The following is a 114275-nucleotide window of genomic DNA, read 5'->3' on the forward strand; positions in this document are numbered from 1 at the left end:
TTTCGAATAAACTTTTGTTACGCTTCGGTGTAAATAAACCTAAATAAAAAATATTCCATAAAGATAGTGGCACAATGGGATATAAACATTATAATATTTTTCATTTAAATTTTTCATTATCGCTAAATGGTTAGAAGAGAAGGGGTTTGGCACTCCATAATTAGAAACATCAGTCTTTTAAATAATTCATGAAGTAGACCTTACCAAAATTGTAATCTATTTTTTATCAGTAATTGATTATTTTACAATCGGTTAGGAACGACTCCTACTTCTAATGATTCCTTCATAAACGAGTACCTACCTAATAAATTGAAGGTTTTAATATCTCATTCATACTTATACTTTTATTACTCGTTGTATCACCAGCCTTACTAGCAAGGTCATATACCATACTCATTATTATCTTATTACGTTATCATTATAACACAGCATTATCACAAATCAAAACACAACATTATATTCATATTTGGTTAATATTGTTTTTATGATATTTTTCATATTTTAATGATGAGAGTAAGTTAAAAGTGATTTCGTGAATGACTGTGTAAAATAATTATTAAATACTTAAGATATGTAAGTAAGTATATAGATTTTATTCTATAGCCACGGCTATAGCATATAAAACGGTGTGTCATTTAACGAAAGATCGAGTTAACCCATTGAGCCCCGAGCCCAATTAAATCCTTGAATAAAGAAAACGTATCGACTTACCTATACTTGATTTTTAATCCTCATTAAAGTTCCACTAATTCATATAAATTGTCCTCGAATATTAGGTACCATAATATGTTTACATAGAAGAAAATAATGTGTTATGTACAAACAGATTGCGATACCATTTGTGCCAGTTAGGGATCTAGTGTTTTTCATTAAGATCATTGACCTCACAATATTTGACAATTCATTAGCACATGAACCCTTGACCCCTTATAATCTTTTGTTTAAATGCTACTAGCTTTCAGCACGCGGCTTCGCCCGCTTTGTCTAAAACCTAATAAATTATATACTTAAACCTTCATCGAGAATCAGTCTATCTATTAAAAAAACGCATCGATCCGTTGCGTAGGTTTAAAGATTTAAGCATACATAGGGACAGAGAAATCGACTTTGTTTTATTCTATGTAGCATAGTATAAAGAGGAGAGATCTCTTTATACTACGTATGTGATTTTAACTGTGTCTTAGCGTTATGATATTAGCTTTCCTAGATAAATAGACGAATCCAAAAGCAGTTATTTAATTCGAAGAAGTAACTATTCAGTTTTATATTATTAGTAGATTAGTAGGTAGGTTCGGATCGTCATTCTTTATTCGAACCGCTAGGGACTGGAACATGAATCAGTGTTCCCCGATGAGTACAATATGGGGGTCTTCAAGAGGAGAGTGAACAGGTACATTCTAGGGAAGCGCGTTCCATCTTAGGCCACATCTCAGCTTACCATCGGGCGAGATTGTGGCCAAGCGCTCCCCTATTGTACAATAAAAAAAAATAGTTTTACTAGATGCATTGCAGTACCTTTTATAACCACGAGAAACTTCAGGCTTCAGCATTAGATGTAGTAGTTATTAAACTGGCTCACACATTAATACTGCGTTAGAACTTCAAAATCTAAATACATAGACAGTATAGTAGGAGCTTTTCTTTTCGCTTTCTCTCTCTATTGTTATCGTCTTTAGAACTAAGAATCGATTCTAACGATTACAAAACATTTTAGATAATTAGTACTTAATACAATGACTTTGTATTTATTTATTTACTAGCCGTCCGCCCCGGCTTCGCCCGTGGTACATATTCACGTTTTCTCTACATAAGAACCATTCTCGTACTTCAAGGAATATAATAAAAAAAGAATTAAAGAAATCGGTTCAGCTGTTCTAAAGTTATGCGCTTACCAACACATTGTGGGATTCATTTTTATATTATAGATATTAGATTCTTCATTGTATATACAGTAAAGAAATACAAAAGTGAAAACAAAACAAAATAAAAGATATACAATGGGCGGCCTTATGGCTATAAGCCATTACATCCAAATTATATCGACCGGCCCGCGAAGGCGCAAAAAAAACCGAAATTTACTTTAAATTATTTATTGTAAAAAAAATTACATAATAAATTACTCCTAACTTAACCTACGTCCCTCCCGTTCGATGTTAGAACTAAGAGTGCTCGTCCTCCTCGGCGGGGTAGCTGCAGCGTCGCGGTGGCGATGATTGCCGCAACACTCTCTGGAAGCGCAGGTGTGCGCGATGTCGCAATTCCTAACAGGTGCAGCTTCTTGGGTGGCCCCATGCATCCTCTAATCTTATATGTAGGTACATAACACCTCCCTCCTGAAGTTCAGCGATTATTGGCGGGCAAGGCTCGTTAATATCGCTGAAATTTCACCCTCCGCCGATTGATGTTCTATTTCTTCTTTTTGATTACCATGAACACTCGTAGTAATAGGCTTTGATGTACGCAGTCTCCGTACGACGTACCATGTCACTAGGGCAACTGCACTCGTTATTAATATAACATATATCGGTATTATGGAAGGCTGCATATAGAGAATCTCGTATCCGTTGTTAGTACTGATAGGCATTTCCATTGATATAGCTCTGTTACTAGCGTGTAATTTATCCAAATTTATCGAATTTAACTTCAGAACTTCTTCATCTGTATTATATTGGCTGGAATCTGGCAGGTTTGCAATTTTCATTATCTGTCCTTTGATATGGTCTTCTCGATTGACTATCTTGAAAGCCTCCGTTTGAAGAATGCAGTTTTTGGGTATTGTGGCTAAGTAGCTTCCTTTAATGACGTCATATTGATCTTGCGAGCATGATAAGTGGATTTTTGATGGCTTGGGGAAACTGATGACGTAGTGGGCGTCGTCTAATTTTTCTAGTGCGGGCGCTCCGAGCTCCACAGGCGTGAAGAGACAAGATGCGACGACTCGTTGCGTGGTAATAAGGTGATACACGCAGTCATTTTTGGATCGATGATGGTTCAGCTTGTCCTCACATAGATACCCTAGGCCAGACTTCGGGCATTCTGCCTCCATGTACATAAAATCCTCGTTGTGAATTGCCACAAAAGGATAGGGTGGAATTAGGACTTTACTATCTTTATTAGGAACTATGGATAATTTAAATAATTCAAAGGTAGCAGGAAGGACAACCGGGAACATAAAAACTATAACTATATTCCTATTACTATAATAATAGCCTAGTTTAACTAAATCAAAATATTCTCTATAATTAACTTGAGGGATTTGCTCTTTGCCATAAAATTTGTGTAATTTATTTAGCATTTCTTTTAGAGAATTTGAATTGAACATAAGATGATGCGTACTTTTCGCACGAATAAAACCTAATAAATTTTCTAATCTATGTAATTCTTCAGATATATCATCTATATTATCTGATAAAATCGCTACACGTTGAATTAAATCTATGTATAGAGTAACGTTTAAATTATTGGCCTTTAAATCATTTATAGCTATTTCAATTTTTTCCTGATTTTTAATTAAGTTGTTTAAAATATCAGATTGTTGTTCTATCCAATCTTTACTGAGGCTTATATGATTATTCATTTCTGTGACCAATTTATTCTCATTATTTTGTAATAATTTAATTGCGGTATCATATTTAATTGCATCTGTATAGTCTAGATTACCAGAAATACTTTTTATAACAGAACCTAAACCATCTATGAGACCTCTCTTTATGCGATTGGGTTCAAAAGTTTCCAACTGATTTGACAATTTAATAATCTTATAATGCAAGTGTTCAATATGTGAATTATAAAGCGAAAATAATTTATCGTGCAAATTAGGCGTTAATGAATTTAATTGATCCTTTACTATGGTTATACTATCACGAATATCCTTTAAATTAATAATTTGCAAAAATGAATGATAATGAGTGACAATTCTAGCAGTTCCAATATTAAATGGTAATATACCAGGTCCGTCATCCAAGCTAGTCAGGGTGGGATCTTCTGCTTGAATCTGGCACAGGATCAGAGGAAGGATTCTGTAACAATTTAGGTACCCTCTTAAGCCTAGATTTAGCAACAGCGCCATATTTCTTCTTAGTATAGATATGAATAGGTAAATCAGCCAGTACAGTATCGTGCGTAAAACGCGGTGCGGTCTTTTGTCGACTAGCCCTAGGATTTCTTACAAAAATTTGTTGATCTGGATAATACTGTATTTCGGGTTCGCGGTTCCTATTAATGTTTTCTGTAATTTGAGTACGGCGTTCCAAAGACGATTCATTAATAATTTTGAATACTTTGTGCATACTATCGCGATGTTCTTGCATATATTGCTGTAAGACATTTTCTGATAGATCGATATCTACAGGATCGCGGGGATCTAAATGACCGGTTATAATGTCAAGAGGCCTGCACTTCGTAAAACTGTGGATCGAACTATTATAGGCAAGAACAGCATACGGCATTAAGTTAATGATTAATTCACCACGTCGTTCAAGTTTTAGTAAACGTATGTGTTCTAATAAAGTTGAGTGAAGCCGTTCTACCATACCATTTTCGTTAGGTGCATGAGCTAATAACTTATGGTGATTTATTCTATGAAGCCTTACAAATTCACTGAATATTTGGTTCGTGAACTCAGGACCTCGATCCGTTACGACAGTCATAGGTAAGCCATGATGTGTACCAAACGTCAAAAGAGCCTGAACTACGCTTATTGCGGTTGCGTCCTTTAAACAATATGCTTGAGCATACTTAGAGAATGCATCTATTATAGTGAGATATTTCTGAGAATCAATACTAAGTAAATCGAGATGTACTATTTCAAAAGGTTTTGTAGGAGGAACTACGATTCGAAATTTTGGATTTACTGGAATTCTATCATATTTCCCTTGACCACATATGCTACACTCATTAATATATTTAGTTACTGCTTCCTTCATTTTAGGCCAAAAGTATTTCCTAGATAAAGATAAATGAGTTTCGTTAATTCCGCGATGGTTAGTTTTGCCTTCATGATAATTTCGTAGTATTTCCTGTTGCTTAAAGTAATCTTTGACATTTTGCAATTCTAATTTTGTAAGAACTAAATCCATACATGAACTTTTAAAATTACTCTGTATTATTGGAACTATAGTACACATAGCATCAGGGGGATGAACTAGAATTGCAGTTTTTATCTTAGGATCTACATATTTTTTAATTAGTGAAACTATTTCGCTATCAATATTCGCTTTGTTAACATTAATATCTATCTTAGTATGATTTTCAAAAGGTTTTGAAATTATAGGCTTACTCGGTACTCTATCTATTAAAGTAATAACTATCTGTCTCTTAAATTTATTCAACGGGTGATCTGTTATAGGTATATCTAGAATTGGGTTCTCCGCGTCAGTATGAACTGTGACGGTGTCGGAATTTGCTGTAAGAGTACTTGATTTCGAATGTGCAGTAATTGTACTTGAATTTGAATTAACAGTAATTGTATCTGAACTTCTTCTTATTAACGAAGGTGTTGTTTCTGTTGGATTAACCGCTAAAGAATCTGTTTCCTCATTGTTAATTTGAATACGCGATAAAGCATCGGCGTTACAATTTTGCTTTCCCTGCTTATAAATTACGGTGTAATCGTATTCGCTAAGTTTGAGCCTCCAACGTGTGAGACGGGAATTAGGTTCCTTTAAATTCATGACCCATTGAAGGGGCCTATGATCAGTTATAATTTTAAACTTGCGGCCAAAAAGGTAAGGACGGAAATATTTCGTTGCCCAGACAATTGCTAATAATTCCTTCTCAATCGTACTATAATTAATTTCGCTACTATTAAGTGTACGTGAAGCGTACGCAATTGGTTTATCGGAACCAACGGGGCCTTGCGAGAGTACAGCACCGATGGCTAAATTCGACGCATCAGTCGTAAGAATAAATTCTTTATTGAAATCAGGATACTGGAGAATTGGATCGTTCATTAATAATGTTTTACACCTATCGAAACATTCAATGTAATCTTTAGAAAATGTTATCTTTGAACCCTTTTTTAAGCATTGTGTCATGGGCTTCGTGATTTTAGCGAAATCTGGTATGAATTTCCGATAATAACCTAATAGACCTAGAAATCGTTTAATATCGGTTGGAGTTTTCGGAAGGGGATACTTTTGGATGGCAGATATCTTATCTGGGTTAGGTTTTATCCCATCTTTGCTAATAATGTGACCTAGATACGCGGTTTCGAGTTTAAGAAATTCCGATTTATCCATTTGTATTTTAAAGTTGGATTCACGCAATTTCTGAAACACTTTCCCAAGATTAACGATATGCTCCTGTAAAGAAGTGCTAAATACTATTATATCATCTAGGTAGACTAGGCAAATAGAATTTTGCAATTCTCTCAGTACATTATCCATTACTCTTTGAAAAGTAGACGGACTATTCTTTAGACCCATGGGCATTCTTAAGAATTCAAAATGACCATGTTCTACACTAAAAGCGGTTTTTGGAATGTCAGCTGGGTTCATTTCTACTTGATAAAACCCACTTGCTAAATCTAACGTTGTGAAGTATTGACAGTTACCCAATTTATGTAAGACATCTGTAATATTAGGAATCGGATATTTGTCATCCAAAGTTTTCTCATTTAACTTTCTAAAATCAACAACTAAACGCCATTTAACTTTGCCGGATGCATCTGCCTTTTTAGGTACCACCCAAATAGGAGAGCTCCATGCTGAATCTGATGGTCTAATAATACCCTGTTCTAACATCTTACTTATCTGATTCTGTACTTCCTGTCTATGAATAAATGGATAGCGATAACTTTTCGTATAAACCGGTATTTCATCCTTAGTTCTAATAGAATGCTTAATTTTATTCGTAAATGTTAAGGTTTCTCCTTCTATATAAAATACATCCGCATACTGTGAACATAATGACTCTAAATTTAAACGTTCCTCATTATTTAAGTGATCAGTACGCAAGCGAGATAATACCTGTTTCACACGGTCGGACGAACGTTTGGTGCGCGTGCACTCGTTATTATAAACCTCGGCACATACTGGTCGATCCATTGAAAAAATTACGTCATTACGGGTTGGATTAGAAATTTCCACGATAGCGCGATTGCTTTTCGCCTTCGTTAAACATTCAGAAATATGACAATTACATATAATTTGTTCCGGTATAATAGCGTCTCCATTCTCAACATCTATAGGTAATCTAACTAATTTACTACTTCCTGCGGGTATGACGTCCTCATAAAGATTAGCGTTCCGTGAGTCATATACTAATAACCGATTCGTAGCATTGCAAGTATTTAAAGTTTTAGTTTTATAATTAATTGATGCTTCCCATTTATCTAACAAATCTGAACCTATTAAGCCGTCGAAATAATTGTGAAATTTATAAACGAAAAATGTAATATCGTCAGGGTCATTAAATTCAGGAAAACTAGGTAATGTTATAGAATAATTACTACGAGTTACAGCATGAACATTACTTACTTCAAAGGGGTCATAATTAAGAGTAACGTCAGGAAAATATCTCTGTACTGCACCAGGGCTAAGAAAAGATTGGTTAGCTCCAGTATCAATTAACAATTTAAGTGGAGGATTATGAATTTGAATATAAGGAAGTTGACGTTGCGTGTGTAGATTTAATTCTATTTTGGTTTTTCTAATTTTGGTGGATTCTGAAAATCCTGATCGTGTTCTGAACGTACGTCACACGTTTCATCAGAATTTTCAGGTGCGTCTGTCTGTTCGTAATGTACATAAGGTTCATATTCCGTACAGTAATATTCATTATTATAATAGTTATCCTCATAAGGATATAAATCGGTACAGTAATATTCTTCGTTATCTATATATTCATTATGATTCATCTCCCTAGTCTTAAAGTAATTACTCGGGGGTGGATTACCAAATTTTGACCAATCATGAGCGCGTGCAAAAGGTGTTGGTGGTAAAGTCTTTGTAACGTAATGGCTAACGCCACTCATAGGATGCGGTTTCGGTTGCGCGGGATGTTTAGGCTGTAATCTGAACGTATTGCTCTGCGGGTTATAGTTAGGGGGTGCAGCGCGGAAAATTTGCATAGTACGAGTAGGACGTGCTGGTCCCTGTGGTTGATTAAAATTTCGATTAAAATTTGGTGGCTTAAATTGCGGTCTGAACGAATGTAAAGGCTGTAGTTTAGAAGAGATAGGTTCACTAAAATCATTATGTCTATAAAACGGTTCATTCGAGTACGGCATTCTAAAAGGTACGTGGGGTTTCCTATCAAAAGTTTCATTACGTTGTTGAAGGTATAAAGTGCTTTGTTCTTCATTCACGTATTCTAATGCTTTTTCAATGGTTGCGGGGCGCATGCAACGTATACGTGAGCCTAACGGATCTCGTAGGCCACGTAGGAAAGCCTGTAGTGTTAATTTTTGATACAGGTCCCTTTTTGCCTCACGAGTAGTAACGACTGTTTCATGTAATGCTATATACGTCATTATAGTACTAAAAAGATGTTGACATTTTTCGTAAAACTCTTGAGGAGAGCTACGACCTTGCGTTAATAAGGCTAAATCGTTATAAAGGGCGGTCTCATCTCTATGGTCAGAAAAGTTATTAACTAATACGCTTTTGATACCGTGCCAAGTAGTAGGTATACCGTTTGCATTAATAACTCGGGCTGCAGGCCCAGTGATTTTATTTAAAATACCATTACATAACGCGGCAGTTTTTAAAGTATTTCCGGGATCTTTTTCTATAAATTCCTCAGCCAATTGGTCACTTAAATGTATAAATCTTGTTAAAACGTTAACATTACCATCGAATTCTGGCAAAAGCCTAAGTGCATTAAAAATTTTATCCAAATCTGACATTTTAGATTAATTTCCTATACTTATAATATAAAATATATTAAATTTAATTTAATTTATTAACTTCGTTAAACTAATATAAAAAAAATAATAATCTTTACCTAATTAATATATCTGAATTATGAAATGAATTAATTCGCAAAATTTGAAAATTAATTAATTCGTAATTAATTAATATTTAAACTTATTAATCTTTTATCAACCTAATATCTATATTTGAATTTTACAATTTGATTTTGTAAAATTCGAAAATTAATTCGCGATGAATTAATATTTTAAACCTACGCGCTACAGTTCCTCGGTTCCCGTGAATGGGTAATCTAGGAAAACTTACAAATCTAGGAATGGCAAGTCACTAAGAGAATTAGTGTACTTACAGGATTTTCATTTCGGCCTTTCTTGCAGTATCAATGTTCGGATACCCTTCGCGTTGCGGCGGCCAATAGATGTAGGTTCTTGGTCCCCGTCGTCGTCCCTCCGATGGAATGGCAATTCTCGATGCTTGTAGTTTCGCGTTCCGAGAGACGGCTCTCGAGGATCATCCACAAGACTGCGCCAATTATATCGACCGGCCCGCGAAGGCGCAAAAAAAACCGAAATTTACTTTAAATTATTTATTGTAAAAAAAATTACATAATAAATTACTCCTAACTTAACCTACGTCCCTCCCGTTCGATGTTAGAACTAAGAGTGCTCGTCCTCCTCGGCGGGGTAGCTGCAGCGTCGCGGTGGCGATGATTGCCGCAACACTCTCTGGAAGCGCAGGTGTGCGCGATGTCGCAATTCCTAACAGGTGCAGCTTCTTGGGTGGCCCCATGCATCCTCTAATCTTATATGTAGGTACATAACATCCAGGCAACCGTCAACCGGCAACCGTTTGTATTGTTCTTAATGTTTTTTTTTTTTTCAAATAGAGCTCACTATCAGTATTATCGCAAAGATATTATCATTAATATTACCTTATCTAGCATTAGAGAGTATGATATACTTGTTAATTATATTATGTTCATATTTTATAACGTTTAGGCACAGTATTACAATATTATTTCCTACAGTAAGGAAACGCCTTTGATGTCGCGCGATGCCGCCGCCAGCGTAGGTACTTACGCTGCCACACGAAAATAGGCTAGGATTGCAACAAATGGGAAATAAAACAATTTTGATTATTAATATTATGATGAAATCATTTATTCATATGTACATTCAAAATAATTGCGATTATTAAATCTGATGTAATTATTTGTTCATAAATATATAATTACAGATATTGCACTGCTAAATATTATTTACGTGGTCTACGTGGACACTTTATTTTTGTATGTTCTTAATTGTATATTATACCATTTAACTAAGTAATACAATCGCATTGGGATGTACAATCTGATTAGAAAATAATGAGGACAACATAATATACATAGCTTTGATTTTAATTCAACAGATACAATTAATACAATCTTTCTGAAATATTGTTTCCTTCTGGGATATCAATGTAGATTTACATCCGTAAACGGAACAGTTTTTGCACGCCATAATAGAATATGTAAGTACCTATGTATAATAAAATTATTACACAAAAAATACGACTGCGTCGTCCTTTCGCGATAGTTAATGCAAACTCAGCGTGATTGCATTAATCGGCCCGCGTCGCCCGACCCCCCGCCAGTTCCCCTCCGTTTCTCTGCACAAGTACATTCGTCGCACTACTGTAGGAAATATGGTAATACTGTGGTTTAGGCATACGTTGATGGGTTTTGGGCAGGAAAAAGCAAAGATTGTTAAATAAACTTAAGATTCTTTATTAGACGATGCGCGTAGTACGAAGGGTAAAGACGGAAGAGAGAAATTATAAGATGACACATAGGTATTTGACATACACATTTGTTTATACAAACTCTTTTCACCAACACTGGCCCTTAAACAAATGTGTAGGTACATAATTATTGTACAACATTAAACAAGTTTAGTTTTTACAATTTAAGAATTTAACAAATTTATTGTAAACCTAAACACGTTACAAACTTATAATGCTTTTCTTTAGTAAGTGGTTTTGTTAAAATATCGGCAGTCATTTCAGAAGTACACAAATAATTCAAATTAACAATATTATCTTTTACAACTTCTCTTATAAAATGATGCCGCACATCTATATGTTTCGTACGAGCATGATACATAGGATTCTTACACAATTTTTGTGCTGATTGGTTATCATTAAAAATCGTAACAGAACAATGCCTACCTAACAATTCATACAACAGAGTTCTTATGAATAACGCTTCTTTACAAGAATCTGATAGAGCCATATATTCTGCTTCTGTGCTAGAAAGAGCGACTGTTCGCTGTTTTCTACTTTCCCACGATACAGAACAGTTCCCAATTTGAAACACAAACCCAGTGTACGACCTACGATCGACCTCACACGAAGCCCAGTCAGCATCAATATACCCATTGATGTCTAGACCACTTCTACTAAAAACAAGTTTGTAGTTTACAGTACCCTTTAAATACCGTAGTACGCGTTTCGCGGCCTTCCAATGACGCTGATCATAACAATCATTATACTGGCTCAGCATGCTTACCGCGTGCGCGATGTCTGGCCTGGAGCTAACTGAAATATAATTTAAACAACCAATTAAATTTCTATATTCCAAATTCTCCTCCTTTTTATCAGCCTTTACAAGTTTCAATCCCGATTCCATTGGAGTTTGAGCTGGCTTACAGTCAGTCATATGAAAACGGTCTAAAACATTCTTTATGTAACTAGACTGATCAAGATAGATATTATCTTGGTTTCTTGTGATGCGCATACCAAGTATATGGCTGGCTGGCCCTAAATCCTTCATTTCGAATTCTTGCATGAGTTTCTTCTGTATTTCAACTTTCATTTGTGAATTTCTGGTTGAAAATAATAATATATCGTCCACATACAACCCAATGATGACTAATTCTTCACCATTTGATTTAAAATACACGCAGGGCTCTGAGGACAGTCTTCTGAAACAAAGTTTTGTAACCAACACATGGTTTATCTTTTCATACCAAGACTTCGAAGCTTGCTTTAGGCCATAAATTGCTTTATGCAATTTATATACTTTATGCTCACAGCCTTTTACTTTATAACCTTCCGGTTGTTCCATGAAAACTTTTTCTTGCAAATCTCCATTTAGAAAAGCAGTTCTTACATCCAAATGATCGATATCCATCTGCTTTTCAGCTGCTAAAGCCAATAATATGCGAATAGTGGAATATCGAACCACTGGAGAAAAAGTTTCCTCGTAATCAATTCCATAGCGCTGTGTAAAACCTTTAGCTACCAATCTGGCTTTATACTGCTTTAGATTTCCATCAAGATCTTTCTTTTTCTTAAAAACCCACTTGCACTTAATCGGTTTTTGATCTTTAGGTGGATCAGTTAATGTCCAACATTTATTTTTAATAAATGATTGATACTCATCAGCCATTGCTTTCTTCCAGTGAACAGCTTCAGCCCCTCCTAGAGCTTCTTGAACTGTCTCTGGTTCATCTCCAATGCAGGTCAGCATTGCAGTACACGCACTGTCATATTCCGATGTATCCATCGCATCTTCAAGTGTCGATTCACCTGGAATGTAAGTGACATCGGAAGGATCAACAGAACTACTGCTGTCAGAGTCATCTAACTCAAAAATACACTGTCTTCTGGGATTACAATCTCATTTTCTTCCCCTTTTTCTGGTGATAGTGAATTTTCAGACTGTGCCACTTCAACATGAGAATCATTTGAGTTTAAATTCTCAGTCTGTAAATTATTTATCATCATGAAAAAATCACCATTTTCACATTTTTCAGTGTTTTTTGTATAGAATTTGTTTTCAAAGAAAGCAACATTCCTTGATTTAATAATTTTGCTGAGATTCTCTGGATCAATCAATCTATAACCCTTACTATTTTCACAATATCCTACAAAAATGTAAGGTTTACATTTTGAATCTAATTTCTTACGATTCTGTGTCAAGGCATAAACCACACAACCAAATATACGTAAATGGCTAAGATTCACCTTCTCATTAGTCCATTTTTCCTCTGGCGTGCTACCGTAGACTGCTTTTGTAGGGGACCGGTTCTTCAAATAAACAGCGGTATTGACCGCTTCTGCCCAGAACTGCCCATCTAAGCCTGCGTCTCGTAACATGCTACGAGCCTTCTCGACGATTGTCCTGTTGGCCCGCTCAGCAACACCGTTCTGCTGAGGCGAGTGCGGTATGGTAGTCTGGTGAATGATGCCGTTATCCTTCAAATATTCCTGGAATATAGAATTGACATATTCGCCTCCATTATCCGTCCTCAACAATTTTATTTTTCTATTGGTTTGGTTCTCCACCATTGCCTTGAAATGTTTGAAGTTATCGAAAACTTCACTCTTATTTTTCAGAAAATAAATCCATGTTTTCCTACTACAATCATCAATAAACGTGAGGAAGTAACTAGCACCACCGAAAGATTTCACTGGCATAGGCCCGCATAAATCACTGTGTACAACACCTAACAGTTCATTTGACCTACTTTGTGCCTTCTTAGGAAAAGGTAATTTGCTAAGCTTCCCCTTAACACAAGCTTCACATTGACTGAACTGTGATTTATCATAAGTAATACCACTAGCCATACCTTTCATTAACAAATGCATACTCCTCATATTGAGATGTCCTAGTCTCCTGTGCCATGTCTCCTGCGTAACAGAGTTAGCAGCCGCCTGGAAACTCAGCTCAGTTTCTTTCTTACAGCTCTCAGATGCTTTCTTCTGCACTAAATCTTGAGCTTCTGTATTTACCTTGGTAGTCGCAGATTCTACACTATTCCCTGAAAACATAGAACAGCCACCACATCCTACCACACACAGATCACGCTCTCTAACAGATTCTGCAGTTTCTAATTGATAAACACCATTTTTATGTACAGCTGTAGCTGCTAGCTTTTTACCATAGAATATATTACAACATTTTTCATTAAAAATAACTCTAAAACCCTTCCTAGTTAACGCACTGACTGACAACAAGTTTGTAGCTAAATTCGGTACATGATAAACTTCACTGATTGTTTTGATGCCTAATTTCAAATTTACTTTTACATCACCACGACCAGCAGTAAATAGTTTTTCACCATTAGCCACCTTGACTTCAGACACATAACCAGGAACAAAGTTATTTAGTATATTCCTGTCATGACACATATGACTACTCGCACCAGAGTCTATTAACCATATATCATTCTGCACACAAGCTGATAATGCTGTCAATAGTAACTGGTTTGTTGAGCTCTCCGCCTTAACTGGTTTCACAGATTTACAGTTCCTCGAGAAGTGACCAAGCTTCTTGCACTTAAAGCATTTGATTTTCTTACGTGCCGCCACCAAAGCTGTTGAACTCGTGTCACCTTTTTCATCACGTCGTTGCTTCTCCTGCATGAGCTTCGCTTTGACCACTTCACTCGACAGCTTAATATTAGAATTTTCAAGTGCCATTATAAGTGGATCAAAGTCTTGAGACAAGCCACTCAGTAAGAGAACTGCAACGAAATCATCTTCCAGAGGTGAACCAATATCGTTTAGCTGTTGACTTAGGTCGCTAATCTTCGCAACGTAAGCTTCCATGCTTTCACATTCGCATAATTTTGTTGCAAACAAAAGACGAAGCAAACTCAGTCTCCTTGACAACCCCTTGTCTTCGTACGCCTTTTGCAAATTAATCCATGCATCCCGCGCCGTCTCTGCGTTCCTTACATGCGTAAAAACCGAGGGCTTTACTGACAAACAGATCTTAGCAAGAGCTTTCTGAGATCTCTTCATATGAGCCGCATCTTTGACATCTTCAGTTTTATCTTCCGAAACGACGTCCCATAAGTCCTCGTGAATGAGTAGCATTTTCAGTTGGAACTTCCAATTACTGTAGTTTTCTATGCCGCTCAACTTCTCCACAGGAGCTAAAGTCGAAACCGATGTCGATGTCGCCATTTTTACATGTATGGACGGGCGTTTTAGTTTATTTATAAAATTACTTTTATTCTGCCAAAACTCAAAAATAATTATATACAGAGCAAAGATAACGTTCTGGGCCCATAACCTGATGGGTTTTGGGCAGGAAAAAGCAAAGATTGTTAAATAAACTTAAGATTCTTTATTAGACGATGCGCGTAGTACGAAGGGTAAAGACGGAAGAGAGAAATTATAAGATGACACATAGGTATTTGACATACACATTTGTTTATACAAACTCTTTTCACCAACATACGTTACTCGCTACCAAGATAATTTACTTGTATTTGTCAACATTTTAAACGTCTACTATGTATCTACTATCTATGTAATGGATCAAACTTACTAAATAATAATAGGTATATGCACATGATTATGAATAAACCTTGCTGGTCATATGTTTTGTGTTCATAATAATAATATGATCACTATATCAAACGATAGAGACAATAAAAACCAAAATATGTGTTATTATTTTATTATAAACTTCATAGTAAGTATGTATTTTTACATATAAAAAATATAAGATACAAAAACAGCCTTCTCTTTATGATTTCCTTATACATAATATAATATATTTCCATTTACTTATAAAAATAAATCTTATACATATCCATATTATTACTTGTGACATTAAAACACTTAAAATTAGTAGCCATTTATAAAATTTCTTGGAATTATTAGTTTTTACAACTTATACACAACAATATTATTATGAAGCGTAAGCAAAATATACATATTTCATTATATTTTTAATACAATTCGTAGTATATTATATACATTTACTTTTATTTATTTAGTTCTGATTATTAAAAAAAATATCATTTCGAATATTTTTAATTCGTTTTTAAGCTATTGCATAGCTTTTATCTCAGACTTTGAGCGCCGCGACCGAATGTAAAAATTCCGTAACGAAAAAACCCAAACACCCCCCACTCCAACCGGCACAGCGATGCGATGCTAAGCAACAGCTTTATAGTGCCACAAACTTATCTGACCCGGTGACAGTGTCACTAATGTCGATTTCTTTTTATTTACCTAAACCTTGATTTAAACAAAATATTCCTTATGAAAAGTCAGTGAAAATGTGACATTTCTAAATGGCGGCACGTAGTTCCAGTTTTTGCCACGGGGTCAGATAAGTTTGTGGCACTGAACCGCGGCAGTCCTCGAGTGCCACATGTATTTTTTATAATAAAATTTGTATCAGTCATATCTGTCAAATCATTATTGTATAGCATGTGTATAGCATAGTAACTTAGATTACAAAATAAAGTACATAGTAAGTTATATAATGTTTTAACAAAATACCATATTGACTAAAAAGTATTTTTTACATAACAGGTCACAGTATCCAAGAAGTACATACCTACCTAAATTTATAACAGATTTGAAATCATAATTTCGCAAACGTGAATAAGAAACTTTTTAACATTTCGTTTGTAATAAAAATTGTCGCTCAACGTTGTAAGTCAATTTTAATAAAACATCCCCGTAACTTTCTTATTTCCAAATAATTATCTTAAATATAAGGTTTACATTTGATTCAAAATCTTATAAGTCTATTTTATATCACCATGGAATTAAACAGAAAGTATCCTTTTTTAAGCTATTGCATAGCTCTTCTATCGCGGGCCTTGCGCGAGCGCGGGGAATCGAGAAATTCCGTAACGAAAAAACCTCACGCTCCCCACTCCGCCGGGCGGAGGTGAGGCTTGAAGGCATAGCATGCAATAGCTTTACCGCGGAGTGCCGTTTTTTTTTTTGATATATTATACAAAGCCTACTCCCATGGCTCAGAAATAATATTATCTGAATAAGGTATCTACATCAAAGATTGGGGGTAGAGACTAGACGAGTAAAACAAAAATTTTAAATGAAAGTATTGCCATAAAACAAAATCAAATAGTTTACAACAATTTTGAAAATAATATGAATACTTTTAAAGAACAAAAAAATCGGCAAGATTCGAAAGTCAATAATTTATTGGCTTTAGTTATTTCTCAAATATTTTCAAGCATTTCAATGCTGTAAAACAAATAATTAAAATTCACATTTTCAGACACGCACTTGATCACTTCTCTTAGCAGCCTGTTTGTCTATTATGAACAAAATAGTCTATACTTATTACTTACCAACATAATAATGACAACCCTTTTCCCAATTCAACCAGAACTCAAACATTACCCAAAAATTTAAACCTAACAATACTTAGCTTTCAAATCCTTCTTAAGTATCTTCCCCGCGGCAGATTTCGGTATACTATCAACAAATACAACATCATCTATATGTTTAAATGCCGCGACTTTTTCGTTAACAAAATTACAAATATCTTTAACATCATTATTAGCGTTATCTTTAATAACTACAAATGCTTTGGGAGTCTCTCCTTTAGTTGGATGTGGAACTCCGATTACTGCAGCATCCTTGACAGAAGGATGGCCTCTTAAAAGTGCTTCTAATTCCGCCGGTGGTACTTGGAAGCCTTTTACCTGGGAAATATTAAGTTAGAAATTATAGATTTTTTAACGGATTTAAAACGAGATTTATTCATACCTATTATCGTGAATCATTATAATCTCCTTGTGACCACGCTCGCTATGTTCGAAACGTCGGGTTAATGATATCATAAATAAATCGCGTTTAAAATATGTTAAAATGTCTATACCTCAATAGTATTAGTTACAATATCATCTAAATGATGTATTGTACACTTTAAATTTCATTTTTATTGATTTCAAAATCGTTAACAATGTTATATGTAGAAATATTGTTGTTGTATCCCAACTGTTCTACTACAAAATAATATTATTTAAGGAAGTAATTAGAAAGTTTCATTATAACGTGTAGTAATAATTATCGAATTATACGTGATAATAATACTTGGAACATTCATATTTAATGCTATATTTTAATTCCATAATTCTATAGAATAAAAATACAAATTAAAAATATAATAAATATAAAAGTACAAATTATTATAATAAAGTCTTTAATTTTTAATTTATTATGCACCACTGTCCACCATACTCAGCATGTGTCCTAGTCGATTGGGTTGCCTGGCAGAGATCGCTGTCAGCGATAAGGCCGCCCTCTGTACATTGTTAATTAAGTTATTATGTGTTTTAATTTGTCCTATATGGTGTACAATAAAGAATTTTTCATTCATTCATTCATTCATTCATTCATTCATTCATTCATTCATTCATTCAATAAATAGCAATTTAATACTTTAAAATGCTATTTGTACTTTCAAGTTTCAACCATTCAAATGAAATTAAATAACTTTATTTGCTATCCCTACTTTAACTAAATCCTTAACCTTTCCAATTTTACAAAACTGCCTCTAATCATTTAATATTCTTACCTTTATAAGTTCTTTAATCCGATCAACAATTTTAACAACTCCATTTTCATCAGCGACCGCCATATCTCCAGTTAGGAACCAACCGTCAGCAAACGCTTCTGAATTGGCTTTAGGATTGTTCCTATATCCTTTCATTACTTGTGGACCTTTTACTAGAAGTTCACCAGTCTGGAATTTATTTAGTTCTGGTTATATTTTAGTTCTAAGATCTTTTGTGTTGATAGCAAATTTTACAATGAGATGAAATCGTCAATAATCTGATTCAATTTATACACTGATGCAAAAATAATACTTTTAATAACATTTTTGAAGTGAAAACTTCTTTAGCGGCGCGGCGTTGGGTATAAAATCTTAAACTGGCGTCAGGACACGTGGCCTGATCGAAAAAGCGTAAACGGATTTTTTTTTAGTCCTTATATTCCATGCGTAAGACGGATACCATTCCAAAATATCAAACATGCTGAACGTTAATATTCAAGTTTTCACTTCGGCCGGCACTCCCGGAGTGCAACCCGTCTTTTTTTTATATTTGAATTGTTCGGTTGCATAACTAATACAGTTTTATATATTAGTTACTAGGTCAGCAATTTGCTTTTAGATAACAACATCATTACGTAATGTTTGGTAATACACATTTATTATTGAACTTGGGAAGAACAGATACAATGGCGATGACTTCGAAAAGGTGAGTTACACACACAAAAAAAAAATTACGAATTGTGATACTATTTACAACAAATATTAACGTCATTAATCAGAGGACCCTTATAAATAATTATAAACCTATCTATTAGTATAATTGTAAGCCATGTTAGAAATTTTAAGCCTTTTTATCATTCCTACATTAACTCCGAATTCAATACACATCTATCCATTACCAGATTTAATATTTACCTGACCAGGTCCCAAAGGCTTCCCATCAGTACCAACTATCTTCACTTGAGTACTAGGCACGGGAGGACCAACAGCGCTATAGTCCTCCGAGTCTATAGGCGCTACACACACTACAGGAGACGTTTCTGTTAAACCATAGCCTTGGTTGAATCGGATTTTACGCTGGAATTATTAAGTCTAGATTTAATCACATAATATATACAAATAAATTATTATTATATAAGTCTTGAAATAATATGGCTCTTTATTAGAACATAGATTTTTTGCAGTTTCATCATGGTCTGTTTTAAGTTTGTGTTTATTTTTACGCAACTACAGCTGTTCTTACCGGCTTTTTTAATATAGAGATTTTAAACGCTTCTACAAGTGGTCTTGGTGATTGAAAAGAAAATGAAACAAAGAATTATCAAATTGCATTTTAACGATAGTTAGTACCTTAGTAGGTACATATTAGTTACATTTATTTAAGAAACGTGTTCTTCATTCTATTTCCATGTTGTATAGATTTTCCTATTAGATAAAACAGTAGGATGTAATTCCCCGATATCATCTAATTTATTCACATTATTGCATTTTAATGAATCAAATTACGCTCATTGAGAGATACCTACTTGAGTCATAGCGGCTATCATAATTTTAAAAGGATCATAATATAGTTACGTTCGTCAATAATGTTATTGTTGACATGGTTCATTTGCACGATCCAAAATTAGATAGATACTAAACAGTATTTGATGATATTATATATTATTCGAATTATAATAAACTCGATTAAACCTTACAATTATTTTGTTTATAAAATCTGAAACTGTTATTTTGTCAATAAATATCGGGTTTACAATTTTAAGAACATGTCCAGTTTAGGTATATTTTGTTAAACGAACGAGAAGAAGACAGAACCAGAAAACGAGCTATAATTTTATGAATTTTTAGTACTACGACTATTGCGTTAAAGTACGTACAACATAATATTATAACAAGTGATAACTGCGTTTAAAACCACCGACTTCAAACTTGCACTTGCAACATTTACAAATACAGACAAAAATGCTCATAAAATAAAAACTACTGGGCCTATCCGAATAAAATTTTTATGGGACCAATTATTCGACACCATCCCGCATCGAACAAAAAAAAAGAATTACGTAAATCGGTTCCGAAACCTCGGAGTAATCGGTGTACATACATAAAAAAAAATACCGGCCGAATTGATAACCTCCTCCTTTTTTTAAGTCGGTTAATAATATACTATTCGTAGAAATAGCAGGGGTTTTATAGAATCTATATTTTCAATTTCTATTCTATGGCTTTCCCATAAATTTTTTTTATGAATTGATTAAAATCATACCTTAACTTTAAAGTACCTAGTTTACGATCTTATATATGTAATTTCTACTCTATTACGTTCTAAATAACGTTAATATTCCAATAACTATATTTACCTGAACTTTACTCAAAAACCGTTCAGCATCAGACGGCGCCATTGGAGCCGCGCCGTTTATCACCATTTGTAAGTGACGATATGTTTTTGGTGAGGCTGCAGGGTGAGATGCCATGAGCAGTACTGAAAATTTGGTCCAAAACGATAAATAAATAATAATTAACATTTGAGTTTCAAAGAATATTCAAGGCGGGATTCGAACCCGCGTCTCTCGCCTATTGATTTCGTGATCGAATTTTTCTATTCTTTAGAAATTTATCATTTATAAAGAATTTGAATGCTATAAACTAAATATCAAATTAAATTAATTTAGATTTTAGGGTAAGGGTGTTAAAAAGATTAAATAATTTCTTAGTCTGTATAAGTATGTATAGTTGTCATTGATGAAAACACATCAAATGACTGAATAAATCATATCTTGTAAAATAAATGACTCTTATAATAAGCCTCTGGCTTAATATTTACTATTAATAGTTTTTAAACATAATATAAATTGAAAAGTCGTTACTATTTATAGGACACGAACTGTGCGAATCCTATCTCACAATTACCTACATAAAAAAAATTGCATTAATATTTAATACGTGCTAAACATAAATATTTTTAAAAATGATAATATAATCTTATTAGAAGTTCTATGTGAATAAAACACGCACATCATTGTTTGCAAATGTCCGTTGCAAAAAATAGCAGACAGATAAAATGAGAATGCTTCATGCATATTAAATAATACTGTATTAAAACGTGATTAACACTGCCTTTAAGCAGTATTGCTAAAGCAATATTGTTTTATTATTTATATTTTATTTGTATTTTAACATAAAATATCGATGATGCAAGAAGAGTCTAATCAAATTGCTAAAATTGTTTTCATGCAAAATCTTAAACAACTTATTTGGATGAAAAAAGTGCATAGCTAAGCTAAAAAGTCAATTAGCTATATTACATACCTAGAGGTGGTGCAACAAACACCAAATTAGTTTTATATTTCTCCAAGGCGTTCATAAAATGGTCTGGGTTCATTTTGGGCAACGTCACCAATTTGATACCATGCGACATTTTGTGAAACATCAACACTGTGGCTGCGTAAATGTGGAAGAATGGCAGCACTGACATTACTGAGTCTTGGTGTGTAGCTGAAAATTTATTTTATAACATTAATACTTAACGATGAACCGGAACATACACAGCCGTAAGAAATTAAAGAGAGTAAAAGTAATTTTAATAATACCCAAGGTGTCTTTATTAATTAGTCTGAAAATTCTACATTATTTAACAGAATTTAAACAATTTATTGAGATATTGTGCATTTCATAGGAATAGATAATGCGGAAGACTGAATAACAAAACTACTTGTTAATTAGGTACACATCAAGAACATTTTTACACGGTCGTATTTTAATTAAAATGTGTGAGGTTATCTTAATTGTCTTACTTAATAGTCAAAATATATGAAGCCTAATTAAATTCGAAAGTAATTTTGGAGTTAGATTATATCCTCTATCTATTTTGAAATATGTACATTACATGTAATTTCCTTTCACAAAAACAATATGCAATTTCCACAACTTGCCAAATATTTTTAATAATTAAGGGTTACACAATTCTATTTAGATATTATAGATTAAATCTTACCTGTAGTTTCATTGTATAATTGAATTTTCGGCTCGTTAATTTGTTCGCAATTTGCTGTTATGTTCTTACTGGTCAATTCAACGCCTTTCGGTAATCCAGTTGTACCACTTGAATATGGCAGAAAGCAAATATCATTAGGTGACCTTCTTACTTCTTTCAAACAAGATGTATCTACATGAACATCTTCGCTGAGGTCATTAAATGCTATAGTACCTTCTGGAATGGATTCTCCATTCGTCTTTACAACAATAAGTGGTATTTCTATTTTGGCCAGGGCAAATGCATTTTTTATTACTCCTACTAATTCTGGTAATGTTACTATGGCTTTAGTTTCGGACATTTGGAGCAAACGGTGGACTTCATCTGGAAAAGATTTCTTTTTTAACACCTTCTATTTGCAATATTTTTAAAAGCGACCTTTGAAATGTAGTCTTAATGACCTTTACCACAGTGTGTATGATACGTTATTGTCTAAAATAACGAACGAACGAGTACAGTATTATAAATTTTGCGAAATAAATTGTAACTTCTAGTCATAATTAAGGCAATAAGGAAGTAACGTGTCGTTTTTATAAAAAAAATGCTATGATAATTGTATTTTAAAGGTCATAGGTATATACTTACTTGCAGTATAAATCGGATTTATGGTAGTGATAACACCTCCAGCCTGTAATATGCCCAGAGATACAAGGGGGTAGTCTGGCACGTTAGGTAACATAATCGCAACGGTATCTCCATCTCTGATTTTCAACTTTTTTCTTATATTTGCAGCAAAGGCGTTGGACAGTTTGAATGCTTGTTCGTAGGTGTATCCTCGGCCTGTGATGGCACATACCTGGAATTAGCATTTTAGATTAAATTGGTGTATCTCTGGCCTTACAAATTACGGTTTGAATTACTTATTTTTCAGTATCACTTTTACATTATAATTTATTGCTCTGTCTGTAATTACGGCATTCATATTCATGATCATCGTTGTAAAAGGCAGCTCTGTAACAAAAGGCATTGTCTTCTAGGCTATCGATAATACTAATTGTGAAGTCGTCCTGTCTACTAGAACTACAAGTAGATAGTCAATTAAATATATGATTTGGTCTGAGGATACGACACAGGTGAAATAAAATAATCTGTGTTTTCCATAATGGTATGTATGGTCAGGAATCCATGTCAATATTTAGATTCCCTTTATAAGTAAGTAGTTTGCAGTGCTAGAATTGCGTGCAAACCTGTTAATTTTATTTCGTAATCTAACCAAGATTAAGCGAGATCTTTATAAAATATCACATTTTAATGATATTTTTAGATAGCATAAATATTTTTATTATTGTCTACTTTATCTAATCTGTCTTTCTTATTACACAAATATCATAAATATAACTTTTCCATTTATAGATAATAACCACAATGAAGTAACCAAAATAATAATTACAACATATTAAAATTCTCTAAAGAGCCTCCGCGTATTGGACCTATGTCCCCACGTAAGCTTTCCAAAAGGACAGGATTTTCTCGTGAATTATGGGGAGAAACATAATAATATAAATAAACTAGCTTACTGCCCGCGGCTTCGCCCGCTTTCTCTTAAACGATTTGAGATTTAAACTACCCTATCTCTCAAGTTGGTTCGAACTGCACATGGTGTGTGAATTTTATTATAATCGGTTAAGTGGTTTAGGAGTCCATTGAGGACAAACATTGTGACACGAGATTTATATATAATATGAAGATAAAAGGTTCCTACAATAATTGAGTGCTGTCGGTTGGAATGCATGGCTAGTTATAAATTATAATTCCTCATATGTATTTATGTGGCAAATAGAAATAGTAGTTTGTCGAAAAGAAGATGAATTATTTTCCTCAAAACATACGTGACTCTTATGTGTGTCAAAATATTCGATTCTCATTAAAAACTCGTTAACTTCGATCATTAATTGCGACTTTTAATTTTTTGTTTTGTTTTAATTATAAAGCTCATTAAGCATTGACGTATAAAACTGATATATTATAAATATTTACATTTTAAATGGTAATAATTAGACAATATTGTGGTTTAAAAAATGAATTTAGTAATAAAGTCTTATTGCCACATTTTCACACTTATGCCATATTGGTCACACAAGGCGCAGAATTCCTGAAGCAGAATTTTAAGTAATTTTACACGGTATTTTTTCTTTAAGATGATAAAGATAAAGATGAAATAATGTTGGTATAATCAATTCAATTTCTTGCAACTAAATTAAACAAGTGCAATGTCACTTAAAGGACAGCATTACATCCAGACAGATATTAGATATTAGATGTATAAAAACTGTGCAAATAAAATTATCTCTGCTTTAGCCTGTAATTTAAAAAAAAATCTTTAATTTTATTTTTATCAACCTATGCGTAAGTTTCTGTAATGAATTAAAGAAAAAGCGAGTTGAGTAAATAATTTTTTAAACTATCAGCCGATTTGTACAACGAAGCAGCATTAATTACATTTTACTCTATATGCTGTTTGTTTAGTATTAAATTTAATTCAATTGTTCCTGATATTCTAACATACAATAAATTAATATTTTTATCGGAAAGTATAAAGACGTTAGACACGAATCATCATGAGACTTGGCTCGATTTCCACTGATAGGTAATCTAAAATCACTCTTAAATCTTTATAGACGTTGTTCTATCATCTTTATTGTAACTTTACAATTTTTTAAGATACCAAAATAATACGTTACTGTAATAGTGTACCTAACAATTATTTTCTACAAGGATGAGGAATATTAAATATGCCCATTTAAAATCTTAGATAGATACCTATAAGTTTTCCTACCTCTGCATCTGTTGTCGAGAAGTTTATTTTGGTTTACAAAGGAAGTCACCGAAATTACATTTTATATTAGTTACCTTTTTTTACAGGTAGCATTGTACCTCGCAGTAGATTTTTATTCAATACATAATATAATTATTTAAATAAAATTGTACTATCAAAACATAATTGGATCGTGAATATACAAGGTCATTGAGAATATTCATAACGGAAAAACTTGTCCAAAACAAAGGAAGGCTATGTTATGAATCATAATAATATTATGTTTCTTCTAGTAAAAGACTCTATTATTTTTTTCATTTAAATTAAATTGCACTAGTAGAGTCTTAGAGTAGAGTCATGCTCACATAAAAATTGGAGAGTCTGATCTGATCTGATCAAATTTGGAAATATTTCTTGCAAGCTTCTTTTCTTGTAAGTATATCTACCAAAAATTGAAAAGATTAAAATGAAAATTTAAGAAAATTTATGTGTCCGCGTCGGTACGAAGTTCAGTTGATATAATATTATCTATAACTAACGTCTTTTTTTCATAACAAGGTACATTTCTTAATAAAATTCAGTTATGTATATTTGATGTCCTTAAAAATTTAATAGACTATGGAGAAACTCATGGCTCGACCAATTGAATCGTCTAAAGCTAATTCGGATAAGTCTCTAATGTGTTTAAAATATATATGTCAATTCTTTGGAACATTAAAATAAATACTTACAGACAATGTCCTTTCGGGCCATCTTTCCAAATTCTGCCACACGTACTCATACAAGGTACAATTAGGTACCTGTATAGCCTTAAAAGGTGATTTAATTATTCCATCATTAGTCCAAACACTATTCTGCCTCACATACATGACAGAGCATTTTGAACTCTTATGGTATTTAATTAAAGTCCTTTGTACAGTGCGTAGAACCTTCTCCATGTCGCACGTCTTGATTTGAAGAGAATATGTTTATTACTGAATATTATCTGCTCAAAACAAACTATAAGGTGATAAATTAATTGATAAATGTGTTACTTAGGCACTTATGTTTTTCCTATCAATAACAAAATAAGACCATAAAATGTACACTAATATAGTATCGTAAATCTTCAAGACTAGGCCATTATGTAATTATTATTTATCTATGTGTCTAGCTGAAGAGCGATGAATAACTGCTGTAAAAATACATTCATAATCTGGTTAATTACTGACGTCGCTTCTTTTTTTCACTTATTTATTTGTATAATTTTGAAAAATATAAAGAAACTAGCGAACCCGGCGAACTCCGTTTCGCTACCTTATGTTTATATATACCACCTTCACAGTTTAAACACCAAACGAAATGTTACATAAGGCGCTGTATGTGAAACATGATTTTACCGGTTTTCCCGCTTTTCTGTTGAAATGTTTACTGAATTTTCTTTGCTACAAACCTCACGAAGCCAGAGACCTTTCCAACGAATGCAAATCCGTGGAAATCGGTTCGTGCGTTCTAGAGTTATAGCGTCAGGAAGGAAATCCCGACTTATTTTTATATAGTAGACTATATTTTTCTGTTTTCGAAGGTGTTTCAGCGAGCGCAATTACAATCAGTCAATCTTTTTTTTTCTATCGCATATCTATTAATTTCTTATCATAGATTCTACGCTATCTATCTATCTTTCTACGATTCATATTCTAATCTATTTTATAATGAACAAAATCAAACTATTATATTTATAATTTTTTTATCTGTTTTCTATTTACCATGATTTTATCGTACACTCCAAAGCCGCAAAAATTGAAGATCGATGCCCATTTTACGAATAAAATTACCATAAACATATTTTCTTTAAAAACGTTACTTGAGTATAAACAGGCGGATACACATGGTTTCTGAATAATATTAAATATTTATAGGCTTATCTCATTTAATACCACAAAACGTGAAAATGACGTAAATCTTGTTCATAAAATTAAAATTGTTATTACGTTTATGACATGGTGGTTTTAAGTTTCCGTTACTTCATCAGTTTTTAAGCTAGGTATATCAATAGATAATTTTAGATTGAAATTTTGTTAAAATTAAGAATACTCTATAGTCTACTATATTATCTACTGTAAGAATAGTTTCTACTATAATATCTATAAGTACTCTATTTGCCTATTTATTCTGTGCAACTGGACTCTAGGTGTGTGGATCTGACTCGCTCTTAACCGGCTTTTGTTATTTAATAATATAACAAGCTGTTGTTTACGTCCTATTAACAAAGGTGGCCTTGGATATTCGCAAATAATGATACATAATGTAAACACTAAGCTTCATCACAATACAGCTTGTGAAATAACATTAAAGCTATTTTTGGATTTCAAGGATTATCACTTTATATTTGCTGGTCAATGTTTATCTTGTTTAATTGTCATTATAAAAGCTTTAATTATGAACATATTTTCAGCAAAAAAATAATCCAAACATGGACTTTTTCATAAAATAATAGGTACTTAAACAGGCCTTCCTCTTCCTTCATCTTAAAATTCTCTAGACGATTTCAATTGACTCACGTAAAAGTACAACTAAGAACAAATTTATTTTTGTGGACATTGCTTTAAGTACCCAAAAAATTGACAATACACCGGAAAATTTCAACAACAACAAGTTACAAGACAGTTTAACGGTCAATCGTGACTATTAAAAATTAATCGACTTGATTCCGATTAACTACTTATAACGCATAGACAGACACACATTAACTTGCCTAAAAATGTTCATACTAGAATCCACATTGCACTATCGTGGCACTATCCTATAAAATCCATAGAGCATCCTATACCTTTATACCTAACTGTAATAAAAACAAAACATAAACAATAACAAAAGTTCTATACACTTGATCAAGGTTGTCTCCTTTTACCACGCGTGTGAACGCGCCCGATACCGGTATTATACTGAATACTGATGCTAAATGCTACTAGCATTGAATATAAACATATACATATTAATGCATACGAAGCAGTGTATTTTTGTGCAACAGTCAAGTGCAATTTGTTTACAAAAATAAATGGATCAACTGAATAAAATTTAGCGAGTGCTTCCTCGTTCGTTGACCTATAATCCTCAATGATTGGCGGAGAGCAATATTTCACAGGAAACCAGAGATGATAATGGGATATTTTGGATGTCCCATTAACTCTAATTTATTGTGATTTTACCAGTGCCAACCCTCTCAAATAAGGACTCTTTCAAATACTGAAAGTTGATTATCTTAGGTACTTTAAAAATCAGCTCCTCTTAAAGATAATAGAGGGACTCTATGGACTCTACTATTACTAAACTGTTTCCCGTCTGTATCCTGAGATTATCTTTAAAACCATACCACCATCCCTATGTATCCTGAGATTATCTTTAAAACCATACAACGGATCTTTAAGCGGTTCTTTTTAAATAGACAGAGTGGTTCAAGAGACAGATTTTTATATGTTGTTTTAGACATCGCGAGTGAAACCGCTGGTGGAAAGTAATATATAATGTTTAAATCACACGCCTATAAAATCTAAACACTCACATATGCAATATACTATACATATACATGCACAGATAATATAATTTACAAGGTATTACGTATTGCGGTCATATTGGTTTAAACATTCATGCAGTTCTACTATTGACCTACGATAAGGCAATGAGTCGGTTTGCGTTTTTATAAATATTTATTTAAACTTTATCTTATTGGAATAAGGTTGAAATTTGAACGATGCAATTGCGATTTCAAATAATGTTCATTCTAAATATTGAATGAAACCGACCTCATCACATAAAATCAAGAGGAAAATGTTGACAAATACATTTTTTTTCAAATAAGGTGTTTGTTCTCTGTTCGAACTCAAACTAAACTCAACTACACTTCAACAGCAAATCATCTCTAGTAGATACTTTCTTCCAAAATATACTACTGCTAAAATTGTTTAATATTATATTTTACAAATATTGCAGAAGAACTTTCACTCTTTTAAACTCCGGAAAAAAGAAGGAGGGTTAGTTTTAACTTTTAACCGTACGCAATCTATCCAATTTTCTTAATTTTTTGTATAAATTCAAATAAAATAATCTCAAATAAAAACATGAAACTTACACAATCAAACACTCATTATTGAATTCTGAACTGAATTAAAAAAAAAAAACATTAAGTATTAAAACAAAATTTTGGTAAGAATTAAGAGAAACCCAATCATGTTTCTTTTTAATTTTATCGAAGGAAATCAATCAGAAAGTATGCTGTACTTTCAGTATTAAGTACTTCATAATACAGAAAATAACTGATTTAGAATGGCTGTGTTCTAGTAAATTAATAGATTTGTTTTTGATTCAGTATACCATCTCTATTATTTTTACTAGGCGCAAGAAAATCTATTTAATAAAATAATTACTCTAATGTCTATATTGTACGTGTTTCTCGTTTCAGTATCTTTTTTCTTATATAAGCTACTTGGTAGATAAAAAATAAAATAAAATTGAAAACAAAAATTTATTTTCCAAATTGTAAGTAAGTACCTATTATAGTATATAAAATTGGATTCAACCTGATAATAATAATTTTGATAGTCAACATTATATATTATATCATTAAAATGTTCACATGTATAAAAAAAAAGAAATTTGAGAAGATTCGAACATGACTTGACAAGAAAAAAATAAGAAACTTTTGTAAATGTTTTTTTAAACAAAAAATACATCAAAATAATTAAATACTACTCAATAAAGCACATCACCAACATTTCAAATTTCAATCTAATAAAAGTGTTTGATAGGACGGATTTATTAACCTTTCAAAATTTTAATAGCAAAAACACCAAGCTAAAAATTTGTAATAGAATTTTCCCATTATTTTATAAATATAAACTCTCGTAACTGACTTCTCAAGTCATAATAGAATAAAAAATACGAAAAATATATTTCATTTCTTAAACATTTCTAAAGTGATTTCATCCAAGCATTTGATTCAGTCTCTTTTATGAAACTTATATATTATTTCACTAAGCGTACATTTTCTTCAAATCCTTCCTTAAAATCTTTCCTGTACTAGTTTTAGGTATTTCATTTACGAAAACAACTTCTTCTATTTTCTTGAATGAGGCCACTTGGTTCGCGACAAAGTCTTGGAGTTCCTCAGGGGTCGCGCTGAGACCATTTTTCTTTATAATAAATGCTTTTGGTACTTCGCCGTGGAATTCGTGGGGTACTCCTAGAATGTAAGAAAGCAAATGTAAGAAGAATGTTTATTATGACCCATGGCTGTCCCACTGCTGAGCAAAGGCCTCTCTTCCCTCAATCCATTTCTCATTGTATGTATTTAAAAATATTTTAAACAACCAAATATTTTTATAAAGTGTATAGTATGCATATTACTACGTATTTTTTAAAATATACATTACAAAAACTAAACATTTGACTTTTCAAATATTAACTACATGTATCTGCTAAATACAATCAATTAATAATACTCATCCAATATCAATTTCTAATATTGCTTGAAAATAATTTTAGCACCATTACATTCATTAACCGATAAAATTTTTGTTTTGTGAAATTTAAAAAAAACCAATAGGTACAGTTTTAACCTAGTTTTCTTGTAGAGTACTTTTATTACTAGGTCTCGTTTTAAATACCTTACCAATAACAGGGTACATTAAGTTTTATGTTGTACTAAATTCCTTACCAATAACAGCAGCATCCTGAACGGCTGGATGCGATCGGAGCAAACTTTCCAATTCCGCTGGTGCTACTTGCATTCCTTTAACCTGAAATAAATTAGTACCATATATTGTTGCATTCCACTTTTTTTCCTTAATAAATTAATTGAACAATACAACTTTTAAATATCAAGAATTGAATTAAAAGAAAAAATATATATTAAAAGGCATTTTTCATAATCGGTCGGTTTTACCAATTTCTTATAATTGTTCCAAATATACTTTTCAACTCATTTATTATTTAGCAAAACAGAACCTATCCAAACTACCATAACAATAATTGATGTACTTTTTTATCTTTTTAAGTATTCACATAATTATACCAAAACAAACCTTAATAAGTTCCTTAATCCTATCAGTCACGTACAATCCGACATCAGGCTTATAATACCCAAGGTCTCCAGTTTTGAAGAAACCATCTTCAGTAATTGATTCTTTAGTTGCTTTCTCGTTTTTGTGGTAACCTTTCATTAGTGTTGGTGATCTTACTAACAATTCTCCCGACTGAAAATTAGATATGGGAATTCGTCATAGAAGTTTTATTTCTCTAAGTTAAGCTCATTAAACAAATAATTAAAAACCTATCGACAACATGACAAGAATTCATTTATTTCAGATCCCCATGTTTTAATATTAGCAAGATAAAAAATTCAATCATGATACGGGATTCAAACCCATTATACATTTTAACAATCTTTTTACTCTTTCGATTCTATAGAATAATCAATTTAAAGACTAAGTAATTTGAAGAAATACAATTTCACTTACATAAGAATTGATATAATAGGTATGCATAAAAATTGTACCTATGTATTTGGAAAATAATATTCGTAAGACTCTTGAACATAACTTTATGATTTTTATAATATCTTTATCTATTATAAATTGCATTTATTAATACTTACTTCACCAATAGGCACATCATTTCCAGTAACTGGATCAACAAACTTCAATTCAACATTAACCATCGGTTCGCCACACGACGCATAGTCTTCTATCTTTGTGTCTATAAATGTGGTAGTTGTTAGCGAACACGTTTCTGTTGCTCCGAAACCTTGTCCAAACGCTAGGTTTGACTGAAAATTGTTAGTTTTAAGTATAATAATTATTATTGAATAACGATTAATGTTTAAAATAAATGTTAATGTTTTTTAATTAATTTTTGATGTTTTTAATTAAATTAAAAAATCAAAATGTTGACGGTACTTTTTTTATTTTCCTCGCAAAAATTAAGGTAGATTTCAAGAAAATAAATTGGAGAAATGAATTCTCTTATCATTGTGTTAGAATTGAAATACAAGTTAGTAAATATTTATTTTCTTTAAAAATACTACTTATGTCAAGTTTTAAAACAGCTATGGAACAAGCGACTTCATAGGATTTGAACCTTTTATGCCTTACAAGACTTGAGTCCATTTTATCCTCTACTGATACAGTACTGTCGTACATTATAATATTCCCTTTATTACAGTGTCTATTAACTAATGATTATTCTATACTATGATTATTTTATGTATTATAGCTATTCAATTCTTTTACTGTTTCTATACTCACTTTACTCTTTTCCAGGATAGCATCAGCATCAGACGCCGCTAGCGGTGCGGCTCCACATATAATTCTACGAACGTTTGTGAAATGTTCTGCTTTTACATCGGGATGTTTTCCTAGCAGTATTACTGAAAAATAATTTATATTTTAAAGTTACTCCAAGGTTTTTAATTACTATGACATTATCATTTTTTTGCAATCAGATGATAATCACTTGATTTATGGTATGATTATTAACATTGAAAGGGTATGCAATTCTTATCAAATCCTCCGATAATATGAAGAATTTGGAATAACGTCAACATTCTTAAAATTATTGTTATGCAATAGAAAGCTTTTGGTAGACTTTATCATCTTTCCAAAGAGTATTCTATCTACATATAATGTCTAAGTAATGTACCACTAGCTTTACGCCCGCGGCTTCACCCGCGTTTTAAATGACGATACTATAGAACTACTACAGACTATAGAACCAATTTAGGCTTCAACAGCGTCATTGCTAGAGGTTGTCGGGACCTTAATAGATTATTTAATAGTACAAAAGTTGACATCAACTTTCTTAGTTTGTTTGCATATAAAAACGTTTTGCATAAAAATTATACTGATTAGAATAATGTTTTCTAATTAGAATTTATACTACGATTAGAAACTATAATTTGATACAACTCAAAAATGCATATTGTATTTGCCTGTAATTGGATCTACGTCTTGCTATGCATGCTAATTATGTCACATACTCAAAATCTTCTAATATATAAAAATCAATGCCACTTTTCGTTGTAATTCCATAACTCGAGAACGGCTGAACCGATTTCGATAATTCTTTTTTTATTATATTCCTTGAAGTACGAGGATGGTTCTTATGTAGAGAAAACGTTAATATGTACCACGGGCGAAGCCGGGGCGGACCGCTAGTATATTATAAATGTAAGATGTACATCTGTTGGCAAATCAAATAAATAAAATAAAATAAAAATTAACAATAATGACGGTCATAATATATTTTAGAAGTGAAACTTCTTTAGGCGCATTGGGAGTAAAATTTCAAGGTCGCGTCATGGCAATACCGTCACGTCATGGAGTAAGGCGACGATTTTGGTATCTTTGAATCTTGCTAATGAAGTTTCAATTCTGACACGTGTGCTCGGCACACACGCTCTTTTTAATTTGTTGTTTCTTTTTATATATTTTTGAAGTGAAACTTCTTTATCGGGGTTGGAAAAAAATTTTGTGTAACATTTTTTCGTTACGCGTGACATTTTCCGTTACGCGCCATCTTTTTCTTATCCCTATAGCGACGAGCGTTTTAAGTTAACTTTTGAACTACCGCACGAGCGGAACAAGCGAGGCGAGCGAGAAGCGGCAGTGGCCGGTATAAATATTCAAATAGGTAGCGAGGAGCGAAGCGACGAGCGTGTTAGGCTAACTTATTTCTGTAATATTGTATATATAGTAAATTATTTTTTGAAAAATAAGGTCATAAAGAAGTTTCACTTCTTACGTGTGTACTCTAGTACACGCACACATTTTTTTAAATGTTTTTTTACTCACCAATAGGCGGAACCACATACAAAAGATGTGGTTTATCGTTCTTCAGAACATCAAAGAAGGTAGTTGCAGAAAATCGGGGCATCGTGACCAATTGGCAGCCCTTGGTTATATGCCCTATTAATGTTACCACTAGCCCATAGATGTGGAAGAATGGCAGGATACAGGGCACTATGTCTTGATAATTTGCTGTAAATATACATACGTATACGACATATAAGTAAATAAAATTATGAAGGCCGAATTTAATATACTTAAATATATTTTATAAAAATTGCCAACAAACTACCGAAATAAAAGAAAAACTAAAAATTATCACCATTTTTCACAAATCTATTTTTAAAAAGGAAATAATAGATTACATAGGTGCCTATAATATAAAATGTAGAATTGAGTCATGAAATCCAAATATTCAGATATTTCGTAAAACAAGCAGAAACATTAGTTTTTCTTTTTCGTAATAAAATCTACTCGACTTCTTTAATACGTTAAAAATAGAAAATTATTTATAAAACGAACCGTACAAGAAATGATGTAAGTAATCATTTAAGTATAGACCTAAACCAGTAATTATTAACTCCGAGGTACCTAAGTTACTTAAAAACTTGTTGTAGTAACTGGGTCTCGATAGTTACATTGTAGAGTTGTATAATTTGCTATCCGTATTATAACATCTATACTTAGTAGATTTAACAGTTTAACAGATTCAATTGAATGACGGTATTAATCAACATACTTATTATGAAAAAAATAAACTGCAGTTGGCAAAATTTAACCACTCTCTAGTAAAATTCTTCTTTCTTTATACTTAATTCTCCTGATAAGTTATTTTTTATATGTACATTTGTGTGTTGATTTCTGGTGCATTGATTATTTTATTCATTTTAAACTTACATTGCGAATAAACTACATGATTACTGTATTTAATTCTTTCTACATTTTTTTTCGTATTTTGTAATTTCAAAAGTAATTTTTAATTCAAAATTAATGTAAAAAGTACTAACATTTTTTTTTTTATGTATCGATTAAAATTTCCAATTATTTACTATGTAGCAATCAAAACACTAACACTAGGTACTCAATAACTACTCAAGAATCACTTACCATCAGCCATCAACGCGAAATCATTAGGCTTTTGGCTCATCAAAGTACTACTGGCTAGTAAATTCCCATGCGTTATATCAACTCCTTTGGGAAGACCTGTTGTTCCACTAGAAAACGGTATAAAAGCAACATCATCTTTCTTCCTCTCAATTTTTTCCAACATAACATAATCAGCCTCTCCATTTTCAGCGATTTCAGAAAATCTTATAGCTCCATCTGGTAAGGTTTTGTTTGGTTTGTCTAATAGAACAATTTTAGCTTGACTTTTAGCACTTTGTAGACCTTTTCTAAGGTTTTCGTAACATTCGGATATTGTGACCACCACTTTTGGATTTGTTGTCGCCACTTGATGGCCTATCTCCACTGGAATTATAATAATCAAACTTTATTAATAATTATTTTTCATTCAAGATAAATAAAATATTTTACAATAAAATATTAAAAAAAATATTATTTACGTAAGTAATTGCAAGTTATAAACCTTGATAATTATTTTTAATTGTTTTGAAATTCACGTTTTTATGAGATATTTTTTACACATTCAATCTATTTTTATCAATGTCATTTAAAACGCAAAAAAGTATTCTATTATACTTATGTAAATTCATTTTTCAGTAAAATGTCTCACGTTTTTCATGTTCACAAGTAAATAATATAGGTATCATCAATATTTTTTGTTATAAATACATAATTAATTTCCTTTTTGCTTCTATTACATGTGTGTATATTTGCTAGTCAATTGGTTCTTCGAGTATCAGATTACCGGTTATATTGAAAAACTGCAAACTACCTTTTCAGCGCTAAAGGATATTAAACAATTCTTACTTTCTTTATAAATAGGGTTTATTGTAGTCACAATACATCCCGCCTGTAGCGATCCAAAAGCAACTACAGGAAACTCTGGGCAATTAGGTAACATTACTGCTACAACATCGTTTGCTTGTAACCCTAATTTCTTCCGAAGGGATGTCGCGAATACTGCTGTATACTTCCATAACTCTGCAAACGTGTAGGTCTTCTTTGTTTCTGCACATTTCTGAAATAGATTAGATAAGGATATTTATGGCTACACTTCACTTGGTATCAATATTCTAGCATAATACTATAGGTATGATGACTATAGCACTTGTGGTGCAGTGGTGAGGACCTCGGACATCAAATCGATAAGTCAGAGGTTCGAGTACAGGCGAATATGCTGGAAATAAAGTGATTGTTCAATTGTTGATAACATAACCACTACTCAAAACCGTGAGGAATAAAGACATCGTGAGGAAACCGACACGTCGAAGAATCAAAAATTTCGAATACATTTATCATCTGCCAACCCGCACTAGACCATGGTGGTGAATTACAGCCTGAACCCTCCCTGTAGAGGCAACATAATGAGATATATGATGATGAAATCATTAACTCTCCACAATTCGTTTTATTTCTAAGAAATTGTCAAGCAATTTCTTATTTAAGAAGATGTGTATTGCATGTCGTAGGTACGTCTTTATGCATTTCCACTTTAGTTCCTTGCAATTTTCAGCAATTTGGTAAATTGTACTCACTAAAGATTGTTTACTTAAGTGTGTAGACATAACAATAATCACGCTAAGGTCGTCTAATGTCGATATAATTACTGAGATTGCATCGTAATTCATTTATCATTCATAGATATTGGCAAATTCTCTTCAATCACTATTGTATCTGACTTCGTGTAAACTCATTATTTCGTTATGATTATTATAACTACCTTATTATATTTGTAACTATTGCTCCATAACGAACTGAAAAAAAATATCACAAGTATAGTTACTCATCTTTCAATGGCAATATAATGAAGGAAATCAATTAAAAAGGTTAAATAGCAGTTGTAGAAGAATATAAATTTTTATTTCATGTTAAGGCTTCTCTGTGATCGTCTAAATAATACTTACAAAGTAGGTATGCAAAAAGTCAATTGTTTTAATCGTATTAATTTAATCAAAACATTAACTTGTACACACCTTCATTCGTTTATCTGTCATCAAAACCGCTATCAGTTATGGTATCACCACTAACATATTATAATCTTTAATCTTATTTACTTTATAATGTGCGATTACATTATCTTCTTTTGGGGTATCAAGTCATTTTTTTTAATAATTTTAGAAAAATATTACGATACTATCGCTAGGCCTAATGTCTGAAATTCATTTATTTTCGTTATCTGACATCAGACGCTGATAAAAGTAATTACAGGGTGGTTCTAAATTACGTTGACAAATTTCAAAATAATAAATTTCAAAAATGGGACATGCTGCGTTGCTTTTGTTTTTTAATTATTATTTTCACATGTTTTGGCGCCAATTTAACGTTATTTGTGAAGAGAATAAATTTAAAATTAGTCATTTTTTACTGTGTCTGCTCAACGAGGTGAAATAATATCCTTATATGAGGCTGGTAAGCGGCAGTGCGAGGTAGTGCGACTTCTCGGTATCAGTCAGCAGTTATTTTCTTCTGCTTTTAAACGCTTCGATGTGCTTGGCCATCTTGGTGACCGTCTGGGAAGAGGCAGAAAAATAACTGTGAGGACGCCTAGGCTTCGTCATATCGTCAAACAAAGATTGACCCGCAATTCACTTGCCAAGGTAAGAAAAATGACTCGAGACTTAGTTGTTCGTCATTCAACGTTACAACGAGTTGTTAAAAATGAGCTCAAGTTAACAGCATACAAGCTGCGAAAAGCACAGCAGTTGGATGATAAAGATAAAAAAATACGCCTTGAAAGATGTCGCTTACTGAATGCGCGCTCCGCTGGTGAATCGTGGAAAAATATTTTTTTCACAGATGGAATTTTTTTCAAATTCAGCAGTCTCATAACCGCCAAAATGATGGAGTTTACTCTTCTAGTCACCGTGGAACCACAGCAATTATCCCCCTTCGGCAAAAACCGGATTCAGTCATGTTTGGCGTGGCATTTGCTCAACAGGCAAAAATCCTCTCGTTTTCGTAAAAAAAGGTGTGAAAGTGAATCCAAAAATATACCGATGCGATATTTTGGAGAGTGTAGTTCTTCCTTGGAGCCAGCAGCACTTCGGTGACCAACCGTGGACTTTTCAACAGGACTCTGCTTCATCTCACAGGGCCTCAAATGTGCAGTAGTGATGTATGGACCATTTCCCAGAGTTCATAAGTTCCAAGGAATGGCCTCCATTTTAACCAGATCTTAATCAAATGGATTTCAGCGTATGATCAATTCTAGAGGCGAGGGCCTGTGCAACTTCACACAGAAGTTAAGACGCGCTGAAGACAACACTCACTTGTGAGTGGGGCAAAATATCTGAAGAGGAGGTACGGAAAATCGTCGAAATTTTCAGAAAACGTTTAAGCCTTTGTATTAAGGCTAAAGGTGGTTATTTTGAAAATAAATAGATATTTACATTAAAATAATTCTGTATTTTTATTATTTAGTAGTCATCGTTATACTGTGTAAAAGAAAAATAAAATAAATCGTAAAATAAGTTGTCAACGTATTTCAGAGCCACCCTGTAAGTAAAAAAATCACAATGAGGGGCCACAATTTATCATGTAGACCTCATACTATGTACCTATATTTTGCCAAATTTTTTCATGTTATTATTTGAAGTGTGAAGTGAGCTTTATATATTTTACAAAATTGTATGTGTGTATGAAAACTCATTAAACCTTAGAGCATTAAACCTATCTGACAATTATAAAACCTTATCAGTTCGGTATCACAGAAATATTTTGACTCACTGAGTCATTATTCCTTTATCAGTATACATTGCAAAATTATAGCTATCTTCTTTATAGGTACATTATCAAACTAAAAATTCGAGAACTAGGTACTTAGGTAGGTACTTATTATGAATTCCGTGTGCATTCCTACCAAATTCCTACACCAAGTATGGATTCAGGATTTGCAAGGCTGGCAAGATTGCTTCCTAGCACGAAATAGAATGTCCAAAACCATTCACTTAGTTACCAGTTTAAGTGCTACTATATACAAATGAAGATAAAACTACGTCAGTGAAGTTCTCGAAAATTCCACTCCCACTATGTAGTTTTTAAACGGAAATATAATTTAAATATATTTTTATTTAATGTAATTTTAAATTCAACTTCCTACAGAAAATATTACTATTTTATGAAAAATATAATTACGAGAAATAAGTACTTCCATAATTATCTTACAGAGGAGAAGTCAAGGAAAAAAAGTACCCTTAACTTACTCAACCAACTCAACTTATAGCTATGGTAATAACTATCATTGGAAGTTTCAACATAAGTAATATTATATTTAAATTCCCAGTAAGCTATAGATAAATATATGTGTATTGACAGTATTGGTAATAAATATGTGTCAATAGATTACTTTTAATCTCTACATATTAGTTAATACTATAGAGTAAACAGGTAGCCTATACCAAATAATCTGAAAAATTCTCCTCGGCGATTCATGATTTGAATAATTATTTATAGTGATTTAATTTTATGCTAAACGTAAATATTATAATAAACACATCTACATCATGTTAGGTACCTATATTCTAAATAGAGGTTTAACCTCATATTATGCTGATATACAATATTATCGTCTTTTTTAGGTTCGTTCATAGAAAGATCTTAAACAAGGTGACTGTCTAATTCCGTATGCCAATGTGCGTCGTATTATCAAATCTAGGAAATCCTTAAATTATATATTAAATTTAATCTATACATATATTAACAACAGTCATCAGGATCATATTATTGTAAATATGTACATTATTACACACATATTACCAAATACTTCGTGAAATCATCGTCTCTAAAGCCGAGTTCACATAAACGGAAGTATAGGTACAATATGACATAATAGACAAAATCTGCATAACCTCAACCTTGATAGTTTCTGCTCATTTTGTTATTCGGCTTACGCTAAATGACCTCGTCGCCAAATTAGCGTTCCGTACATTATTTATTTTTACCGGTAAATACGATCGTCTCTTGAGAAAACTGTATTTCCTTCTACGAAACGTTATTTTGAAATATGTCTCATTTAATTCTTGTTTTACTAACCTTTAAACTGTTTTAATTAATATATTTGTATTATATTATATTATATTATATTATATTATTTTATATATATATATATATTATATTATATTATTTTTATTATATTATATTATACATATTATGGTACAGATTACTTAGTAATTTATTAACCTATTAGTCTTTATCATTTATGACGGGGAAAATGAGGAGATTATTTCGTTCGTAGTCATTTCATGAATGTAGAGTAGGTAGTAGAGAAATATTAGTTACAGATTTTAAACGTTAAAATTGCTTTTTTATCATTTGGTCGTTACTATTGTATACTATTTATACGGGTGGGGTGGGTGACATTTAATTTCAAAATTTAAGAAGATAGAATATAAAATATTTTGAAACTAGCTGCGCTAGCTAACTCTAGCTATCTATAGATAAGATGCGTAACTTTTTGTTTGAAATCTTTTAAATTGGATAAATATTTCGTCTCATACTTGTCTTATCGAATGTAATAAATATTTAAAGATTTATTACAAAAACGTCTACCTAGATAAGATGAGACAGAATAAAAAGGCCAAAGATCATCAAAGTGCCTCGTTAGATTTCAGGTGACAAACAACAGATTCTATCAACACAAGATATATTTAACCTGATATTGTTTATAATCTTTTTACAAGGCTACAACTAATACGTAAATCTGCTTATCTTATCTGCAAACGTGTGGACTTTGAACAATTATGCCAAAGTCCACATGCAATTAAATTAAAAATATAAAAATAGCCTAGGAATAACACGTTGTTGTAAAGAACGAATCTGAAGGGTGAAATTTTCCATAAGGAAAAAACCATATGGTAATCCACCTTCTGCATAACATAAATAGAACACTATAATTATTATTTTTATATTATTTAAGGCTTTTATATTGTTGAATAAAAGTTTTTCAAAAATTAATGAATTTTCGTAATAAATAATTATCAATTCTTTATGGAACCCACTAAAGATAAAACATTATGATAAGAAATTGATATGTTTCACATCATAGTGTTATAGGGGCGAAAACTAATTAAGTAGGTACCTACCTACGCTTTTGATAACACTAAGTAGGTATTTTTAAATAACTGACTCGGAAGCTACATTCGTGTTAATTTTACGCAAGTAACAGTGACTTAATTTGATTCCAAAATTATCGGTTTATCTAACTATAACTATTTAATATTATATCTAATAAATATTCTTCGATAACAATAAAAAAGTTGTCGATTTTGACACATTTTATTTTATACGAAAACTGTTCAGATTTAAAGATTTCAGACATTTCCCTCATCTTAATGGAATTGAGATTTATAATATTATAACTTTCAAAATAAGTATTTAGAATATCTAGGTACATATTAAATCTCTCAATCAGAAAATCCTACATGCTTGTTTTGCTCATTGCCTTTTTTGCCATGTTGACATTACCTATTTGGATAAAAATTTATTTTTTGAATTAACACCTTTCTGAATATAGTATACACACGTTATAATGTAAAAAAATGTATAGTATGCACACGTTAAAACGTAGGTAATAAATTATATTTCATTTACAATGTAACTATTGTCTTCTGCAATATCACGTAATAATGCCCATAAAATTATTTATAAAGGCAATAAAAACATCGTAATAATTAAGATAGATACATATTTATATACAGGACAAAATATACATAACATGTTTAATACCTAGTACCTACTTCATTCATTATTTAGATATTATGTAGATACATGCTAAAATTATATTAATCAAAGATGTATAAAGAACCAACGAATAAGTGGTAATAATATATTATTATTGTCATAATCATTAGAAATGAGGAAGGGCCATCCAATTGGTGGAAAAACGAGTGTATTATCTCAAGTAAATTATTTACTTGTACAAGGGTCAGTATTGATGTGGTATTGATAATAAATCAGTCCGCACATCTATACGTATTTTTTTATTTTCTATTAAATACTCGCTTTGGACTCTATTTCTTATATTTCATACAACGCTTTGAGAGACTGAGCTGTAAAAGCTAAAAGCTAGTAGGTATGCTATACGAGATGACTTATTGTGTTTCTAACGATGGCAAATCACTTATTGTTCTTTACTTCCTGAATAAATACGCAACTGCCCCAAATATTGGTTATATGTACCTGGTAACAAGGTAAATATTTGGAGATCCTGGTTAAAACTATATTTCTATATCAAATTAGTTCAAAAATAGTTCGTAAAATTTTAAAAATAATAAGCAGGAAATAAGAGAAATATTTAAATTTTCTAGTTTTTATAACACGGAAATAATAAAAAAATTATATACTAAACAAAGTGACGTTTTCGATCCAGTCTCACGAACATTCGCAAAAACCTGCCCTTGCTGCGAAGTTTTTACTATTAGTTAGGTATATTATTTTGTATTGTGTATGTCATTAAGTTTTAAAATCTTATCCACTATCCGCAAACTATAAACATTTTGGACAATGGACATTTTACAGGAGGCCGATTACCTAAGATAATCGGTAGGTATAAACCTGAGTATCTGAAATTGCATAATATTCCTCAAGCTGCAAGCATGACCTGTGACTTATAATATCCCAGTTGAAATATACAACTTTTTTGTAACATCTAAACAAAAACGATGTAGAAATCAATTTGTGTTAGTATTATGTGTATTTTATTTCATGTTTTATAGTTTATTGAAAGTTTATTGTTAGACTTACAAGAGCGATATGGTTGCTATTCCATCGATGAGAATCAATCCAAAGCCGGTCTAAAAATTTCATATCGGGAACTACTACATCAGGAATCGATGATTTGACTATAAATTGTTCATTTTTATTCAATTTCACACTCGCAGACAATTTTCTAACAGATTTCAATTCTTTTATTTCACGTAACAACAATTTTCGCGCCATATTTACAAATTCGCGCGCGCTTTTCTCAACAGCGAATTGTAGACTGAAGGGCTTTGCGAATCGCGAGTCGCGTTTTACGCAAACTTTATAATAGATAATATCTATGTTTATAAAACTGCTAATTTGAGCTGTGCGAAATGAATGAATCCAGAATATTTTTTATTTGTTTTTTAACAAAATACTTTTAATAGTGAAGGTGGAGCATTTATATTTCATTTATATATGCACTTAATCAATATAATATTTTATTTTTGTATAATTATTATCTTACACATAATAAGGCCAATCCTATCCATGCGACTTTTATATTAGTGTTTTCGAAGTATTTGAGCAAAAAATATGTTTAATCTGCAATATAAAAATAATTAAGTATCTATTAGTAGATTCATATTTTACGCACAACACTCAAACAACCTTTCAACTGCATTTAGTACAAATTAAGTCAGGTATCTATAAAAAAGGTATCTATTACCTATTATAGATTTGATACCTTGCATATAGGTAATAGGTAAGTACCTACTTAGTTTTGAAGCGAAACGCTATGTACGGACATCAATTTTTGCTATGTAAGTATGTACGGACGGAAATAATAGATCATTTCACTGAGTTTAAACCACCTTTAGATGTTATTAATAATCGAAGGACTGATCTTTAATAAGTACATTATAGAAATTAAAGACTTTTTAACGGATTTTAAACGCGATTTAATCATTATATTATTTTCCCGACGTTTCGAACACTTTACAGCGAGCGTGGTCACGGGGAGACTCAGTCTCCCGAGCGAGTGTTCGAAACGTCGGGAAAATAATATAATGATTAAATCGCGTTTAAAATCCGTTAAAAAGTCTTTAATTTCTAAATGTATAATACTCGCGTAAAATCCAACCCTAGAAAATACTAAGTACATTATATTATTATTATGTTTCTATGTCCGAAACTGATAGCGAAACGCCCCTGTATTCGGGTCAATTCTTTTTTCAATGAGCATACGTATGTATAGACTTTTTTCAAGATTAAATACTTAATAGATCTAAGCTTAATAGGTACCTATAAAATATGCAATAGCTTGAATCTATAGCACATAATACGAAATAGTTAATACTACCCTTTGTTATTAAGTGTTTTATAAATATTTTGCTACTAACATGCGACCCGGATATTCGTACTTAAAATTATTTATCTTCAACAATTCATTGCCCCCTAAAGATTAAAAAATATGACGGCTAGAAAGTACATACAGATAAGATAAAATAATAATAACGATATAGTTAATTCGTATCTTGGTTTCAATGTTTTTTAGTCACAGAATTTTGCGATAAAGTGCTAAATTTTAATACAACATAATTAATTAATATCTGTAGGTATTACTTTGCGAGCAGATATTATTATCAACAAAATATGCCGATGTTTATGTTTACTGTAAATTATGTTTATATACAGCAGATATGGGGTTTGTGTATGCCAACTTCAATAGATCGTTTGAATATAAGTATCGGGTCAGTACAATATGAGAATATACAGGACTACAGGTTTGATAATAATTACAGCAGTCATATACTTATATATTACCTATTGTTTACCTTTTCATTCAAAATCATTCTGGTATAGCTTTTAATGGCTTTGAAATTACCACGAAATAAAAGCATCCACTTTAAATTTTAACTTCTTTGCAATTTTTTTTTATATACGATACGAAAATATAATCCAGAGCGATTTTTTTTTAGTAAAACTAGATTCAAAATGTGAGTCTTTCAAAAAATTAAACACATAATTATTATAATTATCTTTTTAATAAAAGGCAGGCATAACATAATAACAATAATCAATAATCATATTTATAAAGATCCATTATATGGATTAAACAAGCACCAATAAAAAACACTAATAAACTACGTATTATATGATATGTTTTATTTAACTCCATATAAAGAGATAATCATTTTTTTTAACAAGCGTTAAGAATAAAATCAAGGAAAAAGAAGATGCATTTTTACACTATTGCCAATTAAAATAGAACAATAGCTCATTTTAAATATTAAAATATTTAAAAATTATGCAAAATACAATTAAAGCAAATATACGAAAATATGTTTACAACAGCAGAGATTCTTAAATCTTATAAACCATTATTATTTATGCCAATACTCCAATAATCGTATTTTTATACGCATCTACTATTATATTCCGATTTATTAGATATTTAAATATTATAATCATAAATTTATCTTCGATATATTTGAGGGGGCTAAAAGCAAAAGCGCCACTGTCCATTTTTTCTCAAACTTAACTAATAATGCCATCTGGCGGTGTTTTTTATAACCTGTCGGATGGTTCAGCTCGTTTGAATGCAATTTAAGCACTGTCCCATCGAAAATCGAGTTCAAAAAGTCGGTTGAGAAGCTAAAACGATACTGTCCTCAACAGTTTAATTGCAAATACGCCACTGTCCAAATTGACCAATCACAGCAGTCGCAGAACTGTCAGCCATGACACTTTTGTAATGGCTTATGGCGTCGCATGGCGTCGGATGATTGTTGCTAGTCAAGTCGTGTGTGTTTTGTTATCCATTTTAAGAGTTATTTGTGTGTTAAATAAACAAAATATGGAAGAAAACGTCGCAGAAGTACCTCCCGATAAGGCGAGGAAAAGAATCAGGGCTCCGGAGACGTGGAAAAGAGCAAAAGCGAATGTGCTCTGATTTCAATGCATGTTTTCAATACAATTAATTTGTTTTTGTTTTTGTAAGATAGGTTCCTGGTTTCACCCGCTATCCTGCATCTTTTTTTATGACTTTTGGCAGGGCCTTTTGGTTTATTAGTCTGGTTTGTTTTAAATGTGATCTTTTGGTATTGCAGATATTCGGCTAAGACACCGCCTGGTTTACCTTCATGTAATCATGGCCAAGATAATAAGCATTTTAAATGCAAAAAAAAACAATGCTGGATATACAAAGTTTTCATGGTGAATTTTATAAAACAAAGAACAAAAAAGATCAAGACGCTTTTATACTAAAACATTGTAAAGTTACAAAAATCAAAAGACGGCGTCCGAGAGTGGGTGTACGCAAACCTACAGAACATACAACTAAACTTTATGTTCGGAGGAGAGGAGATACGAAACTACTTCTAGTGTGTCAAAAAACTTTCTTGGGGATCTTGAACATATCAGCACACAGAATTAGAAAAGTTTCCCAAACATTTACAGCTACTGGGTCAGTAGTTCAAGAAAGGAGAGGAGGCGATCATACCTCTGCTAAAAATAGAAATAAGCTTATAGCAGTCAAAGCGTTTATCGAGAAATTTCAATGCATCGAATCCCACTATTGCAGGTCAACAGTCATCAGAAAGTATTGTGTGGAAACTATACTGTCAACAATGCGAAGAGGGTATGAAAGTTCTAGAATGCTATTTCAGATCTGTTTTCACAAGGTGTTACAATTTAGGATTTGGCAGCCCTCGAACCGATACCTGTTCAAAGTGCAGTGAGCTTACAGAAAAAATTAAATCATGTACGAGGACTTCTGAGAAAGCATTGTTAATGGCTGAAATGCGGGTCCATAAATTGAAAGCACGAGCATTTTACAGACTCTTGAAGGAAAAAAGAGACGATTTAATGGTACTTTCATTCGACTGCCAAAAAAACCAAGTACTACCTAAAGTATCTGACCAGGCCGCTTATTATAGCCGACAACTATATATATACAACTTTGCCGTTGTCAGGACTGTTCCGGAAAATACATTGAAGCGAGAAAATGTAACACTGTACACTTGGACAGAAGACGAACATCGTAAAGGCAGCAATGAAATTGCATCAGCCTTTTTCGACTGTCTCCAAAACACATCGTTCAATGAAAATATAACCACTGTAAGACTAGTAGCCGATGGATGTGGAGCTCAAAACAAAAATACCACAATGGTTGGAATGTGCTCTAACTGGTTGAATCGTTGTGCACCACAACATATCACCTCAGTAGAATTGGTATTCCCTGTTCCTGGCCATTCTTTTCTGCCACCGGACCGGGTATTTGGTTTGATTGAAAAAGAAATCAAGAATATGGAGATCATTCTAACTCCCGATCAGTACATTGAAGTATTTGAGAAGTATGGTACAGTTAAACGTTTTGATGACGTATATGACTGGAAATCGGAGTTAGAAAAAGTAGTTCGAACACCTGGGAACTGGCATTTCCAATTCCAGCAAACAAAACGATTTTATTTAAAAAGAAAGCCAAATCGTATTTTAGTAAGAGGGGAAGTTCATTACAATGCTGACGCGGGGCTGAGTAAAAATATAATGAAAAAAAAACAAAACATTGACTGGTTTTAATCCGAACCGCATTAATATAAAAAAAGTAGTATTAAACAGGGCAAAATTGGAAGATGTAAAGAAACTACTGCAAAAACATTTCGGTGATGAATGGGAGAGCCGAGATGATCTTAATTATTACAGGGAAGTTCTGAGCCGAGCTACTGGTGAAAATGACACTCCAGAGTATGAAGAAGAGATTTGTGATGCAGCATTACAAGAAACAGATGTGAGAGTTTAACACAAATTTGTTCTAAAAATAGATGATCAGACGAAATGATTCAAAAAATTCCTTGTCCTTGATACCTGTACAAAAATATATATTTTTCATAAATATGTACAAAATAGTTTTATTTGGTTTCCTTTTTTGCTAGCTGTACCATACATTTACTTAAAATATGTAAGGTGCAAAAGCGTCACTGTCCAAGTGTTTGGATGCAAATCTTACACTGTCCAACGCTGAGATGCAAAACTAATACTGTCCTGTCATAAATTTTAAATTTTCTGTGTCAATGCGCTTGTTTGCATGGTTTGAGTGTTTTATATAGATACTAAAATGATCTATGATCTCAGATAAATCAGTTATTTGATAATTTTAAGTCTCTTTAAACGTAAAACAGCTTTTACTATAATAGGCAAAAAAAAAATCTTGGACAGTGGCGCTTTTGCTTTTAGCCCCCTCATTTAAGGTATTTAAAAATATGCTTAAAGCTATAATGTATTCAAAATAACATCAGGCTTAACCCTAATTTTAAAGAATAATTATTATAGACTAGTATACTTTTAAGGCACTTTGTAAAACTAAAGCAAATGTAAAAAAATTAATAACAAATGCAAATATACCTCAACCAATAAAAAATATATTTCTAGCTTATAATAGTAGCTTAATAACTTTTATATTATGTGCAAATACATTCTTCAGTGTAAATAGATATTTTGTATCATAAAAATGTTGATTAAAGATGGACACCTAAATGAGTTCATCTAATCAATTATCTTTATAATGTTAGTAAATTTTGTAACAATTTTTTGTAAAATATATTTTGTGTATTTTTGAAAAATATTATACAGAAAAATACTATATGTTATTAAGTATGAATCAGCAGTGATAGAGTATTCTAAAAGTTTTTTTTAATACATATAAATTAGTGAATTTAACAATTCGTTCCCGTAACCTCCTTGAATTAATACAAAAATATTTATTAAAAGTCCAAACTCAAAGGATCTCTTTCCCTTTTATATTATTGAACGTGAAAAAAGGAACAAATAATAATTCAAATGTTCCTTAAAAGTCAATATCGAGTTAATATTATTGATTTGTTATATAATCCATATTTTTAATCAATCTCTTAGAAACGGTTTATTAGCATTTGAATTGGATAGAACATTTCTATTTCAGTCTTTTGTCATAATACGTTGTGTTGTCTGTAAATGCATTTTAAAAAATAATAAATAGTCCAAAATTTTGTATGTAGTTGCGTTCAGCAGCAGAAGTAAAAATAGATAGCTTTTGTTTTACACATATTTTTTTAAATAAACGTTAAATAATTACGTTTAAAAATAATAAAAATTAATCGTAAATTATGCAAAGAAATACAAATATAACAAACTAATACGTGCTTATACATCAGTATCTTAGTTTTTACATAAATACATTAATAATTTCAATACAAAAACGTGATGACACGATTAATTCTAATTCTGTTTTTGTTCTTTATTCGAATCTTCATAATTTGTCATAAAAAAGCTGCATATTATATAATCTGTGGTCCTTAGCTAGCAATACTTGGCCTTCAGATCTTTCCTCAATATTTTTCCCGCCGGATTTTTCGGGATCGAATCAATGAATTGCACTTCTTTTATATTCTTAAATGCTACGACTTGTTTGTTCACGAATTCGAGTATTTCTTTCGGGTCCAATGTTTGTTTCGGCTGTGTTACTATGAAGGCTTTTGGCGCTTCTCCTGTAATATCGTCTTTGATTCCTATGACTGCACAATCTAGAACTTTCGGATGCATTCGGAGTATTGTTTCTAGTTCCGCTGGTGGCACTTGGAAACCTTTTACCTGGAATTTCGTATTAATATTAGTAGTTAGTACTGTAGAAGGATATTTGGAATGTTTAGGACATCGGTTAAAAGAGCTCGGAGTTTATTATCTACTGGCTGTGCCTCGCGGTTTTACCAGCATTGCTCCGCTCTTATTGGTTTTAGTGTGATGATATATATATAGCCTTCCTAGATAAATGGGCTATCTACCACCGAAAGAATTTTTCAAATCGGATAAGTAGTTCCTGAGATTAGCGCGTTCAAGCAAACTCTTCAGCTTTCTATATTAGAAGTTTTTAAATTATATTAACGGTCAATAATAATATGCAGATACTTAACTGCACATTATCTACTCAACTATTCCGAATGTTGAAGGAAAAGATCATCAGAAACATCAGGAGAGCTAAAAGTTCGACGTACCTATAACATCTGCATTATATGCAAACGCTTTTTTTTAATGTATAATGAAGCGATTACCATGAGTACAGCTGACAAAGTGAGGCTGGCTCATGGCTGTGGTAGGTTATAATCCCGCAAAAAATCTTCTTAATTAAACTAGTAAGTAAATTAGACTCTTTTTGTTATTGCAATTAAGTTTAATTAAGTCTGTCCTTGTCTTAAAGATTAATAGTTGCAATATTATTACTCAAATAAAATACTTACATATTTTAAGTTTTATCAGGAAAAATGAAGTTAAAAATTGCGGAAAACATTTATAAAAAATAATACCTTTATTAATTCCTTAAGCCGGTCAGTAATATACAAGTATTTATCATCATCATATTTCCCAATATCACCAGTTTTGAACCAACCATCTTCTGTGAAAACTTCCTTATTAGCTGCGTCATTTTCATAGTAACCTTGCATCATTATTGGACCCCGAACCCAGATTTCACCCTCCTGTTGAAAACAGTCAATATTATTATTTCGTTCAGAATTTGTTACTGAACGAAAATAGTTTTTGATGAAAACGCCTTAAGAAATTCCTGCTCACGTACGAAATAACGTAAGTGTACAATATCTCTTTTTATTTATTTATTAAAAAGGTTCATCAACAGTTGTTACATACGCATCTTTCGCGTTAAACAGTTACAATAGGATTTATAAATTATTATGTACAACAATTGTAATTGTGAACGAACAATTGTAATACTGATGAACACAACATTAACAGAAACTAATAAGTTAGGCGATATCTATAGGTAGAATTAATTAAACAAAAAAAAAGACGTCACTCGGAGACTGCTGCGGTAAAGCTATTGCATGCTATGCCTTCAAGCCACACCTCCGCCCGTCGGAGTGGGGAGCGTGAGGTTTTTTCGTTACGGAATTTCTCGATTCGGTCCCCGCGCTCAAGGCCCGCGATAGAAGCTATGAAATAGCTTAAAATGTGTGTGCTCTTATGGTCAAATTTTGATTCGTTAGAATTGCTCTCCGATCGGATTACAAAATAATATCTTTAAAAAATGTGAAAAACTTACAAGCGGGCGCGCAGGTAGTTTAAAAGAAACATAAAACAAACAAACCTCATTAGGACCCAAAGCTTCCTGTGTCTGCAAGTCGGCGATCTTAACTTCACAACTCCCAAAAACATGGCCGACAGCAGCGTGGTTATTATCTCCCTTCTTACCTACCGAAATTCCTCCGTTTGTCTCAGTCAGTCCGTATCCTTGACGGAAATTGATGTTCCTCTGAAAAAATAGATTTATTTATTTAGAAAAAAATCATGATACATAACGCATTTTGGTTGATATTATATACTTTTGCTGTTTTCGCATGGCAGAACAAAACTAAAAACATCGACAATTTCAAAAAAAAATGTGTGCCTTTACCATTATTTTGACATTACGCCTATTTTGATAATGCTTGTATTAGAATATATCAGCAATACTCTTAACTTAAAACACTCAAATATTCGGACATAAGACAAATTCCATAAAAAAAACGTAACAAACGAACACTCATATATTTTACCCGCATGCACCATACCTACATTTTTCTTAAGCAGAGCCTCTGCGTCGCTTCTAGCCAAAGACGCCGCACCACAAACAATAGTTTTCAACGATTGAACGTGAGCTGGAGTAACCGCAGAGTGCTTACCTAGGAATATTACTGAAAAAAGATTTAAATAAAAACTACTAAGTATGGGAGAAAATAATAAGAAATATATTTACCATGATTTTTTCCGAATCAAAGGAAAAAAAGGAAAAGATCAGGCCTTGCTTATAACTGAAACTCCTAATTCTTCGAAAAAAAAGATTAAGAATAATTCTTAGAACGGTTACCACAATGACTATATTAATCAGAACATTAACTTCTCTTTAAAGTTCAATTGCAGACTGGGTCATATAAAACGGACAAATAAGGAAAACCTTATAAATAAAAAGGTCACACTGTTTGATACAATATAAGTCAAAAACACTTGAAATTATGATAGCTGAAGATGATGATGAACAATTTGTCCTGATAGGATAAGATAAACCAACATTTGAAAATAATATTTTTGTTATTTTTCCTAACCAAAGGTTTCCTTTGTTTGTGACATTGTTCACACAATACTTTACAAAAGAGTGTCCCATGATTGTATTGATTTTATAATTTATCTGCATAGTTTCTATGCCTCCTCTAATAAATACGACAATTTTCACATGTTAGAAGTGAATTAAGAAAAAACAGGCATTGAAAATATTTCAAATGTACTTTAAATATTTTATTTGAATAATTTAATTTATTATAATAATTAATTATAAAAACAAAAAATGGTAAATTGACAAATCATGAACACGCGAAGATATCTTGTAAATAATGTGAATTATTTATAAGATATTATCTTATAGTGTACTTAGTGTGCTTAGCGGAAAAAACCTCATAAAAAAACTATTAATTAATATAAAAAGTAATTAAATTGTAATAATACCTAGTTATTAAAGTAAATGGGAATTTAAAATAACTAGCTTTCCACCCGCATCATTGCGCGCGTTTTCTAAAACATAACAAAATCGATACCTTCCACGAGATTCGATATTGGAGAAAACAGAATGACAATTGGTGCAATAGTTTTTGAGTTTATTGCGAAAAGACAGACACAGAGCGAGTAGTATATTTAATATTGTATATACAAAATAAAAGAAAAATTGTTTATGTTAACAGAAAATGCTTACTCATTGGTGGTACAGCATACATATGTTGTGCTCTGTGTCGCACGATGGTTTCCAAAAATACCTCAGGTTTGAAAGAGCTGAGCGTCACCAATTTCACTCCCACACACATTAAATTCAACATTAATGCGTTGAAACCAAATATATGGAAAAACGGTAATATTCCTGGCAACACTGATTGGTAGTTTGCTGCAAAAAATTGACAGGAAATGTAATTTTTTTTTTCGGAATTTTTTCTTAGTAATACTTTTTTGCAAGGAAAATAAATAAATTTAAACTATTATATTTACCTGATGCCTCTTCTATCGCGACGATATTAGGATCCAGAATAGCCTTATTGAAGGACACAACAGATTTATGTGTACAAACAACTGCTTTAGGAAAACCAGTAGTGCCACTTGAAAAAGGCATGATAGCTACATCTTTGGGACTCCTTTTAACTGACTTTAAACAATCTATATCCACATTTAGATCATTAGCAAATTCGGCAAACTTTATCGTTCCTTCAGGAAGCGAATCATGGTCAATAAGAATAACTGGTAGATTCTTATTCATTGCACTTAGTGCTTCTGAAATATTCGCGTATGAAATTTTCGAGGCTACAATGGCTTTACATTTTATTTGTTCCAATTGTCGTTTCAGTTCGTCTGTTGAATAAAAAAATTATATTAAATAAAACTAAGTGTTATTATTGCATTCCAGAAATCAAACTCATATAATATGCTAATTATGTTATTCGTAATTACTAAGTAATTAGTAATTGATATACTACAGGCTGTCAAACCTAATAAATGCTAGATCACATTTGATATAAGTTTTTCTTAACAGTGATTGTCGATATACTTCATAATTTTTAGCTGCTTTTTTAGCTAATCATAAGTCGATTATATATGTAGGGGTATATAATCATATATTTCGCAGTGAATTGCTTATTTCAGTGAGATAAGATTATAATATTGTATAGTTATTACTATATGTCTTTATGATTTTTATCTCACTCAAGGTGTGGCAATTGTCAATTGAACCATCAATCAATTAATTAACCGACTTCAAAAAAAAGGAGGAGGTTATCAATTCGGCCGGTATATATTTTTTTTTTTTTTTTTATGTATGTACACCGATTACTCCGAGGTTTCTGAACCGATTTACGTGATTCTTTTGTTCGATGCGGGATGGTGTCGAATTGGTCCCATAAAAATTTTATTCGGATAGGCCCAGTAACTAGTTTTTATTTTATGAGCATTTTTGTCTGTAGGTATTTGTAAATTTTGCAAGTGCAAGTTTGAAGTCGGTTGTTTTTAACGCAGTTACTTATCACTTGTAATGTTTATTATTTTTATCAAACGGTAAACATTTTGTACCTCGGTTCAAGAAACTGGATTGGCAACAACAAATTTGTAGAAATTCCCTGAATGTAGATACATAATGTATTTTGTTAATACACTACAAATGTTTCCAAAAAACATCAGATTCCGGTAAAAAATAATTTAGGAAGCTGTTCGCAATAGTAAAAATTTCAACAGCATGCAATCTACCACACTTTGGTACAAGTAATATATTAGGTGTCTTAGCATATGAATTAGTGTAATAAGGTCAAACTCACGAGCATTATATGCCGGATTCATCATACTGATCACACATCCAGCTTCCAGAATACCCAATGTTATACAAGGGTATTCTGGAACATTTGGCAATATGATAGCAACTGTATCATCATTCTTTAGCTTTAATTTTGTTCGCAGAGATGCTGCAAATGTTATAGACATGCGGTATGTTTGTGCATAAGTGTATCCATGTCCAGTTGTGGCACATACCTAAAATCATGTTTAATATTTCAAAACTATCGGAAAAAAGACACACAAGCAATTATATTTCTAATTGAATGTCACTCTGTCTGCTCGTCACTTTATACAAAAACAATGTATCTATATTAATATATAAGAAAAAACTATAGATTAAATATGTATATTCATTTTAAGCATAATATAGAAGTCAAAAATTATTTTAGGAAGTAAAACAATAAAAATACAATTTGTCTTTTCCTTTTCTTAAAATTGTATAAGTACTTACTTTAAATTAAAGTTTTAATAGTCATAGAAAAAATTGTATATGTATATTGTGACATTGCAGACTTAGCCCCAAATACACATTTACAGTTGGTAAAAAAAATAAACTTACTGTAAAAGTTTTGTCTGGCCATCTGTCCAAATTTTGCCACACAAATTCATTAACTGTGTAATTGGTATCCTCAACATTTTTAAACACTGATTTAAGTATTTTAGAATCTGTGCTCTGCTGAAGTATGGAGGAAAAATAAATATTTCTTTTATTTATTGCTTGCGAAACTGTTCGTCTTAGTGTTGAAGCCATATTTACTAAATGTATTTTTATGCAGTAGCTGTAGATAAAGAGAAAAACATATAATTAATTTCTCTAGGTACCTACCTACTTTAAAATAACTTCGTGCTTAAATATTTTTATTACTTCTGTTTTAATATATTCATAGAACTCGTTTACGAATGACTGGTTTTTATTATTGTGATTGAACTCATTTCATTTAGAATATTCTAAATATGGCTAAAGAACTTACTTACTTGTCTATTTGGTAGCTGCCTATTACTCCTATATGCCCACACTCTACCTATCGAATTAGACTTTGCACTGGTGCTCAAATTAACATATTGTTTCTCTGAGTGGCCTTGTTGTAAAAAAGAAAAATACGTCCTATCTTCTAAACATTAACAATAGTTCTGTTTCACTTTTAACGTTATTAAATATATATGTAAATATATATAAACAAACTAATAATAAAGATAATCGAATGATAAGGAAATAAACAAATGTTAAAAAAACTCCGTTTACCAACAACAGGTAGACAACAGTCAACAAGTAAGGTAGGTACAAGGTACCCCTACGTACCCGGCACTCCAAATAGAAGTTAAACGTCAGTGAAGTGAAACTTGTCGTAACTGTCAAGAAACGAAAACGTCATACCTACATTGTAGTTTGTTTATCCCCGTGGTTTATCCAAGGGTTTATCCCAAGAATGTTAAAGAGAATACAAATACTATTTAAGGTATCGAGCAGATAGAGAATCTGAAGATGGCGTCCGCTCGTTCTCGCTCACTCTCTATCGCTGTCTATACTCACACAGTGAAGTACGCGTTGCAAAAAAATAATTAGGCGGGATTCGCTTTCTAAGTTATACCTATACCCGGCGCGGCCTAAGATGATCCCTATGACACTGACAGTTATTCTCAAGAGACAAACTTGTAATGGCGTCACCATTAAATTAGAAACGTATTGGAGGCGTCTAAAAATGGCATTTATTAATTTTTACGTAGCTTTATGCCATTACAATGATATTCCGTTGGAATTATAACAATTCTTAATATTTACGAGAAATTATTTCAATCTGATTATACGTTTACGTCCTACAAAACTTACATCGTTGGCATTTATCGACTAGTGCGGAAAGTATCGATAAACAAATTTCGATAATGGAAACGAGTTCACATTTTTTCCATGCTTAAGCTATAATTCATTCACTATTGAATGGAACAGAAGATCGCAGCATAATTAATTAATTAATTACCGTTCGCGTTAATTTACTAACCTATGATAATATAAGTTTTTTAGAAAAATTAAATGGGGGATTCCATTTTCATGATAAAATAATATACACTGTGTTAAACGGGTTAAAAATTACGAGAAAATGATAAGGTGCATTTTTATGTTTTGGAAAACTTTCGTTTTACTTACCGTTTCGTTTAGATACTTAATAGACGTTAAAAATTCATTTTATAATATTTGTAAAAACATGTTTACCGACGTGGCTGAATGCAAACCACGCCTTTGCCTATAAAATAGTAAAGTATTGACACGATCCATCATACGAGCAATCACTAAAACGAACTGTCATAGGGATCATCTTAGGCCGCGCCGGGTATAGTTGCTTTTATTGATATTGTTGTTTTTGTTGAGTTTGATTGCTATATTGTTTGCGTTACATTTGATTGATATTTATTTTCGTTAAGTTTTTGTTACAAAATTTAAAAACAAATGGATGAACCAAAAAAACTATGGTAGAGAACTTAGTTTGTCAACCCTACCATATACATATATTATAAGTATATTATAAAGTACCCGTCGCCATCTTCAGATCTATATTCTCTATCTGCTCGAGCTATACCTACCCATATCCAGATAGTGTCTCTATATAGGTCTCTATAAGTTTAATTTACATTCTGGATATATAATATAAAAAATATAGGTGCTTCGTATCATCCTTCTTATCTTATACGTAAATAATCAAGTAACGTTATTAATTATCTCTTCTTTCATTTTCTTAAAATCTTTAACATGGAGTTATTATTTTACTCCTTGGAATCTAAGATAAACCTTACGAAAGATGTTACTTTTTTTAGTTGAACTATGTTTTGCAAAGGATTTCTCTTAGAAATCATAGATTTAACCCGAGCAGATAGAGAAAAGATCTGAAAATGGCGTCCGCTCGCATGGGTTCTCGATCTCTCTCTATCGCTGTCTATACTCACACAGTGAAGTACGCATTGCAAAAAAATAATCAGGCGGGATCACGGAAATATAGTACGAAATATATATTTCTATGGGCGGGATTCGCTTTCTAAGCTAGGTACTAGACGCACTCCGAGTTATAGATGCTTTTATTGATATTGTTGTTTTTATGAAAAACGGTGCAAATATTTGTAGAAGAAAAAGAAAAAAATATTGGCGACATTTCAACAGACAACAGGTTTTGATTTTGGACCACTCGAACCGTGCTGTTTCTAATTTGTTGTCCAGAATAGGGTTAAATTAAAAATAAATTTAACAATCATATTTTTAATAACTTTTTATTAAACAAAAATGTCGTGTTTGCAGAGACGGCTGAATAAATGCTGTTATAATTAATAACATATAAAATTGTGAGTGAAGTACAAACAAGATGACTAGTCTTTAACTATTTGGCGGGAAAAAGCAAACGGATTACCTACGGAACTTACAGAATCTAGGTAAGTAATTATTGATAACACATTTTTTCACGAAAATCATCAATTTATAACACGTTTTTCTAGTTTAAAAAAGAATGAACGCATCATTCTCTCGTAATATTGTTAAGAGTAACAATAGATTTAAGTATAATGATTAACCCCTTACCGCATAGCTACCCAAATGTGGATACTTATTTTCAAACGTTCAGAAATAAAAAATGACGTTATTTTACCCATAACGGCATATTAGGACAGATCGGGCAACTAATAAGCTTCAATAAACATACATGTGCTGCCATCTAGTCTACCGCATAACGAAACTATAACCTGTCAAAGTCTGTCGGTGGCAGTTGAAATTTGTCGTTGGTATTTGCAAGTTTTTAAAATTCATTTTGTGATCGTGTGTCGCGTTTTCGTTCGAGCTTCATATCGTGGTGCTAAGAAGGCCTATCAAAGGTCTGAAAACACGGAAAACATGTAAGTATAAGTTATAGTTTAGCTAAAATCATGCCAAACCTTAGCATGACAAATGTGGAATACTATGCAGTAACATGAAAGTTAGTTTTCCATATTTGGCATTGTATGCAATAGTAGCTATTTTTGCATTCGGCCAGATTTGGGTATTTATGCAGTAAAGCGTATTTGATATTTTTTCAGAAAAATGGATCCAATACGATTCTACGGTCTTGATATACCAAATGAAAGCGAAGATGATGATGTTGAACTAGCGGGGGATGATCCGGATGATCAAGACTATGAACCCAGTGGGAATTCTACGAGACGAAGAAACGTAATTATTTACCCCTCTGATTCTGATGAGGATTCTTCAGATGAAAGTGAGCAGGCCTCTGTTGATCCATTAGCTGCAGGTCCATCGCGTTCGCAAACCAAACGAAAAAATATACCTGTCCGTTTAAACTGGCAAGACAAATCTCTTAATTATAATGAAACTGATTGCGCCTTTTTGGGAGATCAAAATATACCTCAAGAAATTAAAGATTTGGATACGCCTCTTCAGTTCTTCTTATATTTATTCACTCCAGACACGATTGAATATATAACTCAAGAAATGTGTCGTTACTCGGAACAAACGCGAGGGTCAGCATTAGGAATGACAGGCAAAGAACTTGAAAAGTTTATAGGTGTACTAATATATATGTCTATCATGCATTTCCCTACTACTCGTCATTACTGGAATAGCTGTTCTAGCTTCACACCTATAAGTAATGCAATGACTTGCAATCGGTTTGAAGAACTAAAGAGGTTTCTTCATTTTACTAACAATGAGGACACTGTTCCTATTAATGATCCCAATTATGACAAGCTGCAAAGAATAAGGCCGCTTATAAACAAAATTCGCGAGAGATTGTTGCTTTTACCTAGAGAAGAATACTTGGCAATTGACGAGCAAGTAATACCAACAAAAGCAAGGACTTCTTTAAAAAACTACAACCCTAAAAAACCACACAAATGGGGATATAAGGCTTTTGTTTTGAGTGGTGCGTCAGGGCTGACATATGATTTTGAGCTCTATGCAGGTGCACAGTCGAATGTTGTTTTAGAAGGCCAAACTGACTTGGGAGTAAGCAGTAATGTAGCCATGCGCTTATCAAGCTATCAGTATTCCACAAAACATGAATTATAAATTGTTCTTTGACAATTTGTACACAAGTTTGCAGCTTATGGCTGAATTACATAAAAAAGGTATACTTCCGTTAGGTACTGTAAAACGGAAACGCCTCCCTAACCATGATCTTCCAAATGCTGGACAAATGACAAAAAAAGGTAGAGGCTTCAGCGTTGAAAAGGTCGTAGAGGTAGATGACGTGGATATATCCGTGGTAACCTGGTTGGATAACAAAGTTGTCAACTTGGCATCAACCTATGTTGGAAAATATCCCGAGGGAGAGGTTCAAAGGTTCAACCGAAAGAAAAAAGTTTTTGCGAATGTGCCTTGCCCAAAAGCTGTGCTTATATATAATCGTTATATGGGAGGTGTTGACCTTCTGGATTCCATGCTTGGTTATTATCGTATAAAAGTGAGGAGCAAGAAGTGGTACCATAAAATATTTTTCCATATGATCGATCTAACATGTGTAAATAGTTGGATTTTGTGGCGTAAAACGCATGAACAATACATGCCATTGCTGGATTATAAATTACTATTGGCCGAAGCGCTAACAAGAGCTAACCAAGCATTTTATACGCCGACTCGAAATCGCGGAAGACCGGCTGCAGAAGAACCTAAAAGAAAAAGAAAACGACGAATAGACTTACCTCTACCCGAAATTGCCAATGACGGTTTAGATCATTTGCCTGCATACACACAGGAACGCCAACTCTGTAAGATGTATGGATGCTCAGGTAAATCCTACATAAAATGTGAGAAATGTAACATACACCTTTGTCTAAATAAAGATAGGAATTGCTTTAAATCGTTTCATCTTACGGAATGAATAGTCCAAGATCCCAGAGCGATAAGACATAACTTATTTTCTAAAAGATGAAACTTTAAGTTCTCAGTAGTGTCTTATGTACTTTGTATACCTGCGTGTTTGTGAAGTTTGCCCAGTGACACCTGGGAAGGTACCAGGTGAGAAAGATGACTAAAAATAAGAGTTACTTTACTTAAAAGATGGCTGATTTTTAGATATATTTTATAGAATATCATTCTCAAATGGTATCGCAAGTATCAGACACTTTTCATGGACCAAAACTTTTGTCAGACGCTTTAAAGCTCCACCAAAAATAAATAAACTTTACTTATTTTTTAATGTCTGATTTTTTAATATGTTATCAACATAACTATTACAAAATTATATTTAATCAGTCAGACAAATTGGAATGACCAAAAATCCACTAAACACAAAAAGTATTCAGCCGTGAGTACGAACGCGAGAGCACTATATGAGCATGCGTGTCAGAGGGAAGAATGTAAATATTCCAAAAAGTACTTACTGCTTTCGATAAAATATTTCTGCATCTCTTTTCAAATAAAATGAATTTCAACATTAAGGTAATAATTAATAATTATTAAAATTAAAATAATTTATTGCATATATTCGGTAAATTATTTTTTAGCATAGAACCTCCACCTTTTTGTTTTAGGATGAAAAAGAAAATAGTGTGACAGGCTTAGTGCTTGACAAAGTGGTAAAGTCACGTATCGATAAAAATACAATAATTATAATATCTATCTTTTTCTTCCCTAATATTTACGCAATTATGCACATAAATTTAAACAATATTTTTTAAGGTTTCCATTTTTTTAGATTTTTGTGCTCTTCTAGATTGCGTAAAAAATAGATGCGATCTTTAAACAGACTGGACTCCTAATAGGCTAATAGTGACTATTTGTAGCTATCATTTTGAGAGAAAATATGTCAACATAATTTAAAACTCATGCTGCCATATTATCTATAGAAATTTAAAAATAGTCTCTTTTTAACTTGTAGTCAGATACGGTATGTACAAATATATTTATTGAAAGGGCTACAAACTGAAACAATCGATATTTATTTAATGTGAATTGACATTACTTTTAACTGTTTTCTATACTACGTATCTTTGTTATTCAAAATCTGTGGATGTGTTACGCGCTACTATCGATCCCCCTCAATACCCTTAGGATACTCGTAAACACGCTTGCTTGTGCGCGTGAGCCATTTCGGACGTTTTGTATGAAGTTTCCTTACTGTATGTATCTGTATATTGTGTTACTATGGACGTCTCACTCGCTCTGAAACGCATTAGGGATGAAAAAGATAGATATTATAATTATTGTATTTTTATCGATACGTGACTTTACCACTTTGTCAAGCACTAAGCCTGTCACACTATTTTCTTTTTCATCCTAAAACAAAAAGGTGGAGGTTCTATGCTAAAAAATAATTTACCGAATATATGCAATAAATTATTTTAATTTTAATAATTATTAATTATTACCTTAATGTTGAAATTCATTTTATTTGAAAAGAGATGCAGAAATATTTTATCGAAAGCAGTAAGTACTTTTTGGAATATTTACATTCTTCCCTCTGACACGCATGCTCATATAGTGCTCTCGCGTTCGTACTCACGGCTGAATATTTTTTGTGTTTAGTGGATTTTTGGTCATTCCAATTTGTCTGACTGATTAAATATAATTTTGTAATAGTTATGTTGATAACATATTAAAAAATCAGACATTAAAAAATAAGTAAAGTTTATTTATTTTTGGTGGAGCTTTAAAGCGTCTGACAAAAGTTTTGGTCCATGAAAAGTGTCTGATACTTGCGATACCATTTGAGAATGATATTCTATAAAATATATCTAAAAATCAGCCATCTAAATTTAAGTAAAGTAACTCTTATTTTTAGTCACCTTTCTCACCTGGTACCTGCCCAGGTGTCACTGGGCAAACTTCACAAACACGCAGGTATACAAAGTACATGAGACACTACTGAGAACTTAAAGTTTCATCTTTTAGAAAATAAGTTATGTCTTATCGCTCTGGGATCTTACTCTAGAAGAGACGAGACGAAGCGAATCTACCCTGCGGCACGGATAGTTAGCCTGTAAGTTGCTATAATAATTTGCTAAGTATTGTGTAAAATGTGAAGTTCTAAGTGTAACAGATCCCATTAAATTTATCTTATATTTTCATTAAATAATGACTTTTATTTTTTAAACCTTCTATTTTACGAACTGAGGATTGACTAAAAATTACCTTTATAGCATGCGATGCCAAATATGGCAATTAGTTTCAGATGCCTTTACTGCAATGCATATTATGCCATTTATGTCCAATTGGTTTTAGTTGCCTTTACTGCATAATATGCCATATATGGAAAAAATAAGTTTTTTATCATATTTCGAAAAGTAATCGGATTTCGGAAAACTGCTTGAACTAACTTAATAGTACATGTCGAGAACTATCAAATATATTTTTTCCAGAAAAAAATAAAAACTCATGCGGTAAGGGGTTAATAACCTAACTCTATAATAAAACTCCCACTTTTTTGGTAGATCCCTAATAATGAATAAGTATTCTAATTTTTTTACTAGCGAATTTTTGGTTATCAAACATCCTTTATATTTACTGAACAATTATTTAAATAGAATAATAACATTTATAGTAGAGCCATTTTAATAGGCAACATTTGACAGTTCAACAAAATTCAACAACGTAACCTAGTAACGACGACATAGAATAACATGATAATTCGTTTTGCTAGAACTGCACATTTGCTTAACTTTTTTCAATTACGATTACATATTTATAATAATAATGACCAATACAAGTAATTTTAATATTTCATTTTACTGATAAACCATTCTAAACATAATTAACAATTTCTGAATTGAAGAACGGACGTCGCTACAATTTTGTGTCAATAAACCTTTTTTCTTTTTAAATACCAGAGATGTTACTCTAAAAATCGAAATCTGACATCTAGAATCGAATGCATTGATTACTTGTGAATAAAAATCATCATAAATTAATAAATTCGATTGACAAATGTTACAAATCCGTATCGATTAATTCACTTTAATCGATGTTTTTATACAAGTTACATCTCTTCGAAGATAAAATTGATAGACGTCAAATGTTGCCTATTAAATTGGCTCGACTATAACAATATGTATTTTTCAGCCAAGAAATTAAGAAAAGACATACCTACTTCATTGGTCTTTCTATCTTTACACATGAAAAAGCTATGGGGAATTTACATTAGGAGAAAGTTTTCATCTTATCCAAAATTACAATGCCTTATCAAGTGATATTGAGATATCCTAATCAAAATTCAAAACTTTTCTGTAACTTTTTGGGAAGCAAATTCTAACTAAACACTAGACAATAGACATGGTTTTTAACTCTATAATATGTATAGACTATATAAATTAGAGATACAAGTAATCAACCATCACAATAACATACCAGTCTTTTCCACATTCAATTATTTACGCCTCTTAATTCTTACTCATGTACAATCTTTGAAGATTCTATGAATTGAAAACTACTAACAATATAATATGTATTAATAATTGGAATCTTCAATATTGTACATAAGAAAGAATATTATCCAACACTACTCATACACTCACAATAGTCATGTTATTTATTTCCCTTTACATATAAACTGGGTGAACAGAACTTAAAAATACACATACCAATATCAAAGTAATAATAAAGGAACACAATATCATAATATGAATTATGAAATAATACAAAATCAACCAATACTTCAATCAGATCCTAGAACTTGCGAACAATATCATCTTACATCAATACTATTTTATTTTCTATTGTAATATTTTTCTACAAATAAACTATGTGACATTTATGATCACCTATATTAATGAGTACATTTTTTGCGCTTGGTTTAGCTTTACAATCAGCATTCTATCCTTATCTTATAACATAAAAAAGGTTTTATTATGGCAATGGAATTTTCGAGTACTGAGTATAAGAGATATGTAAGATTGTTTATTTGTTCACAAGTGCTATTGACATAAACTTTATAGTACCTCCCAATGTAACATGAGAGAGAGTAGCTCTAAGCATGAATAGGTGTCTTTTATTCGAAGTATCATATTCAATTCAGATGATTCTGCCTCCTGAAAGTAAAATTATTATTATCATAAAAATACACCTAATTTTTATCAATTTGTTTGCAATATATCTTTTGCAAACAAATTGATAAAAATTAGGTGTATTTTTCAAAATTGATGAACATCCAACAAATTGATCTTAGGCTTTAAAATAAAGTCGTAAATAAAACAGCAGCACTGAATTTATAATTTGCAAAAACAGCAAAAAAAAACATGTAATAAAACTTACCAACAATATTTAGAGATTCTCTAATTCTACTTCGAAAAGCCGTTTGCCACCTTTCAAAAACTTTTCAGATTCATTGTTGTGAGTTTTCATATATTCTTCTAGTCGTATTAACCACTGCGCCCAATGTTCCCTTAACTTGTCTGTATGTAAGTGATATACATCAGCTTTTGATCCATCAGTGTATGCAATTACTAGTAACGCGTCTCGCACATTTAAATGTTTGTAGTTCAGATCATTGCACACAGCCCCAAAGTAGGCAGCTAGCTGTACGGGATTGTCGTAAGTTAGTGCTAACGATTTTCGAGGCTTGTCGGATTTCTTCCATTCAATTAATGTAGGTTTGTCTCTATAAAAAATAAAAGTAGACATTTTATTTTTATTTTTACTGTTGAGGTTAATCATAGTTCATTAAGATACAACAACATTGTTTATTATGTTTATTTATATTACTAGCTTTCCACCCGCGGCTTCGCCCGCGCAGTCAAAGACAAACCCGCATAGTTCCCGTTCCCGAGGGATTTCCGGGATAAAACCTATCCTATGTCCCGAGGTAAAAAGTAGCCTATGTCCTTTCTCCGGTATCAAAATATCTCTATACCAAATATCAATATAAACTAGAATTACTAATTAGCACTAGCAATTAGCATTATAAACTCAAACCAGCTGTATTTTTTTAATAATGAATAAAATAAAAGTGAATAAGGCAATTTTTTACTAATTTATTGAAACACTAGCGGTCCGCCCCGGTTTCGCCCCTTGTACATGTTTACGTTTTCTCTCCATAAGAACCATCCTCGTACTTCAAAGAATATTATAAAAAAAGACCTCGTACTTCAAAGAATATTATAAAAAAAGAATTAACGAAATCGGTTCAGCCGTTCTCGAGTTATGCACTTACCAACACATTTTGCGATTCATTTTTATAGTATAGATAATTATTACAACATAGGAAATTCTGTCTTCCTCTGTTGCCTCATAATAAAATAAATACTACAATAATAATTGTGCAGGCTATTAAAAACATAAAACAAAACTTACTCATAGTCAGCTATAGCATCGAAAATCCCCCTGTACTTCAACACAGGATGAATAACATTAGATTCTATTGCCTTCGGTGAAGATATATTTTTCAATACCTCTGACACTGAGACCCACACACCCTCTACATCTTTCTCAATTCGCAACTGCGTTTGTGGTTGAGTAAAATAGTTTTTGAGAGTGCTGTGAAATTTTGTACCAACCGCCATTTGTGCTGAAAATAACAATGTACAAATTTATCAGTATTTGCAGCCAATAATGTGTGACATAAAACAATAGTCTTATAAAAAAAAAACAAATTAAATGATATTGAGAAGTTTCTACCTAGAAATTATACTATTAAGTACCCATCTTCTTAGTAATTGTGTCTAAGTAAATGTTAACATAGAGAAATAGATTTTATAACTTTAGTATTCAATAGCATATTGCACTTGATGTGATAAAATTTACATTAATAGAAAACAATGCAAATTCTCAAACAATGTCTATAATAATCGTCATAACACCTATGTAAATAAAGAATTAATTTTATCAATACAACAATAATTTTCATTCTTATTTATCATCTCACATAATTATGAATACATTTTATGCCCGGTTCCTATATTCAACGGATCGTCATAGTATCAAAGCTACTATCCGTTTTTCTAGAACTAACTACGAGTCGTTATTACCGTTCCACAATTTTATTTCTTGACGTGCTATCGACGGACATCCGTTGGTCATAAAAATACCGAGCCCTCTTCACTCACAGATGTGCGTTTCGTTATAAGCCAAATTGAAATTAAAATAACACAAAATTCAGGACAAAATAAGTTAAATATACAGCCGAATTATAAACTTTAAGAATAAAGTTTCTTATTAATAAAGAACTAATACTAAAGAACTATATATTTGTAGACATCTGCGTGATAATTTTCCTTCTAAACAACCTAATGCGTTACACAGAAAGCAAAAACGGAACGTTTTTCTCGCGCACGCGTGCATTGCTTGTCAGTTGTCAAATTATTGTCATTCATTGTTGATTGATGATTCATTGTCAAGTTTTATAATTAAAGAATAACAATACAACGACCACTGTTTATATATTTATTAAAAATGGATATTACGCCGGTAAGTACGCCTTTATATTTCTTCTTTAAAATCGTCTGCCGCTTACTTTTTGCTTCGGACACTTTTAAAGTCAAACATATATTTCTGTTACAGAAATCGAAGAAGGCTATGAGTAAAGACGAGATTGCTCAATTATTATAACCAGTAAGGAGACTAATGCTTCTACGAATAAATTAAAGGATGAATGTTGGACTTCGTTGACCAACACATTTAATGCAAAAATTGGTCAAATACCTACTAGGAAAACTTTTTATTTTCAGCCAAAAAATTCAAACATAGTTAATAAGGATGATGGACAAATATTATGAAGTAATAATTGAAATACTGAACACACAATAATTGAAATACTGAACACACAATAACTAATTAATTTTTGTATATTATTGAGCAATATATCTAGACATACGGTAGAAAAAGAATTTGTTAGGTAGTGCTAAATGTAAATCTTATGTAAAAAATGTATTTAGTTCAGAGAGCCTATTACAGCGTTAAGGAATATAATATAGAAGATGATAATCGATGGAGGGTTGTCGTGTAAGAATCACAGGACAGTTCTTTGGCATATATTATGTAGTTACATATTACTATGTAAAATTAAACTGTAATAAAGAAATAAAACTTTTATTCCATTTTATTATGTACTTTTATTTATTTTTTATTATTTACAATACAATGTTTAAAAAATTGATTTCTACATTGCAAACATAGACATACATATAAATATACTAGTGGTCCGCCCCGGCTTCGCCCTTGAAATACTGAACACACAATAACTAATTAATTTTTGTATATTATTAAGCAATATATCTAGACACACGGTAGAAGAAGAATTTGTTAGTGCTAAATGTAAATCTTATGTAAAAAATGTATTTAGTTCAGAGAGCCTATTACAGCGTTAAGGAATATAATATAGAAGATGATAATCGATGGAGGGTTGTCGCGTAAGAATCACAGGACAGTTCTTTGGCATATATTATGTAGTTACATATTACTATGTAAAATTAAACATAGTTATAAAGAAATAAAACTTTTATTCCATTTTATTATGTACTTTTATTTATTTTTTATTATTTACAATACAATGTTTAAAAAATTGATTTCTACATTGCAAACATAGACATATATATATACTAGTGGTCCGCCCCGGCTTCGCCCTTGGTACATGTTTATGTTTTCTTTCCATAATAACCATCCTCGTACTTCAAGGAACATTATAAAAAAATAATTATCGAAATCGGTCCACCCGTTCACGCGTGATGCCGTGACCAAGGGAAATAGGTCTGCCACTGATATCGATATTATGCCTAAAGCATAGAACCTCAGCGTCAACAGTAATTGATGTTATGGAGATACCCCATGATTCCTGAAATGACAACATAAATTAGGTATGTAATAAGGTTAGACGTGTTTGGTATAATATTAATGCCTCCATTAAACTAACCTGGCTCCTTTTATTCGTACGTCTGGATAAATTTCAAGAAGTAATTGTTCAACAGATTCTTTATCAAGTCGAAATCTCAATTGAAATTCGTGAGAATCCAGGGTCACAAAAAAATCCACTCCTCCTCTATAATATATACTCTTTCACGCCCACTATCTTCTTCCGAAATTCGATATAATATTAAACACTTCTCTATCACTATCTGAACTCCACATTTCGATATTGAAGCGGAAACAATGAAATAGTAAGAATTTAACCGCCCGAAATCGACGGGTAAACAAAATGCTATACGAATAGTAACTTTGACAGCATAATGACGTTAAAAATATTTATAGGAACGCGATAAACTGTCTTCTCCATACAATATGCTTACCGTTCGTTAATAGTAACCCTCCCATCCGTCAGTAGGAAGCCGTCGGTAAGTTGCTTGACGAGACGTTTTTTATAGGAACGATTTTCGCTTACGCTTGGTTAATTATACTACTATTCGTAACTAAAACGGATCGTTTTTCAAATATAGGAACCGGGCATTAATCAATAATTATATTTATATCCTATACATTTAAATGATATGACTATACAAGGGGTCAGGGGATAGAGAAAATAGGAATTATTCTGTTTCAATCAATATATTATGGTTGATTTATAGTAACCAAATTGGAACATAAATTGGCATCAGTTTGAATAGTAAACATACTTTGTAATACATGCAATATTTACATGTCACCTTCAAGACAATACAGTCTGAGTGCAATGTCCTTTATTCAAATGCACTTGTGCCGATAATATAGGCATAAAAATTACAATAAGTATGAGTTTTTGATTCCTTCCTAATAACAAATAACTATCCAACTTATTTATATTATTGTGTAGTAAGAACTACAGAAACATAATTAATAATTATAATACTTTAATGTTATCCAATAAGACCAATTATTGCTTTAAAAATTTAAATAGTCATTCATGTTCTTAAAGTAAGAACATATGTTCAAGTGGTTGACCTTGTTATGCAAGTTTGTTGGGTGAATTACTGCAGGGTATATTTGGTTATAACTGGTTGACCAATCCTAGCCCTGAGCAATTTACACATTGAAGCTATGCAGATCCAGATGCCGAGTTATATTTATATTACAGACTAATCTTATTGCACAATTGATTTAAAATAAATTAATTGGGCATTGTGTTTTATACATAAAATTTAAGATATAATATTTTATGTATTGTCTGTAATAATAAGGCTGGGCAAATCACTAACAAGGTATTGGAAATGAACTATATAGTTAATAAAACCAAAAATAACAACTCACCTTCATAGAACCTATTAAATTCTTCTAAGCCCATCTCTTCTATTCTTTCCTTTTTCCACTTTTCTAATGCCTTCTTTGAATCTTCAGTCATTGTTTTGTTCAAAATAAGAGTAACAGATGGATACTGCTGAGCATAGTCATTTCTGTGCTGCTTTATTTGGAGAATCTTATCTTCACTTACAAAGCCAGGCTCTGCAGGAATACTCTTAGTTGAATTCACCAAAGAGGATGTCCGTAACCCTCTGATTGGAACATTATTCAACACTGCACCAGCGAAATTCAAAATGTTCCGCGTATTTTGATACATCATGTTTCTTACACTCGAAAACAAGTATAGCTTGCTTCTTCTGAATCCAACTGAATACAGAGCGTCTAAAACATTGTTATTCGATGTTTCTAAATATTTTTGCGTACTCTCACTTTGCACTTTTGTTCTGTTGTTTTGATGTGTACTATTTTTAGCTGCAAAAGATAATTTTATTTAAAGGGAATGTTAATGCGTATATATCACACGGCGCTAGTGTCATATGATAATGTGTATTGGCAAAAACACCAAGCACGAGTTCAGTATACTAATAATTAATGCGTAGTATGAATTGTCACAGTTTCTCACGGTTTCCTATGAACGACTATCATATTCGTAGTTAACTAAAACCTTGAAAGTGAATGCACTAACCTTCTTTTTTCAATCGGCTCTTTTTTTGCTTGTTACTTTCTATTAAGGGACCAAAAAGTTCTTTATTTTCTTTATTGTAAAGCTTTAATTTTTCCGCAGGTTTCAAAAGGGACGCAGGTCGAACCACCTTGTTTCTAATAAATTTTTGTTGCACAGAAATATTACAACCAATTTTAGTAATCGGTCGAAACATATTAAATATGGATATTACAATTGTTACTCATCACCATTAATTAGCGAAGAATGCTGCCTGTAATTACTATTTTCACAAATCTTCACGTATCTATATTTTAAGTTTATACTTTATAATATTTATAGTCAGTTCTTTATAGAAACGAATCTTCAATGGCGGCGCTTATCATACCCTCTCGCTCACACACGGCCATACGGTATGCAAAAAAAAGGGAAAAATAAAATCAGTAAAATGTATTTGATTTTCCCTATAATAGTTTTTATCATAAATTTACAATGACAATTATGCATTTGCGAAAGTAAATAATGTTTTATTGGAATTTGACAAAATATGTTCTTTGGGAAAAGTTGTTCAGTTTTATGGGCTTATTACCATTGAGATAATATTAATATGGAGACGATACCGCCTACATCACTTATGTTCCACTCAACATACGTCATGTGGCGTACCTGCACTCAGTCGCTTGCTCGCTCATTGGCGCGAACGTCACGCTCATTTTTTATTTGTTTTAAAGTGAAACGCATCAAATATGCCTACGTGTGTGTTACGATATTGCACTTAGGCACAAATAATACAAAGAATACGGAAAAGTGCAAAGGAATAACTTTTCATCAGTAAGTAACTAGATAATAATTTTTAAAACTTAGTTAGAGCAAAATTTTTGGCGGGCGACATTTTGTCATAGATTAAAAATTTAAGATATGACATTGGGCATGAAATAAGTGTTGTTAGTAATATTTGCTGGCGTATATTTTTATAGTATAAAATAATAATTTTACATATTTAGAAAAGCATAGACTGGTTGTTAATTGAAAAAAGGTGAAATCATGAAATATGAAACTCAATTACTCAATCACCAATTTTTTTTTGTTAATTGATTTTAATCAAGTTTTTAATTGATATTGTATAAGCTACTGACTTGAACGTGTAATTGAATTATTATTTATTTATCTGCACTAATATTATAAAGAGGAAAACTTTGTTTGTTTGTTTGATTGTAATTAATAGGCTCATAAACTACTGGACCGATTTTGATGAAAAGAGAATGCCCATTTTTGGTACTGGTTTTTCTCATGCATCAAGACAACAATACTATTAAAAAAAATCTCGGCAATTTAGAGGCCTTCTTACCATCGGAAAATATATTTTGAACAGGGAATGTTTTGTAAAATCTAATAAGACATGTAATTGTTTAGATCCGTTATTATAGATTTAGTGTCCATTACCGGTTACCACGGTAACCAAGCGGTAACTTATTACATTTACTATGGTAAATAGCTAAATGTATTAATATCGATTATTGTTTTCATTGAATTACAAAAAAAATCAATTAACATAAAATCACTCTTTAAGGTATTAATTATACAATGTAGGTTGTTTTAACAAAGATAGTGAAGTAAAATAATATAAATATGTATATATAAAAAAAATATTATTATGACATAGCTTGGTAGGTAACCAGTTATTTCTTATTTGTTTCTTTCTTCGAATATGTAGTGAAAAAATGATTCAAACAACAACAGCAACAACAACATGTAAACCGAATAAAAACTCAATTGGCATTTTTTAAGTATATATTTAGGTTTTCTTGAAATCCGTCCCGGAAGATTTCTGGTGCCTACCTACACTAGCCGATGAACAGATAGACTTTTTCTGAAAGCATTAGCTCTACGCATAGATTAAATATGTTAATCGAAAAATAACCTTTGGACGATAAAATGTTACCTACATCACACATAAACCTAACTAAATCGGGGTTATTTAAGTTTTGAGGTTATTTCACATTTTTCTCAATATCTTGAAAACCCCTGTTTTTATCACAAAAAAATCAATTGGTAAAAATCTTTTGAATATCGAAGAACCCTCCAAAACCACTGTGGCATTGACGCAACACTGTACTGTGGTCCATACTTTCATGGGCATTCTCCTTTGGCACAGACAATCTTAAGACCCTGAGAAAGAACATAGGCTACTTTTTATAGCGAAATATGTGCCACGGGCGAAGCCGGGTCGGACCGCTAGTTCAGAGATAAGTAATTAAATTATTTTTTCTATCCAAGGTTTCCATGTCTGGGCCGTGAAGAAAGGGAAAAATTATTTTTTTTTCTAAAAAAGGCTCAATTTGTAAGGAATAAAACTTCCCATAGCCCTGACTGAACCTAAAACACGAAAAAAATTAAATTATTCCATATGACGTCACTATTTACATCATCCTATATTATATGCCAGATATTGTTAGCCCCGCGTAGTAAAGTCAGTTTATACCTAAAATAAATATTAAGTAAGTACAAAGACATCGCATAATCTATGACTGTCTAGCCGTCATTCGCGCGCCCCGCGCCGCCTCGCTTGGCGCACAGATTTTGTTCGTGGTGTCTGCTCCATATTAATATTATCTCAATGCTTATTACAAGTATTATGGGGATTTTATTACATTCTGTATATTTAAATATGATAATTCATATAAATACACAAATACAATAACAAAAAAGTTTGTCAACAAATAATTTGAAATAATTAATAAAATAATTATCAATTTACGTTATTTTTATTTTCTTTTTTGCTGATCCTACCATCTGTCAAAGTCAGCTTTGGCCGCCATTCGAGGGAAGTTATGATCACTTATTCTTTGTTTGTCCAAAGCTTCGTGTCTCACTTCTGGATATCCTCCCCCCAGATGTTCCCCTCCCTACTAATTTTAAGTGTTTACTTTGTCTTGTCCCTACCTCATTTGTCAATATCCTATCAAAATTTATCAATTTTAACAATCTAAAATTTTAAACTCCATCTAAGTACCTATATCTATTTTATGTTATGCTTTTGTGATGTGTTGTGTTGTCTATAACTAATATTTGTTCTTTGTCAGGTTATACAGCTCCATGTAAGAAGTTTATGAGTAAATAAAAAGTGAATCATCTCATCCGTGATTTTTCCTCAGCACAGAGTATGCTTAACATGAGCATTAACTTAAATTGATCATCTGTTCAAAACTTGACATTGGCAGAATCCGTCTTCACTGGGATCGGGAGTTGCCATTTGTAAGAAGAAGAAGAAGAAGAAGAAGAATATTCGTTTCTTTATTGAACTGACATGACTATAGTTCCATGGAACTGACTAATACCCTTATTCATTGTTTATACCATATAGCTAGGTACTTTATGCTAAAAATGTGTACCTATACGGGGTTTTCTCCATTGCCATAGAACACAGAGCAAGTAAAGCAGGCTACTCACGATTCAATTTCAGTGAGCTGACAGATTGTGTCGTGAATAGTATAGTTGAGGGCACGTTGGGGGCGTAACCCAACATGTTGCGTATTGGATCGGCGCGGAAGCAACCAGACAAAGTATTGTGATTGCTCCAATCTCGGCTCAATCGCGATGCCGCGTTAACTAAGAATGCAGTAATCGCAAAATGGCGGTTTTGAGATAAACGCGGGAAAGACATTTTTACATATTTGAGGAAGATGTTTATATTTTATAGCCGTTTATACTTTATAGCCCTTGAAATCTATCAATAAAATTGGAAAAAATACAAGCTTTACAAAGATAATTATCTTATATTTCATAAATTAGTATATCCATTAATAATGCGTATTATTGCGTTGAGGTTTAGCATCAGGCCAGGCATCAACGTGACGTGCACACGTTGTGGCAAGCAATCGCGGAATGAAATAGGCATGACGACAGTATCCATAAATGATCGTATTAGTGTTTTTAAGGGAAAATGTATACTAAATAAATTCAATATAGTGACTTAAAAATCTTAAAAACACTAAGATTAATGAGATTATCAATAAAATAAAACATTGAAATTCTGCAGTTGGCCATTTTGACTAAAACACGCGTGACGTCACGCTTAAGTAAACAACTCACGTCAGATGTATTTTGTTGTTATGAATATGTTGAGAATACGCATTTTTATTTATTTTCTATTATTTCACGTATGCTTTATCGACTCAAAACATAAATATAATTGCGAATTCACGAATACGTGGCTTCGGGGTTCTCCGCGCCAACTTTATACAATCATTTCTTATTATTTTCTCGCTTGAAATAATTACTAACACATTTTTGAGCATTATTTTAATGTGGATGCACACTGCAATACTGCACACCACTTATTAACTTTGAAATTCGTTTCTATAACACATATTAAATAAATATTTTTTTAATTTTCTTCGCAATGCATACAAATAATTACGTATTTAGTAAAAAGTGACGTCACGCTTACGCCATGACACCTCCGAGCTGTTTTGGCACAGTTGATAAATATTTTTTGAAAAATGGCTTTTATCTTCGTTAAATTTAAGTATATTACCGAAATATAGGGTTTTTCTTGTATAGTAAACGTTTACACACATTATGGAAGAGGATTTCAAAATCTTTCGTCATGCCTATTGTGTCATCAGATTGAGGGTTGGATGAATCGTGAGTAGAGAACGCTCAATCGCGACTGCAACAAATTGTTTCAGCAGATTGTTGGTTGTGTTGAACCGTGAGTAGGGCCTTTAACCCCTTATGGCTTCGAATTCTAACGTCAGTCGGGTACGTCAAACTATGAACTGCCATTCAGTTTGACATTAGTAATGTTGAAAAATATTCATAGGTATTTCAATAAATAGACTGCCGAAAAAGTAGAAAGTCAAAAAATTTACATAATGGAAGTGAACTAAAAAATTCAGTGTTTGCTTTAGATTATAAAAATACATATACAATAGAGGTAAGTTCATTTTGTATTTGCAATGATGCATAAAAATATATTATGTCTTCAAGGTTTAAATTAAATTTATTAAAATGTATACTTGTTTTTCTAGTTTAGAAATGGAGACACTGCGCGCCAGCCCGGGGCAATTTTCTGCTCTAATAGAATTCAATGTCGTATGACCTTACGTTTCGTATGGAATAGAAAAACATTGCCACTTGTCTACCAATTTTCGTTTCGTTACGCTCGGTCACGTGACGTATCTCCAGCTTATGTCAATCTCATACATTCGTTTATCGGGTTGGCTTTAGAAACTTGCGGCACGAATTTCGGCGTGATTTTAATTTTTTTCGATCGATAATAATGCCCCGAAACATACATTAGCGGCTTTTCGTGCGGAAACTTGTAATTACAGAGAAATCTTAATTTTAATTTTTGAGGTTATGTTCAAAATTGTTTGAGTTGCATTGACAAAACTACCTACAAGAATTGTGTTTGAAAGAGATAACAAATGTCAAAATGTACATTAAAAACCATAGTTCCTTCATAGTTCATTCAAAAGCATGTTGCTGAGGGACAACAATTCATACGGATTATTGGCGAGTAGTATATGATTGGGGCAACATGGGTATGTTTTTAAAAAAGTTAATCACTCAGACCCAGACAACCCATTTGCATTTGTTGCCCCTGATGGGACTCATACTCAAAGAATTGAGTCCCAGTGGCGTGTTGTATAGAGATTTTTTAAACTATAACCACCCAAACTTCGATGATATTATTAAAGAATATAATATGTGGAGACGCTGATTGGAAAAAAATAAAATTGATCCATTCATTGCCCTTGTAAATTGTATCAAACATGTATAATTATTAAAAAAACGTTTTTTTTATTGTATGTACATTGCACACAAATTGTTAGTAACAGAACCGAATCTGTCCACCCCGACTCCACGTGGTACTTGTCTGTCATACACTAGAGTGTATTAAAAAAGTCGGAGGCGCGGAGGAGCGTGGCGCCCGCGTGTGCTGAGGAGCAGGCAGAGTCAAGCGAGCCGGAGTGGCTGAGGCTGGTCGCCAAAGGCGACCAAAAAGCCGAAGCTACGAAGGCGAGTGAAGACTCCTGCCTGCAACGAGGTACACGGGGGCAAGCGCCACGTTCTGCAGCGCCGGAGCAGTCAAGAAAGCCCATAATCTTCAGTATATTTCTAACTACATTTCACTACATAGTACAAAACAAAGTCGCTTTTTCTGTCCCTATTTGCCTATGTCCCTTTGTATGCTTAAATCTTTAAAACTATGCAACGGATTATGATGCGGTTTTTTTTAATAGATAGAGTGATTCAAGAGGAAGGTTTTAGTATATAATTTATTAGGTTTTAGATAAAGCGGGCGAAGCCGCGGACGGTAAGCTAGTATAAATATAAATTCAAAAAAAAATAGAAGGGGGGGTTTCCGCACCCCCCCACTTCACAGGGGGTCTCCCCTTACCTCCCCCCTCCCTTTCCCTCCCCTACCCCCCCTTAATTCGTGCCGCAAATTTCTAAAGAAATACCCGTTTATCTATTCTACTAAACTGTACGCCATAGAGGAAGGATGTATAACTGAGACTGTACGCTAATAGAAAGCCACTTGGCTAGGGGGGCTGGACTGCAAGCCAATGTTTTGTAAAAATAGCCTGGGCGTTACGAGGTTCATACACTCATTTGAATGCTGCGTCAAAAAATGCGGCTGACCGACAGTATATGGGATTGCGATCCGTTTTAACTTTTAAATCGTATACAAGTGATAAATAACTGCATTAAAAACAACCGACTTCAAACTTGCACTTGCAACATTTACAAATACAGACTAAAATGCTCATAAAATAAAAACTACTGGGCCTATCCGAATGAAATTTTATGGGACCTATTCGACACCATCCCGCGTCAAACAAAAAAAGAATCACAAATCGGTTCAGAAACCTCGGAGTAATCGGTGTATATACATAAAAAATAAAATAAAAAAAAACATACCGGCCGAATTGATAACCTCCTCCTTTTTTTTGAAGTCGGTTAATAACTGGCTATAAATGAACGGCTTCACAGTATACTGATAAGTGATAACCTTGTACTGTGGTGATAACTGAATTGACATCACACTGTACAGTGGTCGCCTGGTCGCCACAGAGCAAATAATATAGTAGTGGTCGCAGTGCTTAGCGGAAGACATCCTGTAGTAAGTGATTGAAAATAAAAAGGTGAAAACTGAATCAAAAGCAAAGCAATCAAAGAATATAAAATATGCTTCTGCATTGAAAATATTATCAAAATTCATTTAGTTAAACCAAAGGATTTATTATAGCATTACGATATCTAGTCTTAGAGTAAAGGCCGCTGCATACGTGACGGGAAAATACCTCGGACGGGACGTGAGCGGGACGGGCACGTGATTGCCACGTTCAAAACGGGAACGTGGTGCTAACGCATACGTACCGTGGCATTGATTCGGATCTAACGTGCTAGTGTTGTGAACAACGAAAGATGGATTTTTCAATTCAAGAATTGGCTTTAATTATTATTTATTTTTTTATTAATTATTTATTTATTAATTTAAACTAAACAATACTGTTTTTGATTTATAAGCTTAAGATGTTTCATTTTTATATTTTTGGTAATAATGCCGCCATAAAACAAAAATATTATGCAGCACTAAAATTATTTTGGCATTTTAAACATAAAATACGTAATTCAGAACACGATGAAGTGTCACAGGAATCATCATAGGTGAAAAGGACTAAGTATAGTTAGGAATACCACAATATATTCATTAAATAACACTAACCGTTTTCACTGTATGACAATTTCACAGCAATTTTACGCCATAAATAATTTTTATACTTTGTGTCTAAATATTGTGGGTTCGCTATACTATACAACGCTGGATATGAGCGAACACATTCGATCAGTTTTTCGTCGTCCATTTTCGATACTTGGAAGGCGTCACTATTAATCTCTCCGGCACGAACGGAGCGACTGTGCATACGTAGCGAAATCACGGACGGGACGGGGCACGTGCGGGACGGGACGTGCTAAACATCGTCGGCGACGATATTTTTCCCGTCCACGTTCCCGTCCCGTCGATGTTCCCGTGACATATGCGTATTTGGATACATTTTGTATGCAACGATGTTTCCAAAAAATCCCGTCACGTCCCGTCCGGGTAAAATCCCGTCACGTATGCAGCGGCCTTAAATACGATATTGAAAGTTTACGTAATATAGTTTTGAATATACATTCAAGCAAAACAATGGATTCGTGTCTTGGTGTTGAACAAGATTTAGACAAAGCAACAACAAAATTTACGGGTATAAGCGATCATACAAATAAAGTCCTGCAGGATTAGATAACTCAAGTGGAGAGTTTAAAACAGGAGATATCTCTACGTAAGTAGGTACGTCATCTATCAGTAGGTTTATTTAGTATAATAGGATTCATGAACATGATTTGACATTTTTGCTTGTATTATTTGAATTTCATGACCCTAATTTGCCGATGCGCGATGTTCCAAATGTGTGTATGTGCTCATGTTACAAGTAAATTGTCAATTCTGTCTTGAAGAGTTTATTCAATTAACATTTAAATATATTTCAGATTTCTTCATTAATTCTTGTTTTAAGTTTCATTTGGAACACTATGTATTTGTATGAATGTGTTGATTATTTAAACTAAAACAAATAATTACAATTTAATTTTAATATTTTACGAAAAAGTGAAAGTTTTGGTACTAATATTTTAACAGTTATTTTTTGTGATCTGGTTAAGAAACTTTGCTCATATTACAATAGAATAAGATACAAGCCAAAGCCCATAATAATTATTTAAAGCTGTCCTGGCAAACAGCCTTACAAACTGCCTTACTCTTATCATTTAGGAGTATCAGAGATGTTGATTTATTCACAGACCTACCCAATAGCCACACCAAATTTTATGAGAATTGGTTTAAAAGGAGTTTAACTTTACATATTGTAACATGAGAATGATAGATTTTCAAGCTTCAATATAATTTAAAGTTTAAAATTGTTATTCCAGAGCCAGAAAATGAAAAGCTTTCTGAAGCGCAGTCAATGTTGGTTACTGAACTTGCTGCAACACTAAAACAAACTGTTTTTCAGATGTCTACACTCTACAGGTTTGGGGTTGACTTTAGAAACTTGCGGCACGAATTTCGGCGTGATTTTAATTTTTTTCGATCGATAATAATGCCCCGTAACATACATTAACGGCTTTTCGTGCGGAAACGTGTAATTACAGAGAAATGTTAATTTTAATTTTTGAGGTTATGTTCAAAATTGTTTGAGTTACATTGACAAAACTACCTACAAGAATTGTGTTTGAAAGACAAATGTCAAAATGTACATTAAAAACCATAGTTCCTTCATAGTTCATTCAAAAGCATGTTGCTGAGGGACAACAATTCATACGGATTATTGGCGAGTAGTATATTATGATTGGGGCAACATGGGTTTGTTCATAAAAAAGTTAATCACTCAGATCCAGACAACCCATTTGTTGCCCCTGATGGGACTCATACTCGAAGAATAATTGAGTCCCAGTGGCGTGTTGTAAAGAGATTTTTTAAAAAAGATAACTATAACCACCCAAACTTTGTGAATGATAGTTCATTTTTATTATTGAAACTATAATTAAATGTTTACATGAGTTATTATGTATTTCAATGAATCTATTAAAGTTAACAATTTTCACAATGTTAATTGTTTATGAGAAACAGTATGTGTATGCAAAGCATCTGATAATCTGAGTTTTACGACAGGAGCAACTTCAAATTTCTTTTCTGTCTGATTTGCTTCTGGATTACTGATTAAGCTGTTGATTGTCAGCTAATGTTTCATATTGTGGCCCGGATTCCAAAAACGGATCCGACTTTGAGGTGATATCATACTAATTATCATTGTTGTTAGTGACCACTGCGTCCAATACTCCTACATCATTTCCATAGTTTTGTGAACCTTGCGTATAATATACCTCTATTATGCTATCAAGGATGGGTTCATCAACGCTTTGCTTCGGTACACGCTGTTGAAGTTCAGCGGTGTTCTTGTTGTTTTCATCAGATAAGGAACGGTACATTGAATTTTGAGAAGCACTTTGAGTAACATCACTGTTGGGTGGAATGTACGAACTATATTCTCTATAATATGGACTAAACGGAGCAGTTTTTTGTACGATTTGTGAACTGTCTCCCCCGTTGTTGATTGGTAGTATCATTTTTTTCACAAGTGTAACTATTTCCGCCAAAAATTGTGGTAGAGCTGAAAAGTTTATGGCCGCACAATTGGCTAAGCCATTTGTTTGTGAAATACCAAATCTGTAAGGGCCGATTGTTCAAGGAAGAAAACCACGTAGTAGTTGAATTGGTGAGTAGATGGGTATACCGTTGTTTAAAAAATTAAATGGAAAATTTAGCTCTCCAGAACCATTATAAAATGGAGGTATGTAACCAAGGAATTTAGGTGGGTAATAAACTCCAACGTTCATGGGGAGATATGATGGTGGATTAGTCGCTTCATCATCTTCAACACAGAAACAGATTGGATCTCTATTGGGAAAATACACACTGACAGAGTGTTGATTAAAAGGACAAGATGAAAAGCCCGTCAATAGATCCTTACTACAATCTTCTAGCTTAGGAGTTCTTGGTGGGGCGTTTGTTGAACATCCATTGACATCACCTCCTTTACACGATTCTTTAGTATCATCGGGGTTGGTTCTATTATTACGACCAGTATTTGAGTCCTTTGATGGGTCATTGGTTGAATCACCGTTCACATTATTTCCTTCATCATCGCCAGCCTTGTCTTTGTTACTAGCAGGTCCTGAATCTCCCGACGAGACATTGAGTGAATCTCCGTTAGCATGATATCCTTTATTATCGCCAGCCTTGGCTTTGATATCAGTAGACGCTGAATCTCCCGACCATACATTGGTTGAATCTCCTTTATTTTCGCCAGCTTTGTCTTTGTTATTAGTAAACGCAGTATCGCCCGACGAGACATCTCCTTTTATTTTTCCACCTTCCTTGCCACCATTAAAATAATTTTCACTTTGCTAAATAAGTGAAAGGTTCCTTGTTTTGTTGACTTCTGCTCCCACAACATTTTCGCCTCTAAAATGATTTCCACGTTGATCAATTGTTGCATCAATCACTTCACCAGTGATCTGATGGCCATCACATTTTTCTCCGCATCTCGTCACAGGCGGTATCGCTCGAACCCCTTCAAGAAAAATCACAACAATGGCTCCTTGTTGTGATTTTAAATGATGTGGTAAAACGAGTCAAACCTCAAGTTTGCAGAAGGATGGGATTACTTTTACTTTTCATATATAAGTAGTTTGTTTGCGTATAATTTAAATAATATTACGAACAATATTTTATCGGAGTTCTTTTTACGCTGGTACTGGGCAATTGACAAGACGATTATAATTGCATCTTTTTCTTTCGTATGTACCTGATTACAAATCCCTTTTCTTCCTTTTCTTCTATGGTGTGGCACGTGTAACTAGTGACGTAGCAGCTGTTGTGATTGTAAATTGTATCGATAATAATTATCGAAAATTATTTACGTTCGCGATTTTATAATAGTTGTTTTCAAAATTAATGACATGAATGACGTTGTATAATATTATAGTGTTATTAGTAAACGCAGAATCTCCCGACGAGACATCAAAATCTACAAAATCAATTGTCAGTATCAATTGCTCTAACCTATTGATGGATCTAAAATTATGTGAGTAGAAATAAAAATGTATGTTGGAGTGAATGATAATTTATTTTTATTATTGAAACTATAATTAAATGTTTACATGAGTTATTATGTATTTCAATGAGTGTTTGTTAGGAGAAACAGTATGTGTATGCAAAGCATCTGATAATCTGAGTTTTACGACAGGAGCAACTTCAAATTTCTTTTCTGTCTGATTTGCTTCTGGATTACTGATTAAGCTGTTGATTGTCAGCTAATGGTTCATATTGTGGCCCGGATTCCGAAAACGGATCCGACTTTGAGGTGATATCATACTAATTATCATTGTTGTTAGTGACCACTGCGTCCAATACTCCAACATCATTTCCATAGTTTTGTGAACCTTGCGTATAATATACCTCTATTATGCTATCAAGGATGGGTTCATCAACGCTTTGCTTCGGTACACGCTGTTGAAGTTCAGCGGTGTTCTTGTTGTTTTCATCAGATAAGGAACGGTACATTGAATTTTGAGAAGCACTTTGAGTAACATCACTGTTGGGTGGAATGTACGAACTATATTCTCTATAATATGGACTAAACGGAGCAGTTTTTTGTACGATTTGTGAACTGTCTCCCCCGTTGTTGATTGGTAGTATCATTTTTTTCACAAGTGTAACTATTTCCGCCAAAAATTGTGGTAGAGCTGAAAAGTTTATGGCCGCACAATTGGCTAAGCCATTTGTTTGTGAAATACCAAATCTGTAAGGGCCGATTGTTCAAGGAAGAAAACCACGTAGTAGTTGAATTGGTGAGTAGATGGGTATACCGTTGTTTAAAAAATTAAATGGAAAATTTAGCTCTCCAGAACCATTATAAAATGGAGGTATGTAACCAAGGAATTTAGGTGGGTAATAAACTCCAACGTTCATGGGGAGATATGATGGTGGATTAGTCGCTTCATCATCTTCAACACAGAAACAGATTGGATCTCTATTGGGAAAATACACACTGACAGAGTGTTGATTAAAAGGACAAGATGAAAAGCCCGTCAATAGATCCTTACTACAATCTTCTAGCTTAGGAGTTCTTGGTGGGGCGTTTGTTGAACATCCATTGACATCACCTCCTTTACACGATTCTTTAGTATCATCGGGGTTGGTTCTATTATTACGACCAGTATTTGAGTCCTTTGATGGGTCATTGGTTGAATCACCGTTCACATTATTTCCTTCATCATCGCCAGCCTTGTCTTTGTTACTAGCAGGTCCTGAATCTCCCGACGAGACATTGAGTGAATCTCCGTTAGCATGATATCCTTTATTATCGCCAGCCTTGGCTTTGATATCAGTAGACGCTGAATCTCCCGACCATACATTGGTTGAATCTCCTTTATTTTCGCCAGCTTTGTCTTTGTTATTAGTAAACGCAGTATCGCCCGACGAGACATCTCCTTTTATTTTTCCACCTTCCTTGCCACCATTAAAATAATTTTCACTTTGCTAAATAAGTGAAAGGTTCCTTGTTTTGTTGACTTCTGCTCCCACAACATTTTCGCCTCTAAAATGATTTCCACGTTGATCAATTGTTGCATCAATCACTTCACCAGTGATCTGATGGCCATCACATTTTTCTCCGCATCTCGTCACAGGCGGTATCGCTCGAACCCCTTCAAGAAAAATCACAACAATGGCTCCTTGTTGTGATTTTAAATGATGTGGTAAAACGAGTCAAACCTCAAGTTTGCAGAAGGATGGGATTACTTTTACTTTTCATATATAAGTAGTTTGTTTGCGTATAATTTAAATAATATTACGAACAATATTTTATCGGAGTTCTTTTTACGCTGGTACTGGGCAATTGACAAGACGATTATAATTGCATCTTTTTCTTTCGTATGTACCTGATTACAAATCCCTTTTCTTCCTTTTCTTCTATGGTGTGGCACGTGTAACTAGTGACGTAGCAGCTGTTGTGATTGTAAATTGTATCGATAATAATTATCGAAAATTATTTACGTTCGCGATTTTATAATAGTTGTTTTCAAAATTAATGACATGAATGACGTTGTATAATATTATAGTGTTATTAGTAAACGCAGAATCTCCCGACGAGACATCAAAATCTACAAAATCAATTGTCAGTATCAATTGCTCTAACCTATTGATGGATCTAAAATTATGTGAGTAGAAATAAAAATGTATGTTGGAGTGAATGATAATTTATTTTTATTATTGAAACTATAATTAAATGTTTACATGAGTTATTATGTATTTCAATGAATGTTTGTTAGGAGAAACAGTATGTGTATGCAAAGCATCTGATAATCTGAGTTTTACGACAGGAGCAACTTCAAATTTCTTTTCTGTCTGATTTGCTTCTGGATTACTGATTAAGCTGTTGATTGTCAGCTAATGGTTCATATTGTGGCCCGGATTCCGAAAACGGATCCGACTTTGAGGTGATATCATACTAATTATCATTGTTGTTAGTGACCACTGCGTCCAATACTCCAACATCATTTCCATAGTTTTGTGAACCTTGCGTATAATATACCTCTATTATGCTATCAAGGATGGGTTCATCAACGCTTTGCTTCGGTACACGCTGTTGAAGTTCAGCGGTGTTCTTGTTGTTTTCATCAGATAAGGAACGGTACATTGAATTTTGAGAAGCACTTTGAGTAACATCACTGTTGGGTGGAATGTACGAACTATATTCTCTATAATATGGACTAAACGGAGCAGTTTTTTGTACGATTTGTGAACTGTCTCCCCCGTTGTTGATTGGTAGTATCATTTTTTTCACAAGTGTAACTATTTCCGCCAAAAATTGTGGTAGAGCTGAAAAGTTTATGGCCGCACAATTGGCTAAGCCATTTGTTTGTGAAATACCAAATCTGTAAGGGCCGATTGTTCAAGGAAGAAAACCACGTAGTAGTTGAATTGGTGAGTAGATGGGTATACCGTTGTTTAAAAAATTAAATGGAAAATTTAGCTCTCCAGAACCATTATAAAATGGAGGTATGTAACCAAGGAATTTAGGTGGGTAATAAACTCCAACGTTCATGGGGAGATATGATGGTGGATTAGTCGCTTCATCATCTTCAACACAGAAACAGATTGGATCTCTATTGGGAAAATACACACTGACAGAGTGTTGATTAAAAGGACAAGATGAAAAGCCCGTCAATAGATCCTTACTACAATCTTCTAGCTTAGGAGTTCCTGGTGGGGCGTTTGTTGAACATCCATTGACATCACCTCCTTTACACGATTCTTTAGTATCATCGGGGTTGGTTCTATTATTACGACCAGTATTTGAGTCCTTTGATGGGTCATTGGTTGAATCACCGTTCACATTATTTCCTTCATCATCGCCAGCCTTGTCTTTGTTACTAGCAGGTCCTGAATCTCCCGACTAGACATTGAGTGAATCTCCGTTAGCATGATATCCTTTATTATCGCCAGCCTTGGCTTTGTTATCAGTAGACGCTGAATCTCCCGACCATACATTGGTTGAATCTCCTTTATTTTCGCCAGCTTTGTCTTTGTTATTAGTAAACGCAGTATCTCCCGACGAGACATCTCCTTTTATTTTTCCACCTTCCTTGCCACCATTAAAATAATTTTCACTTTGCTAAATAAGTGAAAGATTCCTTGTTTTGTTGACTTCTGCTCCCACAACATTTTCGCCTCTAAAATGATTTCCACGTTGATCAATTGTTGCATCAATCACTTCACCAGTGATCTGATGGCCATCACATTTTTCTCCGCATCTCGTCACAGGCGGCATCGCTCGAACCACTTCAAGAAAAATCACAACAATGGCTCCTTGTTGTGATTTTAAATGATGTGGTAAAACGAGTCAAACCTCAAGTTTGCAGAAGGACGGGATTACTTTTCATATATAAGTAGTTTGTTTGCGTATAATTTAAATAATATTACGAACAATATTTTATCGGAGTTCTTTTTAAGCTGGTACTGGGCAATTGACAAGACGATTATAATTGCATCTTTTTCTTTCGTATGTACCTGATTACAAATCCCTTTTCTTCCTTTTCTTCTATGGTGTGGCACGTGTAACTAGTGACGTAGCAGCTGTTGTGATTGTAAATTGTATCTATCGATAATAATTATCGAAAATTATTTACGTTCGCGATTTTATAATAGTTGTTTTCAAAATTAATGACATGAATGACGTTGTATAATATTATAGTGTTATTAGTAAACGCAGAATCTCCCGACGAGACATCAAAATCTACAAAATCAATTGTCAGTATCAATTGCTCTAACCTGTTTTCATCAGATAAGGAACGGTACATTGAATTTTGAGAAGCACTTTGAGTAACATCACTGTTGGGTGGAATGTACGAACTATATTCTCTATAATATGGACTAAACGGAGCAGTTTGTTGTACGATTTGTGAACTGTCTCCCCCGTTGTTGATTGGTAGTATCATTTTTTTCACAAGTGTAACTATTTCCGCCAAAAATTGTGGTAGAGCTGAAAAGTTTATGGCCGCACAATTGGCTAAGCCATTTGTTTGTGAAATTCCAAATCTGTAAGGGCCGATTGTTCAAGGAAGAAAACCACGTAGTAGTTGAATTGGTGAGTAGATGGGTATACCGTTGTTTAAAAAATTAAATGGAAAATTTAGCTCTCCAGAACCATTATAAAATGGAGGTATGTAACCAAGGAATTTAGGTGGGTAATAAACTCCAACGTTCATGGGGAGATATGATGGTGGATTAGTCGCTTCATCATCTTCAACACAGAAACAGATTGGATCTCTATTGGGAAAATACACACTGACAGAGTGTTGATTAAAAGGACAAGATGAAAAGCCCGTTAATAGATCCTTACTACAATCTTCTAGCTTAGGAGTTCCTGGTGGGGTGTTTGTTGAACATCCATTGACATCACCTCCTTTACACGATTCTTTAGTATTTTTATTAGTTGGTTCTATTATTACGACTAGTATTTGAGTCCTTTGATGGGTCATTGGTTGAATCACCGTTCACATTATTTCCTTCATCATCGCCAGCCTTGTCTTTCTTACTAGCAGGTCCTGAATCACCCGACGAGACATTGAGTGAATCTCCGTTAGCATGATATCCTTTATTATCGCCAGCCTTGGCTTTGTTATTAGTAGACGCTGAATCTCCCGACCAGACATTGGTTGAATCTCCTTTATTTTCGCCAGCTTTGTCTTTGTTATTAGTAAACGCAGTATCTCCCGACGAGACATCTCCTTTTATTTTTCCACCTTTCTTGCCACCATTAAAATAATTTTTCTAAGTAAGTGAAAGGGTAGAATATATTATCCCACCAAAAACATTTTCATGTAAAATGTTGCCAAGACGAGCCCATATGTCTCGCACTGTCAAAAAGTTATCAGATCTCATGTAGAGCCAAGCTTCTAACACTACACGCCCTAACTCTACAAGGCCTAACTTCACAAACTCTACACCTGAGTCAAAATATGTGGCTTCAACAAACAAACTGTATCTGCAGGAAGCTGATTGAAACATTCAGCTATTTCGTGTAATCTACCCTCGTTAGAACCTGATTTCAGTGTAATTAAACGTTCGGATAATATATGGCGGTCTTCTTCTGTAGTAATACCTATTCTTATTCTTAGAAGCATTTCTACGAACTTCACATCATTCAACTGCCGCATATTCTGTGTCAACTCCTGGTATTTGAAAAGGTCTTCCCACAGATTTGGAAAATTAAGAGCACCTTAGTTTTGTAACTTCTCGAGATGATAGTTTTATTAAAGGAGAATTTTCCCTAACAGGTGGGAGCTGTAAAAGATCTCCAAGCATCACGATATTCCATTTACCACCCGTTTTCTTCATCGATGGTATCAAATATTTCTGCCAGTCGCATATATGAATATAAGCCAAAGTGATATTTGATATCATTGATACTTCATCGATTATAAATAGAACAACGTCTTTTAAATCCGACCGCAGAACTTGAAGAACCTCATCAGAAAGTGGCCTGTATTTGGGCGTTTGTTTGTGTTCAACTGGCAATTGCAACAATCTATGAATCGTTAATCCATTATCATTAAAGGCCGCAATACCCGTTGGAGCAGCTACAGCTACTTTTTTATTTAAATGTTTCTGTACCCTTTTACCTGTCCCACCAGTACCACTTATAAAACAACGAAGAATTTCGCTTTCATTGGACATAGTTTCCGTTACCATATTAAACACACTCTTTTGATCTCTATTAAGTTTACTTATCATTTCATCTAAATTATTTTCATCTCCGTCATCGTTTATATTATTAAAGTCATCCATCGCATTAACCGCTTCAAGCGCCTCAAAATCTAAGAGATTATCAGGACCTATATCTTCATCATCATTTTCAATCTCCTCATTTAGTTCGGCCAATTTAGTCTCCACCATTTCGAAAGCCTTTTGTAATTGATTTTGTAATTCCATGCGTAAATTGACATGTCTCAGTTCATTTTTCATAATATCATCTTTTGCAAAGTTGAAAGCCTCAGTGTATGATTCAAATCCCATTTTTAATTCTTGTAAGTTACGCCATGGTTTAAACAATAAAAGCATTGAAAAGTAATACTTTTCAGGCATGTGTTCAACATCGTACATGTAAAAGTTTATAAGATAAGGTCTGTCTCTTTTCTTTAAAAAAGTTTTCCCTCCATCTAACGTATAATATTCTGCTTTTTTATAAACTGGGCGTGTTTTCACGACATCATAGAATTTAGAGAAATTATACAAGTTTACATTTTTTAACTCTACTGGCCTAGCTGGATATTTATCGTCTATCCACGATGCGTAATATGTGTTTGTGGAATCAGGATTTAGCATTGTCATTTCTGTTTTAGACTTGACTCTCCGATTGCGGTTCATGTTGCCATCTAGCCACCTAATTATCGTCTCGGGATCAATGGGATACTTAACAACGTATCACTTGCCTCTAAAGCACCGCACTCGCGATTTGATAACATTCTTAGCCCGATGTTAAACAAACGACTTCTCAAGCTCTTTGTAGAGTAATTTATGTCATCGAAATCAATCAGCGCGTGTGTCTTTTCTGATTTTGTTGTGTATTTAGTGACGTAGTAGTTTAGTATAGCAGTTTTTTCTCCTACATATTGAATATCAATATTGCCGTTCCATGCGAGTAATACAGATGGATTGTAATCATTTATCATCTCAAATTCCTTTTTGCGTACAGTATTATATAAACGTTTGTTTGGACAAAGAGCTTTTCTGGCCGCGACTGATTCAACTGTATCTCTAATAGTAAGAGTATCAGTAACGGGCCGTGGGAAACCAAATCGACACACTGATATAAATCCTTTCTTTATTTTTTTTCTTCTCATACAATATTTATTATGTTTGTGAATTTGGTATCCTACGACTTGTTGGTGAAGAGTTGGTTCAAGATTTTTTTTAGGTATTTCACATGTAACATACTTTGAAATAAAAGCTGCCACCTCATCGATTGGTGAATCATGAAGCACAGGAGCTCCTTTCACCCACAACATCAAATGAAAATGTTGGGCTCCACGAGACTATGATACTCACGCCTCCAAAAGTAATGCTCTATTTCTCCAAGAGGTTTACTGGCAGAAGTGAGAAAATCTAATGTTGCATGAAATTTATTATCAATAAAACGAGAAGTGGATACCGGATCTAGGGCAACTAATTCACTTGTTTGCCATCTCACTCGAGTTTACTTCCAGTAAGTATTCTCTTGAATCGTCCCACAACCATTCCGACGGGCTCATAGTGAGGAACTAAGTGGCTGGTCCATAGTGTTGTGTCATGCAGTTCACGTCGTTTCTGGGTTTTTTCCAATACTGTTCAGTATTTCTCAACCTAGCGAATATAGCAGTCAGATCTCCTTCTAATTCTTCATTATTTAACATTTGTAAATACTGTTCGACAGTTATTTTTTGTTTTTGATTGACTGTATTCATAAGGTATTCATTTTATAAAATATTCCCGAATTCAACTGGCGGACATTCGTGTCGTGCAGTAAAAAAAATAAATATTGTTGATCTAATCTGAATCGTGAATATTTTGACATCAATCTGGCTTTAATATATTCACTTGACGTTAGCTTCTGTGGACGTGTATGAAACTAACTGTATTTTCCATTTGGGTACAAATAAGGAAAACATTTAACATCAAGATCCTTGTCTGTGGAATATATAGCTGTTGTATTAACTGTCTTCATTTGATAGAGATCTGAAATTAATGCATTTCTTCTTTTTTCATACAATGGGTATATGGTATATTGCTCATAATCTATTAAGTTACTGTCCTCCGTTACCTGTGTCAAAAATGTATCTAAAAATGTGTATTATTTTCATCCTGATTATTATCATTCGTTTCGACTACATGTTGTAAATTTTCATTGATTGTTTGAAATAAATTATTAGGGACATTTGGTAATTTTATTTCAGAGTAAAGTGGGTTTACTTGTCTCAGGTAACAGAGTGCGGCATAAACTTTATTAATGTCAACTATATCTTCCCAAATAATCTTAGATTTTTATCTCGTATCATTATGTAAAGTTCTTGGTAGATGTTGATAGGATCTTCTGGTTTCGGTAATTTATTCAATGTTTCCTCTAAAGGCAAAGGTAGATGAAAAGTTCTGCCTTTACATTTTTTCACCATTTCTCGGTTCGGCAAGGATTTGTTCGCTACTGGAATCTGGATTCATTGATATAACTACTTGGAAAGCTTTTGCACGCTGGATTAATATCTTTTCGTAATCATTCAATTGGTTTATCTCCGATGGAATCGTATCGACAAATAAATCATTAAGTACACATGTAGCTGAAATTTGGTTAGCCCGAATTTTTGTGAGACATGTATGGCATATATGTTGGCTATGATCCATATTTTTAGAACTATAAGTATTCAATAAGCTGTGACCAAACACTTGTAGAAATAGGCTTTCTTAAACGATTTAGATTAGAAATATCTTTTGAACAGTAAAGTTTATTATAAGACATACATTCTAATTTAGGTGTATCTAAACTTTTCTTAGAAAGTAATTTAAATGCATCTTTAAAAGCTTTAAAAGCTTTCAACGGCTACAGTCCCAGGTACGTGATTTTCGTCTATTTATTTTATTTTCTCCACGTTTACAGTTTCTAACGCAGTATCAATTTCTTTTAACGTATCGCAATCACTTTGTAGCTGATACATTTCTCTGATTAACGTTCTTAATCGTGGTGAATGAGACTTTACATTGTTAATGTAAGAAATATTAGCCTTGAGACGTCTGTTCAAATAGAGCGGATACATTTCTGCTGGTGATTTATAGTTAAATTCTTCAAATATTATTTTTAGTTTAAATAATAAGTGTTCATCCAAAGCATATAATATGGCATCATTACAACTCCAGACTAGACCTTTACCATGCTTTTTCGTTTTTTCAAAGACAGCTTTGCCGGTATCATCAATTGCGATTGCGTTTTGGTTAGTGTAAACTTTATACGTGTACTCTCCAAAAAATGGTTCTTGGTTATTTCGATGCTCAAGTTTTCCCAGAAACATTTCCAGTTTTTCATAAATAGTTATATTTTCAGGACATTCTCTTAACTTTTCTAAAGCCGACACACATATATTCTTTATTTTTTCAGCTGTTTTTAATAGACTCCCCATTGTTTGTTGTCCATTGTAAAGAGACCATTTAATAAGTCTTTCTGCCTCCAGTCTGTCGTTTATTTTAGAACTTAAACTTTTTATTATTCGCTCAACATTTTTTATTTTAAATTGTAATTTTTCATTTAATCTTTTACGACTAGCTACTTCGCGGTTTAGTTCCGAATGTGAGGCTGTGTATCGTGCAACTGCCTCACAGTGAAACTCCGGATGAGTAGCCGAGTATCGTGCAACTGCCTGCCGGTTGACCTCCGGATGTGAAGCTGAATATCGCGCTACGGATTCGCGATGTTGTTCAGCGTGTGATTGAGTATAACTTAGGACTGTATTTTTTCTTTATTCAGGATGATTTTTACGGTAGTTGGCTGCAGCTTGTCGAATTTGTTCATTTCGTGATAATTCTGAAGTTTTAGGTCTTCCTCGCTTATTTTTTAGGGTTCCGTACCTCAAAAGGAAAAAACGGAACCCTTATAGGATCACTTTGTTGTCCGTCTGTCCGTCCGTCCGTCCGTCTGTCAAGACCCTTTTTCTCAGGAACGCGTACAGGTATGAAGCTGAAATTTATATCAATTACTCAGGTCTACTGTCCCTTGAAGCTGTGAAAAAATCAAACTTCTAAGCCAACGCAATCAAAAAATACAGCCGTTTATGCCGCAAATTTTCGACACTTGCAAGGGAATCAAAACCTACAGGGTGCTTCCCGTGAACTCAGAATCTTGAAATTTGGTACAAAGCAACGTCTTATAGCATAGATAAAGGAAAAATTACGAAAACCATAAATTTTTAGTTACATCACATATTGTTTTTTAATAATTTTAAACTTACTACCCATTTCCTCATAAACGCGTAGAGGTATTAAATTGAAATTCATACCAAATACTCAGGTCTATAATACCTTTAAGCTGTAACAAAATCATATTGATAAAATCAAAATTGCAATAAAAATACCATCGTTATGACTCGATTGTCGTAATGAACGAACTTTGTAAACCTTGCAGGTTTGTACGGAACACTCGGTGCGCGAGTCCGACTCGCACTTGGGGGTTTTTTTTAGGTCTCCCTGCTTTCTTCGAAGTGGAAACTACGTTATTTGATGTTTGAGAAACAGTCATCGGAACAAGAACGTCGTAGTGACCACTTAAAAAACTTCCACTCAATCGCAAACGTTTTACAGGCCCGTCGATACGAGAAAAAGTTCCCCTTAAAATATTATCTTGATAGACTTCAAAAGTGAATGGATAAAGAGCTGCAGCAGCCATAAGTTCGGAGGTACCGCCATAAGTATTGCTATTCAACATATCCCGTGAATAACAATCGGAATCATGATAGGTTTCCCCAATGTCGGCACAAGTATACAATTGTAGTTCATCCCAGTGGTTTACAACATATCGCACAATAGCAGTCCTGACTTGCAACGCCACTTCAAAGTCTATTTCTTCACACATTAAATATGTCAAGGAATGAAAGAGGCAGGAACCATCTATCGGCATATGAACCACATGATGATGGCAAGGTCCAAGCTTTACTTCAAGTGAAACTATTTCACAATCCATGTTCACTTTTAAATCAGTAGCAAAATTGACAACGTTCAAACTAACGAAAATTCTCAACGAATACTGGATTAAATGCAATTCTAAACGAATACTGGATTAAATGCAATGCAACAACTTTTTGTCAACTATATCTAAGCATATAAGATGAATGTCTAAGACAATCGACAATCAACAAAACAAGACAATCGGCAATCGACGCGCTCGCTGTCAAGGACAACTTTTTTTATTTTTAGCTACTGTGTGGACGAAAGTGCTGATTTACACAGGGTCAGTAACTGACTACAAATTCGAGGCAAATCAGTGCTGACCCGAAAAAAAACCCTGTGTAAACAGATTTGAAGTCAGAGGCTTGAAGTCTATGTAAACAGTTAAAGTCAGTCTTTATTGACTCTTCTACTGACCCTGTGTAAATCAGCACTAAGAGGCAGGAGACGTTCGCAACACTTCTATTCATTCAAATTTATATGATCTGATCTGAAGTATATGTCTCAATATATGTCGATAAATTTTTTAATTTTTTTTTTTAACAAGGAGTACCTATATATATATTTATTCCTTTGTATTCATAACCCCTTAACCCATTATATACTTAATTAAAAAATAATATTCTAGTACATATTTATTCAAAAACAGTATTTGTTTAGAAATTAAAGACTTTTTAACGGATTTTAAACGCGATTTAAGCAAAATTGGAAATTTTTCATGTATGTAATTCTTTTCTAACATAGAAGTAAACTAAAAATAAAACCAAAATATCTTTAATAGTTATTACCAGTTATTACAATTGTCCATTATATTAGAAAATATTCGGCAAAATTCTAGAATAATTACGGAATTTTTTGGGTAAAATTTGGGCATGCGGTAATTGTATAGTACCTATATTTTCAGTAACTGTACAGCATGAGTGCAGTATATATCTATACATATAATAAAATCGTAGGAAAGTCAAAACTGTACATTGAATATTTTTTTTAAAGAATACTTGATCCATGATCTATAATCGATATAGAAATCAAAAACATAGTTTTTAGAATTTTTGTCTGTTTGTCTGTTTGTCTGTATGTATTTCCGAGCTAATCTCAGAAAGTACTGCATAGATTTACTTCAAATTTTGCTTGAATATTCCTTAGAGGTCGGGTGAGGATAGTTTATACATATTATCATGATATCACCTTCGGGGGAGGAGCTGTGAACCTTTATTTTTCTTACCTATTCTGTGTACTACGACAGCGTACAATCTAAAGACTCATGTTTAAATGTTGGTTTCGAGTAAGCCATGCTATTATCTAGCTTTACAAAATAAAAACTATGTCATTTACGTAATTTGGGCAGAGAAACAGTTAAATGAATCTTAGCAGTATAAAGACAAATTTGAAACAGCGCCATCTATGTAGTGTTATAAAAATCAAACACACGTTAAATATTTTGGAAATTAATAAATCAAATGACGCATATATAAATGTTGTTTGACAATATCTAGATTGACACTATAAATTATGCCATTTAAGTAACTTGGGAAGAGAAACATAGTATAAAGAATGTTAGTTGTATAATGTTAATTTTGTAACAGCGCCATCTATGAGATTTCGTAAAAATCTAATCAATTTACATGTTAACACTACTGAACACAATGTTAAAAATTAATAATTTAAATATAATTATGTTATTTATTTTTTTAACTCTTTAACCCATATCTTCCGTTCCCTATAAGATATATTTCGTGTAAATAATAAATATACTACATTTTTTTAAAGTGAGGGTAGATTTTTATTATTTTAAGTAAAACTAGACACCATTATCTACAGTTAATCTAATGATTGTGTTCATTAGTTACAATTTTAAAAATCTTCGTGTTTTATAAATTTACTAGCTTACTGCCCGCGGCTTCGTCCGCTTTGTCTAAAACCTAATAAATTATATACTAAAACCTTCCTCTTGAATCAATCTGTCTATTAAAAGAACCGCATTTAAATCTGTTGCGAAGTTTTAAAGATTTAAGCATACAAAGGGACATAGGGACAGAGAAAGCGACTTTTTTTTATAGTATGTAGTATGTAGTTTTATTAATTTATAAAGCAATTGAATGCCATAAAACCAAAAATATCAAATGCAATCTTCGTGTTTTGTGAATTTTCACCATCATGCGTTCCCACAAAAGGTAAGTTGTTACTTATAGGTATTTATTTTTTATAATGATAGCAATTCATGTTTTTTGTTGGTATTATATTACACTTTTAGAATGAAATAATAAAATGATGAATTCTTTTATTATTTTGAGGTGCATTGGGAACAGTAGTTTTTGATAAAATTTTATTTGTAAGTAGCTTTTTTTATAGATTTACAGTTAACTTTAGATTTTTTTATTAACAGATTCAATGCTCATAAAATTATATCGCCTTTGGAAGACGATTTCTGCTGATATTTTTACTACACCACTTGAAAATTGATGATTTGATGATAAAGATAGTAGCAGCGAGGATTAAGTGGAAATTAGTAATCATCCGCTTCGTCAATTTTTGACTGAAGTTAATGTCCAACGTCCAATGGTTCAATCATTGGAAGTATCTCGGGAAATTTTGGAGGATATTCTTCAGGAAGGAGAGGAGGGGCAGCCAACCACATATCAAACTACTACGTTTTAGTACCGAAAAAAATGTTATTGCCAAATGAAACGTAAATTTTGCACTCACAACTTTACGAGTAATGTTTTTATTTTGACTTTGGGTTAGGTTATCTGATTATAATATTTATTATGGCTATCGAGGTACCGACCATACTGGGATCAGAGTACATGACATACAGTTCATCATCCAGGATTGCTAAGAGCATTTTCACACTGAAAAAGATGTTTTCTTTGAATCGTAGTTGCTTCATTTATTTATTTTTAATCATTTTACATAATATGTTTTATATTTTATAAATGTATCATTTTCATTATTGTAGATAAAACAAATTATGTAACGGTTTTATAAGAAAACACATTATATTTATTAGGTGACGGTGATTTCTTCCAGGCAAAGGATATTCATCAGCTCAATAAAATTGAATAGTATGTTGTTAGTTATTCTTTAGATTCACAATTTTAATGAGCATTTCCGCATGCAAGTTGTATCGTAGTTTAGATATATCATAGTTTTTACATATTAAAGTTCCAACAAAACCCTCCAATTTTAACCCTATAATTTTAAAAATGTGCCGTGTTAAGTATTATAGAAAAGGTTAGTTCGTTGGTAATTATTATTTCTTCTTCATTTACATGTTGTTAGTAAAAATAAACTTTGACTAACAGTCAAAGTAGTCAAAGTATATTTTAACTAATACTACTTAATATCTATTATACTTATGTTCAGTATTTATCTGTATTATTAATGCTTGACAATTAATATATTTTTATGTCGTATACCAAATTATAAACATAAGTTTGATGTGTAATTAGCTGGATTTATTTTTACACACTCACAGACTTATATTTTATGTTAAAAGAGTGTTAATAGTGTAAATCATAATATATTTTTTCACAATTAAAAATAATTCTTTTTTCTGATGGTGTTGGCATTGAATTAAACCGCACTGTCGTTTCGTTCACAGTGTGTTATGAGGAGCATAATATTCGGTCCTCATAATATCATAAAAAATCTGTGCGATAAACACGTGTGAGGCCCTCACGGCAGATCGGGGCGGTCTGACGCGAAGTGGGGACAGCGTTGTCACTGTATCGCTCTTGCCACGCTGGTCAACAGACTTATTCGATAGTTCAGTTTTGTATTAAGACCGCTGGCTGTGACAACCAACCCGTGAGACAACCAAACCCGGTCACCCCTACTATACCATGAGACCGAAACCTTCACTGAGAGGGTATGACGTCTCACAACTGATCGCAAACGGCATATTGTACTATCCCGTGAGACCGAAACCATCACTGAGAGGGAATTACGTCTCACTACTGATCACGACAGTCATATTTTATCTCGAGAACCAAACTTTACTCAATATGAAGACCGTTTGACAAATGATAGGGTGCATCATAATATTATTCGATCTCTTGAAGATGAACATGAGCATAAGCAATGACTAGAGTAGGGACGCGAATATTACAATTATATGAGACAAGAACGATTAATAAGTTTGTTTAATGAAAGATTAAGAATTGAAACTATTCGGTCTCTGGAAACGTACGAATAGCGAGAGGCCCGTCTTACTGCAGACAGATTTCGTCATAGTCTTAAATGACTTGAGGTAAACAATCTACGAATTCGGTGGTGTAGTCTGACAATTAATATAAAAGTGGGTTTGCTCACACAATTGATTACAGATCATCTTCTGTATAGGCGATATTAACGTAGTATGTTCTTTTTGTAATGCTTTAAACTGCAGGGGTTCGCAACCTTTTTTTGTCTACTGCCCACTTTAAGAATAAATTATTTTTTAACGCCCCCCTTTTTAAACATACTTAAAAAACGCTAAGTACTTATAACTGATTATTGAAACGCAACTTTATAGTAGAGTATCTTTTATTGAAAATAAAACAAACATAATCAATTCTTATATAAAAACTAAAAAAAGTTAAAGTTAAAGTTTAAAGTGTAGTAAGGAGTCGGCTTTCGTTTGAAGATACACCGGAACCATAATTATCAGAAGGTCTGTTCATGCTTACTTTTAAGACACAAGGTCAAGTTTACCTTTTGATAGGATCCCTTTTGCCTGAAGGCCAACCTAAGTTTGTTTAAATACTTATATTTTGTATTCGACTACAACGAATAGTGGAGTACAAGAAATCAATATTTCTCAAATTTAAAACTGAACTCATTTCACAATTTTAGAACAGGTTAATTCGTGTGTATGCAGTTTTAAATCGACATTAGAAGCTTTTCCTCAAGATGGTGATATCGGCACTCAGGAACTCCCTGGACGTGTTATAACGCCCAGGCCACAGTATTACAATTTTTCCTACAGTAGGGCGACGAATGTATTTTCGCATAGCAACGGAGGGGAACTCGCGGGGGGTCAAGTGACGCGGGCCACGTACCACAAACATGCTTAGTTTGTGGTACCGAGCGCGAAAGATAGTCATCGTGTTTTTAGTAAAGTTACTATGTAAACTAACGTAATTTAATATGTACTTAGGTACATGTTCTATAATGGTGTGCTCAAACTGTTAATCTACATTTAATTTAGATTATTATTTGATACTAACTACTAAGTAATGTAGAATTTAAATCACATTCATTCATGTTTTCTTCAGATTTTAAGATTTTCTTATCAGTGTTCAATTTTAATGCAGTTAAATTTATAAGAGACTATAATTAAGAACATTTTAAAATAAATTGTCACGTATTTTTTTTTAAACTACGAATGACGAAAAACGACCTAATCGCGGACGAAGTCGCGGGCAACAGCTAGTACCTACTGAATAATTACAGTATAAAAACTGGCCAAAGGAACTATAGTTTAACCGCATTATTACCGAATTATAACGGTAAATATACGGCATGAGCATAAATTTCGAAAAATTACGGTATTTTTACGGCATTCTCAAAATCGCGAGGAAAGACTTATAGGATTGGACTTGTCCGGTAGAAATATACAAGATAGCATTTAAGTTTGTAATATGTTTTTGTTTTATTTCATTCTATTCAATGAATCCATTGTAGATAAATTAATTAAATTTTATTGGTAGTATCATTTTTTTCACAAGTGTAAATTCTATTTCCGCCAAAAATTGTGGTAGAGCTGAAAAGTTTATGGCCATTTGTGTGAAATTCCAAATCCGTAAGGGCCGATTGTTGATTTTTGTTGTTGAAGAAAACCATGTAGTAGTTGAATTGGTGAGTAGATGGGTATACCGTTGTTTAAAAAATTAAATGGAAAATTTAGCTGGCCAGAACCATTATAAAATGGAGGTATGTAACCAAGGAATTTAGGTGGGTAATAAACTCCAACAGAGTGTTGCATCAATCACTTCACCAGTGATCTGATGGCCATCACATTTTTCTCCGCATCTCGTCACAGGCGGCGCCGCTCGAACCCCTTCAAGAAAAAATCACAACATGATGAATATCCTGCAAGTCACGTTCAAATTATCAATTTCACCTCAACATATTACTCGTGGACTTGTGAAACCACAGAACTTATAAAGAGGTTCTTTCTCTCTTTCTCTTTATATGTTCTGTGTGTGAAACAATACCCAAGTTTAAACAACAAACTTTTGCGACATTGAGCTTGAGAGCTTCCAAACAAAATTACAATACAATTTTGAACTGTCAGGATAAAATTAATTTAAAACTTCACTTACATTCTGCACCGACGATTGCGGCAAATACCACAACTACTTTGGCGTTGAATAACATGCTCATGCGTTTCCCAAACTATATAGAATGAAGATTTTGGGGAGCTAAGCTACTCCTTTTTTATACCATTTCTTATCACTTATTCATACACGTCATTCGATTAACGATCAATCGTTTTAATTTAGTTGCTGGTCATGAGTCAGTGAACTTGCTGACCTAAACCTGATAAGGTTGCCATCTGACGCAATTTGTTATTTTAGGCAATTATTCAGGGTCGTTTCACTCAGTACATTTTAAGGCCGCCTGTCCACCTGCAAGAAAACTTCCGCGAGAAATGTCCGACAGTCTGTCCGAGTTCCGACAGCAACTTGTAAGTCTAATTCCGCGTTTCCACCTGCAAGTAGACTTGCAAGTTGCGGTCGGACATTTCTCGCGGAAGTTTTCTTGCAGGTGGAAACGCGGCCTTACTCCAGTACAAAATCGTGAACGCACGAGCAGTTCGAGCATTCGCTATAAGATGGCACCACCTATAATGCATTTTTTCTTTGTGCATTTTGAAGTAAATAAAAACTACAATAATTTATGTTTTATACATAGGATTTATTTTGATAATTTTCTTAATTTTTAATTCTTATTTTTTTTCTTGGCTGTTCTTACAAATGCCTGGTAACATTAACCATTTTCGGATTTGTATCACAAATTTAAGCAGAACTCTAACTCAAACTCAAACATTTATTTATTCAATTAGACTTCTTCGAGAAGCACTTTTGAAATGTCAATACATATTTTAACATTTACCACCGATTCGGAAAGCAGTATCTATGGAGAAGAATCGGCAAGAAACTCCATAGTTGCTCTTTTAAATCATTTCAGTATTACAATATAATTTTACAAAATATGTAAGTAACTGTACGTATATATTATCATAATATGCCAAAGAACTGTCCTGTGGTTTTTACGCGACAACCCTCCATGGGTTTTTATCTTCCTTAAATTCCTTAATGCTGTAATAGGCCCTCTGAACTAATACGTTTTTTACATAATTTTTAAATTTAGTACTACTAAACTCTTTAATACTATGAGGAATTCTGTTGTAAAAAAGTATACCTTGGCCCATAAATGAATTTTTAACTTTGGCTAACCGGTAAAATGACATTTCAATTTTCAATTCAAACTCACATAAGTTTAAAAAATATTGAATACCTAATCCACCAATGCAAACTTAGCACCCAATGAATGGAATTTTGGGTCGAAAATGACCTTGATCGATAGGTCTCCGTTAGGTCCTTTAAGGTTCCACAATTTTTTCGTTAGGTCCCCTTTAGTTTTTTTTTAATAATTTTTTAAATTTTGGGTACAAAAAATACACTTTAGCACCCCATCCATAGAATTTTGGGTCAAAAATGACCTTAATCGATAGGTCTTCGTTAGGTCCTTTAAAGTCCCACAATTTTTTCGTTAGGTCCCCTTGTGTTTTTTTATAAATAATTTTTTTTTTTAATTTTGGGTATAAAAAATTACACTATAGCACCTCATCTATAGCAAAATTGGCGAATTTTATGAAAATCGTATTATTTACCGTTAGGTCCGTATAGGTCCACCATTGAAATTGTTAAATTATTTATTTTATTACAATTATAAAATAATTTAAAATAATTAAAATTATAAATAAAATAATAAAATTGCTTAACTTTTTTCAATTACAACTATATATTTATAATAATAATGACCAATACAAGTAATTTTAAGATTTCATTTTACTGATAAACCATTCTAAACATAATAAACAATTTCTGAATTGAAGAACTGACGTCGCTACAATTTTGTGTCAATAAACCTTTTTTCTTTTTAAATACCAGAGACGTTACTCTAAAAATCGAAATCTGACATCTAGAATCGAATGCATTGATTCAAGCATTGATTACTTGTGAATAAAAATCATCATAAATTATAGTCGAGCCAATTTAATAGGCAACATTTGACGTCTATCAATTTTATCTTCGAAGAGAGGTAACCTGCTTAAAAACATCGATTAAAGTGTATTAATCGATAAGGATTTGAAACATTTGTCAATCGAATTTATTAATTTATGATGATTTTTATTCACAAGTAATCAATGCATTCGATTCTAGATGTCAGATTTCGATTTTTAGAGTAACGTCTCTAGTATTTAAAAAGAAAAAAGGTTTATTGACACAAAATTGTAGCGACGTCAGTTCTTCAATTCAGAAATTGTTTATTATGTTTAGGATGGTTTATCAGTAAAATGAAATCTTAAAATTACTTGTATCGGTCATTATTATTATAAATATGTAATCGTAATTGGAAAAAAGTTAAGCAAAGGTGCAGTTCTAACAAAATGAAATATCATGTTATTCTATGACGTCGTTACTAGGTTACGTTGTTGAATTTTATTGAACTGTCAAATGTTGCCTATTAAAATGGCTCTACCAAGAAGCTTATATCTAATACACTGGAGATTGCACTATGAACGTTGACTTGTCACGGGAAGGTATGACCTTGAATGACGCCTGGTTGTTCCTTCGTCCCTGTCACACCAACTTGCCAAGTTAGGTGTGAAAGGGACAAAAAACAACCAGGCGTCATTCAAGGTCATACCTTCCCGTGACAAGTCAACGTTCATAGTGCAATCTCCAGTGTATTAAATATAAGCTTCTTGGGCTCTACTATAATAAATTCGATTGACAAATGTTTCAAATACTTATCGATTAATTCACTTTAATCGATGTTTTTAAGCAGGTTACCTCTCTTCGAAGATAAAATTGATAGACGTCAAATGTTGCCTATTAAATTGGCTCGACTATAGGTGATCCAAGAAGCTTTTAACTAATACACTGGAGATTGCACTATGACCATTAACTTGTAACAAGAAAATATGACGTTGAATGACGCCTGTATGTTTTTTATCCCTTTCACACCTAACTTGGCAAGTTGGTGTGAAAGGGATAAATAAACATACAGGCGTCATTCAACGTCATATTTTCTTGTTACAAGTTAATGGTCATAATGCAATCTCCAGTGTATTATATATAAGCTTCTTGAGGTGATCTTACCTTAGGGCGTATTCAGAAAGAAAGCTTGAAACTTATAAGCGCATATAAGCGCTTATCGGCGCTTGTCAGCGCTGGTAACCCGCGCAGGAAAATATATGAACATGACAAGCGCCGATAAGCGCTTATAAGTTTCAAGCTTTCTTTCTGAATACGCCCTTACTTGTGACACGTGGGCCACGCCCATATCACACTTCTATTTGTTTTTCCTGTTCTGTGGTGTTAACATACGCTACCTACCAAAGATAAAAATTAAAACTTTTTCACGTGGGGCCATAAACAAAAAGAAGAAGAAAAGACATTTCCTAAGACATTTCTATTACATACAATGACTAAGGAATCCTATGGACAGGGCATAATGTTCTATACAAACAACTGATTATACAAATATCATGCATTTCGATACCGAAATAATAAAACGAATACTGTCTCTTTCTAACTAATGAATATTCTGCTAAGTGAAAATATATGACTATACGTCAGTCAGTGCTAATTCTATACCGTTTGACATTTGAAGTTAGCTCAAATACCTACTGTGGCCGGGCGCCATTTTATGTTCTCGTTATTATGATGTACATGCTCTGTCATTGCTCCGTAGTAAACATTGAAAAATAGTGAATATTTTTGTGATTGTGACAAACATTTGTGTCTGAAATATATAGAGTGGTCAAGGACAAATAGTGGCATAATACCAAAGCGCAGTATTGTGGGATGTGGCTCCGGAAAGAATGAAAACTAGAAAAGTTTGTCTTTGCACCGGTATGTATACGTTTTGACTGAAATATTAGTTATTACTTTGCTGATTTACTTATTTTCATGTATATTGAATTGAGGAGTATTCACAGACTATGTTCAGTGTAAAATTGTTACCAAATATAGCTTTATTTTGTATATTTTCGTTCAAGTAAAATAATGAATTTGGGTGCTAGTGATGACTTATAATATCGACATCAGCAAAATGTTCGATGAAGACGTGCGTCTCCCAAGGCTGTGTCATTAATCTTAAGAATAGTTACTTTGGTGAATACACTTCCAAAATAACAAATTAATTTTGCCAAGAGCAGCAGAAGGAAAAATAAAACACTTAAATTTACCTAATATGAATTTTAACATAAGTAAGATTAATCGCTTTTATAGTAGGTACTTTAAAAATGTATTTATAAATAAGTCAGGTCAGGACTAAAATTATAATAACCTAAAAATTCATTCAAGCAATTGAAACTGAAAATATCAAGCCAAATGTAAAGGATATAATATCATAGTATGTTCCCTATATTTCCCCGAAAGTGCTTTCAATAGAACAATGGATGTGATTAGTCTGCACGATGATGCTATACCAGTATGTCTGCCGCTGCATTCACACAGGGTGAGGTTTTTATCTGTAGACATGTGATGTCTTCCAATTTACTTTTGGTCTTTTTATTTAGATTTAGGGCTGTCATTTATAATCTAACGTTTCTCCTATTTTGAAGGAGGCCTGTGAACAAACTGAGATGGTTTTATATGATTTTTTGAGTACAAACTTGGGTGATATTTGGTTGTTGAAATGTTATTGACTGAGGGAAAGTGCAATTTTCTTTAAATACATGGGGTGTTTTAAGTTATTTTTCTATTCTTTATAAATTTATATTTATAAAGCATTTCAATGCCATAAAACCAAAGATATAAATTCAAGTTCCGCTATTGTAAGCCCTAATGTTGATATTAATTTCAAACCATCAGCATTGCCCTTTTAATTAAAATGTATTGCATTTTAGTTTAAATGTAAAGTGAACAATGCTAGTTAATGTAAACTGTGACATTTCATTTCCAGGTACCAGTTGAGCCTCAAATCCCGAACTCAAAAATGAACAGAGTGTATCCGAGTGCATTCCAGGCTGCACAAAATAGTTTAGCTCTATAATTTTCTCTATTATTATATATTATTGTTTTTTTTGTCTATTATTTATAAATAAATAAATAAATACAATTACTGTATATTGTGTTGTTCATCGTAATAAAATACTATTATATACCTATATTAGTATATATTATGTTGTTTCATTATATTACATTCCTCAAAACTGAAATTACCAAATTGTAAGTCTACCGTAATCCTTATATCGAAGTCAAAATTGAACTGGATTTATCAAATTATACAGGGTTAGCTATCTTGTCCGGCGAGGTTGCTGGTGTTTTACAAGTAACCCTGTACCTATAGGTGTTACCGTCACGAGCAGCCATCGTCATACTTAATTTTATTAATTGGCATTGTCATTTTTTCCATTTGTAATTTTACTTCTATGTTTTGTACAATAAAGTTAAAATAAATAAAAAAGAGTGTGTGTTTATGTACACGCGTTAGAAGTTACGCGCCAAAAGAAGTATAACTTCAAAAAAAAAATATTAATAATATTTTTATATCGATAAACATAATAATGTTTATCGATATATTCTCGGCACTAAACACCGCCATGTTTTGTTACAAGCAATATGGCGCCGGCCACACTTTTTTTGTAGGTATGTCACTTCCATGTGATTCCTTATTCATTGATTACATATCAAGAATGACAAATGGCACTGACAGCTATACATTTGACAAATTGTTAGGTATGTGATTGAAAATGAAAAGGTGAAAACCTGTGAAAACTGAATCAAAAGCAAAGCAAAGCAATCAAAGAATATAAATATGCTTCTGCATTGAAAATATTATCAAAATTCATTTCGATAAACCAAAGGTATCTACACTTACGATATCTAGTCTTAAAGTAAATACAATATTGAAAGTTTACGTAATATAGTTTTGTTTAAACATTCAAGCAAAACAATGGATTCGTGTCTTGGTGTTGAACAAGATTTAGACAAAGCAACGACAAAATTTACGGGTATAAGCGATCATACAAATAAAGTCCTGCAGGATTTGATAACTCAAGTGGAGAGTTTAAAACAGGAGATATCTCAACGTAAGTATCAGTAGGTATATTTAGTATAACAGGATTCATGAACATGATTTGACATTTTTGTTTGTATTATTTGAATTTTATGACCCTAATTTGCCGATGTTCCAAATGTGTATATGTGCTCACGTTACAAGTCAATTGTCATCAAAGATTCTGTCTTTAAGAAGAGTTTATTCAATTAACATATATATATTTCAGATTTCTTCATTAATTCTTGTTTTAAGTTTCATTTGGAACACTATGTATTTGTATGAATGTGTTGATTATTTAAGATTATTTAAACTAAAACAAATAATTACAATGTGATTTTATTATTTTATGAAAAAGTGAAAGTTTTGGTACTAATTAACTACTTTAATATTTTAACAGTTTATTTTTTGTGATCTGGTTAAGAAAATTTGCTCTGAATATTACAATAGTATAAGATACAAGCCAACACCCATAATAATTATATAGAGCTGTCCTGGCAAACATTCTGCCCTACTATTATCATTTAGGGGTATTAGAGATGTTGATTGATTCACAGACCTACCCAATAGCCAAACCAAATTTCATGAGAATTGGTCCCACTGTTTAAAAGGAGTTTAACTTTACATATTGTAACATGAGAATGATAGATTTTCAAGCTTCAATATAATTTAAAGTTTAAAATTATTATTCCAGAGCCAGAAAATGAAAAGCTTTCTGAAGCACAGTCAATGTTGGTTACTGAACTTGCTGCAACACTTAAACAAACTGTTTTTCAGATGTCTACAGGTTTGTATTTTAATTTAGTTAATTTTAAATACAATAAAATTATTATCTTTGTAACCGTCACAAGGAATCTGTTGCAATATGTAGTGTGTAACTAGAGTATTGATGAATGTTATCAAATCCATAATTAATTTAGTAGATGTCTATCAACAGATAATGAACTGAGAGAGTATGGTGTATACTTATTGTGTAACAGGCCTCAGAATTTGTTTCAAAACTGACAATAATATATAATTGAATAAATGTATATTCAAATTTAACCACTTAACCCTCTATTATAACATTTATAATTTATTTGCTCAGTAGAAGCATAGTTGAAGATTTGAGATTTTTGAGGATGTAATATGGTATATTTATATTATAAAATTGAATAAAATCTTTTCACAAAGACATTCATTAGGTAGTGTAAAACTAAATTGTAGTGTACTATACTTTCAAACTACTCTACAACTTGTGTCGAAAATAAAAATAAACAATAACTTATGTTTGAAGTGAATTGATGACTGGAAACAGGTTATTATTGAAACCTATTGCAACTGACCTTTTCTATTAAACAGACAGGTTTTAAATCAGCTTTAGGAATGTGAATTGCTTTGATTTATTCAGTGTAATAATTTTCAGCATAACACACAATATTGAAACATAATGGATATAACACTGAGATTTTGACGTCGATGAGTCTACATAAAAAAATAAAGATTTTATTTTTTTCTAAAACATTTTGAAAATCAATCTAGTTCAGTAAAATCAATCAGTTCTTCCATTATATCGTAATAATTAATGAAACAAGATACTTTTCCATTTTCTCTATATTATTCCATAATTCTGCAAAAATACTGATGAGATCTGCTCAGTGTATTAAGTTATTTACTCGAGTTTCATAGTCTGTATAAAGGCCTAATACAAAGAATATATATATTTTTAAATTTATATTCTAAATGCAATTTCAGAGCATCGCGAGTTGCACGCAACAGTGTCTCGTGTCGGCAAATCAATTGACAGGCATTTCATAGCTGACTATGCGTCTGTTGCGCCCAAAGCTGAGTCCTTCTGCAATGATACCAACAGGCCTATTATGGAACAGGCCATCGCTCAGCATTTGTATAGACAGGTTTGTGTTGAGTGTTAATAGATACGTTGTTATGTTACGCTGATGATCAAAAATGCTCATTGATCAAAAAAATATGTTGTGATCATATTAAAAGATCCTCTTCGCGAAATTCGTCTTACATTTTTTTTTTTAATTTTGATCTGTATTTGTTTTTGTAATTTATACTTATTTGGATGTGCACAATAAACAGTATATTGTATATATATTTATATCAATGTCTTTTTATAGTTTACTGTTAAATCGAAAAATTACAGGGTCTAGAAGAAGTGGGCGACATATTCGTCGCTGAAGCACAGATACCACCCGTAGAGCGCACGTGCACGTTCGCGCAACTGCAGCGCTGTGCGGCCGCGCTCGCTGAGGGAGATCCATCTCTAGCATTAGAGTGGGTGGAGAAGAGGAGCCAGGAGCTAGCGCACTCGCCGTTGCCGTTCACTTTGCATAGGATGCAAGCGTTGAAGGTGGACTACATTCATGATTAAAGGGTCATATTACAATCACACACAAGTCACGTTACGTTTTCGGTTTGCAATCCGGCGGTTTTCTGCTGCATTAAATTTTCTATCAAGTATTCAGCGAGATTCTCAGAAAGAACACATTCAGCTGAATTTTAAATGTTTATCGACAATGATTTAACTGTTCGATATTTTTTTTTTGTTTCTGCAACTAAATGATATTATGTGCCAATATCGCGGGAAATGTTGGAAACGTCGCGGTTTTCGTTGTTACAATCTCAACTTTCCGCAGCTCGCGCGCGAACAAGGCGTGGTGGCGGCCATAGAGTACGCGCGGCGGCAGTTCCCGGCGCACGCGGCGCGGCACGAGCGCCAGCTGCAGGCGGCGGTGTGCGCGCTGGCCTGGTGCACGCCCGGCGCGCCGCCCGCCCCCGCGCACTACGCGCACCTGCTCGACCCCACGGCGCTGGGTGAGTGTAGTGATACTTGAATGGATTATTAGGCTGGTTGCGGAGCTTGACCGACCATCAGTGCGTACGTCAGTCGCGCTTGTCATATGTATGGAAATTCATAAAACCGTTCATAGCTAGACCGACCATACGCACGCGTATTGTCATGCGTATTAGTGTCATAGTCATACACATTGTTGATGCGTATCGTCAGGACCGACGGTACGCCCTGATGGTCGGTCAAGCTCTGCAACCAGCCTTAGACTGTACTTACATTATCATGAAAAGCGTGTGGTATGTAGAAATGGAGGTTATGCATCTTTATTATTTAACATAACTGTAATAAGATGTCCCTTTATCTATTGCAGAGTAAAATAAATAAAAAAAAAGCGCGTGCGCCGAGCACGCGTGCCAGAAGTGAAATTTTTTTTGGCAAGATTCAAAGATACCGAAAATCGTAGCCTTACTCCATGACGTGACGATATTGCTATGATGCGACCTTAAAATTTTACTCTCAACGCCATTAAAAGTTTCTATTCAATAATGCAAACGGATATCATGGCTCAGAAATCTTTGTCAGTGGTTTGGGAACAGCACTAAATCATTGAAATAGTCCTAATGATCGCCATCCTCCCGAAGGAGAAGGCACTTTAAGAAGGTAGAATAATGAATGTATGTTTGCAGGTCTGGAAGCGTCGGAGCTGTTCATCTCGGAGGCGTGCAGTGCGCTGCGGCTGGCGGCGCTGTCCCCGCTGGCGGGCGGCGCGGCGGCGGGCGCGCGCGTGCTGCCCGCGCTGCACGACATCCGCGCCAAGATGGCGCACCCGCACGTCATCGCCGCCTGGGCCGACGACGAGCTGCCGCTCGAGGTTATACACAAACTAAGAAAAGAAATCTTTATTACCATTGAGATAATATTACTACGTATGGAGGAGACACCGCGAACAAAATCTGTGCGCCATTTTTTTTGCTCTAAGTTTTAAAAATTATTATCTAGTTAGGTACTTACCGATGAAAGTTATTCCTTTGCACTTTTACGTATTATTTGTATTATTTGTACAATATCATAACACACACGAAGGCATATTTGATGAGTGTCACTTTAAAACAAAAAATGAGCGTGCAGTTACGCCATATGGCGTATGTTGAGCGGAACATGAGTGATGTAGGCGGTGTCGTCTCCATGTGTATATCTGAATGATCGCAGGTGGAGCTGGGCGCGGACGGCGGCGGCTACCACTCGGTGTTCGCGTGCCCCATCCTGCGGCAGCAGGCGTCCGACGCCAACCCGCCCATGCGCCTGCTGTGCGGACACGTCATCTCGCGGGACGCGCTCAACAAGCTCGCTATGGGCGTCAAGTGAGTTGTGTAACCATTAGAACAAGTGATAGCTGCGTTAAAAACAACCGACTTCAAACTTGCACTTGCATCATTTACAAACACAGACAAAAATGCTTATAAAATAATCACGTAAATCGGTTCAGAAACCTCGGAGTAATCGGTGTACATACATAAAAAAAAACATACCGGCCGAATTGATAACCTCTTTTTTTTGAAGTCGGTTAAAAATAATTAATAAACATAACTTTGAGAAAAAACGTGATTGATCAATCATACATAATACGACTCTTTTTAACGTTTCGCGACAAGTCCTGAACCTGTGGCGCTGCTATCTGCTGATTTTTAGGCCGGTATATTATAGGATATTTTTAGGATAATAAGGCCGGTTTGCGGCCGCTCGGCTAGTTGATAAACACAGGGCTTGCATAACGCACGCGTCTTGTTTATGGCTATAGCTGTGCTTCCCTCCTATTGGTCTTAGCGTGATTATAACACATAATGGCCTTCCTCAATGAATGGATAATCAAACAGTAAAATTATTTTTCTAATCATATCTGAGGTTATCGCGTTCAACTGAACAAAAACATCTTTGATGATATAATTCTAGATCACATTATTTTTTTACCTTTTCATTAATTGTGAAAAATAAATAAAACAAAAATGAATAATTAATCATTATTTAATATTATTTTCAGGTTGAAATGCCCGTACTGCCCCATGGAGCAGTCGCCGGCTGAAGCGAGACAGATCTACTTCTCTTGAACTAGTGCATTTGATTATTGTAGACTTTTTGTTAAGTTGTACGGCTCTAGGTATAGTCTACTCTTTGGTAGTGTTACGTGATAATTGTTGTTGAATAAATTTTATTTTGTTGCAATGATGTATTATGTATCTAATTGTATATTGAGTTGAAAATGTAACTTTTTTATTGTTTTTCACATAATCTCCTATAATGTCATGATGGAAAGGAAAAAACATTTATTTTAAGGCATACTAAACAGGGGCTGTATTATGACCTTATTTCCAGACAGTTCACGCCTTGAATTGAACGGACGGGCAAATTCATATTATGAGCGCAATAACGAGCCATGGTTAATTATGGTAAAACTAGATTTCCACCCGCGGCTTCGCCCGCGTTTGCAAAGGAAAACCCGCATAGTTCCCGTTCCCGTGGGATTTCCGGGATAAAAACTATCCTATGTGTTAATCCAAGTTACCCTCTATATGTGTGCTAAATTTCATTGTAATCGGTTCAGTAGTTTTTACGTGAAAGAGTAACAAACATCCATACATCCATACAAACTTTCGCATTTATAATATTAGTAGGATATGAATTTACCAGTAAGTTAAATTTACGGCGTAAACTGTCTGGAAATAAGAAATCATAATACGACCACTGTTGATGAACTTAGAAATATGCGAAAGACTGGGTTCGATAGATATTGCTAAAAAAGATTGTGCGATAAATTTAATATTTTTTTGTAATTATTGAGTGTATGAAAACATGGATTTATTTATGTATTACGCTGTTTGGGAATTGCTTGTGCAGAATATTTGAGATATTTATTTTAAAATAAACTGTATTTTATTTAAAGTTCCTACTTTGTATAAACTTAATGTATCATGCAACTAAATAAAGTTTATTTGATGATAAAATCATATTAATGAAGTAGATGCAATTTTTATAATTATGATTGTTATTGAAAAAATATGTCGTTTGTGATTTAATTCGCCGACGCTCAAAAAATTGGAATACAAAACTCAATTATTAAATGGACATAATATGTAATATGTTGTCTTATTTTTTGTTTACATTATAATATGTGTTAACTTTAATTTTCTGTGTTATAAAAATGTTTGTTTGTAAATATTTGAGATTAAACACTTGCTATTTCATTATGAAAATGATAAAAAACTATAAATAAACTATGACGAAAATATATATTATGTCACCGTAAGATTAATAATCCTTGATCAGTAACATACTGTTTACACTTTTAACGCATTATTTTTCGGAAGATGTGATTAAATAACAACCTTAATTACAATCTTACTGTGACAATATATGTATATAAAACACACGGATCTTTTGATACTCGTAAAACATAATATTATATCGTATACTAGCTGCTCCGCGCGGCTCCACTTCTGTTGGTCGTAGCGTGATGATATTTAGCCTATAACCTTCCTCGATAAATGGGATATCTAATACAGAAAGAATTTTTTAAATCGGACCTGTAGTTCTCGAGATTAGCGAGTTCAAACAAACAAACAAACTCTTCAGCTTTATAATATTAGTATAGATTATCATCATTCGAAGAAACATTTGTATTTTAGCACAAACTAAAAATCCCTATATGTATGTACCTATGTGATAAATCCACTTATTATCTCTCTCATTTTTTATGTATAATTTCAAATCCTCACAATAATTTTAATATTTTTTTTAATTTCTATCGAATTAAGGGCGTCACACACGGTGAAGATACTATAATATTTTATGTTAAGATACTCTATAAACGTAAAAAAACTAAAACGTTATAATATCTTAAGGTATCCGGTATCAGCGTTCTGACCATCATTTTTGTGGGTCATTTGTAACAGGATGGCGGTTCTACAGGGGTCTTAGTACGCAATGACAAAAAGAAAAATGATGACAACGTTTTATATTGGAGTATCTTAACATAAAATATTATAGTATCTTCACCGTGTGTGACGCGCTTTATTGTTGTGAGCAAGAAAATATATAATACTAGCTTACCGCCCGCGGCTTCGCCCGCTTTCTTTAAAACGATTTGAGATTTAAACTATCCTATCTCTCAAGTTGGATCGAACTGCACATGGTGTGTGAATTTTATTATAATCGGTTAAGTGGTTTAGGAGTCCATTGAGGACAAACATTGTGACACGAGATTTATATATATTAAGATTTTTAATACAAACGTGTATTATAGTATTATGTAAAATATTTATAGTCGTGTTACTTGCAGTAATGATACACATAATATTCTAGATTTTTCTAATTAAGGACGCTGTCACAAATCTGCGTTACTCAAATTTAGGTATCTAACGTCGCCACGTGGTTCGCGGGAACATCGCGCTCACGTAAACATAGCGCATTCCATTTTATAGACCATCTTCATACTTGATATTATTTTTATTGAAATTGATTCCAGAAGATTACTGGGAACTTTAAAAATTCATTTTGTTACTATTATTAGTAGGTACGATCCTTATAAGTATTTTAGTGTATTCAACCAACTTAAAAAAGTGTGACTATTTTACAACAATTTGAATATGAATTGTATTATTGTATACAATATCGAAGCTTTTTAAGAAATGTATAAAATACTTTTTTAAGAATTATTATCATACATAATATTATATGTTACCGGCAATATATTAAACCCGGCATTGTAAGCAATTCTTAGTAAATGTATGTTATTCCGAGAAACAGTCGGAATGAAATGAATTAAATTCGTTACCACACATTCACATTACCTATATCTTTAAATATGAACTTTTCCTAAGTAGCAAACACATTGGCAACAGGCAAATGTGGGTGGTTTTTGGGGTAGCTATTAACCAATATGAGGTCAAAACTAAAATCCAAGATGGCACCGACGAAAATTTGAAATCTTTCCGTCATGGGTGTCATTTTCAAGGAGTTGGAGTAGCTATTAAATAAGTATTAATCAATATGAGGTCAAATCTAAAATCCAAAATGGCGCCGACGACAATTTGACATCATTTCGTCACGGGTGTCATTTTCATGGTTTTTGGGGTAGCTATTAACCAATATGAGGTCAAAACTAAAATCCAAGATGGCGCCGACAAAAATTTTATATATTTTCTTCATGGGTGTCATTTTCATGGTTATTGGGGTAGCTATTAACGAATATGAGGTCAAAACTAAAATCCAAGATGGCGCCGACGAAAATTTTACATCTTTTCGACATGGGTGTCATTTTCATGGTTTTTGGGGTAGCTACTAACCAATATGAGGTCAAAACTAAAATCGAAGATGGCGCCGACGAAAATTTTACATCATTTCGTCACGGGTGTCATTTTCATGGTTATTGAGGTAGCTATTAACGAATATGAGGTCAAAACTAAAATCCAAGATGGCGCCGACGAAAATTTTACATATTTTCGTCATGGGTGTCATTTTCATGGTTTTTGGGGTATCTATTAACCAATATGAGGTCAAAACTAAAATCCAAGATGGTGTCGACGAAACTTTACATCTTTTCGGCATGGGTGTCATTTTCAAGGTTTTTGAGACAGCTATTACCAAATCCCCAATGTAACCGTCGATAATTAGGTATATTTTTCTTACTCCTTTAAAGTAAACTTAAATAAAATAACAAAAACGTTAACAACCACAGTTTTGTAGAAAATCTTAAAAAAAACAATTTTAAATAACATTGAAATGCATATTTAGAAATTTAATATAAAACGCAACTCTGTGGCAATCATGTTAATATTCTAACAGATATTAGTAACTTTAAATATATTCTTTAAATATATTCGCTAAACTTTATTTAAAATAAAGTTTATCTAAAACATTTAAACGAAGAGAATAAAATAAAAAAGAACGTGTGTGCCGAGAAAACGTGTCAGGAGTGAAACTTCTTTGGCGAGATTCATAGATACCAAAATCGCCGCCTTGCTCCATAACGCGACAGTATTACCATGACGCGATCTTGAAATTCGACGACCATCTTGGATTTTAGTTTTGACCTCATATTCGTTAATAGCTACCCCAAAAACCATGAAAATGACACCCATCACGAAAAATGTCAAATTTTCGTCAGCGCCATCTTGGATTATAGTTTTGACCTCATATTCGTTAATAGCTATCCCAAAAACCATGAAAATGACACCCATGATGAAAAGATGTCAAATTTTTCGTCGGCGCCATCTTGGATTATAGTTTTGACCTCATATTCGATAATAGCTACCCCAAAAACCATGAAAATGACACCCATGACGAAAAGATGTAAAATTTTCGTCGGCGCCATCTTGGATTTCAGTTTTGACCTCATATTGGTTAATAGCTACCCCAAAAACCATGAAAATGACACCCATGACGAAAAGATGTAAAATTTTTGTCGGCGCCATCTTGGATTATAGTTTTGACCTCATATTCGTTAATAGCTACCCCAAAAACCATGAAAATGACACCCATGACGAAAAGATGTAAAATTTTCGTCGGCGCCATCTTGGA

At 33.0% G+C, this 114275-nt stretch overlaps 6 protein-coding genes and 2 long non-coding RNA genes across 22 annotated transcripts; 4 read left to right on the top strand and 4 right to left on the bottom strand.

Moving 5' to 3' along the window:
• Positions 1–16564: 16564 nt before the first annotated feature.
• LOC123697206 (4-coumarate--CoA ligase 1-like) lies at positions 16565–27899 on the bottom strand. 9 transcript variants are annotated; one of them, XM_045643634.1, is made up of 9 exons: positions 27845–27899; positions 25712–25979; positions 22811–23021; positions 22187–22549; positions 21502–21687; positions 20553–20674; positions 19111–19272; positions 18217–18384; positions 16565–17341 (listed from the first exon to the last, which is right to left on the bottom strand). In XM_045643634.1, exons 2-9 carry the CDS (start codon positions 25916–25918, stop codon positions 17051–17053), a joined length of 1710 nt encoding a protein of 569 aa, XP_045499590.1. In that variant the 5' UTR covers positions 25919–25979; positions 27845–27899; the 3' UTR covers positions 16565–17050. The 9 variants fall into 9 exon arrangements, with proteins under 9 accessions (XP_045499590.1, XP_045499592.1, XP_045499594.1 ...); XM_045643636.1 differs by having other exon boundaries at positions 25712–25965; positions 27845–27897; XM_045643638.1 differs by having other exon boundaries at positions 25712–25927; positions 27790–27891.
• Positions 27900–29833: 1934 nt separating this feature from the next.
• On the bottom strand, positions 29834–42915 carry LOC123697208 (4-coumarate--CoA ligase 2-like). Its single transcript, XM_045643639.1, has 9 exons — positions 42665–42915; positions 35732–35942; positions 34907–35269; positions 33806–33991; positions 32261–32382; positions 31612–31782; positions 31040–31210; positions 30673–30754; positions 29834–30198 (listed from the first exon to the last, which is right to left on the bottom strand). Exons 1-9 carry the CDS (start codon positions 42857–42859, stop codon positions 29990–29992), a joined length of 1710 nt encoding a protein of 569 aa, XP_045499595.1. The 5' UTR covers positions 42860–42915; the 3' UTR covers positions 29834–29989.
• Positions 42916–47470: 4555 nt separating this feature from the next.
• On the bottom strand, positions 47471–55246 carry LOC123697230 (4-coumarate--CoA ligase 1-like). 2 transcript variants are annotated; one of them, XM_045643668.1, is made up of 9 exons: positions 54965–55246; positions 54549–54768; positions 53974–54184; positions 52661–53017; positions 52374–52559; positions 51206–51324; positions 50739–50903; positions 49942–50112; positions 47471–49231 (listed from the first exon to the last, which is right to left on the bottom strand). In XM_045643668.1, exons 2-9 carry the CDS (start codon positions 54738–54740, stop codon positions 48941–48943), a joined length of 1692 nt encoding a protein of 563 aa, XP_045499624.1. In that variant the 5' UTR covers positions 54741–54768; positions 54965–55246; the 3' UTR covers positions 47471–48940. The 2 variants fall into 2 exon arrangements, with proteins under 2 accessions (XP_045499624.1, XP_045499625.1); XM_045643669.1 differs by having other exon boundaries at positions 54961–55246.
• Positions 55247–58043: 2797 nt separating this feature from the next.
• Positions 58044–59027, top strand: LOC123697553 (piggyBac transposable element-derived protein 4-like). The gene has a single exon (XM_045644097.1). It carries the CDS (start codon positions 58044–58046, stop codon positions 59025–59027), a length of 984 nt encoding a protein of 327 aa, XP_045500053.1.
• A 4433-nt stretch (positions 59028–63460) lies between these two features.
• LOC123697139 (mitochondrial genome maintenance exonuclease 1-like) lies at positions 63461–76900 on the bottom strand. 2 transcript variants are annotated; one of them, XM_045643556.1, is made up of 5 exons: positions 76690–76900; positions 69105–69566; positions 65244–65457; positions 64206–64551; positions 63461–63982 (listed from the first exon to the last, which is right to left on the bottom strand). In XM_045643556.1, exons 1-4 carry the CDS (start codon positions 76883–76885, stop codon positions 64215–64217), a joined length of 1209 nt encoding a protein of 402 aa, XP_045499512.1. In that variant the 5' UTR covers positions 76886–76900; the 3' UTR covers positions 63461–63982; positions 64206–64214. The 2 variants fall into 2 exon arrangements, with proteins under 2 accessions (XP_045499512.1, XP_045499513.1); XM_045643557.1 differs by lacking the exon at positions 76690–76900 and adding an exon at positions 69781–70080.
• LOC123697140 lies at positions 70540–79155 on the top strand. 3 transcript variants are annotated; one of them, XR_006752191.1, is made up of 3 exons: positions 70540–70587; positions 77956–78098; positions 78745–79155. It is a non-coding gene; the product is annotated as an uncharacterized LOC123697140 (long non-coding RNA). The 3 variants fall into 3 exon arrangements; XR_006752189.1 differs by lacking the exon at positions 70540–70587 and adding an exon at positions 76856–76913; XR_006752190.1 differs by lacking the exon at positions 70540–70587 and having other exon boundaries at positions 77911–78098.
• A 24083-nt stretch (positions 79156–103238) lies between these two features.
• LOC123697339 lies at positions 103239–103974 on the top strand. Its single transcript, XR_006752228.1, has 2 exons — positions 103239–103363; positions 103811–103974. It is a non-coding gene; the product is annotated as an uncharacterized LOC123697339 (long non-coding RNA).
• Positions 103975–104601: 627 nt separating this feature from the next.
• LOC123697353 (E3 ubiquitin-protein transferase RMND5B) lies at positions 104602–111124 on the top strand. 3 transcript variants are annotated; one of them, XM_045643838.1, is made up of 9 exons: positions 104602–104714; positions 104797–104939; positions 105600–105692; positions 106640–106800; positions 107055–107261; positions 107548–107725; positions 108389–108573; positions 108912–109063; positions 109741–111124. In XM_045643838.1, exons 2-9 carry the CDS (start codon positions 104804–104806, stop codon positions 109805–109807), a joined length of 1179 nt encoding a protein of 392 aa, XP_045499794.1. In that variant the 5' UTR covers positions 104602–104714; positions 104797–104803; the 3' UTR covers positions 109808–111124. The 3 variants fall into 3 exon arrangements, with proteins under 3 accessions (XP_045499794.1, XP_045499793.1, XP_045499795.1); XM_045643839.1 differs by having other exon boundaries at positions 104619–104714; positions 104778–104939; XM_045643837.1 differs by having other exon boundaries at positions 104608–104939.
• Positions 111125–114275: the final 3151 nt, after the last annotated feature.

The sequence above is a fragment of the Colias croceus genome, chromosome 14 (genome assembly GCF_905220415.1).
Source record: "Colias croceus chromosome 14, ilColCroc2.1".
In the NCBI taxonomy this organism is placed as follows: domain Eukaryota; kingdom Metazoa; phylum Arthropoda; class Insecta; order Lepidoptera; family Pieridae; genus Colias; species Colias croceus.

Coding starts and splice junctions, on each gene's coding strand:
- LOC123697206 (XM_045643630.1), bottom strand. CDS start 26,803: ATGTTTATGGTAATTTTATTCGTAAAATGGGCATCGATCTTCAATTTT. Junction 22,550..22,810: donor AAATCCGATTTATACTGCAA/GTAAGTATATAC, acceptor AATCTTTTCCAG/ATGAAGTCCACCGTTTGCTC. Junction 20,675..21,501: donor GTTTGTTGCACCACCTCTAG/GTATGTAATATA, acceptor CCAAATTTTCAG/TACTGCTCATGGCATCTCAC.
- LOC123697208 (XM_045643639.1), bottom strand. CDS start 42,859: ATGGCGCGAAAATTGTTGTTACGTGAAATAAAAGAATTGAAATCTGTT. Junction 35,270..35,731: donor AAACCCTATTTATAAAGAAA/GTAAGAATTGTT, acceptor TTATAATTCCAG/TGGAGATAGGCCATCAAGTG. Junction 31,211..31,611: donor ATGATGTGCCTATTGGTGAA/GTAAGTATTAAT, acceptor TCTAATTTTCAG/TCGGGAGAATTGTTAGTAAG.
- LOC123697230 (XM_045643668.1), bottom strand. CDS start 54,740: ATGGCTTCAACACTAAGACGAACAGTTTCGCAAGCAATAAATAAAAGA. Junction 52,560..52,660: donor CGCGATAGAAGAGGCATCAG/GTAAATATAATA, acceptor AATTTTTTGCAG/CAAACTACCAATCAGTGTTG. Junction 51,325..52,373: donor GTATGCTGTACCACCAATGA/GTAAGCATTTTC, acceptor ATCTTTTTTCAG/TAATATTCCTAGGTAAGCAC.
- LOC123697553 (XM_045644097.1), top strand. CDS start 58,044: ATGGATCCAATACGATTCTACGGTCTTGATATACCAAATGAAAGCGAA.
- LOC123697139 (XM_045643556.1), bottom strand. CDS start 76,885: ATGTCTTCCGCTAAGCACTGCGACCACTACTATATTATTTGCTCTGTG. Junction 69,567..76,689: donor GGAGGTTATCAATTCGGCCG/GTATGTTTTTTT, acceptor TATCTTTTGCAG/CTAAAAATAGTACACATCAA. Junction 65,458..69,104: donor ATTTAATAGGTTCTATGAAG/GTGAGTTGTTAT, acceptor TGTTATTTTCAG/CACAAATGGCGGTTGGTACA.
- LOC123697353 (XM_045643838.1), top strand. CDS start 104,804: ATGGATTCGTGTCTTGGTGTTGAACAAGATTTAGACAAAGCAACGACA. Junction 106,801..107,054: donor CTCAGCATTTGTATAGACAG/GTTTGTGTTGAG, acceptor GAAAAATTACAG/GGTCTAGAAGAAGTGGGCGA. Junction 107,262..107,547: donor ATAGGATGCAAGCGTTGAAG/GTGGACTACATT, acceptor AACTTTCCGCAG/CTCGCGCGCGAACAAGGCGT.